The sequence below is a fragment of the Lycium barbarum genome, chromosome 2, assembly GCF_019175385.1.
Source record: "Lycium barbarum isolate Lr01 chromosome 2, ASM1917538v2, whole genome shotgun sequence".
Lineage (NCBI taxonomy): Eukaryota > Viridiplantae > Streptophyta > Magnoliopsida > Solanales > Solanaceae > Lycium > Lycium barbarum.
This window is the reverse complement of record NC_083338.1, coordinates 1,391,494-1,520,835: the sequence shown is the minus strand read 5'-3', so window position 1 is coordinate 1,520,835 and position 129,342 is coordinate 1,391,494. Positions and strand designations below refer to the sequence as shown.

Here is a 129,342-nt window from a genome sequence, read left to right as displayed (position 1 = left end):
TACAATGACGATGACAATGAGTGCAACTTTTCCTGCAATATGATCAGTTGAAAGTAAAAAAAGACCATTTATCAGCAAAATTACTTTTTCAGCAGTGTTATCAAAGCGAAAGCGCAAAAAAGCTCTATGGTCCGTCGGGGCTTTAAATGCAAAGCGCAAATAAAGCGTGGGCCTTAATGAAGAGGGCTCAAATGGAGAAAAAATAAAAGTATGTACATGTAGTTCAAGACTAATAATTATAAGCATGAATAACAAATATATGCAAAGAAATTGACAAAAATTATGATAAAGTGAAGTATCAGTTGTGTAGTGTCCCCTTTCAGGATTACGCTCACTGGCAAGAAAAGATATGCCTTAGAGCTAGAGCCTTGATGACGACATTGAAGCGTCCGTTAAGCGAGGCGAATAGCTTAACATATTTTGCGCCTCGCTTCAGGGCTTCAGTTCGGTTTAAGCTTGCCTTTTGAGAACACTGTTTTTCAGTCCATAAATAACAGGTAAACCTAGACAAAAAAGCGTAAAGATACCTCCTGATGACGAGTCTCCACTGGTAGAAATAGCATTGAGAAACTTTGTATCGGAATACCTCATGAAGCATCCGGTGTACAGCGCTCTACCTTCCGACCAAGGGAAGCATCCCAACATGGAGGCAGATGCATTTTTCAAGCACGCTGCGCAGGAATTCGCGCTCAGCATCCTCCAACAATTAGCAAGAACATAAGCTGTTTCGTTGGAAGGACCGGGCACTGACACTTGAGCACGAGCATAGCCATTATTACTTGGTGCATTTGCAACTGCTTGCTGAAGGGCTCGCCTAGCATTAGAAGTGGCAAAGTTAGCTCATGAAAATATGAACCGCCTAACCTGCCCAAGCTTGGGCTGGTAATTGACCCCCCCATTTATTAGCTCAACCCATCAAAAAATTGGGCTGATATGAAACCCAAATTGACCCACGAGAAATCTTCTCAAAAATATTGCAAAAGATATTTTTTTGTTTGATATGTTATTAAAAAAAAAAAAGTTTTATTAGGGACTAAAAAATATAGAAGAACCAACAAAGAAATTAAAATTTAGCAAGAGTTGGGCTTGGTTGGGTTATGACCCACTTTTTAGCCCAACCAATTTCAAACGCCCATTTTGACCCGTCAAAATTCAGCTCAATTCGCTCATTTGACACCCTTACCTAGCATTCTGTTGGAACAATGAACCCTTTGTCGTCCTGTTTCCGCATACATGCCTGTCTTCCGGACCTAAATACTGTTCATAGAATTTGTAATTTTCTGTTCTCATAAAGCAGCCATCAAGATAAATATGTGTTCCGTTATAAGGGAAGCACTGGGGACCAACAGTACGCGCTTCAGCATAACATAAGACGCAGTCGGTTAACGAAAGGTCACCATAGCATTGGGCAAGTCCATAATCACTATCTGGTCCAGTTCCAGTAACTGGTACTCCATATCCTCTAGTTCTCATTTGTTGGCTTATAGTTTCCATAGTAGCAACAAAATTTGGGACGAAAATCGTCATGTTATGCTCGCGTTGGTTTCCACATATGGTCTGGACTGTCTGGGATCTTGGTTCAGGCAGAGATGTCTCTGGTAGAAGTAGGAACAACACAATAAAGAAGAGACTACAAAAAACTGAAGGGACCGGTATCTCCATTTTGCCAAATGACTGTACAACATAGAAAAGAATGTGAGAGGACTAATTGAAGTACTATTAAAATGATAAAAGTAAGAAAGATTGAATGACTAAAAACTCTGAAAGATTATAATTTGTTCATTGTGAATACAACTCTGCAAATGAATATTAACCTACAAGATGGTGATAATTCATGTAGGAAAAGAGAACAACAAATTTTGGGTGTGAAACTCGCAAAAAAGTGTTGGTTCATGTGTGTTTTTTAAATTAACTCTTTTTAAAAAAAATCATTGATATAGTATTAAATTAATTAATATCTTTTATTAATTTTTAAATATAGACAAGTTTAATATGTTCAGTGGTTGAGCAAACTAACAGTTTTAAATATCTATTATTCAGATCTTAATACTTATAAATATATTCAGATTCAGACGTTTTTATCTATCTTAAAAAAAGGAGACTTAGCCCACTTAATCGAATGGCATAATACTTCAAGACCCCTAAATTTGGCACCATTTATTTGAAGCACGCTCAAATTATTTTTTTATCCTAATTATCTTCCTATAATTGACTATTCGTTAGTATTTACCCCCTAAATGGATACCTATCACCCATCACAACGTCGATGATTTTCTCTTCTGTTCATATACATCTTGCAAAAATTTCAATTAAAAAAAAAAAAGAGAACAAGACGGATAACTAATTAAAAAATGCCGCTAGACACGCCGTCCAGTGGTATAAATTCATCTAAAAGAGGTTGAATAACCTTTCTGCACTAGAACTCAGACATAACTTGAATCTCAGTGAAAAAATGATACGAAAAAAAAAGGAACACTCGCTGAGTTTTGAGTCGCAACCAGAGATCGTCGGGGCAAACTGATGAGCAGCTATTGTCAAAGTTGTAGAAACAAAGTGATGAGACGGAGAGAAATGGGAGAAAATGACGGAATAAATAAGATGATTCAGCTAAATTTAAGTGCGTCAAAATGAATTGAGATAATAGATAGGTAGATCAATAAGACAATAACCTACACAAAAGTTACTTGGGTTGAAAGAGAAATCTTATTCTCCTCTATTAGTTACTGCCCGAACCAAAAATAAAAAGGAGAAGAAAAAGGATCTTCCATTCATTTTAATTAATAACATGATACAATTTGATTCGATCTGAAATTTAAAAAGTAGCATTCTATCATAATATTTTGTGTGACAATAAAACTTTCGAAACTTATGTCTTTAAACATGACATAATATTGGTGTGACTGTAAAAATTTCTTATGTCTTCTTACTAGTAAAAAAGGAGCTCTTCGACCAAGAAGACATTCTGGAGGAATCAAGGCCAACTATTACATAAATAGCCATTTGTCTTATCTAAACGTTCAATATATTAGTATGGATATTTCTCAATTAATTATGTCTCTAACACACCTTTTCACGTGTAAGTAAACGTTTTTCTCACGGTTCAAGCAAAGACAAATCTCTTTTTGTTATGCAGCTTCAACACTTATATCTGCTTTAATACCATATTAAATATGTATATCATTCATTTAAAATTTTAACTTTAAGAAGGTACCACTTTTATTTACACTAGTTTCTGGACACGTGTATTGCACGTGCATTAAACGCGCGTCTCATGTCAATTAATATATACTTTTTATGACGGTATAGGTAATATGAAAATTACAATATAATGAGTAATGATAAATTTGAAGGAAACAATTATAATATCAAAGTGATGAACAATTAACTTATTCGAATGACTTTATCATTGTATATTAAGTGTATAGTAAGTGACTTAGATCTTAAAAATATTAAATTTCGAATCCAGTAACTCAAATGATCAATTAATTCAATGGCATCTCAAACCCATAAATTTGTAGATAATGTAGAAATAACAGGCGAATGATCCACTAGATGGAAGACACTAAGGGGTCGTTTGGTAGAGGTATTAGAGAAAATGATACTGGTACTAGCTTAGGTATTATTTAATCCCTTCTTTGGTAGTGTTTTCAACCTATGTATAACTAATACACGTGTGGTTATACACCCTATTCAGTACTATTCTTATACATAGTAAACCATGGCATTAACAATATCAATACTATTCCTATTTTAATGTACATCCTATTCATTTTATACAACAAACCAAACAGTCGATAAAAAATAATGCTAGCATAACTAGTCTCTTCATTGCTGATGTCAGCATTACTGATACACCCTATTTAGTGCTATTCTTGTACACCCTACCAAACAACCCTAACAGCCAAAAACAAAGAGGGTGAATTGGCCCTTCTTCTTTTAAGTCAACCTTATCATAGGTAATCAATATTTTTGCAGTTAAAGTAAGGTAAGGTCTAGCCTCACTTGCTTGTACGCCTCCTTTTTGATGATTAGTTTCTATTATTATTTAAAAGGCCACTAAACGCTCACACTCTGTCTAGCGGTGTAAATACATAGAAAAATAAGACCAGTGAACTTATCTATCGGTTTTCACGCAATGGAGATGCTTTCTCTCTCTCTCTCTTAGAGTTTTCTTCTCAACAATACTCGCATTGGAGCGCTGACTAATCCAAAATCTTATGAGGGAGTCCCACTTTGACTAAAGAGCTCACTATCAAAAGAGACTTTATTTCTAAGACTTGAACGCGAAATTTTTGGCTAAAGATGAAGGGGTGCATATCACCCATCACAACATCGATGATATACATATCACCGATCACAATGTCGATGATTTTGTCTCATGTTCATATATATATATATATATTTTTTTTATTTTTTTTTTGTTAAATTGTTTTTATTACATAGGGGGTAGGGGAAAGGGAAATGGGGAAGGGGATTACAATGTAGGGATTCGAACCCTCACCAATAAGGTGAAAGTTCAGGTAGCCAACCAACTGTGCTACTAGGTCCCTACGTTCTGTTCATATATTACTTACCAAATTTCAAGTAAAATAAAAAAAAAAGGAGAACAAAATGGATAACTAATTAAGAAAAAAAGTCGCTAGACACACCGTCCAGTGGTATACATTGGTCAAAAAAGTTGGATAACTTTTCTGCGCTGGAACTAACTGGAATCTCAGCAAAAAAAGAATAAGAAAAAAAAGGAACACTCACAAAGTTCGATCCTCTGAACACTGAACGCTCAGAATTCGCCGAATTTTGAGTTGCAACAAGAGATCGTCGGGCCAAACTGATGAGCAGCTGCTGTCAAAGTTGTAGAAACAGAGTGATGAGGCAGAGAAAAATGGGAGAAAATGAAGGAACAAATAAGCTGATTCAGTTAAATTTAATCCCGTCAAAATGAATTGCGATAATAGATAGCTATATCAATAACTCACACAAAAGTAACTTGGGTTGAAATGAGAAATGTTATTCTACTTTATTACTTAATGCCCAAACCAAAAATAAGAAGGAGAAGAAAAAGGATCCTCCATTCATTTTAATTAATAACATGATACAATTTAATTCGACATGAAATTTAAAAATAAGTATTTTATAAATTTGTGATTTTTAAACATGTCATAATATTTCATGTGACAATAAAACTTTTGAAACTTGTGTCTTTGACCATGACATAATATTTGTGTAATTATAAAAATATCTTATGTCTCCTTACTAGTCAAAGAGGAGCTCTTCGACCAAGAAGGCATTCTGGTAGAATTAAGGATGACTATTACATAAATAGCCATTTGTCATAGCTAAACATTCAATATACTAATATTGATATTTTTCAATTAATTATATCTCTAACAGACCTTTTCACGTGTAAGTAAACGTTCTTCTCGTGGTTCCAGCAAAGATAAATCTCTTTTATAATACAGCTTCAACATTAATATTTGCTTTAATACCATATTAAATTGTATAGCATCCATTTAAAATATTAAGTTTAAGAAAGTACCACGTTTATTTACACTAGTTTCTGGTGACGTGTGTTGCACATGCATCGTACATTCGTCCCATTCACTTAATATATATAGTTTTTACGACGGTATAGTTACTATGAAAATTACAATATAATCAGTAATGGTAAATTTGAAGGGAATAGTTATAAAATCAAAGTGATGAACAATTAGCTTATTCGAATGGCTTTATTATTGTATATTAAGTGACTAAGATATTAAAAATATTAAATTTCGAATCCAATAACTCAAATGATCAATTAATTCAATGGTATCTAGAATCCATAAAATTCAAATCTTAAATTTGTCGCCACACAGGTTAGAACTTGATTCTACTTGATATTGTAGAAATAATAGGCGAATGATCCACTAGACGGGAGGCACTATGGGGTCGTTTGGTAGAGATATTAGAGAAAATGATACAAGTATTAGCTTAGGTATTATTTGATCCCTTGAATCTCAGTGAAAAAAGAATAAGAAAAAAAAAACAAAGGCACTCACAAAGTTCGATCCTCTAACCGCTGAGCGCTCAGAATTCACCGAATTTTGAGTCACAATGTGAGATCGTCAGGCAAACTGATGATCAACTGCTGTCAAAGTTGTAGAAACAAAGTGCTGAGGCAGAGAGAAATGGGAGGAAATGAAAGAATAAAAAAGAAGTAAATGCATTTGATGAATGAATGAAACTAAGAGTGATTATATAAATAAGTTTGTAAGAGAGAAGTCAACAAGAGGAAAGAAGATTCAAATTGATTATAGATCTCATCAAAAAACAAAATATCCGGCCTCCAGATTCAAACCAGCGATCTGTGGATTTCGGCACACACTATAGTCCTTCGCTCTACCAACTGAGCTAAGTATTAAATGTTAAGATTTGAATTTTATGAATTCGAGATGCTATTGAATTAATTGACCATTTGAGTTACTCAAATTGAAATTTAATATTTTTAAGATCTAAGTCAAAAATATTGGATTCGGTTGAATCCGTAGTTAATACAATATATTCGCCCCTAGTGAGTTGGTTGAGTTTTAATTTCTACTCTACTCACGACATAAAAAGTACTTACATAAAAAGTTTTAATTCCCTCCTAGTTTCTGGACACGTGCATTGCACGTCTGCTACTTGACAGTACTCGCATTGGAGCTCAGGCTAATCCAAAATCTTACTGGGGAATCCATTTTGACTAAAGAGCTTACTATCAAAAGAGACTTTATTTCTAAGACTCGAACGTGAAATTTCTGGCTAAGGATGAAGGGATACCTATCGCCCATCACAACGTCAATATTTCCTCTCGTGTTTATATATTCTTACAAAAATTTCAAGCAAACTTAAAAAGAAAAAAAAGGAGAACAAATTGGATGACTAATACAAAAGGCAGCTAGACACACCGTATAGTGGTATAAATTCGTCATAAAAAAAGTTGGATAACTGTTTTATGCTAAAACTAAGTCATAATTTGAATCTCAGTGGGAAAAAAAAAGGAACACTCACAAAGTTCGATCCTCTGAGCACCGAGCATTCAAAATTGGCCAAATTTTGAGTCGCAACAAGAGGTTGTCGGGGCAAACTGATCAGCAGCTATCAAAATTGTAGAAACAGAGTGATGAGGCAGAGAGAAATGGGAGAAAATGAAGGAATAAAAAAGAAGTAAATGTTTCTGATGAATGAATAAAACTGGAAATGATAAGAGTGATTATATTAATAAGTTTGTGAGAGAGAAGCCCACAAGAGGGAAAGAAGTGGATTTGTTGGAAAGATTATTTGTGTGAATTTCTTCAAAAGATAGACTTACAAAAACAATAACAGCTACGAAAGACTTTAAACGGACGCGCCTGTTTTAACAGAAACTTGTCAAATAAACGAGTTGGATTAAATTTAAATTGGTTAAAATGATCTGTGTTAATAAATATGCGGATCAATAATCCACCCAAAAGTCACTTGGGTTGGAATGTGAAATTTTATTCTACTTTATTACTTATTGCCCAAAACAACAATAAAAAAGAGAAGAAAAGGGATCCTCCATTCCTTTTAATTAATAAATTGATACAATTTGATGCGAGATGAAATTTAAATTGAGTATTTTTTACATTTGTGATTTTAAACATGTCATAATATCTTGTGTGACAATAAAAATTTTGAAACTCGTGTCTTCCAACATGACATAATATTTGTGTGACTATAAAAATTTATTATGTCTCCTTACTAGTAAAAACGGAGCTCTTCCATTAAAAGAATGCATTCTGGTAGGACTAAGGCCGACTATTACATAAATTTCCGTCCGTATTTTCTAAACGTTCAATATACTAGTATGGATATTTTTTAATTAATTATGTCTCTAACACGCCTTTCACATGTAAGTAAACGCTTTTTTCGCGGTTCAAACAAAGATAAATCTCTTTTTGTAATATAGCCTCAAGATTTATATTTGCTTTAATACCATATTAAATATGTATATCATTCATTTAAAAATTTAACTTAAATAAGGTACCATTTTTATTTACTCTAGTTTCTAGACGTGCATTGCACGTGCATCTCATGTCAATTAATATACTCTAAGGGCTCGTTTGGTATGATGGATAGAGAAAAATAGTCCTGGGATAAAAATTAGTACCGCCTTATCCAACGTTTGGTTGGAAAAAAAACTCGAGATAACTAATCCCGGGATTAGTTATCCCAGGATTAGAGTGTTTTTTTATCCCACCCTGGATAAGTTGTTTCCAACCAAACGAGCCCTAAGAAGTTAGTTCCTATGTTTTCCAGATTACAAAATAATGTTTATCAAGAGATTTATTCGTAATTACCTTTTTTCCCTGCAAAGATGCATTCTATATTTGTATACTTTAACAACCACAAGGAAGCAAGAAACTTCAAATTGATTAGAGAACTTATCAAAAAAAAAAAATCCAACCTCTAGATTCGAACCGGCGACCTAAGGATTTCGGCACAACTACAGTCCTTCGCTCTACCAACTGAGCAAAGTATTAAATGTTAATACTAATAAGTAGAGGTTGAAAACACTACAAAACAAGAGATTTAATAATACCAAAGTTAATACCTCTACCAAACGACCCCTTAATGTCTTTCGTCTAGTGGATCATTTGCCTATTATTCCTACAATATCTACGAGAATCAAGTTTTAAGTTGTGTGGCGACCACTTTAAGATTTGGATTTTATGAATTCGAGATGCTATTGAATTAATTGACCATTTGAGTTACTGGGATCAAAATTTAGTATTTTTAAGATCTAAGTAAAAAACATTCGATTCAGCTGAATACGTAGTTCATACTATATATCCGCCCCTAGTGGGTTGGTTGAGTTTTAATTTCTACCCTGCTCATGACATAAAAAGTATTTACATAAAAAGTTTTAATTCCCTTTTAGTTTTTCGACACATGCATTGCACGTACATTACTTGACAGTACTCGCATTGGAGCGCAGACTAACCCATCATCTTTTGGGGGAGTCCCACTTTGACTAAAGAGCTCACTATCAAAAGAGACTTTATTTCTAAGACTCGAACGCGAAATTTCTGGCTAAGGATGAAGGGATACCTATCACCCATCATAACGTCGATATTTTCTCTTCTGTTTATATACTTCTTATAAAAATTTCAAGCAAACTTTTTTTTTTTAAAAAAAGGAGAATAAATGAATGACTAATAAATAAGGCCGTCTAATGGTATAAATTTGTCTTAAAAAAAGATTGATAACTGTTCTGCGCTGAAACTAAGACATAACTTGTATCTCCGTGAAAAAAGAATAAGAAAAGAAAAGGACCTCTGAGCACCGACCATTCAGAATTAGCTGAATTTTGACTCGTAACGAGAGATCGTCGAGTTATGATCAGCTGCTGTCAAAGTTGTAGAAACAGAGTGATGAGGCAGATAGAAATGGGAGAAAATGAAGGAATAAAAAAGAAGTAAATGTTTTTGATGAATGAATGAAACTGGAAATGATAAGAGTGATTATATTAATAAGTTTTTTAGAGAGATGTCAACAAAAGGAAAGAAGTGGACGAAGGATTTGTTGAAATATTATTTGTGTGATTTTTTTAAAAGATAGGCTTAAAAGACAGTAACAGCGCATGAAAGACATTGAAAGGACACACCTCTTTTAACATAAAATTATCAAATGAACGGGTTGGATTGAATATAAATTGGTTAAAATGAACTGAGTTAATAAATATGCAGATCAATGATCCAACTAAAAATCACTTGAGGGATTTTATTCTACTTTATTGCTTATTGCCCAAACCTATAATAAAAAGGATAAGAAAAAGGATTCTCCATTCATTTTAATCAATAAAAGGATACAATTTGATTCGACATGAAATTTAAAAATGAGAATTTTATAAATTTGTAATATTAAACATGTCATAATACTTTGTGTAACAATAAAACTTCTGAACTTGTGTGTTTAAAAATGACATAATATTTATGTGACTATTAGAATTTCTTATGTTTCCTTACTAGTCAAAAAGGAGCTCTTAGACCAAGAAGGCATTCTGGAAGGAATTAAGGCCAACTATTACATAAACAGCCATCTGTCTTATCTAAACGTTCAATATACTAGCATGGATCTTAACGTTTTTCTCTTGGTTCAAGCAACAAAAATTAAAAAAGCTGCCCGAGCTGAGGATTGAACCCGTGAGCTTCAGAATACAAAGATAACCTTTGACCAGTGCTCCACTCAGCCTATTATGACCATGTGTTCACTTAATTAATATTAGATATATTTTCAGAATTATACACATAATATATCGAGATTAGTCGAGTGACTATGTATTCATGTGACCCAAAATTTACACACAAATTCACCCCTGGGTTCAAGCCCCTAGGGATTTTGGCACACACTATAGTCCCTCGCTCTACCAACTAAGCTAAGTATTAAATGTTAATACTAATAAGTAGAGGTTGAAAACCCTACCAAACAAGAGATTTAATAATACCAAAGTTTTTTTTTTTGGTCAAATGAAAATATTTTATTCAACCAGTAGCAATATTTACAACTAGCTTTGGACTCAGCTATGATTCTCCATACTAACCAATAAGAACAATATCAAACACTCTATAGTGACCAACCTGTTATATGTTCAGGTGTGGTCTTACACTCTTGGAAATCTATTTAATCTATGCAAACAAGGTGCCCATCTAACATGTTTTTGCCCCACAATATGTAGTTGCAGAGCAATATCTCTGATGAGAGACTAGGATGTCTTCTTCTTCTTGTTAAACCTGCGATTGTTTCTCTCCATCCAAACCTGATAAACCGTTGCTGCAAAGAGAAAACCAAGTATAGTATTCCATGGTCTTTTGCTCCTTACCTTCTTTCCCAACCATTCTACTTCACTGTGCCAATGTCCAATGTGTCTGTTCAGTCCCACCCACTGTAAAATAGCTACCCATATATGTTGAGAATATCCACAATCAAAGAATAGGTGTTCATGAGATTCAATCACTGCATTTTCACATAAAACACAGTCTGTTTGCACTTGTATGCCCCATTTGCTCAATCTATCAACTGTTGAGAGTCTTTGGTGCAATGCTAACCATATAATAAATTGGTTCCTAGGTATAGGGCCTTGAACTAGCACCAAGGATTTTCAGTTCACCTTTGGGTACTGAGGAAGCATCATCCCATAAGCAGTTTTAATACTGTACTTCCCCTCATTTATGTGCAATTGTAGTGCAGGTATAACAGAGATTGCACCAGTAGAGAACCATTCTCTAGCAGCAATTATCCTCCTGACTATCCAACTGGATTGTTTTGGAATAACCATGTCCTCTAATCTTCTACCCTTAATGTAGTAACTATGTATCCAAAGAACCCAAAACTTATCTTTCTTCATGGCTACTGCCCAGAGTAACTTATTAATAGCAGCTTTGTTCCAGGTGTAAAAGTCAAGTATGTTTAACCCTCCAGCTGATTTGGGCTTACACAATGTTTCCCAAGAAACTAAAGCTTTCCTGGAGTTTTCTTTAGAACCAGACCATAGATAATTTCTACATATGCTAGTGACCAGTGTATGAACCTTCTTAGGTAGGAGGAACACTTGTGCCCAATATGTTTGCATTTCAAAGAGGACACTCTTTATGAGCTGCAATCTGCCCCCATATGAGAGAAATCTGGATGTCCAACACTTGACTCTAGCAGCAATCTTTTCCACTAATGGCATACATTGACTAATAGTCAACTTTCTAGAAGATAATGGTACACCCAAGTATTTGAAAGGTATCACCCCCACAGTGAAGTGAAACTCAACTATCAAATCAGAAATAAAGTCAGGTGTAACTCCAGCAATATACATGCAACTTTTCTCCGTATTTGCTTTGAGTCCTGAGACCTCTGAAAAATGCTCAAAGCAGTGTAACATTATTTGTATAGAATGTCTATCAGCTCTACAGCATAACAATAAATCATCAGCAAAGCATATATGTATTAGGTCTAGTTTTTCACATCTGGGATGGAAGTTGAAGTCAGGCTGCATCTTCAACCTCTTAAGTGACCTATTCAAGTATTCCATAGCCAAGACAAAAAGGTAAGGGGACATAGGATCCCCTTGCCTCAGCCCCTTCTTGGCTTGGAAACTAGGTGTAAGTCCTCTATTCAGTAGCAGTGAGTAATTGACAGTGCTCACACAACCCATTATCAACTCAACCAACTTATATCGAATCCCAAACTCCAACAAAACCATTTTTAAGAAAGGCCAATCAACAGAATCATATGCTTTTCTGATATCCACCTTAATTATGCACCTAGGAGACACTCCCTTTTTATTATAGCCCTTGGTCAGTTCATGAGCTACAATGACATTATCTAATATATTTCTCCCTTCAATAAATGCAGACTGTGAAGGACCCACAATGAAGTCCACTACTGTCTTTAGCTTGGTAGTTAGAATCTTGGAAATTAATTTGTAGAGTGTGGTGCAACATGCAATTGGCCTAAAATCTTTGACATAGGCAGGGACATTTACCTTAGGCACCAGGGTCACAGTAGTACAGTTCACAGCTTTCAAGAGTTTACCATTATTGAAATATTATAATATTGCAGCAGTAACATCAGTACCTATAGTAGTCCAGTACTCCTTGAAAAATTCTACAGGGAAACCATCACATCCAGGAGCTTTATCATTTGGCAAATCTCTCAAAGCTTGTTTCACATCATCCTCTGTTACCTCCTTAATAAGGTGTTGTTGTTGCAAATTGAGGCATGGTCCATTTCTGGCAATCTCAATGTCAATACAAGGCAAAGTAGTTGCTGCTTCACCCTGCAGTTTCTTGAAAAATGAAAGAAATTCCTGCTGAATGAGGTCGGGATCAGTTAACTTAAGCCCTTGCTTAGTATAGATGCTGGAAATCCTGTTCCTTGCTTGTCTATCCTTCAAATGTGCATGGAAGAACTTTGAGTTTGAGTCACCTACAGTTATCCAAGTGGCTCTTGATTTCTGTCTAAGTACCCCTTCATTAATAGTCTCCCATTTCTCCAGCTGCTGCAACTTAATATTTTCTTCTGCAATCAAGTTTGGATTAAAGAAATCTTCATTCAGATTGTCCTGAACTTGCTTGAGTTCATCCCTAATCTCTGCTATTCTGCCTTCCAGAGATGAGTATTCCTTATTCAGTCCTCTAATCCTCTTCTGTAGGGCAATGAGTTTCTGCCAGACTATATACATGTGATATCCCTCTACCCCTTGCCTCTTGTATTGCTTCTGTAAAAGCATCTTGTTGTAATAGCACTGTAAGGAGTCCAAAAGGTTTTTTCTGTGGTCTGATGTGTTGCTTAGTTGTAAGTAAGATTGGGGAGTGATCTGAACAACCTGGAAGTAGAAATTCAGCCTCAATGTACCCATATGTAGTAAACTAGTCTGCATTTCCCAGTGCCCAGTCTATGTTACTATAAATTCTATCATTTGCTCTTCTCTTATTGCACCAGGAATATTCACACCTTTTGTTATTCAGCATGCCTAACCCCAGATCATCAACATATTGCTGAAAATCCCTCACCTCAACTAGCTGCACAGATCCACCATGTAATCTATCCTCCACATGTAGCATAGTGTTGAAATCTGCCACTATTAACCAAGGTGCATTGACAGATGGTTCGATGGATAGCAATTGGTTCCAAATAGGTTGTCCATCTGCAATGGTGTGTAAGCCATAAATAAATGTTATAAAGCAGGAAAAGCTGGAATTTCTATCATGTATCTGGCAATGAATCATTTGAGATGTAGTCAGCATAGTAGCAACTGTCACTTGTGTAGATCTCCAGCAAACCCATAACCTTCCATTTGGAGCATAGTCATAATTGGTAGAGAATTCCCATCCTCTACCAAAGTGTTGTTGAATTTGTCCTGCTTTTGACCTTTTAACTCTAGTTTCACTTATACCAATAATATCCATTTTATTCTTTAGCAAAAAGGAGTTCATCTCCCTTTGCTTAAAGGGCCTACTCAACCCTCTAATATTCCAAGATGTTATTATCATTTGAGGGGTGGGTTATCAGTAGGAGTAATCCCTTTGATACTCAATTGTGGTGCCCCTATCTGTACTTGATCTGGAGCTTCACTACTAGTAGTATGTGCAATATCCACTCTCTGCTCTTCTTGCACCTCCTTAATTCTAAGAGTATCATTTCCGTTCTTTGAGGCTAGGATGACATATTCTAGGTCACTCAAAGCCTTCATAGTACTTGCTTCAGTTGGTTCAGGAGCCACCCTCTTACCTTTATCCACCATTTCAGATGTTTGCTGCATAGTTTGGTTCTCCTGTGGCTTTGATTTCCACTTCACTTTTTCCTTTTTCTTCCTTCTCTTCTTGTGTTTGGCTGGTTCCTGATAAGTATCGACTTTGTCTTTGCAATCCCCCGTATAATGCCTAAAGCGACAACACTCTAAACAGAATTTGGGCATCCATTCATATTCTACAGCCTGTTCGAACACTTCCCTAGTAGGATTTTTAATGTTCAGGTCTAGTGGAAGTGGTTGGGACACATCTATCTCAATAAGGACTCGAGCATACGAAATCCTATCACTAGGAGCAGTAAGTTTATCAGTACAGACAGGTTTACCCAACAAACTCCCAATTTGACCTATATTTTCTTCAATCCAATATTGCAATGGTAATCCGGGAAATTGCACCCACAGAGGAATTATTCTCATGGATTATTTTTTCACCTCAAAATCAGGAACCCAATCAGTAAGCACCATAGGTCGATTGTGAAATGTATATGGGCCATTTTCTACAATATCAAGTTTATCCTCTGTCGAAGCAAATCGGAATATGAAATAACCGTCATTGTGGAGAAAAACCTTAGGTGTAGCAACAATATTCCAAACCCCATACACAAAGTTAAGCATCTCCTTGAAAGGCGGATTTCCCCCTACAACATAGCCTATCAAAGCACACTCCCACTTGCGGCATTGTTCAACTATTTTGTTAGGGTTTAATTTTGCTACCTTAACCCCATCCTTCAACTCAAGAGAGTAGAAATTGAGTTTCATACCTTGGTGTACAGAGCGATTTCCTTTGACAATATCCGCAATTGTTGGAATCGGAGCAGCCCCACCAGCAGAGTAGGTGAGTTTCCGTGCTGCTGTAGCAATCTCTATTTCGACTTCTGGTGGTTTAGGTGCCGCTGTTGTTGTCTTCGTCGGAGCCTGTAGGATCTCCGGCATATGATCAATACTTGTCTGTTTCGTCACCGTTCGAACACTTCCTCTTTCTGGTAAAAATTGTGACAATTGAACTGGTTAGAGCTTCTGGGGAATGCCATTCTCTGGTGTAATCATGCGTTCATTAGTGGTCTGAGTGGTCGGGGTCTTCTGAGCCAGAGGAGGGGGTTGTTTCTGTCGAGCCATGGTGCAGGCGTACAATAGCAAGCCTTTGCTTATCGTGCCCCTATAGAGCTTTTCGTTAACGCGCGCTCCTCCCTTCGTTCTTCTTATTTTAATACCAAAGTTAAAACCACTAATACCTTCCCTTAGTATCTTTCATCTAGTGGATCATTCACCTATTATTCCTACAATGTCTACGAGAATCAAGTTCTAAGTTGTGTGGCGACAAATTTAAGATTTGAATTTTATGAATTTGAGATGCTATTGAATTAATTGACCATTTGAGTTACAAGAATTGAAATTTCATATTTTTTTAAGATCTGAGTAAAAATATTGGATTATGCTGAATCCGTAGCTAATACTATATATCTGCCCCCTAGTGGGCTGGTTGAGTTTTAATTTCTACTCTCCTCACGACATAAAAAGTATTTACTGTCACACCCCGACTTTACTAGGGTGTGATGGGCACCCGACCCCACATACGGAGCCGAGCGAACCCGCAGACCCTGATTACACACCTAAATTTTTTTGAATTCTGAAAGTCACTTACAAATAAAATTCATATTGTGCTTTCGAAATCTTCTGCTTCCTATTTCCAGAATTTAACAAAATCTGTAATGATACAAAATTTATTATGAGACACACACAATGACATATCGGCTGATGAAGCCACTTACAGACTGACTATCATTACCCACGACGCTGTCTGCAAAGTCTCTAATACTGATCAGACATCACAGCATACATACTCTGATTCGGCAGCACTCCTGGAGGAAATGGAGCCCGCCAATCCACTGGATTATCTTCAGCTAATCTCGTCTATCCACTTGTGGGTACCTGCGCGGCATGAAACGCAGCCCCCGAAGAACAGGGGGTCAGTACGGATATGTACTGAGTATGTAAGGCATGAGTACAGAAAATATAACCGTGACTGAAATAGACAGAACAACGTACAAAAAGCTTATCCAGAAATATCAAACGCTTATCGCTTTTCTTTTCCAGATACGAATCATACTTACTCCTCTCGTATGCCAAACAGATTACAGAACGTACAAATTACTTAAGTGACATCATACAGCAGACGGAATACAGAATATACGGAAGGTCAGAATACTTACTCTCCAACGTAAGTCATATATATCAGAATCTGATATCATAGCACATACGCGGCAGCCCCGGGGACATATACCACACCGGGGCAAGTACCATATCATACAGACGATAACCTCGGGGACAAATAACACGCCGAGGGACGGTCACATCATATCATATACATAGTGGCCTCGGGGACAGATAACACGCCGAGGAACCGGTGAACAATGCCAATGAATGCGCACGATAACATAGGAGCGTGGCTGCCACTCCTGCGTTTGGCGCCACAACACATCTCACTTCCAGAAGTTTTTCTCCGATCTCCGTCACACATCACAACATAACCACGGTACCCGGGGGCGGGCAGATAACACAGCACCCCGAGCCCGGACACATCATACTTCGTAACATAACCTCGGTAACCGGGGACGGACATATAACACGGTACCTCGGAACCGGACCCATCATACTTCGGAATTCATTTATGGAACCCGGCCCTCAACAGAGGACCCGGCGAACCATCCGCACGATACATACCGGCCCGGGACTCGATGAAGGAAATCATAACATATGCACGAGCAGAGTCGTGAGAAACTAAATGCACATAATTCAGACTCAATAGCTTAATCAAACATATTCTCCGAATATCCATAACAGATTACTTATTACCGAATACTTTATGTCAAGTTACCTTTATCAGAATATTTCTATCAAAGTGCTTATATCGCTTTTACTCAATCAGATTACATTTTTTCAGGTTACTGCATCAGATTCCTTATAACCGATTACTTAGGTCTGAATACATATATCAAAGGATTATGACAGAATACTTATCGACATATGAAGGCCCAGAACAAGTCTCGGGTCAATCGGAGTTAGTATACAAAAGTTACGAGCGTTCGAAGTACAAAACGCTCTACAATCATTTCAGAAGCTTTTCTTGGAAAACCAGAGCCGTAATCAGGTTAACTACCTTTTAGACATGATTATGGATCAAACCAAATAGAACCCTTGGAATCATACGTACGTATCAAAGACTGTCAGAGACTCGCTGGAATCATCAAATGTGCCATCAGACTTACAGAATCCTTTTAGAGACATATTCCGTGGAAGTTAGAGACATTAAATCTTCAGAACTCTTTTAGAAACACATTTCTTTATACTTATCTCGTTACTGAATCGTATCATGGGCTCGATCATGTCAGACATACCTATATCAGAAGTGACTCAGAATCGTAGGCAGACTCAAGAACATATTAAACAGAACTTCAGAGGCAAATCCCCTTCGAGTATCATATGGACCAAATCAAATATAACTTTTAGGGTCTTATGTACATACCAAAGTATATTAAAGACTCAGTGGAATAGTTAAACGTACTATCGTTGGAAATCAAGATGTTAATCATACCAATTATCTTTCGAATGCCGTTTAGAACATATCAAATAAAGCTTTGGACATTTACGCATACAGAGCTTTTTAGGGACAAAACTCAGAATTCAAGAGTAGAATTTCCCCGAGGTACATATCGTATCATACCTTATGTAGCTCTAAGACATGCCAAAAGAAAAGAAGGGTAAGCCTTACATACCTGAGTCGCGACCAACTCGTTACACTTGTTCATCCAACTTGTCAATCTACGTCCAAAAGGATTCATCCATTCGTTAGACTCGTTGTCACCTACTTGTCTTAATCTTTCAAACACGTTTACTTATGTTTTGCCGGAATTTCGGCAGCATCTCCCCTGTAAATGTACCAATCCCGAGAATAAGGCTCGGCCCCAAATCAACAACAACCATCCGGGAATTTAACCCGGCCAAACTATCAACAATACCAACAATTATTCTAACAACACTTCAACATTCAATTCTATCCAATTCAATCCAATCCAATTCAATTCAATTCAATTCAATTCATCCCAATTAATGCATACCTCCACCCGAAATCTCACAACACCACCAAAGTCAACAACGCATTATTTCCTTCCAAATTTATCAGTTACATCAACAATCCATACATTGATAAATTTATTCTTACAAGTATAAGAACCACATTAACATCACACTAACTTTTCCAATAATTCACAAACGATTTCCATTTCATTCCAAACCGTCAAATCTTCAATCAACATCATAGAGTTCGCTACAACAACAACTAAAATATCAAATAGAATCAATTCATCATAACTTGCCAAACCACCTTCTCATTCGTCCACCACAACTACAAACATATTTTTATGAATTTTCATCCATTCCTATACATTACAACAATAACCAAGATACTAAATAAAATTAATTCATTCTCCCCTACACAACATCACATACACACGGCCAACTACACAAGCACACGGCCACAACTTCAACATACATGTTTTCATGTTTTTCATTCATTTACACATACTACAACATACACAAATATCCATAACATATAAAAGAGGATGAATTCATACCTTTTTCCTTCAACCCTCCACTTAGCCATGATTTGTAACTTGCAAGAATACATGTTCTTCTTGCCCCAACAATTGCCTCATGTTAAAGAGGACCTTCCAATCACTTGGAAGACCACAAGAAAATATTTTTGGATCAACTTCCATGGCCTCCCCTTTTTTTTTTCCTTGCCATGGCCGAACCTCTCTACTCCTCTCTTCTTCTTTCTTTTGTTTTTCTTGTTCTTTCTTTCTCTTGAATAAAATGATGACTTCTCCCACATATATATGCATATATAATTCTTGCACTCATGTGAGGGGCACATGCCCATTTTCTAAATTTTTCTAGAAATTTCCTTCTTTTTCTTGAATTTTTCTAAAATGGCCAAAGAAGACTAATTGTCTTTCTTATATAAACTTTAGTCCATTTATTTTTATTATTATTTATAATTAACCCCCCTTCTCCATTTTCTAGAGTTTTCTTCTTTTTTTTTTTTGAAAATTAATAAGGATGCCCCTTTTGTCTTCCCATGCAAGCTTTGGCCTTTTCAAGACTTTTCTTGAACTCTTGCAAGATTACTATTTTGCCCCTAGCCTTTTACAATATTACCATGAACTATTTTGTGAATTTTTCCTTTTTGCCCTTAACCTTTCTCAATATTTCCATACTGGTAATGTTCGTAAATAATATTCATAACCACTTGTACATTAAAATAATTTTGGAAGATGGTCATTCCCTTAGCTTTGCCACGACTTCCTTGAAATATCCGAACGTATAAAATACGGGATATAACATTTACATAAAAACTTTTAATTCCCTCGTAGTTTCTGGACACATGCATTGCACGTGCCTTACTTGAGAGTACTCGCATTGGAGCACAACCTAATCCAACATTTTACCAGCAAAGGTGGAGCCTGGATTTGAAGCTTGTGGGTTCGAGGTTCTAATTCTTCAACATTGCTGGTTTCAAATTAATAATTTGGACATATTTGACAAAAAAAATTAATACAAATATATAGTTAGGACCAAAGCTACTGGTTTCGGCCGAACTCACTCCCAAAGGGGTAGCTTCGCCCCTGCTTACCCAGGAAGTCTCACTTTGACTAAAGAGCTCACTATTAGAAGAGACTTTATTCCTAAGACTCGAACGTGAAATTTCTGACTAAGGATGAAGGGATACCTATCACCCATCACCCATCACAACTTCGATATTTTCTCTTCTGTTTATATACTTCTTACAAAAATTTCAAGCAAACTTAAAAAAAAAAAAAAAAGGAGAAAAAATGGATGACTAATAAAAAAGGCTGCTAAACAGGCCGTCTAGTGGTATAAATTCGTCTTAAAAAAAGTTGGATAACTGTTCTGCGCCGAAACTAAGACATAACTTGAATCTCAGTGAAAAAAGAATAAGAAGACAAAAAGGAACACTCACAAAGTTCGATCCTCAGAGCACCGAGTGTTCAGAATTCGCTGAATTTTGAGTCGCAACAAGAGATCGTCAGGGCAAACTGATGATCAGCTGCTGTAAAAGTTGTAGAAACTGAGTGATGAGGCAGAGAGAAATGGGAGATAATTATATTAATAAGTGTTTTGGAGAGAAGTCAACAAGAGGAAAGAAGTGAAGAAGGATTTGTTGAAAGATTTTTTGTGTGAATTTTTTAAAAGATAGGCTTAAAAACATCTATGAAAGACATTGAAAGGGCGCGCCACGGGATGGATTGAATATAAATTGATTAAAATGAACTGAGTTAATAAATATATGCAGATCAATGATCTAAACGTTCAATATACTAGTATGGATATTTTCCAATTAATTATGTCTCTAACACGCCTTTTCATGTGTAAGTAAACGTTTTTCTCGTGGTTCAAGCAAAGATAAATCTCTTTTTGTAATACAACTTCAATACTTATATCTACTTTAATACCATATTAAATATGTATATCATTCATTTAAAATTTTGACTTTAAGAAGGTACCGCTTTTACACTACTTTCTGGACACGTGTGTTACACGCGCATTGCACGTGCGTCTCATGTTAATTAATATATTCTAAGAAGCTAGTTCCTATGTTTACCAAAATATAAAAGGGAAAATTTCAGAAATATAAAATTTGCTCACTTACATTGCAAAGAAAAGCCCAAACTTACATGGCAAAGCTTTAGCCCAAAAACACTTTTATATAGTGTTATACACTTATATATAAAAAGACAGGTATATTTTGTATATAGGTGTATAATGTGTAGGTATATACACTAAACAATATTATTATACATGAAAATAAGCATGTATACACATTTATACACAATTACACAAATATTGTTTAATGTGTAGGTACATACACTAAAAAATATACAACAACAACAACAACAACCCAGTGAAATCCCACATCGTGGGGTCTGGGGAGGGTAGAGTGTACGCAGACCTTACTCCTACCAACGTAGGACGGCTGTTTCCGAAAATACACTAAAAAATATAATTATACAATATTATACACGAAAAAAAGCACTTATACATATTTATACACAATTATACAATATTGTATAAATAGGTATAAACATGGGTGGACTGGTTACATTTTGTATATGGGTGTATAAACATGTATAATAGTGAATAAGAGGTGTGTATACATATATATACGATATTATGCGATTATACACCACTACCCCGGTTTCTCCACCTCCATCAACTTGCCTACCGTCGGCGTGACATGAGATTTCTCACCTGAACTCATCATCAGAGCTCCGCCGCTGCTCCATCTCCGGCCAAACAACCTTGACCAAACCCAACACCACCAATGGTTCTCATTCGCCGTCAATGTCTGTTTGCCAGCGACGTAGTGGTGGTCGGAGGTTGCCTTTGTTCACCGGAGTAGTGAAGAAGACAAAGAGAGGCTTCTAACAATGTCTAGCTACCTGGCAAAATAGATCTAGAGTTTCGGTAGTAGGAGGAGGCGGAGGAGAGAGAGGAGGCAAACTAGATCTAGGGTTTGTCGAGGAGAGAGAGAGAGAGAGAGAGAGAGGAGTGGGTCATTTTTTGTAAGATTTAGAAATATGGGTCAATTTTGATAGCATTGTTACCCCCATTAACATATAGCATAATTATCTCATTATAAAATAATGTTTATCAAGAGACTTATTTGTAATTACCTAATAAATCACTTACATGTGTAAACACCTTTTATAAAGTGAGCTCGTAGAAATTAAAACTCAACCAACCCACTAGGGGCAGATATATAGTATTAACTACAGATTCAGCTGAATCCAATGTTTTTGACTTAGATCTTAAAAATATTAAATTTCGAATCCAATAGCTCAAATGGTAAATTAATTCAGTGGCATCTCGAATTCATAAGATTCAAATCTTAAATTTGTCGCCACATAGCTTAGAACTTGATTCTAGTAGATATTATTGTAGGAATAATAGGCGAATGATCCACTCGATGAAAGACACTAAGGGGTCTTTTGGTATAGGTATCAGAGAAAATGATACTGGTATTAGCTTTGGTATTATTTAATCTCTTGTTTGGTAGTGTTTTCAACCTTTACTTATTAGTTATATGTTTGGTAGTGTTTTCAACCTTTACTTATTAGTTATATAAGCCCTATTCAGTACTATTCTTATACATAGTAAACCATGACACTAACAATACCAGTACTATTCCTATTTTAATATGCCTTATCCTATACCATTCCTATTCTAATACACCACATTCATTTAAGGACAAAGGTGCAAATGTACCCCTCAACTTTGCGATTTAGAGCAGATATACCCCTCGTTAAAAAAGTGATGTATATATACCCCTGCCGTTATAAAACGATGCAAATATACCCGTGCCGTTACAAAATGGTGCAAATATACCCTTTTCGCTGACTGATTTTTTTTTTAAAAAGATCAATTAGGTTATTTTTTAATTAAAAAAATGTCATGTGACTTTAAAAAAAAGTCTACCCATTTTTTTTTTTTTGAGTAGACATACTTTTGTAAAGCCACATAGTAATTTTTTTCCTGATGAGACGGGTTTGATTCATTTTTAAAAAATGGGTAGAATTATTTTTTTTAAGTCATAGAGATATTTTCTTAAACGAACGATACCCGACACACAAGAAAAAAAATTACCATGGCTTTACAAAAATATGTCTACTAAAAAAAAATAGGTAGACTTCTTTTAAAGTTACGTGACATTTTTTTTTAATTAAAAAATAACCTAAATGATTTAAAAAAAAAAACTCCCATTAGCGAAAAGAGTATATTTGCGCCATTTTGTAACGGTAGGAGTATATATACACCACTTTTGTAACGAGGGTATGTCTGCTCTAAATCGCAAAATTGAGGGGTACATTTGCACCTTTGCCCTTCATTTAATGCAACAAACGAGTTAGTCTGATAAAACAATAATGTCAGCATAACTTATCTCATCCCACCATTACTACTCTTATACACTCTCCAAATTAAACAACCCCTAACAACCGAAAAGGAGTGGGTAAATTGGTCCTCTTTCTTTTAAGTCAACCCGATCATAGTTAATCTTTACTTTTGCAGGTTTTATACAAACACTTCAAGACCAGTGAACTTAGCGATCGTTTTTCATACAACGGAGTGGCTCTCTCTCTCTCTCTCTCTCTCTCTCTCTCTCTCTCTATATATATATATATATATATATATATATATATATATATATATATATATACACATAGTTTTCTACTCAGTAGTATTCGCATTGGAGTGGAGATTAATCCAAAATTCTACCGGGGAGTACCACTTTGACTAAAGAGCTCACTATCAAAAGAGACTTTATTTCTAAGACTCGAACGCGATTTCTGACTAAGGATGAAGGAATGCCTATCATCCATCACAACATCGAGAATTTTCTCTTCTGTTATATACTTCTTACAAAAATCTCAAGTAATTAAACTTTCTAAAAAAAAGAAAAAAGAAAGGAGAACACATTGGATAACTAACATAAAAGGCCGCTAGACACGCCATCTAGTGCTATAAATTCCTCGGGATAAAAAAAAAAAAAAAAGGAGAGCAAGAGACTAATCCGGATTCGTGCTGGGAACTCCTATTGAGAATGCAGAGCTCACTATCAAATGGAATTTATTTTCCAAGTGTCCGTTAAGGACAGATAGATACTTACCACCCCATGATTTTCTCTTTTGTTCATATATTCCTCACCAAACTTCCGAGTAGAACTTTTTAAAGAAAAAAGAATTGGATAACTGTTTTGTGCCGAAGCTAAGACATAATTGCATATCAGTGAAAACTGTTGTAAAACCTCATACAATCTACACAAGATCACAAGTGAATCATTTAACAACAACAACAATTGCACGTCTCAGTCCTAAATAAGTTGGGGTCGACATCTAGGAAACATAATCAGAAGGAAAAGAAAAAAAGGAACACTCACAAAGTCCTCTGAGCACTGAGTGCTCTGAATTTGCCGGATTTTGAGTCGCAAAGAGAGATCGGCGCTGCAAAATGATCAGTTGCTGTCAATGTTTTAGAAACAGAGTGATGAGGCTGCAGAGAGAATAGAAAAGAAAATGAAGGAATAAAAAAGAAGTAAAAGATTTGATGAATGAATGAAACTCGAAATGATAAGAGTGAATGTATTAATATGAGTTTGTGAGAGAGAAGTCAACAAGAGGGAATGAAGTCGGTTTGTTGGAAAGATTGTTTGTGTGAATTTTTCAAAAGTTAAAAATACAGTAACAGCAATGAAAGACTTTTAAAAGATAAATCTCTTTTTGTAATACAACTTCAACACTTATATTTGCTTTAATACCATATCATATATGGATATCATTTATTTAAAATTTTAACTTTAAGAAGGTACCACTTTTATTTACATTAGTTTCTGGACACATGCTTTGCATTTGAAGAGGAAAATTACAAACTCAAAGTGAAGAACAATTAGTTTATTCAAATGATTTTATTATTGTATATTTAGAAAGAGAAAAGGGTCAAATTGCCCTGAACTATCGAAAATGGGCCAATTTTACCCCCCGTTTGTAAATGGGGTCATATATACCCCTACCGTTAGTAAATTAGGGCATATATACCCCTAAAAGTTAACGAGGAAAGGACACAAATGGCCACTAGGCCATAAATAATCTCACACACTGGCTCATCTATTCCCAAACCCAAAAATTAGCCCATAAACTATTTCCATCCGCTAGTCAAAATCTGTAGCAAGTCTTTTGTGGCGACTTTGCGACTAAAAGTTGCCACAAAAGATTTAAAAAGCCTCCGGTAAAAGCCCAGACGCTTTAAAAAAAAAAGAGACTTTTTGTGGCGACTAAAGGGATGCTACAGAAAAATCAGGCTTTTTGGCAATTTAAAAAGTCGCCACCAAAGGTTAAACATTCTAAAACACGTATAATATGTGTATATTTAGTAAGAAATATCCCAAAAAACTCTGAGGCAATTTTTGTATATAATATGTATCATTTGTGTATAAAAATATGTATCAGTACCTATCTGTAATGTATAGAAACTACATAAAATATGAATCACTAAGGTATGTATCATTTTTGTATATAATATGTACCATTTGTGTATATAATGTGTATTGTAGAATAGAAAATTGTATCGTTTTTGTATATAATATGTATCATTTTTGTATAGAAAGTGTATATATAATTCCAACATGTGTATATAAATTGTATCAGTCTTGTATAGAAAGTGTATCATACGTATAAAAAATATATCATAGAAACCGTATCATTGTGGTATATAATATGCATCACTATTGTATATGTAAAAAAAAAATATATCATATCATTATTGTATAATGTGTGTATAATAAATGTATAATTATCGTATAATTTATGTATAATAAATGTATGATTAATTCCAGCATATGTATATAAACTGTATCATTCTTGTATATAAAGTGTATAATTAATTCCAGCATATGTATATAAACTGCATCATTCTTGTATATAAATTGTGTAATTAATTCCTGCATATGTAAATAAACAAATTGTATCGTTCTTGTATATAAAGTGTATATATGATTCCAACATATGTATATAAAAATGTATCATTCTCGTATATTTGTTACTAAATATACACATATTATACATATTTTGGGATATTTCTTACTAAATATACACATTATACTCCCTTTGTCCCAAAAAGATTGTCCTCCTTTGCTTTTTAATTTGTCCCAGAAAGATTGTACCCTTTCTATATTTAGAAACAATTTAAATTTATGAGATGATTTACAGCCACACAAATATCTAAGGCTTATTTTGGACCACATATTTCAAAAGTCTTCCTTTATTTCTTAAACATTGTGCCAATCAAAAGAAGACAATCTTTTTGGGATGGAGGGAGTACATGTTTTGGGATATTTAACCTTTAGTGGCGACCTTTTTAATTGCCACTAAAAAGCCTAATTTTAATTGTCACTTAGTCGCCACAAAAGTCTTTTTTTTAAGCGTCTGGGCTATTGGGTCGGCCAGCCTTGACATTATTTTGGGTTGGCCGGCCAATTTTTAGCATTAATTTGGGCCTCCCGGACAGCCTGTGGTATTAAGCCCAAATATTGGTCAAATGTGTGATTAGTTTGGCTGACTGGACACAAAGTATCCTTTTCCCAAAGTTAACAAACCTCCATGTCATTATTTGACCCATTTTAAACTTATTTATGAGGTGACATGGACTGCCACGTTGGAATAAACCCACCCCACCTTTTATAATATCTTATATCTTTTTGTTCATGTTAAAAAACACCTCACTGGTTTTGTCTCTTCCTAAATAATCTCTTTCTTCTGTGACTAAAAATTACAGCCTTACTCTGTTTGAACTCAAATCTCACTAAAAAAACGATGACTATAATCTTCTCACATTTGCACGCTAAAGTTGGCCTGAAATCCCTCAATGAGTATTTCGCTGGCAAAAAATATATTTATGGATAAACAATAAGATTTACATAAACTCTCTTGAAATTTTTATGGAAACTTTTTACTAAAATTTTAGCTTTGATGATGATTATGCAGAGATCAATTAACGAAGGATGATATTAAGGCACATGGAGCAGTTTTTTAATAATCCAATTCGGATCTTTATCCAATGCTTGCTAGTGGTACCAATCTTGTTACGATTTGCAGCCTCATGGATTATAATTTGAACCAACCCACTTATTATATGCCATAGTTGGATGCTAGTCTCCAGCTGCTTTGCTGCTCCAAAATGTGATATTCTCAAATGGATATATGTTTGAATACTAATGAAATAGGTTACAAACAATGTCACCATGGTATGGTGTTCTCCAAAATTGTCGAAATTACTTACTGCAACCGGAACATTTCTTTAAATTATAAAAACCTCTCTCATTTTCTTAAATTCCTTATTCAATCAACTTAAGACACGTAAAATGAAACAAACTGAAATAATAATGTTCTAGTCAACCATTTTGTGAGGGTTAGAATATAATATTTTCAAGGTCTTCCACTTTATGACTTTAGTTAAATATACTCTTTTTGTAAGTATACGATCACAAAATTTAATAGCTTCTCGCACTTTCTTAAATTCCTTATTCAATCAAATTAAGACATATAAAGTGAAACAAATACAATAACGTTCTAGTCAACCATTTTGTGGGGGGGGGGGGGGGGGGGGTTAGAGTATAATATTTTCAAAGTCTTCCACTAAGAACTTTGGATAAATATGCTCTTTTGGTGAGTATACGATCACAAAATTTAAAAGTCACTCTGACTTTCTTAAATTCCTTGTTCAATCAAATTAAGACTCATAAAATGAAACGGAGAAAATAATGTTCAAGTCAATCATTTTGTTGAGGGGGGGGGGAGGGGGGAGGGGCCTAGAGTATAATATTTCAAAGTCTTCCACTTAGAACTTTAGATAAATATGCTCTTTTTTAAATATAAGATCACAAAATTTAAGTCAATTTAAGTCTCTCCCATTTTCTTAAATTCCTGATTCAATCAACTTAAGACGCATAAAATGAAACTGAGAGATTAATATTCAAGTCAACCATTTTGTGGGAGCTAGAATGTAATATTTTCAAAGTCTTCCGCTTTAGGACTTTGGATAAATATGTTCTTTTTTTTTTAAGTATAAGATCACAAAATTTAAAAGCTTCTCCCACTTACTTAAATTCCTTATTCAATCAAATTAAGACACATAAAATGAAACTGAGAGAATACTGTTCAAGTCACCATTTTGTAGGGGCTAGAGTGTAATATTTTCAAAGTCTTCCACTTTAATACGCTCTTTTTTTGAAGTATATCTTACGCTGCTGGTCCAAGGAATTGGATATTTATGTGATGACACAACATGCATGTCGCAGAAAGTCATTTTTGTTCATAATAGAAGTTTCTTTTATCAACTTAATTTACACGTTGCTTCAGTATTCTTAACAAACCAAACTTTCTACGAACAAAAAGATTATATAGTTTGTCATCACGAGGGCAAATCAGACTATCAGAAAAGCTACAGTATATGTTGATCACAGGGGTGTCTATATCTATTAACTGAACAATTAACCTTGAGGATCAACAAGTTAAAGTGAAAATGAATATTATTTAACAATAATTAAGTGTTAAAAAGTGTATATACAAGACATATTTCTTATATTCATTGATTTTGTGTAAACATCTCATGCGGATACTTTTTTTACCACCAAACCAGTGAACTCTACTTCACGACATAGACACAGCCCACACTGAAAATAGGCCAACTGAAGTTTTTTTTTTTTTTTTTTTGGAGGAAATGGTATAGAATAGCCACTTACAATTTGAAACTAAGAAAATAATTTATCAATTTTAATGGAGATTATGTAGAAATATGTTCTCTAAAGTCTATCCGTTTTTGTGTACTTCTATGCGGCAAATTAGAAGAGGAAACGAAGAAATACTAACAAGGTGCCAGCGATGGCAATGATGCTTATATGACTCTCTTGAAATGACCTCGCCAATCCGAAATCAGCAATCTTTGCTCGGAGCCTCGCGTCCAACAGGATATTGCTTGCTTTTATGTTTCTGTGAATTATTCGAGTCTTTGTGTTCTCGTGGAGGTATACCAAACCTTCTGCACTCCGTATAATTATCTCCAATCTTTGCTCCCAGTTTAGAGCTTTACCTTTGACAGGGTCTGTCAAATTTTAAGGTTAGAATCAAGATATGTGACAAAGTCATTGTGCTGGTTAATGGTTATGTGAAAACACATCATTTATAGCTTGTTTTGCGACACTTACAAAAACTACTTATTTTAGAAAGTACCTTTGAAGTAAGCCCGACACTTTGTGCTTGTACTTATCCCCATTAATTGTTTCTATTGTTAATAGAAGGTTGCTAGACCTACTGTCTAGTGGTATAAATTCGCTAAAAAAATTTGTTGTGTTTGAATAATGAATTTGAAAATCACTTTTGCCAATATTGGAGCAACAATTTGTTCTTGGCCAACATGTTTCAAAAGTGCTTCCGGAGAAAAACTACTTTTTCAGCTTTTGCTACTACTCGGAAGCACTTAAATTTTGCCTAAAAGCTTGGCTATACACCTCAACTCTAAAAAATAAGCACCATTAGCTTCCCAGAAGTTTGGCTAAACAGATCATCAGTATAATACAAAGTCAGTTACTTACCGAAAATGAAGCAATCGAGTCTCTGGTTAGGGAGGAACTCATATACAAGAAGGCTATCCGGTCCTGAGCAGTTGCATCCCAATAGTCGTACCAAATTCTTGTGCTTGACTCTACTGATTATGTTAACCTTGTCATGAAAATCTGCAGCTCTGTGTTTGTTATTGGAGAATAGCCTTTTGACACCGATTTCTCTCCCATCTGCCAAAACACCTGGCAACAAATCTTGCCTTAGACTTGGTTTAACGTGAACACTTGTAGTATTGCATTAGTATTATGGACTGTAATCGAATTGAAGTTAAGTTGTTATCTTATTCGAATAGATAAGCAAAGTATAAATACAGTACATCACGGTGCTAACTAAGGAAAGAAATGAAAAGGATTCCTAATCTGTCCTACAAATCCCTAAAAATCTGCTCCTTAACTATGGTTATGTACATTACCAATAATGAGTCTATATAGATTCTGTAATACTCCCCCTCAAGCTGGAGCATATATATTGATCATGCCCAGCTTGTTCCACAGATAATTAACTTGAGTTCCATTCAAAGCCTTTGTGAGCAAATCAGCTAGTTGCTCTCTTATCTTCACGTATCCAGTGGAAATCAAGTTTTCTTGAATCTTCTCACGAATAAAGTGACAATCAATCTTAATATGTTTAATTCTTTCATGATACACCGAAACTGAGGCAATATAAAGAGTAGATTGATTATCACACCAAAGTTTTGCTGGTGTATGATGCTTAAACCCAATTTCAGTTAAGAGATGATGTATCCACATAATCTCACATGAAGATTGTGACATAGCTCTATATTCGGATTCTGCACTGGATCGAGACACTAACACTTTGCTTCTTACTCCTCCATGCTACCAGATTCCCTCCAACAAAGACACAATAGCCTATAGTGGATCTTCTATCAACGTTGGATCCAACATAATCGGCATCTGCGAAACACTCAGTACGGGTATAGTTGTGATTGCTATACAATATGTCAAGTCCAGAAGCTCCTTTCAAGTAATATAGAATCTGTTCCAAAGTTTCCCAATGTTTGACCGTAGGTGCAGACATGAACTGACTAACTACACTTATCGCAAAAGAAATATCTGGACGAGTTGCAGTAAGGTAGTTTAACTTTTCAACCAACCTTCTATATCTCTCCGGATCATAAAAAATATCACCATCATCTTTCATAAGAAGTACACCGGGAACCATAGGAGTACTGCAGGGTTTGGCTGCCAACTTTCCAGTGTCTGCAAGAAGGTCAAGAATATACTTCCTCTAAAATAGAAAAATTCCCTTGTTGCTTCTAGCGACTTCCACTCCTAAGAAGTATTTCAGTTGTACCAAGTCTTTCGTGTTAAATTTAGTATGCAATAAAGACTTGAGAGAAGATATTTGCATGATCACTTCCTGTAATAGCAATATCATCAACGTATGCAACAAGGAGAATAGTTCCAGCCGATGATTGCTTGTAGAAGATTGAATGATCACACTTGCTCTTTTTCAGTCCAAACTCCTGAACTGCCTCACTAAATTTTCCAAACTAAGCCCGGGGGCTCTGATTCAAACCATACAAGGACTTCTTCAAATGACAGACTATCCCATACTCCCATTGAGCAATAAAATCGGGTGGTTGCTTCATGTACACTTCTTCTTGAAGATCACCATGAAGAAACACATTCTTGATATCCAACTGATGTAAAGGCCAAGTCTCAGAAACAACTAGAGAAATGAACAAGCAGATAGAAGTCAGTTTGGCAACCGGAGAGAATGTGTCAGAATAATCCACTCCATAAGTCTGAGCATACCCTTTAGCTACAAGCATGGCTTTAAGTCTTACCACAAAACCATCTGGATTAAATTAAGTTGTGAATTGTAACACCCCGCATCTTGGAACTGAGTTTAAGCTCATATCATTAGAGTTCTAATGGAAACACTGAAGGTTTGAACGTTTTGCGAAAATGGTTGATAGGCCTATTTTGGGCAGCAAAACCTCCTTGATCGGTTTGGAATTTTGGAAAGTACTATCAATGAAGTTGTAGTATGTAGAAATACCTTTCTAACGATATAAGGACCAAGCTAATCAGATATCGGAGCAAGGAGATATGATCGTCTCATGTCCAAGTTTTCAGTTTCAGTTTTCATCATGTTATTCCATGTCCCATGTTGTTTCTTTCGGTTGCTTTACATACCAGTACATTCAATGTGCTGACGTCCCCTTTTATTGCCCGGGGGCCTGCATTTCACAATGCAGGTACTGATATACAGGACGACACATCTACTCAGTAGGACAACATTCGTATCAGCTTATTGGTGAGCCCCATCTCATTCGGGATTTAGTCAACTTTTGTTTTATGATTAATTATGCATCTAAAGGTATGCTGGGGGCCTTGTCCCAGTAAGTATGTTTTCCAGTCAGACTCATGATAGAGGTTTCATAGACTAGACAAGTCAGTTATGTCATGTCAGACATTCGGAGTCATATAGCCATTTTGGCTCATTCATGTTATTTCCGCACTCATGTTTAAACAAGTATTTTTATTAAGTATTATGACTTACTACGTTTTATAAAGGCTCATCATGCATTCACGTTATATTTCTGCTCATGTATGCCTCATGATAGTTCAGCAAGCCATGTGGTTCGCTCGGTCACATGCAGTCAGGCACCGAGTGCCGTGTTACGTCCAGGCCATGGTTCGGGGCGTGACAAAGCTTGATATCAGAGCCTAGGTTCAAGTGTCTTAGGGAGTCTATGAAACCGTGTCCAGTGGGGTCACTTTTATATGTGTGTGCGCGCCACACATATAAACAGTTGACCACCAAGACATTTAGGATTGTCTCATTTCTTTCTACTCTAGATCGTGCCATGAAGCTTAGAGAAATAAGAAACTTCTCTTCCTCTCGAATTACGTACGTTTCGAATGTGCAGGAAATGAACAAAAAATTCAAGGTCCAAGTAAGGACGTTTACCCATAGGGGGTACAATTGTGTAGTACTTACTGGTAACAAATGAGACTTCAAGTGCTATTGAAAGTGGAATACAATGTAAGTTACCCGAGAAGGGGTGTAGTGGAATGAATGGTATGTTGAATGATAATGATGTTCTTGAGAAGGGAGAATGGAATACAATAGGGAGATGATATCAGAGAAATTGGAAAAGGAGCTAAGTCAACAGGAAAAAGGTAAATCATGGAGGATCTCAAGGAAGTGGTGGTAGACAGTTTTCTACCGAAGGTCATCAGGACCCACTCCATCTGCAGTTAAAGATTGAAAAGGAAAATAAACAGGAAAGTGTAACAGGTATAGTTTGAGTTGGACATATGAGGTAAGTTCATCATTTTTATACTGTTGTCGACATTGGGAACCCTGTGTGGCTACGATATGATATGGTATATGTATATATGTTGGCCTTGTGAGGCATTGTTGGTATTTCCTGCGTGCAGGTTTTAGGATAGTAAGAAATACAGAGGAAACTCTGTCAAATTTTTCCTAGAAATAGAAGGAGAATAAGATATAAGTTCGTAATATGTCTGGAAAAGCCATGTCAACAATAATGATAAGATTTGACTAAGTTACGAGTACGGCTAACCTTGAGAAATATGATTTGATTTCCTATTCAGATGAACACCTTGAGTGGGTGACAGTTCAGATACATCCGAATGTGTGTTAGAAACCAAGGGCTTAAGTTAAGTTCAGAGTAGAGTGATTAGTGGAATAAGAAACCAGCTAAGCCGTAAAAGAGCAAACTACAGAAGAATAGCTTTTAAGAGTTGTCAAAAAGGGGTTGTCCTAATATTTACAGTGTGAGCAGAGTTAAGTCGTTAAGATGGAGTATGCCAGTTATGAATACAGTAGCAACCCTTTCATGTAAGTAAATTTAGTTTTTCCCCATGAGAAATTGCTCAGATGTGAGTAAAAAAAAAATCGTCAGTGTTGTAGAGTACAAAGAAATTATAGAAGATAAGGAATGTTAATTGCAATCCCATCAAAAGAGAAGAATTTATAAGTATAAGATGTTAGCCTTGGTCTAAGGGGGAGATGCATAAATCGCTAGTAAGTCCAGCGAGATAATTGAAGACCCGAATGGTTAGTATGAGATATGAAGAACCTCAGTTCAGTTAAGTTGCCATAATGAGATAGTCTCCATAAGGAATATGCCTCATCTTAGAGGAAACCCGAAGTGAGTTCAACTTAATTTGGTTGGTGTGATAATGAGGACTCATATAGCCGGTCCTTAACTTGTTTGGGACTAAGAAGTAGTTGTTATTGTTGCAAAGTCTGATTACTTACCAAATATGAAGCGATCAAGACTCTGGTTAGGGAGGAACTCGTATACAAGAAGGCTTTCTGGTCCTGAGCAGCTGCATCCCAATAACCTTACCAAATTTTTGTGCTCGACGCTACTGATTATGTTAACCTCATTATAAAAATTTGCAGCTCTGTGTTTGTTGTTGAAGAACAGCCTTTTGACAGCAATCTCTCTCCCATCTGCCAAAACACCCTGCAACAAATCGTGCCTCAGACTAGTTTTAAAGAGAACACTTCTAGTATTGCATTAGTATGATGGACAATTAACTACTTCAAAACATATTGATTTGCACTACATTCATCCATTACGCACCTTATAAACCGTGCCAAATCCACCTTACCCGAGCTTGTTGGCCTCTTCAAATGACCCTGTGGCTTTGTCAAGTGTTGAATACTTGAAGTTCAAGCTATTGTCATGAAGGATCTTCACTAAGTTTTTCGCATCATTTGCGCCTGACAAGTTCAAAGTTTCCAGGAAAAGCAGACCATAACACCTCAAGTTAATTCTTGGAAACTATTTCCATTACGGTTGTGTGCAGCTAGAAATTTTTGCTATTTTCTGCTTTTACTGAACCAGTTTTAGCGTAAAGATACAAAATATGTTCATAATCGATATCATAAATGACTTATATAACTAATACTAGCACAGAAGGATTTACCTTTTCTCTTCTTCTGGATTTGCTTGTTTTTCCAAACATAAATACCAATGACAACACCTATTCCCAAAATGAGCATGGAACTTACAATGACGATGACAATGACTGCAACTGTTCCTGCAATATGATCATTCGAAAGTAAAAAAAGACCATTTATCAGCAAAATTACTTTTTCAACAGTGTTATCAAAGCAAAAGCGCAAAAAAACTCTAAGGTCCGTCGGGGCTTTAAGCGCAAAGCGCAAATAAAGCGTGGGCCTTAATGAAGAGGGCTCAAATGGAGAAAAAATAAAAGTATGTACATGTAGTTCAAGACTAATAATTATAAGCATGAATAATAAATATATGGACAAAGCAATTGACAAAAATTTTGATAAGGTGAAGTAGCAATTGTGTAGTGTCCCCTTTCAGGATTACGTTCATTGGCAAGGAAAAATATGCCTTAGAGCTAGAGCCTTGATGACGACACTGAAGCGTCCGTTAAGCGAGGTGGATGGCTTAACATATTTTGCACCTCTCTTCAGGGCTTCTGTGCGCTTTAAGCTTGCCTTTTGACAACACTGTTTTTCAGTCCATAAATAACAGGTAAACCTGGACAAAAAAGCGTAAAGATACCTCCTGATGATAAGCCTCCACCGGTGGAAATAGCATTGAGAAAATTTATATTGGAATACCTCATGAAGCATCCGGTGTAGAGTGCTCTGCCTTCCGACCAAGGCAAGCATCCCAACATGGAGGCAGATGCATTTTGCAAGCACATTGTGCAGGAATTTGTGCTCAGCGTCCTCCAACAATTAGCAAGAACATAAGCTGTCTCGTTGGAAGGACCAGGCACTGACACTTGAGCATGCCCGTAGTCATTATTACTTGGTGCATTTGCAACTGCTTGTTGAATGGCTTGCCTAGCATTAGAAGTAGCAAAATTAGCTCATGAAAATATGAACCACCCAAGTTTGGGCTGGTGATTGACCCGCCCATTTATTAGATCAGTCCATCAAAAAAATGGGCTGATTTGTAACCTAAATTGACCCATGATAAATCTTGTAAAAAATATTTCAAAAGATTTTTTTTTTCGTTTGATATGTTATTAAAAAAAATAGTTTTATTAGAGACTAAAAAATATAAAAAACAAAGAAATAAATTAAAATTTAGCAAGAGTTAGGCTTGGTTGGTTTATGACCCACTTTTTAGCCCAACCCATTTCAATCGCCCATTTATTAACTCAATCCATTTTGGCCTGTCCAAATTCAGCTCAACTGGCTTATTTGACACCCTTACCTAGCATTCTGTTGGAACAATGAACCCTTTGTGGTCCTGTTTCCGCATACACGCCTGTCCTCTGGACCTAAATACTGGTCATAGAACGTGTAATTCTCTACTCGCATAAAACATCCATCAAGATAAATTCGCCCTCCGTTATAAGGGAAGCACAAGGGAAGAGCATTTCGGGCGTTAGCATAACATAATACGCAGTCGGTTAACGAAAGATCACCATAGCATTGGGCAAGTCCATGGTTAGTATCTGGTCCAGTGCCAGTAACTGCTACTCCATATCCTCTAGTTCTCATTTGTTGGCTTATAGTTTCCATAGTAGCAACAAAATTTGGAGCGAAAATCGTTGTGTCATGCTCGCGTTGGTTTCCACATATGATCTGGACCGTCTGGGATCTTGGTTCAGACACTGATGTATCTGGTAGGAACAACACAACGAAGAAGAGACTACAAAAAACTGAAGGGGCTGGTATCTCTATTTTGCCAAATGAACTGTACAACATAGAAAAGAATGTGAGAGGACTAATTGAAGTACTAAAAATGATAAAAGTAAGAAAGATTGAATGACTAAAAACTCTGAAAGATTATAATTATTCATTGTGAATACAACTCTACAAATGAATATTAATCTACAAGATGGTGATAGTTCAGGTAGGAAAAGGGAACAACTGATAGTTGGGTGTAAAACTCGCAAAAAGGTGTTAGCTCAGGTGTGTTTTAACCATTAACTCTTTTTTTATAAAAATTCATCGATATAGTATTAAATTAATTAATATTTTTTTATTAATTTTTAAATATAGACAAGTTTAATATGTTCAGTGGTTGAGCAAACTAACAGTTTTAAATATTTAGTATGCAGATCTTGATATTCATAAATATATTTAGATTCAGACATTTTAATCTAAATTAGAAAAGGGGTCTTAGCCAACTTCATTGAATGTCATAATACTTCAAGACCCCTAAATTTGGCACCATTTATTTGATGTACGACTCAAATTATTTTTTATCCTAATTATGCCACTATAATTGACTATTCCTTAGTATTTACCCCCTAAATGGATACCTATCACCCATCACAACGCCTATGATTTTCTCTTCTGTTCATATACTTCTTACGAAAAAAAAAAAAAGGAGAACAAGACGAATAACTAATTAACAAAAGCCGCTAGACACGCCGCCCGTCAGTGGTATAAATTCGTCTAAATAAAGTTGGATAACTTTTCTACGCTGGAACTAAGACATAACTTGCATCTCAGTGAAAAAATAATTTAGATCACAATTATTAAGTGTTTTATTTTTCTATTATACCACCACTTAATAGTCTGAAAAGATCCGAATGATAAAAAAATTAATCTATAGCAAAGTCTTAATAGCATTAGAATGTAATCCATCCAAGAATTTCTGAAAAAATGACATCTCTCTGCTATTCCATCCACTTTAACCGCCGTTAGACTTGTGATTTTTTACCCTCTCAATATTTTACACTATTTTGTTCTTGGACTTTATTTCTAAAGCTCGAACCTGAGACCTCTTACTAAGGTTGAAGAAGTACTTGCCACTGGCACCCACCATAACCATTGAAATTTTCTCTTTTGTTCATATACTCTTATCAAAATTCCTTCTAAGCTAAAATAGAACAAATAAAAGAAAAAAAAAAAGTGGATAATTGTTCTATGCTGAATCTAAGACATAATTATTGTATCTCAGTGAAAACAGAATAAGAAGTAAGAAGAAAAGAACTCACAAAGTCCGAATTTGCCGGATTTTGAGTCTCAAACTGATAAGCTGTTGTCAAAGTAGTAGAATCAGAGTGATGAGGCCGAGACTAAGTGGAGAAAATGAAGAATAATAAAGAAGGAAATGATGAATGAATCAAACTGGAAATGTTAAGAGTGGCTTTATTAGTGAGTCATTTTGTGAGACAAGTCTTCTATTATTATTATTATTATTATTATTATTATTATTATTATTATTATTATTATTATTATTATTATTATTATTAGTAGTAGTAGTAGTAGTAGTAGTAGTATTCATCCGATGTTCAATATCTGTACGGGGCCACCGAAAGGAAGAATGGCATAATCAATTGCATCTGCAACGGAAACCCAAGTTGGAGCAGAGAATTCCACTCTTTGCTTAGGAGGTTAGAGCCTTGACCGGATCTCTTCCCGGGTAAATGTAACACCTCGTAACTTCGGACGAAAAGTTTGACTCATAAGATGATAATATAATGGAACCAATATGAGGGTTATAGGAAGTGTTTTGAAAACCAATTAAGTCATAAGAAATGTCTTTGAGCAAAGAAAAGTTGGAAGCCACTCTACGGGGCATGTTTGCAAGTGAGTTTATGGAAGGTCTTACTTCCAACGACCATAACCCCTATATTATTTTGGATTTTGGGAACACTTCCTTGATGAAAGTTGTAGCCCCTTGAAATATCTTTCCAACGGTATATTATGGGCCTCAAACGGACATCCGTGCAAAGTGTTATGCCCATTATACGACAGACTGTCCGAGCAGAGAATTTTGACGGACCATTTGACGGTCCGTATAACATTTTGACGGTCCGTAAAACATTTATACGGTCCGTCAAATGGTCACAGAGAATGATATTTTGAGGGTCAGTTTTACGGTTCAATTTTAAGGTCCGTAAAACAATTATACGGTCCGTAAAATTGACTCAAGCCAGCGTAAAATGGTCACAGAAAACCATATTTTGCTGGGCAATTTTACGGTTCAATTATACGGTCCGTAAAACAATTATACGGTCCGTAAAACAATTATACGGTCCGTAAAATTGACTCAGACCACCGTAAAATGAGCACAGAATGTCCAAATCACTGGAATGGTTTTACGGTAAGTTATACGGACCGTAAAACCATTATACGGGACGTAAAAACCACCGTAAAATGAGCACAGAATGTCCAAATCACTGAAATGGTTTTACGGTGAGTTATACGGTCCGTAAAACCATTATACGGAACGTAAAAATGGGCGTAGAATTGCCCGATGGGTCAGATTTTAAGATGTTAATAAGAGACCCAAACCCATTTTTTTTCATTCCCATTTCTCCTACACGACTCAAGGGTTCTCTAGAGCCATCCAAACACTCCATATGCAAGAATCCAAGTGAAACAAAAGATCCACTTCATCAATCCACAAAACTAAGTGTGAGAAACACATCAAATCCATTCAAGTCAAGAAACTCCATAGAAGGTGGAACTAGGGTTTTGTTCAAGTGAAGTATTTCAACTCAAGGCTTATTCCTACAATAACCAAGGTAAGTTTTATGATGTTTCATGATGATTAAAGTGTTGATAAGTTCTTGGGAGAATAGTAAATGGGTTTGATAAAGAGAATTATATGAACTATGCTAGGGTTTTTGGATTGTTGACTTGGGATTGTTGTATTCATATGGGTGATGAAGAATGATGTCAATTACATCTAATTGAGATTGTAGAATCAGCTAGAAGTAATAGAATGGGGATTGGGGGAAGAAAACACCATTAATGAAGGTTGTGGAGCTTCATGCCCACCAAGTGTTTGATAAAATGCTTAGATGAACAAAACATGGATATTGTTGCTAATAGAGAGTCCCTATGACCTGTATTGCTATAGATTAAAGTTGAAGGGATTGAAGGACATTGTGATACACTCAAAAGCAGGAAGTCAAGGTATGTAGAACTTCCATCCACATATGGGAATCTCTACGTTCTTCCCCATGATCTGTTTTCGTAAAATCTATGAAGTTCAAATCCTAGGGCATTAAACCCAACATATTGGTAGCCCGTAATTATGTATGTATGTACATAAATTTTGTATCTATGTTCGTCATTGTATTCCTAATCTTCCATTACGGATATTAGGAATCCTAGCTAAATCCATGAATCATGAATTCTTCCTCATGTGTTCTCATTATGTTTATATGAAACTTTATGATTTCATCCAGCAAGTTACAAGCATGTTTTCAAGACAAGTATATATATATGATTTCGAACTATTGTTATTACTCATGAACCAAAAACATGTTTTGCAAGACTATGACAAGTTATCTTATGAAACTATACAAACAAGTTATGATTCATGAAAACCATGTACAAGCAAGTTATGATTCATGAACACTATGTACAAGCAAGTTATGATTCATGAACACTATGTACAAGCAAGTTATGATTCATGATATACCATGGGCAGAAAGTGCCACTATTTTACATGTTCATGTTTTGGGAGTTGCATTAATTACCGAGGAGGGCTTCAGATAGCCTGAAACTACGTAGCCACCGTAGGATGAGGATCGCTCCTCCCATGTCCCGGACGATCTCTCATAATGACTGGATCCTTTCATATTTTAGCAAATCTCATGTTCCCTGGCAAGGACTGAGTGTCCTGCTGGCGGGACGCAAGCACCAGACCATGGATCGGTTATAAGTTATTGCTCTCCCTACTTATCATGTTTTTACTAATGTTATATATATACATATGTACTCATGCTCATGTTCATGTCCAAGTTTTTCAGTTTCAGCTCTTATCATGTTTTTCCATGTCCCATGTTGTTTCTTTCGGTTGCTTTACATACCAGTACATTCAATGTGCTGACGTCCCATTTTATTGCTCGGGGGCCTGCATTTCACGATGCAGGTACTAATATACAGGACGACACATCTGCTCAGTAGGACAACATTCGTATCAGCTTATTGGTGAGCCCCATCTCATTCGGGGTTTAGTCAACTTTTGTTTTATGATTAATTATGCATCTAAAGGTATGCTGGGGGCCTTGTCCCAGTAAGTATGTTTTTCAGTCAGACTCATGATAGAGGTTTCATAGACTAGACAAGTCAGTTATGTCATGTCAGACATTTGGAGTCGTATAGCCATTTTGGCTCACTCATTCTTAAACAAGTATTTTATTAAGTATTATGACTTACCATGTTTTATAAAGGCTCATTATGCATTCACGTTATATTCCGCATATGTTATGTATCATGATGATTCAGCAAGCCATGTGGTTCGCTCGGTCACATGCAGTCAGGCACCGAGTGCCGTGTTACGTCCAGGCCATGGTTCGGGGCGTGACAAAGCTTGGTATCAGAGCCTAGGTTCAAGGATCTTTAGGGAGTCTATGAAACCGTGTCCAGTGGGGTCTCTTTTATATGTGTGAGGGCCCCACACATATAAACAGTTGACCACCAAGACATTCAGGATTGTCTCATTTCTTTCATATTCTAGATCGTGCAGTTAGAGTAGTATTTTTAGGATGGATTCCTAATTCGTGCATGTACGTGTTTTCAGAAAATGCCTTACAAAAGAACTTACAAGAAGAAAAAGACAGCCACCAGCCAAAGAGCTGCCGCTGGAGTAGCTCACGAAGAGACTGTTCCGACTCAAACAACAGTCCCCACTGCTCCTATGGCTACACCTCCTAACACTTCTGACATGGATATGAGAGGAGCCATCCAGCTGCTTACTCAGATTGTTGCCAACCAGGCGCAGCGACAAGAATCAGCCCCTAGCTTAAGTGCTAGTAGTGGGTCAAATAGTTCAAGAACTCAGGAATTCTTGCGAATGAAACCTCCAACTTTCACAGGGACTAAGGCTGAGGAGGATCCGCAAAATTTTATTGATGGCCTACAGAAAGTGTTTCGTGTTATGCATGTCACTGAGACTGAGGCAGCAGAGTTTGGTGCTTTTCAATTACAGGATGTTGCTCAAATTTGGTATGAGACATGGGAACAATCTCGAGGGGAGGAAGCATCTTCTGCTACTTGGGATGAGTTCGTTGACGCTTTCCTTGGCCATTTCATGCCTATCGAGGTCCGGGAAGCAAAGGCTATGGAATTTGAGAGGTTGAGGCAGGGTAGCTTAACCGTTCAAGAGTACTATCTCAAATTTATTTCGCTGTCCAGATATGCTCCTCATATGGTTCCCGACATGAGGGCAACGGTTAGGAGATTTGTACTGGGGTTGAAACCCGAATTGCATAGAGATGCCAAGACTGCTGCTCAGAATGATAAGATGACTATCTCTAAGATCTTGGCATTTGTGCAAGGTAATGAAGCTGAACTGAAGGAGGAGGAAGCTCTGCAGAAACAAAAGGATAGAGAATTCAACAAGAGGGCTAAATCTTTAAGTAACTTTAGTCAGGGAGGAGGTAGGCGGTTCTTTAAGAACAGGTCAGCAGGACCCGCTCCATCTGCAGCCAGTGCCCCAGTCCCTAATTTCAGAAATGACAAGAAGCAGAACTTTAGACCATCGAGTTCTCATTCTCAGGCTAGTGTGGGTCAGTCAGTCTATACTATTCCAGCTTGTACCAAATGTACCAAGAGACACTTAGGTGAGTGTCGTATCGGTACAAATGTGTGATATGGTTGCGGACAGAAGGGCCACATTCAGAGGAACTGTCCATCAGCCAGACAGGGAACCGGAGGTAATATGACGCAGTCCATAAATTCAGCGGCTCCTCGTCACAATCAGGCCCAGCAGGGGCGTGGAACGGCAAGGTCCGGCAATACAGGCGGAGGTCAGAACCGTTTGTATGCATTGACAGGTCGTCAGGATACAGAGGCTAGAGCAGATGTTGTCACAGGTACCCTCACAGTTTTCACCTTTGAAGTATATGCCCTTATTGATCCAGGATCTACCCTATCTTATGTAACCCCTTTTGTTGCTAAGAAATTTGGTATTGAACCTGAAAAATTGTATGAACCCTTCGAGGTGTCCACCCCAGTTGGGGAGTCAATTATAGCTAGGCGTATTTACAGGGGTTGCCCAGTTTTAGTCTATCACCGCAGAACCATAGCTGATTTAGCGGAATTAGAAATGGTAGACTTCGATGTGATCATGGGTATGGATTGGTTAGCTTCATGTTATGCCATAGTATGTTGTAGAACTAAGGTGGTAAGATTCGAGTTTCCTAATGAGCCAGTCATAGAATGGAAGGGTAATTCAGTAGTACCCAGGGGTAGATTCATTTCTTACCTAAAAGCTAGAAAAATGATTTCCAAAGGCTATATCTACCACCTAGTTCGAGTCAAGGATTCAGATGCTCAGACTCCAACTCTTCAATCTGTACCAGTTGTAAATGAATTTCCAGAGGTCTTTCCCGAAGATCTTCCAGGAGTCCCTCCTGACAGGGAGATTGAGTTTGGAATTGATTTACTTCCCGATACTCAGCCGATATCTATTCCGCCATACAGAATGGCTCCAACAGAGTTAAAAGAGTTAAAAGCCCAGTTGAAGGATCTTCTTGACAAGGGGTTTATTAGGCCCAGTGTTTCTCCTTGGGGCGCGCCAGTCTTATTTGTCCGAAAGAAGGATGGTTCTTTACGCATGTGTATAGACTACCGTCAGCTGAACAAGGTCACCATTAAGAACAGGTACCCTCTTCCTAGAATAGATGACTTATTTGACCAACTGCAGGGCGCCCAATGTTATTCCAAGATTGATCTCAGCACAGGCTATCATTAGTTAAGGGTTAAGGAAGTTGATATTCCGAAGACCGCTTTCAGAACCCGTTATGGCCATTTTGAATTTCTTGTTATGTCATTTGGGTTGACAAATGCGCCAGCTGCTTTCATGGATCTTATGAACAGGGTCTTCAAGCCTTATCTCGATTTATTCGTCATTGTCTTCATTGATGATATTTTGGTGTATTCCCGTAATGAGGCCGATCATGCAGAACACCTCAGAATAGTGTTGCAGACTCTTAAAGATCGCGAGCTTTTTGAAAAATTCTCAAAGTGTGAGTTTTGGCTTAAATCAGTGGCATTCTTAGGCCATGTGATCTCGGGTGAAGGTATTAAAGTTGATTCTCAAAAGATTGACGCCGTAAAGAGTTGGCCCAGACCCACCTCAGTTTTTGATATAAGAAGTTTCTTGGGTCTGGCAGGCTATTATCGACGCTTCGTAGAAGGATTTTCTTCTATCTCTGCTCCGTTGACTAAGTTGACACAGAAGAAAGTTAAGTTCCAATGGTCAGATGCTTGTGAGCGAAGCTTTGAGGAGTTGAAGAAAAGATTGACTTCTGCTCCAGTTTTGACTTTGCCAGAGGGAACTGAAGGGTTCGTGGTTTATTGTGATGCTTCGGGAGTTGGTCTCGGATGTGTCTTAATGCAGCATGGTAAGGTTGTAGCTTATGCATCTCGTCAGCTCAAGGTTCACGAAAAGAATTATCCGACTCATGACTTAGAGTTGGCAGCTGTAATTTTTGCACTTAAGATATGGCGTCATTATTTGTATGGAGTGCATGTTGATATTTTCACAGATCATAAAAGCCTGCAGTATATCTTCAAGCAAAGGGAGCTAAATCTTAGACAGAGGAGATGGCTCGAATTTCTTAAGGATTATAATGTGGATATTCTCTATCATCCGGGGAAAGCGAATGTTGTAGCTGATGCTCTTAGTCGGCATTCCATGGGAAGTTTAGCCCATGTGGACGTGAATAAGAGAGTTATGACAAAGGAAGTTCACCGTTTGGCCAATCTTGGAGTTCGACTTTTGGACTCCAAGGATGGTGGTGTGGTTGTTCAGAATAGTGCTCTTTCCTCTTTAGTCGTTGAAGTCAAGGAGAAACAGTTTAATGATCCCTACTTGTTGCAGCTGAAAGAGGGGATTCACAAGCATAAGACGACGGCTTGTGAACAAGGGGGAGATGATGGTACCTTGAGGTACCAAGGCAGATTATGTGTCCCAGATGTAGATGGACTCAGAGAGCGAATCTTGTCAGAAGCTCACAATTCCAGGTATTCCATTCACCCAGGTTCCACTAAGATGTATCATGATCTCAAGGAGATTTACTGGTGGAATGATATGAAGAAGAATGTGGCAGATTTTGTAGCTAAGTGCCCGAATTGTCAGCAGGTGAAAGCCGAACACCAGAGGCCTGGTGGCTTGGCTCAGAATATTGATATTCCGGTTTGGAAATGGGAAATGATCAATATGGATTTTGTATCAGGTTTACCTCGTTCAGCTAGGAGACATGACTCTATTTGGGTGATCGTTGACTGGCTTACTAAGTCAGCACACTTTTTGCCAGTCAAGACCACATATTCAGCAGAAGATTATGCCAAGTTGTCCGTTAATGAGATTGTCAGATTGCATGGGACACCAGTGTCCATTATTTCAGATCGTGGTGCTCAATTTACAGCAAACTTCTGGAAATCCTTTCAGAAAGGATTGGGTACCAAGGTGAACCTCAGCACAGCTTTTCATCCACAAACAGATGGCCAGGCAGAGCGTACTATTCAGACTCTGGAGGATATGTTGAGAGCATGCGTCTTGGATTTCAAAGGTAATTGGGATGATCACTTGCCTCTCATCGAGTTTTCTTATAATAACAGTTATCATGCTAGTATTGGGATGGCACCATTTGAAGCTCTGTATGGGCGAAGGTGTAGATCACCAATTGGTTGGTTCGAAGTTGGTGAAGCAGGGTTGTTAGGACCAGATTTGGTTTATCAGGCTATGGAGAAAGTCAAGTTAATACAGGAGCGTTTGAAAACGGCCCAGAGTCGCCAGAAGTCTTATACAGATGTGAGACGAAGGGATTTAGAATTTTCAGTTGATGATTGGGTGTTCCTTAAAGTCTCACCCATGAAAGGTGTTATGAGATTTGGCAAGAAAGGGAAGCTTAGTCCCAGATATATTGGACCTTACAGAATTCTACGAAAGGTTGGTCTAGTAGCTTATGAACTTGAGTTGCCACAAGAGTTAGCTGCTGTTCATCCAGTTTTTCATGTATCCATGTTGAAGAAGTGTGTGGGAGACCCTTCGTTGGTTGTTCCTGCTGATGCTATAACAGTTAAGGATGGCCTCACCTATGAGGAGATCCCTGTAGCCATTCTTGATCGTCAAGTTCGCAAGTTGAGAACTAAGGAAGTAGCCTCAGTGAAAGTCCTGTGGAGGAGTCAGAAAGTTGAGGAAGCTACATGGGAAGCCGAGGAGGATATGAAATCCAGGTACCCGCACTTGTTTCAGCCTGCAGAAGAGATTTATGATGAAGCACCAAGATTTTGAGGTATGTAAGCTTTCTTTTCATGCTATTGGTCGTGTGTGGCCAATTTATAATGCTATTGTGATGTAGCCCTGTGAGGCAATGATATTATGGGTTGTTGTGACAGGTTGGTAGTGCCTTATTACAGGGGAAACTCTGGCGAAATTTTGTAGAATCCTGAATGGTTATCATTCGAGGACGAATGATCCCAAGGGGGAGATATTGTAACACCTCGTAACTTCGGACGAAAAGTTTGACTCATAAGATGATAATATAATGGAACCAATATGAGGGTTATAGGAAGTGTTTTGAAAACCAATTAAGTCATAAGAAATGTCTTTGAGCAAAGAAAAGTTGGAAGCCACTCTACGGGGCATGTTTGCAAGTGAGTTTATGGAAGGTCTTACTTCCAACGACCATAACCCCTATATTATTTTGGATTTTGGGAACACTTCCTTGATGAAAGTTGTAGCCCCTTGAAATATCTTTCCAACGGTATATTATGGGCCTCAAACGGACATCCGTGCAAAGCGTTATGCCCATTATACGACAGACTGTCCGAGCAGAGAATTTTGACGGACCATTTGACGGTCCGTATAACATTTTGACGGTCCGTAAAACATTTATACGGTCCGTCAAATGGTCACAGAGAATGATATTTTGAGGGTCAGTTTTACGGTTCAATTTTACGGTCCGTAAAACAATTATACGGTCCGTAAAATTGACTCAAGCCAGCGTAAAATGGTCACAGAAAACCATATTTTGCTGGGCAATTTTACGGTTCAATTATACGGTCCGTAAAACAATTATACGGTCCGTAAAATTGACTCAGACCACCGTAAAATGAGCACAGAATGTCCAAATCACTGGAATGGTTTTACGGTAAGTTATACGGACCGTAAAACCATTATACGGGACGTAAAAACCACCGTAAAATGAGCACAGAATGTCCAAATCACTGAAATGGTTTTACGGTGAGTTATACGGTCCGTAAAACCATTATACGGAACGTAAAAATGGGCGTAGAATTGCCCGATGGGTCAGATTTTAAGATGTTAATAAGAGACCCAAACCCATTTTTTTTCATTCCCATTTCTCCTACACGACTCAAGGGTTCTCTAGAGCCATCCAAACACTCCATATGCAAGAATCCAAGTGAAACAAAAGATCCACTTCATCAATCCACAAAACTAAGTGTGAGAAACACATCAAATCCATTCAAGTCAAGAAACTCCATAGAAGGTGGAACTAGGGTTTTGTTCAAGTGAAGTATTTCAACTCAAGGCTTATTCCTACAATAACCAAGGTAAGTTTTATGATGTTTCATGATGATTAAAGTGTTGATAAGTTCTTGGGAGAATAGTAAATGGGTTTGATAAAGAGAATTATATGAACTATGCTAGGGTTTTTGGATTGTTGACTTGGGATTGTTGTATTCATATGGGTGATGAAGAATGATGTCAATTACATCTAATTGAGATTGTAGAATCAGCTAGAAGTAATAGAATGGGGATTGGGGGAAGAAAACACCATTAATGAAGGTTGTGGAGCTTCATGCCCACCAAGTGTTTGATAAAATGCTTAGATGAACAAAACATGGATATTGTTGCTAATATAGAGTCCCTATGACCTGTATTGCTATAGATTAAAGTTGAAGGGATTGAAGGACATTGTGATACAATCAAAAGCAGGAAGTCAAGGTATGTAGAACTTCCATCCACATGTGGGAATCTCTACGTTCTTCCCCATGATCCGTTTTCGTAAAATCTATGAAGTTCAAATCCTAGGACATTAAACCCAACATATTGGTAGCCCGTAATTATGTATGTATGTACATAAATTTTGTATCTATGTTCGTCATTGTATTCCTAATCTTCCATTACGGATATTAGGAATCCTAGCTAAATCCATGAATCATGAATTCTTCCTCATGTGTTCTCATTATGTTTATATGAAACTTTATGATTTCATCCAGCAAGTTACAAGCATGTTTTCAAGACAAGTATATATATATGATTTCGAACTATTGTTATTACTCATGAACCAAAAACATGTTTTGCAAGACTATGACAAGTTATCTTATGAAACTATACAAACAAGTTATGATTCATGAAAACCATGTACAAGCAAGTTATGATTCATGAACACTATGTACAAGCAAGTTATGATTCATGAACACTATGTACAAGCAAGTTATGATTCATGATATACCATGGGCAGAAAGTGCCACTATTTTACATGTTCATGTTTTGGGAGTTGCATTAATTACCGAGGAGGGCTTCAGATAGCCTGAAACTACGTAGCCACCGTAGGATGAGGATCGGTCCTCCCATGTCCCAGACGATCTCTCATAATGACTGGATCCTTTCATATTTTAGCAAATCTCATGTTCCCTGGCAAGGACTGAGTGTCCTGCTGGCGGGACGCAAGCACCAGACCATGGATCGGTTATAAGTTATTGCTCTCCCTACTTATCATATTTTTACTAATGTTATATATATACATATGTACTCATGCTCATGTTCATGTCCAAGTTTTTCAGTTTCAGCTCTTATCATGTTTTTCCATGTCCCATGTTGTTTCTTTCGGTTGCTTTACATACCAGTACATTCAATGTGCTGACGTCCCATTTTATTGCTCGGGGGCCTGCATTTCACGATGCAGGTACTGATATACAGGACGACACATCTGCTCAGTAGGACAACATTCGTATCAGCTTATTGGTGAGCCCCATCTCATTCGGGGTTTAGTCAACTTTTGTTTTATGATTAATTATGCATCTAAAGGTATGCTGGGGGCCTTGTCCCAGTAAGTATGTTTTTCAGTCAGACTCATGATAGATGTTTCATAGACTAGACAAGTCAGTTATGTCATGTCAGACATTTGGAGTCGTATAGCCATTTTGGCTCACTCATGCTTAAACAAGTATTTTATTAAGTATTATGACTTACCATGTTTTATAAAGGCTCATTATGCATTCACGTTATATTCCGCATATGTTATGTATCATGATGATTCAGCAAGCCATGTGGTTCGCTCGGTCACATGCAGTCAGGCACCGAGTGCCGTGTTACGTCCAGGCCATGGTTCGGGGCGTGACAGTAAACCCACTCAATATCCGAGAGAGGGTAGGCTTTTGGCGGCCGTAGAGACGATAGTGTATGGGTTTGGGGGTTACCGTGCTCTATCTTGAATCGACCATGTTAGAAATCTTAAGGTAGAGTGCTAAAAAGGCACTCATCAGTTTAGCTCGGCCCCTTACCTATTTCACTTTGCCGCCTATGTTGAGAATAAGTCCCGAAAAAGTGGCCCGCCTTTCATCATCTATACCAGCTGCTGGTCAGGGTCATTCTCGCTGGGCGAGCGCATCCAATTCGTCAGTCCTTTCTTATTCTTAAACCACTTCCTGTTCAAAGATAGAGATCATGATTTCTAAATGAGATTGAGTTCCTTTCCTCAACCAATTCGGTTGTGTCAGCCCTGAGATTGGTCTAACTTCGACTAAACCCGACAAAATCGTGTCGGAAAGTTACACATCGGGGTAAAGTGTTCCTTAACAAAGACAACTCTATATCTAACAAGACTCAAAATTAAAAAATTTAGTTTATTAAAAATGGAGGAGTACTTATCACTACACGTACGTATACATCCAACTTTTGAAGAAAGAATTGTGGAGGACTCGTCTATAGTCAAGTTGCAAGAATTGTGGAGGACTCGTCTATAGTCAAGTTGCGTGGGAACTATGGCGCAATATTGACTTAGAATGACACATTGATGACTTAGAAATATCTATTGCTATTTATTTCCATATATGTGAACCTATTTACTCATTAGTTTATACTAAAAAGAATGACTCATTTCTATATTTGAAAATAATTTATCTTTATACATTGATTTATAGCCACACAAAATATTGTGACTCATTTAACACTACAAGTTTAAAAGTCTTTCTATTATTTCTTAAATTTCGTGTCCAGTCAAATAAATTCACATAAATTGAAGTGAGGGAGTATTATGAGAAGCATAATGACCTAAGGTGTGTACATGAATTTCTATTATGGGGTAGAGATCTAAAATTTTACTCCCTCTGTCCCCAGGGGCGGAGCTAGGTTGGGCCGAGGTGTTCACCCGAATCCCCTTCGATGAAAAATCAGAATGTGTAAATAAGGTTAAAATTATTTTTGTGCATATATAATAGATGTTGAACCCCCTTGGCTTCTTCGTATATTTACTTGCTTATATTTTTTAACTCTCTTAGTGAAACTTTTGGCTCCGCCACTCTCCTTTTTAGTCTGTTCCAAAAAGAATGTCACTTTTCTATATTTAATTTATCTATATATAGAAATAATTTAACTTTATGAGATGATCTACAGTCACACAAATAATTAAGGCCTCTTTTGGACCATAAATTTTAAAAGTATTCATTTCTTTCTTAAACTTTATGTCCAGTCAAATGATGCTACATAAATTGGGACGAAGGGAGTAAGACATTACAATGAATACTTTAATAACCTCAGAAAATTGCAAAATCAAAACTAAAAGTTATTCTATTGTTGAGGAACACCACCCAAATTATAACCAGAACACGTATGATCAAGAAATAGTAACAAACGTTGAAAACAAAATTACTGAATAAGGTACCATGCAATTAGTAATGACAAAAAAAAAAAAAAAAAACTTTTAAGGATGAGTGACATCACAATTTTTTTACTATTAAATTTCGTTAATGATTTTATATATAAAGTAAGTACATATATTATTCTAGTTTTAACGTCCATTTTGTTTTCTTTTTTTGTATAGCCTTCATATTATGAATGTTGTAGGGTTATTTGTGAATTTGATTTTATGTCATTTTTTTGCGCGGATTGCCCTTCTTTTGGGGCGGTCTTTAAATTTTGTCCCTCATATTTGTCGTCTTTAAATTTTACCCCTCATATTTGTCGTCTTTAAATTTTGCCCTTCGCTTGAAAAGGTGGGCGAATACCTGAGGTTCTGGGTTCGAACCCCCGCTCAGGCATAAAATAAAAAAATAATTTCGCAAGGCAAAGCTGGGGGTTGTGTATGCCGGATCCGGCATACACTCCTTATGGAAAAACTAAAGTTATGTCGGATCCGGCATAACTAAAAGTCTACCCCATAAGGCAGAACTTTTCCTTAAGACATAGTTTAGTTATGCCTTATGGGGCAGACTTTTAATTAAGGTAGAACCAAAATGTAACACCTCGTAGCTTCGGGTGAAGATTTGACTCACAAGATGATAATATAATGAAACCAATATGAGGATATTATAAAGTAATTTGAAAACAAATTAAGTCATAAGAGTAGTCTTTGGACAAAGCAAAGTCAGAAGCCTTTCTACGGGGGATGTTTTCAAGTGAGTTTGTAGAAGGTCTTACTTCCAGCGACCATAACCCCTTTATTATTTGGGAAAACTTCCTTGATGAAAGTTGTAGCCCTTTGAAATATATTTCCAACGGTATATTATGGGTCTTGAACAGAGCTATGTACAAGAAGTTATGCCTATTTTACCAACACTATTCAGACCTGACACCCGTCGCTTGTGCGGGCGCGTGCGATGGACCCGCGCGGCGGGCCGATCGCACAAAAACCCCATCTCTGACTATCGACCTGCAGGGGGTCACGCGATGCACGTGCGTCGCTGAACCAACGCATAAAAGGTCGGGTTTCGGGTCAAAAGTCGGATTTACGCGTTTTAAGTTATATTTAAGATTTGGGGTTTATTTCCCCAACACCCCATTCACGAAAAATCACCCGAAATTCATAGAGAACAAGTCCCAAACCTCAAGAACCTTCCGAGGTAAGTTTTATCATGATTCTAGGTTAAATTCAAGTCCCTAATCCCTTTCTAACATATACTCTAATAATCTAAGCAAGAAATTATTGTTCCTAATCTAGGGTTATCAAGAAAACCCATCACAAGAATCAAGATTTAGGAAATCTTCTCCAAAATTCAAGTCTTTAATTCAAGATTTTGGAGCAATTAAGGTATGTAGAACTTCCATCTACATGTGGGAATCTCTACGTTCTTCCCCATGCTCTGTTTCTTGGTATCCATGAAGTTCAAAACCTAGGGCATTAAACCCAACATATTGGTAGCCCGTATTTATGTATTTACGTACATAAATTTTATATCTATATTCATTATTGTATTCCTAATCTTCCATTACGATTATTAGGAACCCTAGCTTAATCCATGAATCATGAATTCTTCCTCATGTGTTCTCATTATGTTTATATGAAACTTTATGATTTTATCTAGCAACTTACAAGTATGTTTTCAAGTGAAATATAAGTATATAATTATGAACTAGTGTTATTACTCATGAATCAAGAACATGTTTGCAAGACTATGACAAGTTATCTCATGAAACCATATTACAAGATATTTCATGAAACCATGTTACAAGTTGAAATCATGATTACCAGTTATTTACAAGATATTTCACGAAAATCATGGGCTTCTTAGCTAACTATATCGTGTTCATGGTTTTGGGAATTGCTTAGTTAACCGAGAAGGCTCAGATAGCCTGAAACTACGTTGCCACCATAGGATAAGGGTTGTCAGCAAGGAGGCAACACATTCATTATGCAGTTTGGATCCTTACATGCTTATTATCACTTAAATCTCATATCCCTGGCAAGGTGTGAGTGTTCTCCTAGTAGGACGCAAGTACCAGATCATGTTGTCGGTTATACTATAGCGTTCCCCATGTTACAAGTAGTTTTACATACATGTATTCCCATTGATTTACTGTTTTCAGACTTTACTAACGTTTCATGCTCATGTTCAAGTTGCATTCAGTTTCAGTTCATGTCTTATACCTATGTTGTGCCATATTCTTCATTTCAGCATGTTTTACATACTAGTACTATTCACCATGTACTAACGTCCCTTTTGCTCGGGGCCTGCACTTCACGGTGCAGATATCGGTTTTCAGGAGCATACATCTGCGCAATAGGATCACTTCAGTTATCATCTTATTGGTGAGCCCCACTTCTCTCGGGGTTCAACATGGAGTTTGCATTAGTATTCAGTTTATGGTAGTCCAGGGCCATGTCCTGATAGTTAGTATTCAGACATGTTTTAGAGGTTTCATAGACATATATTAGTTCACAGAGTCAGCTATGCTTTCATGTTTGCAGACTATTATGTTTTCATGATATTTCATGCTATGAGATAATTCCAAGACTTTATCCCACAAATTACTTTTTCATGATTCATTTAAATTGCATCATATAAATTTTATTGTTTTGATGCCCATGTTGACAAGCAAGCCATGAGGTTCGCTCGAACACGTGCAAGCAAGGCCCGAGTGCCGTGTTACGCGCAGGCCATGGTTCGGGGCGTGACACAAAAGTATGCCCATAAGACAGAACTTTTCCTTAAGGCATAGACTTTGCCTTATAAGGAAAACCTTTAGTTATGCCTTAAGGAAAAGTTCCGCCTCATGGGGCATACTTTTAGTTATGTCTTATGGGGCACACTTTTAGTTAAGGCACAACTTAAAGTATGCCCCATAAGGCGGAACATTTCCTTAAGGCATAACTAAAAGTTTGCCTTCAAAAGTGAAAAAAATAAAATATATGCCTCAAGGAAAAGTCTGCCCCCTCCGACAGATTTTTAATTATGCTTAACTAAAAGTCTGCCGGAGGGGCAGATTGAAATTCAAACTCGGCCTTGCGATTCTTTTTAAAATTATTGACTGACCATCAAAAAATCATACATGTACAATGATTTAGCACAAGGTGAGACTTCTATGTAACCAATTTAAGAAAGTGAAATAGTCACCATAACCAGGGGATGATATACTTACATAGCCTACAAGACCCATTGCAACGACTAAGTTTTTGTTCATGAAAAATAATAATCAAGACAAGAAAAATAGCGACATAAAATAATATTTATTTTAAAGATTTGTGCAGGGGTTACGATCTCTATAAAATCTTAAATAAAAAGATGTAATCCTCGGATTCTTCTCCTCACCACCGTCAATCAAGGGCTTTGTTTGAGGTATGGAGACTTGCGGCTCACCACTTGGAGACAACGACTTCTTAGTATGTAGAAGACTTGCGGATCACCCTTGGAGCTGAAGCTTCTTTATGTATTTTTCTTGATACATTTTAGCTTTATAAAAACCTCTATTTATAGTTGTAAGAGAGAACGAGGGTATTTATATGATTGGTTGAACCATGTTATTTGAATATTTGGCGACATTTGATTGGTTCTTCTATTAACTTGGCATGTTGCGTCACTTGCGCACGTGGCACGATTTTATTGGTCTTTGACTTGACTTGGCGCGTCATGTCATTTGACACGTGGCATGGACCTTGAGCTAATGAAGCGGGCTCATGTGCAACAAGATAGACTAGCCCAATTGAGTTGCTCTGTCAATTAAATCCATATATGTTGGACTTAAGAGATGGATCCGATTATATAGCCTATAATATTTGTTTGGACCAATACATCTCGAATTTTGAATATGATCCAAATTAATTTTTGAATTTAAGTCAGACTAAATTTCAGTGCCTACACCTATATTATGTATCAGGTGTCAATTATAGGAACAATATCAACAACTTAAGTTCATATCTGAACAATATCAACAGGCTAATTTCAGATCTGATTTGATCTTATTTTGTAAGAATCTTATTTGATTTTATTGATTGTAATTTGTTAGAATTAGGAATGTATCTCTGTAGTTTAATATCCTTCTCTTGCCTTAACTGTAATATGAGGAAAATGAACTCTAATGTAAGCTCATTAAGGTGATGTGTACAAATCAATCAAACAAGTTTGACCGATTGGAAGTATCCACGTGGTTGTTATTTGTCATTGTTTCTCTTAAGGACCCTCATCAAATTTGCGAGAATTAGTTGTACACGTTAATCCAATAAGTTTGATCAATTGGAAACATCCACGTGGTTGTTATTCGACATTATTTTTCTTTAAGGACCCTAATCAAATTTTCGGGAATTAGGTGATGTGTACACGTCAATCCAACAAGTTTGACCAATTGGAAGCTTTTAGCGTACTTTTTACATGGTTGTTATTTTATAGTACCGTTTACATAGTTTTCAAATATACTAGTCTCTGCGCACATGCGTTGCACGTGTATCCCATATCAATTTTACAACGTGTATCTCATATCAATTTTATATAATATATATATATATATATATATATATATATATATATATATATATATATATATATATATATATAATAGTTAAAACTTTGTGCATATATGTTCTAACTTGTAATTGAAATATAACTAGAAATTAAAATTCCAAAAAGTTAACATATTACATATTCTTAATCCTTTCTATAACCGAAGTCATAAGTCCTGCTGTTTCGCTACTCCATCTTTGTTATAATTTTCAACGACAACATTATCAATTGTGGCAATGAATCCATCATTATTGACTTAATGGGGATACTTTGGGAATTACATGGATATTATTTGATTTTTTTAATATGGGGTCCACTTCTTTTTTTATAGATATTGCTCAATTTTTTTAATATGGGATCCACTTGTTTTTTTTTCGATATATTTGTTTTTAATATGGGGTACAATATATTTTTTTTTTACATGAGTTGGAGGTAGACGACGATACCACCTCCAAACTCATGCTTCTATATAAGTTAAAAATTCTGAGATATTTATCTACTTTATTGAGGGATAAATAATTTTTATGTATGTGGCACTTGACTTTTGTTTAATCAATAGATGACTACACTCGGATATATATAAACAAAATTCAACTAAATAAAGTTTTAGAGCATGAATGAATATGTGTGCAAGGATGCTAGCTTTTTGTATACTATACATTTTTCATAATCCACATAATAATTCTAAATTATTTATGCTACTAAGTTGGAGAAACATATTTTAATAGCTTCACGCGACAATAAGAAAGGCGTGATAGTATCGAATAATTATTTGAATAAATTTTAGTTGACCCGTACTTGTAAAAATAAAATGAGTGACGGCGTCCATTGTTCAGAATTTAATTTGTAACATGCATATCATCTCATTAGTGAGAGAAAATGAAATCATTGTACAACAAAAAATATGAATCCCATATTATTACTTTTCTTTAAAAATTTAAGTCGTCAAACCATACAATTTCCTTTCTTTTCTTATATTAGACTGAATCTAGATATTTAACTGTTGTATTTGCTATTCCGCCATGTCATTTATTTGTTATGTTTACTAAAATATTTATATTTTAAAATAAGATAGAATTTAATTACTTTTTCATTTTTATTCGTACTCTAATAAATCTCAAAGAGATTAGTGTCGTAAAAGAAAAAAATATTAAATGGAGATCAAATAATAAATAAGGCAAATTAGTCAAATTATAATGTTAATTGACGCTCTCTTAAAAAAAACATGCAAAAGACATCACGACAAATAAAATGAGCTAAACTAAGAATATTCACCAAAAAATAAAAAATAGTAGTTCTTCGTTTAAATTGAAGATCAAATTTCTACTTTGTTTCGTTTTAAACATGTAAAATTAATTTAATAATTTGATTTAATTTTATAATTATCCAAATCAAAATTTGATATAAAAATAATAAGTATTATTTAGGTCCAATCTACATACATTAACAATAGAATATTTTACACCTTTAAATTAATCGAATTAAAATTCAAGTTATCAACTAATGCTTAATTATTGCTATTGTTTTGTCTCAAAGAGGGGAAAATAGTTTCCTTTTATAAAGTATTAATAAAATTTTGCAAACTTTGTATTCGTAGCAAACATTAATATAATAATATTTTGGATACGAAGCACAAACTACAGTGTTATATTAATCGTGTTTTGAACTTACAACTTATTAGTAATATAAGTAAAAAGGTTCAAGCGAATTTTTATTTAAAAAGCTGACAAAATAAAGAATAAAATAATTGCAATTTGAGAAATTATGTAACCAATTAACATTAATAAGAACAAATTTTGAAATAAAAGAAAAATATATGGGTCAAAAAATTAATTTGATGTGTAACTATATAACATAAACTTTAGTAGAATTTAAATTAAATTTTAAAGAAAATACATTTATGATGTGAGACTACACGATAATATTTTCACTAAATTGATATAAATTATAAAAGTACTTATTAACATTGTATCATTGTAATTATGAAAGAAGAAGAGAAGCAAATATTGTATCATGCTAACAACTTTTCTGCTATATGGTGAGATAAATTACGCATTTGAATTATGCGCTGAACTTTCTAATTTTTATTTGTGAATGGTAAATAAGAAATTATTGATATTTTGGAGAATAATGTATAATGACTCACGGTTGTTGTATAAAATACAATTGTATCTAAGAAGCAAATATAAATCGAAGCAAACCTAATAAATTTATAACATTAAGCGGTAGTAAAAAGGAGATAAAATGTTAGATTCTTAGTGCTTTACAACTTAAGAAATGAATGTTCTCATAATTAAAAAATAATAAGTTATGTTACTTTATTAAATTATACTACTAAAGTTTTGGCTAGACCCAGTAGAATGTAAAGCTTTCAACGGAACAAAAACTTTAAGATAAAATGAAACCAAATAATTTCCTGTACATAGTTCTTCGAATGGAAATGTTGTCATACTAATATTATGTTTGTCGTTAGCTCGGCCTATTGGGCCCGTGCGAAACACGGGCATCAACATCTAGTACTACCTAGATATGTCAGAATTACTACACTATAGGTAATAAGCAGAAATTGTACTTCTCTCTTAATTAAAGCCAACTAAAAAGAAATAAAACAGAACTTCTCTACAAGAAAGCTAACTGACAATAGAATGAATGAACTTACATTTCTTTGTTGTGTATTAATTATGTGAAAAAGGAATGTTCAACTGGTAATTCTTTCTTTGGACACTGTGTATAAAGTGAAGGACAAAATATTAACAGTTTTTATGAGCAAAACAAAATAAAGCTGAAGACTAACATTAAAATATAAATAAAAAAGATAATATGCCTAACATCAATTTTGATTTCTTTGTTTACTAATCTTAATCTTGGTGATTTTTGAATTGTAAAACTATCTGAAACGTAAGTCAAGCTAACCAATAAACTCAAACTTTTCTGCTATCTAGCATTGCAATGTAAAATCCAGAACTTAAATATTAGATATTACCGGAGCTTACAATTCTAATACGTTAAGAATCAACTGTCTCCTCAAACAACTGCAAACACATGTAAAACAATTAACTGAGCTCAGCTAGGTGAAATAAAGAAATTATTTTGCTAAGTGACAGTAGATATTACCTGAGATGACAAAGAAAGGGCATACACAAATACATGAACTTTGCGACCTCTAGATGGAACTATCCCAAAACCTAACTAAGAGTTATATAAACAGGAGATATAGATAACACAAAAATGCTTAACCAATGGCTAATACATGTGATTAATCAGAAGATGTGAAAAGGCATAGAGACTTCATGATGTAATAATGAATTTTAAAGTCCATTAATTACATTTATTTGATAACGTAAACAAAATTTTAAATTATACTTCCGTTGTTTCATACACATTTTCCTCAAAGAAAGCCAAAGGTCATATTAGAAGATAGAACTATTAGTAAAAGCTAATCATCTCTAGAGGTTTCACGTTTATGGCCATGTGAATGGCTCTTAGAATTCTCTTTATTATGATTTTATGTTTGTTAAGCCCTTTTTTTTTTTTTAATAGAATGTGTTTTTACATTTTTGCACCCAAATGTTCTTGAAATAATGTTTGGTTGAAGGGTAAAGTAGTCATCTAACTTTTGATGGATTTTTTAGTAATTCAACTTTTGGCCTAGAGTCTTTCCACTTTTAGTATGATATGATAATTGCGAAAAATAATAAGTATCCCTGAATTTGTCTTGAATCTCAATTACACACATGTAGTTTGTCTTATTATTTTCTGACTTTTCTAAATGTGAAAATATAGGGTAATAAGACCTTGGGAAAGTAAATGCATGTAACTGGAATTTCAAGATAATTTCTAAATGTGAAAATATAGGGTAATAAGACCTTGGGAAAGTAAATGCATGTAACTGGAATTTCAAGATAATTTCAGGCGACACTAATACATTTTCCCAAAATAATTTGTTGAAATTGTGAATCATCTTATCTAAATGTTTAATATACTCGCTCATTTCACTTTTACTTGTCCACTATGAATTTTATACACTTTTTAAAAAATTATAAATGCAGTACATATTTTACCATGACACCCATATTAATTGATGTATAATTGCATTTGGATTTGGAAAATAATTCGGAATGAATAATTAATGTTAAGGGCAACAGGAAAAATAAATTATTTTTCTCTTGATATGAGAATATGAACAAGTAAAAGTAAAAATCTATTTATGAAATAGTTGACAAGTAAAAGTGAATGGAGAGAATATTTTAGTATGGCTAATTCTTTATTAGTTAAGTCTCTAACACGCCTTTCCACATGTGAGTATGTTTTCCCGTGGTACAAGCATTGATAAATCTCTTTTTGTAATACTCCTTCCGTCCCATGTTGACCACTTTCTCTTTTCACGTCCTTTAAGAAATTATAAATGAAAGTGTATTTTTATTATATTACCCTTATCTCTCTCCAATAATGTGATACTGTTTATTAGACTCACGAGGAAGATGACTGGGAAGGAACATTGCGCCATTGTAGCCCATTAACTAGTGCCATGACTTCTGCCTCATTGTCGAGTCACTAGCGTAGAATTTTAAACTCGTACTCTGTCAAATTTAAATATTATGCATCTTGCTATAAAGATGGTTTGTCTAAGTTACATATATTTTTTTTCAAATTACTATTTGAGAGATCCAATATGAGTTGTTTTGACAATTTATAGGCCAAATAGAAAAATGTGCTTAGTGAAATTATCAATGTACAAAAGTTATTAGGAATCACCAAGTATTTGCACACATCAAAATTTTACCTTTAAATTCTACATAAATCATCACCAAGTGTTAATTTTAACTAGCTTTCTATAATTTCTACTAAGCCTTGGAAACACAATGCGCATTCCAGTGTTTTGATTTCTCATTTGGTCATGCAAAGCAACTAACTGTTCGATCATAAGTTGAACTCAAATGGAATAGTGAGGATTCATCTAGCCGACCTCAACTTATTTGGGACTAAAGCATAGTTGTTGTAACTATTGTTCGATCATGAGTTGAGCTATTTTTTCTACTAGCCTTGGAAAAACTTTGTGTGTTCATCCAAACATCTAGCTAGGAACAAAATTATTAAAGCAACTAACTGCTCGATCACGAATTGAACTTGAATGGAACAATGAGGATTCATCTAGCCAGACCCCAAATTGTTTGGGACTGAGGCATTGTTGTAACTAATAGCTCAATCACCATGAAGTCTACTTCAAGAACACGGGGAGAAATGATGCTTATAATTTTTACATCAGTTTCAGAGCACCGGGCTGGACATCATCATCTGGGATAAAAAGAACTGTGGGATAAGTTGGCAATCGAAGCAGAGTCGCCTTCTTTAAGCGAGTACTTCTCCCAAGGGTCATGAAATTCCATGGTTTTCTCATCCACGAATGGCGGATTAGTAGGAGGAGGCAACTCTTCTTCTTTCTTAACGAACATTTGTAATGCCCTTGACATGGATGGCCTTAGTGTTGGGATCTCTTGAGTGCACAAAAGTCCGACATGTAAAACTCTCGCGACCTCATTTTTCACATTGATTGTGTGGTAGTTATGCAACATGAGATTCGGATCGAACAATTCCTCCACTATCCCGCGTTGAAAGTACTCCCACGCCTGTTAATTTCATCCAATATTAGTTAAGACCAGTGAACAAAAAAGTTTTTTTCAAGATTGAAAATTTTGTTCAAGAAAAAGAGTGATTGATCAGAAATTACAATGGAAACTAAGCTCTTTGTGTATTCGGCATTTTTTCTCCTATTATTTTGCCTTCCGGAAACAATTTCTAGTAGAAGAACTCCAAAGCTGTAAACATCTGCTTTTTCTGTCAATTGGCCATGCGCTAAGTATTCTGGAGCCATATATCCCCTGCATATTAAAAAGGTAAATCATATTAGTCTTCGCATTTTTGTGTACTTTCATGCGACAAATTAGAAAATGAGATGAAGAAATACTAACAATGTGCCAGCAATGGCAGTGCTTATGTGACTCTTGTCTTCTTCGAATGACCTAGCCAACCCAAAATCAGCAATCTTTGCACGGAGCCTTGAGTCCAACATGATATTGCTTGCTTTAATGTCTCTGTGAATTATTCGAGTCTTTGTGTTCTCGTGTAGGTATACCAAACCTTCTGTGGTCCCTATAATTATCTCGAATCTTTTCTCCCAGTTTAGAGCTTTATCTTTGGTAGGATCTGTTAAATTAAAGATTAGAATCAAGACGCGTGACAAAGTCATTTTCGTGTACATGTGAAATCACCATTTAGTTTTAATGCAAGGTCTCTTATTAGTTAGACCTCTCTATAATAATCATCCTCTATAACAACATTTCACGACTTCTCTGTAACAATCATATTCTATAACAACATTTCACTATAACTGTCAAGTTTTCTTTGGAACCAATTTTCATGTTATGTTATATTAAATGTTATCTATAACAACATTTCCCTATAACAACAAAAAAATGTTCAGACAAACGACGCCTTTACGGGGAGGTTTAGCTTTAGCTTATTTTCACTTTTGTTTTTAGTTGATGCGATGATGACACAAGTTCAACTTAAATTGAATAATGAGGATCCATATAGCTGACCCTTAACTGTTTGGGACTGAGGCGTATTTGTTGTTGTTGTTGTTGCCAAGTCTGGTTACTTACCAAATATGAAGCGATCAAGACTCTGGTTAGGGAGGAACTCGTATACAAGAAGACTTTCCGGTCCTGAGCAGCTGCATCCCAATAACCTTAACAAATTTTTGTGCTCAATGCTACTGATTATGTTAACCTCATTATAAAAATCTGCAGCTCTGTGTTTGTTGTTGAAGAACAACCTTTTGACAGCAATCTCTCTCCCATCTGCCAAGACACCCTGTAATAGATCACGCCTCAGACTAGTTTTAACGCGAACACTTCTATTATTGCATTAGTGTGATGGACGATTAATAACTTCCAACATATCAATTTGCACTACATTCAGCCATTATGTACCTTATAAACCACGCCAAATCCACCTTGCCCGAGCTTGTTGGCCTCGTCAAATGACCCTGTGGCTTTGTCAAGTGTCGAATACTTGAAGTTCAAGCTGTTGTCATGAAGGATCTTCACTAATATTTTCGCATCATTTGCGCCAGACAAGTTCAAAGTTTCCAGGAAAAGCAGACCATAACACCTCAAGTTGATTCTTGGTTGTTTTCATTACAGTTGCGTGCAGCTAAAAGAATTTGCTATTTTCTGCTTTTACTGAACCAGTTTTAGCGTAAAGATAAAACATATGTTCATCATCGATATCCTAAATGACTTCTATAACTAATACTAGCACAGAAGGATTTACCTTTTCTCTTCTTCTGGATTTGCTTGTTTTTCCAAACATAAATACCAATGACAACACCTATTCCCAAAATGAGCATGGAACTTACAATGATGATGACAATGACTGCAACTTTTCCTGCAATGTGATCATTCGAAAGTAAAAAAAGACCATTTATCAGCAAAATTACTTTTTCAACAGTGTTATCAAAGCAAAAGCGCAAAAACGCTCTAAGGTCCGTCGGGGCTTTAAGCGCAAAGCGCAAATAAAGCGTGGGCCTTAATGAAGAGGACTCAAATGGAGAAAAAATAAAAGTATGTACATGTAGTTCAAGACTAATAATTATAAGCATGAATAACAAATATATGGACAAAGCAATTGACAAAAGTTATGATAAAGTGAAGTAGCAGTTGTGTAGTGTCCCCTTTCAGGATTACGCTCATTGGCAAGGAAAAATATGCCTTAGAGCTAAAGCCTTGATAACGACACTGAAACGTCTGTTAAGCGAGGCGGATAGCTTAACATATTTTGCACCTCGCTTCAGGGCTTCAGTGCGCTTTAAGCTTGCCTTTTGACAACACTGTTTTTCAGTCCATAAATAACAGGTAAACCTGGACAAAAAAGCGTAAAGATACCTCCTGATGATAAGCCTCCACCGGTGGAAATAGCATTGAGAAAATTTATATTGGAATACCTCATGAAGCATCCGGTGTAGAGTGCTCTGCCTTCCGACCAAGGCAAGCATCCCAACATGGAGGCAGATGCATTTTGCAAGCACATTGTGCAGGAATTTGCACTCAACGTCCTCCAACAATTAGCAAGAACATAAGCTGTCTCGTTGGAAGGACCAGGCACTGACACTTGAGCATGCCCGTAGCCATTATTACTTGGTGCATTTGCAATTGCTTGCTGAACGGCTTGCCTAGCATTAGAAGTAGCAAAATTAGTTCATGAAAATATGAACTGCCCAAGTTTGGGTTGGTGATTGACCCGCCCATTTATTAGATCAGTCCATCAAAAAATTGGGCTGATTTGTAACCTAAATTGACCCATGAGAAATCTTGTCAAAAATATTTCAAAAGATTTTTTTTTCGCTTGATATGTTATTAAAAAAAAAATAGTTTTATTAGAGACTAAAAAATATAAAAGAACAAAGAAAGAAATTAAAATTTAGCAAGAGTTAGGCTTGGTTGGTTTATGACCCACTTCTTAGCCCAACCCATTTCAATCGCCCATTTATTAACTCAATCCATTTTGGCCTGTCCAAATTCAGCTCAACTGGCTCATTTGACACCCTTACCTAGCATTCTGTTGGAACAATGAACCCTTTGTGGTCCTGTTTCCGCATACACGTCTGTCCTCTGGACCTAAATACTGGTCATAGAACGTGTAATTCTCTATTCGCATAAAACATCCATCAAGATAAATTCGCCCTCCGTTATAAGGGAAGCACAAGGGAAGAGCATTTCGGGCGTTAACATAACATAATACGCAGTCGGTTAACGAAATATCACCATAGCATTGGCCAAGTCCATGGTTAGTATCTGGTCCAGTGCCAGTAACTGCTACTCCATATCCTCTTTTTATCATTTGTTGGCTTAAAGTTTCCATAGTAGCAACAAAATTTGGAGGGAAAATCGTTGTGTTATGCTCGCGTTGGTTTCCACATATCATCTGGACTGTCTGGGATCTTGGTTCAGACACTGATGTATCTGGTAGGAACAACACAACGAAGAAGAGACTACAAAAAACTGAAGGGGCTGGTATCTCCATTTTGCCAAATGAACTGTACAACATAGAAAAGAATGTGAGAGGACTAATTGAAGTACTAAAAATGATAAAAGTAAGAAAGATTGAATGACTAAAAACTCTGAAAGATTATAATTATTCATTGTGAATACAACTCTACAAATGAATATTAATCTACTGATAGTTTTGGTATGAAAAGGGAACAACAGATAGTTGGGTGTAAAACTCACAAAAAAGTGTTAGCTCAGGTGTGTTTTTAACCATTAACTCTTTTTTTTATATAAAAATTCATTGATATAGTATTAAATTAATTAATATTTTTTATTAATTTTTAAATATAGACAAGTTTAATATGTTCAGTGGTTGAGCAAACTAACAGTTTTAAATATTTAGTATTCAGATCTTGATACTCATAAATATATTTAGATTCAGACGTTTTAATGTAAATTATAAAAGGGGTCTTAGCCAACTTCATTGAATGTCATAATACTTCAAGACCCCTAAATTTGGCACCATTTATTTGATGTACGACTCAAATTATTTTTTATCCTAATTATGCCACTATAATTGACTATTCCTTAGTATTTACCCCCTAAATGGATACCTATCACCCATCAGAACGTCGATGATTTTCTCTTCTGGTCATATACTTCTTACCCAAAAAAATAAAGGAGAACAAGACGAATAACTAATTAACAAAAGTCGCTAGACACGCCGTCCGTCCAATGGTATAAATTCGTCTAATTAAAGTTGGATAACTTTTCTACGCTGGAACTAAGACATAACTTGAGTCTCAGTGAAAAAATAATTTAGATCACACTTATTAAGTGTTTTATTTTTCTATTATACCACCACTTAATAGTTTGAAAAGATCTGAATGATCAAAAAATTAATCTATAGAAAAGTCTTAATAGCATTAGAATGTTATCCATCCAAGAATTTCTAAAAAAAAATGCATCTCTATACTATTCCATCCACTTTAATCGCTGTTAGACTTGTGATTTTTTACCCTCTCAATATTTTACACTAGTTTGTTTTTGGACTTTATTTCTAAAGCTCGAACCTGAGACCTCTTACTAAGGTTAAAGAACTTGCCACTAGACCTCTTTTGTGTAATCGCTTACTTTCAAAAAGTCTATATGCATACTGAAAATTTTGTAGTTGTAGTTGATTGTTTCCATTTACATTGATATTAATTATATAATTATCAATTATTATTTTTATACGTAATTTTCCTTATCATAATTGGTACTTATTGTATAAAATAAAATTTATATATAAGACAAGTTAAAGAAAGCTAAAATATATATACAAAAAAAAGGGGGAAAAGGAACGACACTGGCGTATTGGCCAAACAATTAATCCCTAAAACCTAAATCTCATTCTTCTTACTCCGTCTCCTTGTACAGCCGCAACAATCCTCCCCACTTTTCCATTCCTTTCTTCAATTATTAATTTTCGAAAAAGAACAAGAAAGACAAAGAAGAGCAAGAGAGAACTATATATATTAACGGTATGTTCATGGTGTTATATTTTAGGGTTTTTAAATCTCCTTACATCTATTCAATTGACTTGGGTTTTTGGTTTTAATATTGCGGATATAGCTATTTCATAGATATTGTGTGTTATTTATTATTTATACGGAGTGGGGATTTAAATATTTTATAGTTTTAACTTTCAAATTTAAGAATAAAGCAACATTAAACAATTGAAATTTTGACATGTATACTTATCATAGCGGATAGCATTTTCGATACCGAGCATATATATAAATGAACTAAAAAATTTATAAGTACAATGGCTTTAATTGTAAGAATCTTAAAGTTAAAACTATCAAATTTAGTTCTTCTATTCACTTCATTGAACTTATGAAACTTTTGATTCTCATGTATGGTTCATTCCTAAAGTTCTTAAATTTTTTGTTTAGATTAAGGTTCTTGCTTCAATTGTAAGCGCTTAACCGTCAAAACCCATACTCTTCTTTTGTGCATTGCATTTTCGATTATGTCATATGTTAGAGTTTACTAAAATAATTATCAAGACATAGTTATTCTCTTCTTGAAATTCTACTAATACTTTTACTAATCAAATTTGCATCTTTGTAGTTAATAGTTAAGAATACATATATATGATCGTTGTTTCTGTTTATAGGTAACTTGTTTTGGAATTAGAGCAAAATGACAAGCTAAAATCAATGTTGACCAAGATAAGGTGCACTTTGAGACCGTGAAAAGAGAGAAAGAAGACTATGACTCTTTGGGTCTAAAAACGAGATGGTGTCATGAAAGAATTGTGTATTGTAAATATTTTGAAATTGAAATATAGAATTGTGTAATTTAAACCTGTATTGGAATATAAATATATATATATATATATATATATATATATATATATATTTGAATTCTTAGCTACGTTATAAAGTTCTTGCTCTTCCATTTGTAACAATAAATTTTTTGACTTCGCAACTAAAGATATAAATAATTGCCACGTACGATAAATTTGTGAGTTCATAATTAAATGTATATATAATATCCACATGAAAATATATTTTTACTTTTCGTAGCAAAAGGAAGAAAAACTTTAACTATAAATCTATGTAAATCGTGGCAAGAGGTATGGATTTTTAGCTATAATATGAAAATATTTGGGGCAAATACTTCAATTCATAGCTATAAATTTTTTTAATTCGTAGCTAAATACAAATGCTATTGCCACAAGATTAAGCTGTCTAAACAGCCACAAAATTTGAGTTAGTGTGGCAAATAAATTAAATCTTTTGCTACAATATTTTGTGGCTACAATATGAAGATAGCTACAATTTTTATCTGTCGTGGAAAAAGCATTGTTTTAAAAGGCAGTGTCAGGACTCGCCCCGGGGCTCGCCTCGGGGCAGGGCAGTGGCAAAACGCCCTCGGGCTAACGTGCGAGGCTTAGTTCCTATGAAGCTTATGCCCTAAGCGCCCAACCGTACGCCCTAAACACGCCTAACGCCCAACGCGTAGGGCTCGCCTAACAGTTTTTACACAAATTATATTTTAAATTCCTTAATTAAAATCATTCGCCCTTATAATTGTTTAACAAAATAATGATACTTAATAGTTTTTCATCTATAGAAATAGAAGATTGGGTGTAACTCATATAACAAGTCGTAGTATTGGATATTTACTATTTGAGAATGTCGTGAGGGTGAATATCACTTAATTTAAAAAAAAAAAAAACACATAGCGGAATTGTACATTTTCACTTGTCATTGGTCATAAGTCCTATGTATCAGAATTATCATATAATTTTATTTTTTGTTCATGAGGAAGTTATGTTTTAATTGTAATATTTATAAATTTTATTGATTATTTGCTTATAGGGAGATAAAATGAATAGTATGATAGTAATAGTGTTTTAACAAACTGTGTTTTTTTCCGTGTTTGAAAGTTAAAATGTTAGAATTGTTTTGCATTTCATAATAGCTTTTATTTCATTGTATTGTTTATACTTGTAAAATTATGTTATATATAATTACAAGTTATAAGCGGTGTATAATGGATTGCTTTGATCATTTTTTTGTGAGGATCAAGCATGCGCGCGCGCTCACACACACACACATATATATATTTCATTTATTTACAGTTTTCTTTTATTTTTTTATGTAATTTTACCTATTTAAAAATGTTTATTGTACTTATATTATTTTAAGAAATACTAAAAATTAAATACCCATGGGGCTTACGCCCCGTGCCTCGAGGCTTACGCCTCGTCGAGGCGTATGTAAAACGCCCCGCCTTACGCCCCCGCCTTTTAAAACACTGGGAAAAAGAATAAAATTATTTGCTATAAGTATATATATCGTGGCAATTTTTTTTTATCATCACAGCTACGACACAAAAACGTTTGTAGCAAAAAGTATCAATCCATAGCCACAGACCATGTAAAGTCCGTAGCTAACCTTTAGTTACGCTACATTTTGCTACGAATGCTAAGGACAAAAAATTTGTGGCTAAAGTATTTAGCCACAAAATTTTTTATGTTTAGCCACATTGTATTTCGTAGCTATATAGGCATAATGTTGTAGTGATATACTCTTATCAAAATTCCTTCTAAGCTAAAATAGAACAAATAAAAGAAAAAAAAAACTGGATAATTGTTCTATGTTGAATCTAAGACATAATTGAGCAAACTAACAGTTTTAAATATTTAGTATTCAGATCTTGATACTCATAAATATATTTAGATTCAGACGTTTTAATGTAAATTAGAAAAGGGGTCTTAACCAACTTCATTGAATGTCATAATACTTCAAGACCCCTAAATTTGGCACCATTTATTTGATGTACGACTCAAATTATTTTTTATCCTAATTATGCCACTATAATTGACTATTCCTTAGTATTTACCCCCTAAATGGATACTTATCACCCATCAGAACGTCGATGATTTTCTCTTCTGTTCATATACTTCTTACCCAAAAATAAAAAGGAGAACAAGTTGAATAACTAATTAACAAAAGCCGCTAGACACGCCGTCCGTCCAGTGGTATAAATTCGTCTAATTAAAGTTGGATAACTTTTCTACGCTGGAACTAAGACATAACATGAGTCCCAGTGAAAAAATAATTTAGATCACAATTATTAAGTGTTTTATTTTTCTATTATACCAGCACTTAATAGTTTGAAAAGATCTGAATGATCAAAAAATTAATCTAGAAAAGTCTTAATAGAATTAGAGTGTTATCCATCCAAGAATTTCTAAAAACAAATGCATCTCTATACTATTCCATCCACTTTAACCGCTGTTAGACTTGTGATTTTTTACCCTCTCAATATTTTACACTAGTTTGTTGTTAGACTTTATTTCTAAAGCTCGAACTTGAGACCTCTTACTAAGGTTGAAAAAGTACTTGCCACTGGCACCTACCATAACCATTGAAATTTTCTCTTTTGTTCATATACTCTTATCAAAATTCCTTCTAAGCTAAAATAGAACAAATAAAAGAAAAAAAAAACTGGATAATTGTTCTATGTTGAATCTAAGACATAATTGAGCAAACTAACAATTTTAAATATTTAGTATTCAGATCTTGATACTAATAAATATATTTAGATCCAGACGTTTTATTGTAAATTATAAAAGGGGTCTTAACCAACTTCATTGAATGTCATAATACTTCAAGACCCCTAAATTTGGCACCATTTATTTGATGTATGACTCAAATTATTTTTTATCCTAGTTATGCCACTATAATTGACTATTCCTAAGTATTTACCCCCTAAATGGTTACCTATCACCCATCAGAACGTCGATGATTTTCTCTTCTAGTCATATACTTCTTACCCAAAAAAAAAATAAAGGAGAACAAGACGAATAACTAATTAACAAAAGCCGCTAGACATGCCGTCCGTCAGTGGTATAAATTCGTCTAAATAAAGTTGGATAACTTTTCTACGCTGGAACTAAGACATAACTTGAATCTCAGTGAAAAAATAATTTAGATCACAATTATTAAGTGTTTTATTTTTCTATTATATCACCACTTAATAGTCTGAAAAGATCCGAATGATAAAAAAATTAATCTATAGCAAAGTCTTAATAGCATTAGAATGTTATCCATCCAAGAATTTCTAAAAACATGCATCTCTATACTATTCCATCCACTTTAACCGCTGTTAGACTTGTGATTTTTTACCCTCTCAATATTTTACACTAGTTTGTTGTTGGACTTTATTTCTAAAGCTCGAACCTGAGACCTCTTACTAAGGTTGAAGAAGTACTTGCCATTGGCACCCACCATAACCATTGAAATTTTCTCTTTTGTTCATATACTCTTATCAAAATTCCTTCTAAGCTAAAATAGAACAAATAAAAGAAAAAAAAAAGTGGATAATTGTTCTATGCTGAATCTAAGACATAATTATTGTATCTCAGTGAAAACAGAATAAGAAGTGAGAAGAAAAGAACTCACAAAGTCCGAATTTGCCGGATTTTGAGTCTCAAACTGATCAACTGTTGTCAAAGTAGTAGAATCAGAGTGACGAGGCAGAGAGTAAGTGGAGAAAATGAAGAAAAATAAAGAAGGAAATGACGAATGAATCAAACTGGAAATGTTAAGAGTGGCTTTATTAGTGAGTCGTTTTGTGAACAAGTCTTTTTTTTTAATTATTATTATTATTATTATTATTATTATTATTATTATTATTATTATTATATTAGTATTCACCCGATGTTCAGTATCTGTACGGGGCCACCGAAAGCAAGAATTGCATAATCAATCGCATCTACAACCGAAACCCAAGTTGGAGCAGAGAATTCCACTCCTCAATTAGGAGGTTAGAGCCTTGACCGGATCTCTTCCCGAGTCAACCCACTCAATATCCGAGAGAGGGTAGGCTTTTGGTGGCCGCAGAGACGGTAGAGTATGGAGTTGGGGGTTACCGTGCTTGTGAGGACCCACACCCCTTGCGATGTGATGACCCTTGGGCCCTTGCGCCCCATGAACATACATGCATACATGACATGACATGACATGACATACTCAGGTATTGTATGGGCAGGTGCCAACAGACAATTCGATATACGCTGCAGCGGCTGGTATCGAACCCGTGACCTCCCCCCTTTTGTTCTCCCAAAGGAGTTGCAGCTCAATTGGTAAGAGGCGCTCCTTCGGGGGACAAAAGAGCCTGAGGTCACGGGTTCGAAGCGCTGCAGCGCGTAGCGAACTGGTGTGATTTCTTGCTCAAACAATAGTGCAGTGTACATGACAAGTCATGGAGGGCAACCCGGCGGCAAGGGGTCGGATCCTCAAACACAAGTCGCCTTTTTTGTGATGACCCGACCCCCTTGGCGAGTCCGCAATCATCTGGGTACGTGGACCACATGAACAGGCTGAACATGACATGACATACTCAGGTATTGTACGTGAGAGGGTGCTTAGCCAGTTCGATATACGCTGCAGCGGTTGGGATCGAACCCGCGACCTTGCAGTCACCTTTACATTCCCCTGAGGGAATCGACTCTTACCAGTTGAGCTGCAGCTCAATTGGTGAGAGTCGTCTCCTTTTGGAGAACAAAAGGGGGGAGGTCACGGGTTCGATACCAGCCGCTGCAGCGTATATCGAATTGTCTGTTGGCACCTGCCCATACAATACCTGAGTATGTCATGTCATGTCATGTATGCATGTATGTTCATGGGGCGCAAGGGCCCAGGGGTCATCACATCGCAAGGGGTGTGGGTCCTCACAGTGCTCTATCTAGAATCGACCATGTTAGAAGTCTTAAGGTAGAGTGCTAAAAAGGCACTCATCAGTTAGCTCGACCCCTTTCCTATTTCGCTTTGCCGCCTATGTTGAGAATAGGTCCCGAAAAAGCGGCCCACATTTCATCATCTATACCAGCTGCTGGTCAGGGCCTTTCTCGCTGGGCGAACGCATCCGATTCGTCAGTCCTTTCTTATTCTTAAACCACTTCCCGTTCAGTTGCTGAAAGATAGAGATCAGGCTTTCTAAATGAGATTGAGTTTCTTTCCTCAAACAATTCGGTTGTGTCAGCCTTGAGATTGGTCTAACTTCGACTAAATCCGACAAACTCGTGTCGGGAAGTTACACATCGGGGTAAAGTGTTCCTTAACAAAGACAACTCTATATCTAACAAGGCTCAAAATTAAAATTTTTAGTTTATTAAAAATGGAGGAGTACTTATCATTACACGTACACGTGTACATTCAACTTTTGTTGTTGTTTTTTTTGTTGGGAGAAGGCAACAAGAAGAAAGAATTGTGGAGGAGGACTCGTCTATAGTCAAGTTGCAAGAATTGTGGAGGAGGACTCGTCTATAGTCAAGTTGCAAGAATTGTGGAGGAGGACTCGTCTATAGTCAAGTTGCGTGGGAACTATGGCGCATTGATGACTTAGAATGACACATTGATGACTTAGAAATATCTATTGTTATTTATTTCAATTTATGTGAACCTATTTACTTATTAGTTTATGCTAAAAGAATGACTCATTTCTATATTTGAAAATAATTTATCTTTATACATTGATTTATAGCCACACAAAATATTGTGACTCGTTTAACACTTCAAGTTTAAAAGTCTTTCTATTCTTTCTTAAATTTCGTGTTCAGTCAAATAAATTCACATAAATTGAAATGATGGAGTATTATGAGAAGCATAATGACCCAAGGTGTGTACAGGAATTTCTATTATGGGGTAGAGATCTAAAATTTTACTCCCTCTGTCCCCAGGGGCGGAGCTAGGTTGGGCCGAGGTGTTCACCTGAATCCCCTTCGATGAAAAATCACACTGTGTAGATAAGGTTAAAATTATTTTTGTGTATAATAGATATTGAACCCCCTTGGCTTCTTCGTATGTTTACTTGCTTATATTTTTTAACTTTCTTAGTGAAAATCCTGGCTCCGCCACTCTCCTTTTTAGTCTGTTCCAAAAAGAATGTCACCTTTCTATATTTAGTTTATCTATATATAGAAATAATTTAACTTTATGAGATGATCTACAGTCACACAAATAATTAAGGCCTCTTTTGGACCATAAATTTTAAAAGTATTCATTTCTTTCTTAAACTTTATGCTTAGTCAAATGATGCTACATAAACTGGGATGAAGTGAATAAGACATTACAATGAATACTTTAATAACCTTAGAAAATTGCAAATATCAAAACTAAAAGTTATTCTATTGTTGAGGAACACCACCCAAATTATAAACAATAGAGTACCTGAAACAGTCATTGAATGGAGTATAACCAGAACACATATGATCAAGAAATAGTAACAAACGTTGAAAACAAAATTACTGATTAAGGTACCATGCAATTAGTAATGACACAAAAAAAACAATTAAGGATGAGCGACATCACAATTTTTTTACTATTAAATTTCGTTAATGATTTTATAAATAAAGTAAGTACATATATTATTCTAGTTTTAACGTCAATTTTTTTTTTTTTTTTTTTTTTTTTTTTTTGTATAGCCTTCATATTATGAATGTTGTAGGGTTATTTGTAAATTTGATTTTATGTCATTTTTTTGCGCGGATTGCCCTTCTTTTGGGGTGGTCTTTAAATTTGTCCCTCATATTTGTCGTCTTTAAATTTTACCCCTCATATTTGTGGTCTTTAAATTTTGCCCTTCGCTTGAAAAGGTGGACGAATACCTGAGGTTTTGGGTTCGAACTCCCGCTCAGGCATAAAATAAAAAAATAATTTCGCAAGGCAAACCTGGGAGTTGTGTATGCCGGATCCGGCATACACTCCTTAAGGAAAAATTAATGTTATGCCGGATCCGGCATAACTAAAAGTCTACCCCATAAGGCAGAACTTTTCCTTAAGACAGTTTAGTTATGCCTTATGGGGCAAACTTTTAATTAAGACAAAACCAAAATGTAACACCTCGTAGCTTCGGGCGAAGATTTGACTCATAAGATGATAATATAATGAAACCAATATGAGGATTTTATAAAGTAATTTGAAAACAAATTAAGTTATAAGAGTAGTCTTTGGACAAAGCAAAGTTAGAAGCCTTTCTACAGGCGATGTTTTCAAGTGAGTTTGTAGAAGGTCTTACTTCCTGCGACCATAACCCCTTTATTATTTGGTCTTACTTCCTGCGACCATAACCCCTTTATTATTTGGGAATTTGGGAAAACTCCCTTGATAAAAGTTGTATCCCTTTGAAATATATTTCCAACGGTATATTATGGGTCTTGAACAGAGCTATGTACAAGAAGTTATGCCTATTTTATCGAACACTATTCAGAACCGACACCCGTCGCTTGTGAGGGCGCGTGCGATGGTCCCGCGCCACGGGCCGATCGCACAAAAACCGTCTCTCTGACTATCGACATGAAGAGGGTCGAGCGATGCATGTGAGTCACTGAACCAACGCATAAAAGGTCGGGTTTCGGGTTAAAAGTCGGATTTATGTGTTTTAAGTTATATTTGAAATCATGATTACAAGTTATTTACAAGTTATTTCACGAAAATCATGGGTTTCTTAGCCAACTATATCATGTTCATGTTTTTAGGAATTGCTTAGTTAATCGAAAAGGCTCAGATAGCTTGAAACTACGTTTCCACTGTAGGATAAGGGTTGTCAACAAGGAGGCAACACCTTCATTATGTAGTTTGGATCCTTACATGCTTATTATCACTTAAATCTCATATCCCTGGCAAGGTGTGAGTGTTCTCCTGGTAGGACGCAAGTACCAGATTATGTTGTCGGTTATATTATAGCGTTCCCCGCGTTACAAGTAGTTTTGCATACATGTATTCCCATTGATTTACTGTTTTCAGACTTTACTCACGTTTCATGCTCATGTTCAAGTTGCATTCAGTTTCAGTTCATGTCTTATACCTATGTTGTGTCATGTTTTTCATTTCAGCAGGTTTTACATACTAGTACTATTCACTATGTACTAACGTCCCTTTTGCCCGGGGCCAGCACTTCACGGTGCAGATACCGGTTTTCAGGAGCATACATCTGCGCAGTAGGATCACTTCAGTTATCAGCTTATTGGTGAGCCCCACTTTTCTCGGGGTTCAACATGGAGTTTGCATTAGTATTCAGTTTATGGTAGTCCAGGGCCATGTCCTTGTAACACCCCGTACCTTTAACTTAAACTTTGATCATGATCCTAGACTTAGAAAAGCAGATAAAGAATGTGAGAGTTAGAATTTCCCTATTCAGTTGTAAGATGGTGGTTTACGCCCATGAACAGTGATCGTATTTCAGTTTACGCCGATGAACAGCGATTGTAAACTGAAACCAAGAATTTCTGAACATTCTGGAATTTGACATTTTGATGTCACATAGTTAAATACGGACCGTATTTCGATTTACGGCCCGTATTTAAAAATGTATTTGGAAATGAAAGTTGTAGATCTTTGAAATACCTTTCCAACGGTATATTATGGGGGTCAAACAGACATCTGTGCAAAGAGTTATGGCCATTTTACTGAAGAGATGCAATGTAGTCCGTATTTCAAAATACGACCCATATTTTAGTTTACGGCCCGTATTTAAAAATACGGCCAGCACTATTCAGGACATAAATTGCAATTTCAGAAGACAATATATATTAGTCCATATCAGTTCAACTCATTATTTTTCATTCCTTCAAACCCTAGAACGACCTCCTACTCTCCTCCATCATCAAGAACACCAAGGTAAGTCCACTCTAATTATTCCAACTGAATTCTAATACATATCCTTGTAATCTAAATAAGAAATCATACTTCCTAATCTAGGTTTTTCAAGAAAACCCATGTCAAGGTTCAAGAATCAAGATTTAGGAAATCTTCTCTAAAAAATTCAAGTTTTTGAGCAATTAAGGTATGTAGAACTTCCATCTACATGTGAGAATCTCTATGTTCTTCCCCATGCTCCGTTTCTTGATATCCATGAAGTTCAAATCCTAGGGCATTAAACCCAACATATTGGTAGCCCGTAATTATGTATTTATGTACATGAAATTTTGTATCTATACTCGTTATTGTACTCCTAATCTTCCATTACGGTTATTAGGAATCCTATCTTAATCCATGATTCATGAATTCTTCCTCATGTGTTCTCATTATGTTTATATGAAACTTTATGATTTCATCCAGTAAGTTACAAACATGTTTTCAAGTCAAGTATATATATATATATATATATATATATATATATATATATATATATATATATATATGATTACAAACTATATTTACAAGTTATGATTTATGAAAACCATGTACAAGAAAGTTATGATTCATGAACGCTATGTACAAGCAAGTTCTGATTCATGATATATCATGGGCAGCAAGTGCCACTATTTCACATGTTCATGTTTTTGGGAGTTGCATTAATTACCGAGGAGGGCTTCAGATAGCCTGAAACTACGTAGCCACCGTAGGGTGAGGATAGTTCCACCCATGTTCCGGACGATCTCTCATAATGACTGGATCCTTTCATATTTTACTAAATCTCATGTTCCCTGGCAAGGACTGAGTGTTCTGCCGGCGGGACGCAAGCACCAGACCATGGATCGGTTATAAGTTATTGCTCTCCCTATTTATGATATTTTAACCATGTTTTATATACATATGTATGTATTCATGTTCATGACCAGGTTTCAGTTCTTATCATGTTATTCCATGTCCCATGTTATTTCTTTCAGTTGATTTACATACCAGTACATTCAATGTGCTGACGTCCCCTTTTATTGCCCGGGGGCCTGCATTTCACGATGCAGGTACTAATATACAGGACGACACATTTGTTCAGTAGGACAACATTCGTATCAGCTTATTGGTGAGCCCCATCTCATTCGGGGTTTAGTTAACTTTTGGTTTATGATTAGTTATGCATCTAAGGTATGATGGGGGCCTTGTCCCAGTAAGTATGTTTTCCAGTCAGACTCATGATAGAGGTTTCATAGACTAGACAAGTCAGTTATATCATGCCAGACTTTTGGAGTCGTATAGCCTTTTTGGCTCATTCATGTTATTTCCGCACTCATGTTTAAACAAGTATTTTATTAAGTTTTATGATTTACTACATTATATAAAGGTTCATCATGCATTCATATTATATTCCTCTTATGTCATGTATCATGATGATTCAGCAAGCCATGTGGTTCGCTCGGTCACATGTAGTCAGGCATCGAGTGTCGTGTTACGTCCAGGCCATGGTTCTGGGCATGACAAAACTTGGTATCAGAGCCTAGGTTCAAGGATCTTTAGGGAGTCTATGAAACCGTGTCCAGTGGGGTCACTTTTATATGTGTGAGGGCCCCATACATATAAACAGTTGACCACCAAGACATCCAGGATTGTCTCACTTCTTTCATACTTTAAATCGTGCAGTTAGAGCATTACTCTTAGGATTTCTTTCTAATTCGTGCGAGTACTAGTTTCAGAAAATGCCTTACAAGAGAAAGTACAAGAAGAGGAACACATCCACCAGCCAAAGAGATACCGCTGAAGAAGCTCACGGAGAGACTGTTCCGACTCAAACAGCAGTCCCCACTACTCCTACAGCTACACATCCTAACACTTTGGACATGGATATGAGAGGATCCATCCAACTGCTTACTCATATCGTTGCCAACCAGGTGCGGCGACAAGAATCATCCCCTAGCTTAGGTGCTAGTGGTGGGTCAAATAGTTCAAGAACTCAGGAATTCTTGCGGATCAAACCTCCAACTTTCACAGCAGGGACCAAGGCTAAGGAGGATCCGCAGAACTATATTGATGGCCTACAGAAAGTGTTTCGTATTATGCATGTCACTGAGACTGAGAAAGTAGAGTTTGGTGCTTTTCAGCTGCAGGATGTTGCTCATATTTGGTATGAGACATGGAAACAATCTCGAGGGGAGGATGCATCTTCTGCTACTTGGGATGAGTTCGTTGACGCTTTCCTTGGCCATTTCATGCCTATCGAGGTCCGGGAAGCAAAGGCTATGGAATATGAGAGGTTGAGGTAGGGTAGCTTGACCGTTCAATAGTACTATCTCAAATTTATTTCATTATCCAGATATGCTACTCACATGGTTCCCGACATGAGGGCAACGGTTAGAAGATTTGTACTGGGGTTGAAACCCGAATTGTATAGAGATGCCAAGACTGCTGCTCAGAATGATAAGATGACTATCTCTAAGATCTTGGCATTTATGCAAGGTAATGAAGTTGAACTGAAGGAAGAGGAAGCTCTACAGAAACAAAAGGATAAAGAATTCAACAAGAGGGATAAATCTACAGCTAGTGCCCCAGTCCCTAATTTCAAAAATGACAAGAAGCAGAACTTTAGACCATCGAATTCTTATTCTCAGGCTAGTGTGGGTCAGTCAGCCTTTACCATTCCAACTTGTAGCAAGTGTAGCAAGAGATACTTAGGTGAGTGTCATATAGGTACAAATGCGTACTATGGTTGCAGCCAGAAGGGCCACATTCAGAAGGACTGTCCATCAGCCAGACAGGGTATCGGAGGTAATGTGACACAGTCCATAAATTTAGCAGCTCCTCGTTACAATCAGGCCCAGCAGAGGCGTGACACGACAAGGTTCGGTAATACAGGCGGTGGTCAAAACCGTTTGTATGCATTGACAGGTCATCAGGATACAAAGGCTAGAACAGATGTTGCCACAGGTACACTCATAGTTTTCACTGTTGAATTATATGCCCTTATTGACCCAGGATCCACCTTATCTTATGTAACCCCTTTTGTTGCTAAGAAATTTGGTATTGAACCTGAAAATCTAAAAGAACCTTTTAAAGTGTCAACTCCAGTTGGTGAGTCAGTCATAGCCCGACATGTCTATAAGGGTTGTCCAGTCAGATTCTATCATCATGTTGTTCCAGCTCACCTATGTGAGTTAGAAATGGTAGATTTTGATGTAATCATGGGCATGGACTGGTTATATTCATGCTATGCGTCAGTTGACTGTAGAACCAAAACTGTAAATTTCAAGTTTCCTAATGAGTCAGTCTTAGAGTGGAAGGGTAATTCAGTGAGTCTTAAGGGTGGGTTTATTTCTTACCTCAAGGCAAGAAAAATGGTGTCTAAGGGCTATATCTATCATCTCGTTCGAATTAGGGATTCAGTTTCCCAAACCCCAACTCTTCAGACAGTCTCTGTTGTTAATGAGTTTCCAGAAGTCTTTCCCGAAGATCTCCCAGGAGTCCCTCCTAACAGGGAGATTGAATTTGGAATTGATCTATTTCCCGATACTCAGCCAATATCTATTCCGCCATACAGAATGGCTCCAGCTGAGTTAAAAGAGTTAAAAGCCTAGTTGAAAGATCTTCTTGATAAAGGGTTTATTAGGCCCAGTGTTTCTCCTTAGGGTGCGCCAGTCTTATTTGTCCGAAAGAAGGATGGTTCCTCACGTATGTGTATAGACTACCGTCAGCTGAACAAGGTCACCATTAAGAACAGGTACCCTCTTCCTAGAATAGATGATTTATTTGACCAACTACAGGGTGCCCAATGTTATTCCAAGATTGACCTCAGATCAGGCTATCATCAGTTGAAGGTTAAGGAAGTTGATATTCCGAAGACAACTTTCAGAACCCGTTATGGCCATTTTGAATTTCTTGTTATGTCATTTGGGTTGACAAATGCGCCAACTGCTTTCATGGATCTTATGAACAGGGTCTTCAAGCCTTATCTCGACTTATTCGTCATTGTCTTCATTGATGATATTTTGGTGTATTCCCGTAATGAGGCCGATCATGCAGAACATCTCAGAATAGTGTTGCAGACTCTTAAAGATTGCGAGCTTTTTGCAAAATTCTCAAAGTGTGAGTTTTGGCTTAAATCAGTGGCATTCTTAGGTCATGGTTCGGGGCGTGATAGGGGGAAGGGATAAAAAATGTCCCTCTACTTTGGGAAAAGGGCTAAAAATATCCTGGTTCAAAGGTACCCCTCTCGTCATTAAAATTTTCAAATATACCCATCTTAATGGAAATCCCCCACCATAACCCAATTTTATTATTAAACCTGTTCCATTTAAACCTAACACAACTAAGTTACCCGCTCATGTGCCTAGTGGCTCCAAATGTAGGACTCAAGAACAAGTTGGTCGCATATGAGTTTTTTATGTAGTTGGCTCGGGTTTAAAAATGAAATCGGCTTATTTTGGGGGATTGGGGATTTCCGTTAAGATAGGGATATATTTGAAAACTTTAAGACAAAAGGAGTGTTTTTTACCCTAATTTTTAACGGAGGATATTTTTAGCACTTTTCCCAAAATATAGGGCTATTTTTGACCCTTTTCCTAGCTCCAGTTCCCACATTGACCAGGTTCAAGCATGATTTATTTAATATTCCAGCTGTAAAAATACGAGGTTTTTTTTTTCTGTTCACTTAATATTACCTGGATACAAATTAATTCCATGAGACGTGGGAACACAAGGCAAAGGATAAATTGTCTTTTTGCGTGTGTGTAATAGAAAGGGAAAGTTCTGGGGTGGGGGTGTGGTTATTAAGAGAGCCAAAACAAAAACCTTTTTATGACATTTTTGTCCAATAAGGTATCAAACGAAATGCATGTGTTACTGCAATTGATAGGATTTTATGTTGTACCTTTCATTTGAATCTTAATTTCCATGCATTTACTTAAGAATGTGAACTTTTAATATTTTCCAGCTTTCATTTAAATTTAGCGCAATAACTTGAGAGATAAGATTAAATAGTCTTCGCATATTGTGTGACAAATTGTATGTGATATGTAATTTACAACAATATATTTGACTGAAAATGACTAGTCACCTTCTTGGAATTGTTTACTTCAAAGCAACAATAGTAAATTTTTCTTTGCTTAATTTTGTGCTATATATATCTCATCAAAATAGTTTCATAGAGGAGCACAACAAAAAATTCTTGATTTCTTGTCTACCCACTTAATTTTGATCTTTTTTAGTATAGAAATGGGTTTTCAAAAACTTGCATATATTGTTTCTGCTATGTATGGCCTTTGGTTTCTGCTATCAAAGATTAGTACATTGACTTGTGAACAACATAAAACTTTTAATTTCTATTCACTATTTTAGACTAACTACTACAAAAGCAATGACTGAGCGTTAAGGAAAGGCGGTAAAAAAGGATTTTCCATTTAACAAAAACTTGCATAAAGCCTTAACTAAGATAGACAAAACACACAAGTGAGTGATAGAATTGCTAGTGATCGAAGTCCATGTGGATTTGATACTTCATTTAGGAAGAAATGAACCGCTTTCCTTTTAAGTGATGTTTATCGTGATCAACTATCGTTCAGATTATTTAATTAGCACACCACTAGGTAACTTCAAAATTTTGGGGCAAAGAAAAAGATCCAAAAAAATGAAAGTAGAAAACCAAAAAGAAATAGCTCGCCAAACATACTTGGGAATCAGGTTTGCCTTGCATTTTCACAAAAATATATCGTCTCCTTGACCTGTCAAGCTATGTTAGCTCAAGCTTAGAGAAAAAAAAGTGAAGAACTTTTATCTGCTTAGAGCCCGTTTGGATTGGCTTATAAGTTGCTTATAAGCTGTTTTTAGCTTTTTTGAGTGTTTGGCTGGCCAGCTTAAAATCATTTTGTGCTTAAAATAAGCTCAAAAAAATAATTGGGCTCATTTGACTTAGCTTATCTAAAACAGCTTATAAGCTGAAAACAACTTATAAGCCAAAAAAAAAAAGTTAGACTACCCCAACTTATTTTTTTTAGCTTATAAGCTGCAAACAGCTTATAGGCATAAGCCCATCCAAACAGGCTCTTAGACTGCAACTTTCTTTAAGCAACTTTTAAATCTCTGTGCAAAACCTATGCAGTATCCTTTTTTAGCTTATTTTGATGAGTCGAGATTTCATCACCAAGCAGGCTCATTGACAATTTTGCAAATAAAAGTTGCTGCATTTATCAGCTCTACTAAATAAAACTGTGGGTTGGAACCTTGTGTATTCCAGCATCTAAGATAGCTTTTCTCAAGGCAGCAGCATGGTCCCACCTCTCTACCCCAGCATATATGCTTGAGAGTTGCACATATCGCTGAATGATTAGGTTGCGGCTGAAGCAATAGTTGTGCTACTTAATTTCCCAACTAAATAGCTCCATGAAGTCTACAAGCACCCATCAGAGCACCCAACACAGTGGCATCAGCTTCGAAAGGCATCTTCTTTATAAGGTCGTACGCTTCCTATAGTAGCCCAGCTCAACCTAAGAGATCAACCACACAACCATAACGTTCCATTTTATGTACAAGTCCAAATTCATGTGAACATTGTTTCAAAGAATTTAAAACCCGATTTCGACAATCTTGACACGTGCACAAGCTGATAGAGCTTCCCCGAAAGTAATCTCATTTGGTTGCACACCCTTTGCTCTCATCTTCCCATACATCATTAATGCCTCTTCTCTTTACCATTCAAAGTTAGGGAAGTAATCATAACTCCAAGCTCAAACTTCCTTGCTAACCATTGCATCAAATACCTTCGAAGCATATAACAAACAACCCATCTTCCCCTAAAACGCGATCAATGTGGTCATCATGAATACACTCAAGTACTCCTCATTCTTTACCATGTAAGCATGTACTTGCCTCCCTAGATATAACGCCACACCAACATCCATAAACGTGCAAAAAGAAAGAACACTAACAAAAGTATCCTTGTTCGGCTTCACTAAACCACACTTCACATTCTCGTTTACCATTATTTTCTTGAAAAACTTATCAGCAACCTCGGAGCAACCATTCTTCATGTATCCATGAATAAACATCACTGACAAATTCGAGAAAACATCAAGAACCCCATCTTCCCCTAAAACGCGATCAATGTGGTCATCATGAATACACTCAAGTACTCCTCATTCTTTACCATGTAAGCATGTACTTGCCTCCCTAGATATAACGCCACACCAACATCCATAAACGTGCAAAAAGAAAGAACACTAACAAAAGTATCCTTGTTCGGCTTCACTAAACCACACTTCACATTCTCGTTTACCATTATTTTCTTGAAAAACTTATCAGCAACCTCGGAGCAACCATTCTTCATGTATCCATGAATAAACATCACTGACAAATTCGAGAAAACATCAAGAACCCCAAACCCATATCCCTGTCTTTCTCACAAGGATCAAGCATTGCGTTATACGAGACAACACACGGTTCAGGAATTTCTTCGAAGACCTTGCGTGCACTCTCGAGTTTACCCCCATGCAAGTACAATCCAATAAAAGACGTACAGACATACGGGTCGCTCAAGATTTGACAATGAAGCTTCAAATGGTCCCTTATGTTTGAGGTAGCTTCAAATTAGTGTGCACTTAACAGTTTTGGTGGTTTAAGTTTGCTAAAAGTTAACACTTTTAGTCTCCGATAAATATTTACCAAATTTTGTCTGTTAGATGGAACTATGAAAATAGGAAGCAAAAACTCAAATTTAAAGGTATAATTTTTGTAATTTCTACTATTTTTAATTTATTTTTATAGTTTTTTACAACTTTTCGAGGTGTAATTTTATATATATATATATATATATCTTTTTAGTGTAGTTTATTGTGTTACATATTTTAGAATTTTATGGGGACTATCTTGGTGTTTATAGTTATTTTTTTTCATTTTCCGTTAAATCTAAGCAGAGTTCCGTAAATATTTTACAGAAACTAAAAGTGTTAAATTTGGGCAAATTTAAAGGATCAAAATTGTTAAGTTCATATTTCAAGGACTATTTTAAACCTACCGTTAAACATAAGGGACCTCTTCTCAAGACTTGAGAATGAAGGTTCTTGCCTATATATGAAGCCAAAAGGAAAAGTATGGCTATTGCGAGCTTGATGAAAGAGTATATGGGTGCAAAGGTTAAGAGTTGTTTGTGGCTGAGATATGTTGAGGTAATGTCACGACCCAATTCGCGAGTCGTGGTGGCACGTACACTATCCTTTTGAGTAGGCGAATCACATTACTAATAACAAGTTAAATAAGCATAAAATTAAACAAGAACAAGATATCAAGTCTTAAATACTTATCATAATTAGAAATGTCACGACAATCCCAAAAATTTGGTCAAAGGGTACAAGAGCGCTAACATAGTACGGAATAGAAGTCTGAAAATACTTGAAAGCTACATATTATCTGTCGAATACAAAAATAGAAATAAATAGAGGAGGTCCTTGAGGGACCACGGATGACCAAATAGCTCACCCTGAATGATTAAAAGATGTCACCCTCGCGTGTCAATCACGAGGTGTAGAACTGAAACATGAATCGTACTCTCCACTCAACAAAAATGTATAAGTATCATAGACCGACAATAATTAGATAACCTATTGGATGTTTCATTTCCAAATCTTTCGAGTTGGGAAAAATTAAAGACACACATATGTTACACAGTATTAAATTATTAATGGTAAGTAGTCCTGTCAACCGGTTCCAACCGGAACCGGACCGGTAACCGGTTAGGAAACCGGCCGGTTCCGGTTCCAAAACCGGAACCGCCTAACCGGTTCCGGTTTAACCGGTTCCGGTTAACCAGTTTGAAGGTCCAAACCGGAACCGGTCCGGTTTGGACTCGTTAAATTTTTTTTTTTTTTTTTTTTGTATTATATATATATATTATAGTATTTATTTGTATATTGTAGGTATATTTACATATGTTATACAATTTTATAATTAAAGTTTAAATATTTACTGACTAACAGCCTAACAGCAAGTCAGCAATACAGAATAATGCTTTTCATACACATATATATGTATAACTTACATATACTTATATATATGTACTATATACTTATATATATGTATAACTTAATATATATATATATATATATATATATATATACTATATGTACTTATATATATGTACTATATACTCTATATACTTATATATATGTATAACTTAATATATATACTATATATACTTATATATATGTATAACTTAATATATATACTAAATATATGTATAACTTAATATATATACTATATATATGTACTATATACTATATATAGGATAGCTTAATAGATATATAGGTATAACTTAATATATATACTATATATACATATCTACTATATATACAATATATACTATATATATTTATATAATATATATACTTATATACTATATATACTTATATATGTGTATAACTTAATATATATACTATATATACTTATATATATGTATAACTTAATATATATACTATATATATGTACTATATACTATATATAGGATAGCTTAATAGATATATAGGTATAACTTAATATATATACTATATATACATATCTACTATATATACAATATATACTATATATATTTATATAATATATATACTTATATACTATATATACTTATATATGTGTATAACTTAATATATATACTATATATACTTACTATATATACTTACTTATTATATATACTATATATACTTACTTATATACTATATATACTATATATACTTACTTATATACTATATATACTTACTTATATACTATATATGTACTATATACTATATATAAGTAAGTATATATAGTAAGTATATATAGTATACTTACTTACTTATATATGTGTATAACTTAATATATATAGTATATATACTTGTATATATGTACTATATACTATATATACTTACTTATATACTATATACTATATATACTTACTTATATACTATATATACTATTTTTTCTATATATACTTAAAATATACTAAGAATATACTATATATACTATATATACTATTTTTTCTATATATACTTATATACTATATATACTATTTTTTCTATATATACTATATATACTTATATATGTTTAAGTATACTATATAACTTAAGTATATTCTTAGTATATTTTAGGTATATTCCTAACTTAATAAAAGTAAAAATATAAACACAAATAAATAGAAGAAAGCTCAATGAGCCATATATTTTATTCATTCTTGGATAACATTTATTTGCAAGTTGTATTTTTTTTAACTTGCAAATAATACATGAGTTATACAAAAATAGTAGAATAATAAAATCACCAATTTTGAACCATTTCGTTAATTTCCCCCACATCATATTCGGTCATGGAAATATCTTCAAAGTCTTCCATTTGGTCCGGTCCACTAGCTATCAAATCTTCAATTTCTTCGTCTTCGCCTTGCTCCGCTTCTGAGTTTTGGTTGCGTCGCTCCGATCTAATCCAATCTCGAATGCACACTAGTACTTGCAAGCTAAAGCCGGATAATGAATGTCTATGGTCTCCAATTTGCTGTCTTCCTTGGCTAAATGCGCTCTCCGAAGCCACGGTTGATACTTGAACCGTAAGGATATCTCGAGCCATTCTTGAAAGTATCGGATAGCTTGCCTTGTACTTCTTCCACCATGCTAAGACGTCCACCTCATCCAGTTGGCTGATATCCACATTTGGCTGCATCAAATAAAAGTTAAATTCATCAAAGTTTGCAGTAGAAGAAGATATAGGCTGTGAATGTAAAACTTTTAAACCCGACAAGCCCTTTTTGCTACTATGAGAAGTAGTAGGGCGTGGAGCAACTGGTGTAGCACGTTCTTCCAAACTAGAATAATGAGTAAAAACTCTTCTAAACTCATCATCAATAGCGAGATCGGCTTCAGCTAAAGATGGTTGAACTCCCTCTTCAATTTCTAAAAATGTATAAATTTGACTAACCAAATTTTTAGTATAAGACACTTTTAAACAAGGATTTAAAAGAGAACCCAATATAAATAAAGTTGGGATGGGAAAAAAATACTTCTTAAATTTGATTATCATTTCAAAAATAGCCACTTGATAATTGGGATAGAATTGTCTAGAAAAAGCAAGAGTTGCATTATAAAAATTTTCTAAGAGTTCAATACATTCTTTAACATCTTCCCAATGCCTATAAGTTAACCAATCCTCACTATCAATATTATATTTGTTGTGAACTTGTTGTATGGGAATCCTATACTCATATGCTTGTTGTAGCATAATGTAAGTGTAGTTCCACCTAGTCTCAATTTCTACTTGAATTTTCCTAGGTCTAAGGTTATTTTCCACACAAGCATTCTTAAAATCTCTAATTCTTCCCCTATTAGCATTACAAAAAAGAAACGCAACAACATTTCTAACTTTTTGAACAGAATCATCAAAATGCATAAGACCATCTTTAACAATTAAATTTAAAATGTGACAACTACATCTTACATGAAAAATATTTCTTAGAGGAGGGTTTATTTCTCTTTTTAAAAGACCAATTGCCTTTGTATTATTAGAAGCATTATCTAAAGCAATACAAAGTGTTTTTCTATAAATGTTAAAAAATCTCATTATAGTAGACATTGAATCGGCTAAAAATTTTCCATCGTGACGACCTTTTCCTTCGTCGTATAAAAAAGCTATAATTCTTTTTTGCATAACCCAGTTGTCATCAACCCAATGACATGTAATAGCAAAGAAATCTAAATGGTTAATACTAAGACCCAAATCAGCGGTAAGACAAACATTACAATTTAAAGAATTAAATACATGACGCAAATAAAATCTATATTTTTTAAACAAATCTATAACATCGGCTCTACAAGTACTTCTAGGAATACCCTCAAATAACGGGTTATAACAACGTTGAATGTAAGTAACAAACCCTAAACCCGAGGGAAAGGAAAATGGTAAACAATCATAAGCTACCATTTTAGCTACTTCTACGCGTTCTTTTTTCTTGTCATACTTAAAATTTCTACCAGTTCGTGGGTCTATCGTCATTTGAATCCCCCCCACATTTGAACCCGTTTGCTCTCCCCAAACATCCATATGTTTGGTTCTCATATGAGCATTTAGTGTACCCGTTCCACCATCCTTACCAGTTCCTTGCTTAAAACTAAATACTTGTCCACATAGGGTACATGTAACTGATTGATTTTCCCTATCCTTAGTCATAAATTTCCAAACTTTAGCTGTTGGCCTACGAGTTCTAGGCGGTTTGTCTTGTGTATGTGATTGTGCAGGACCTGTATCTCCTATAGGATTTTCGGGGGGTTGTGTTTCATCATCATCATCATCATCATCTAAGTCTTCATTAAAAGTGTCGGTAAAATGTTGTTGCATTGCCTCATGACCTAAAAGTGGATTATTTCCACCAACATCAATACCTAAATTAGGTGTTTCTTCCACAAATGTTTCCTCATTAAGCGCACCCCTAACAGTACGACTACTACTACCGGCACCACGTCTTAATCTCTTTGACATTATTAAATAGAAATAATTTAAATCACAATAAAATAAATTACAACAAATTAAATTGCTAGAATTAAATTGCGTAAATTAAATTTCAAAAAATAAATTGCTAGAATTAAATTGCGTAAATTAAATTTCGAAAAATAAATTGCTAGAATTAAATTGCAAAAATTAAAGATAGAGTTGGAACGAAGGTACCAAATTGCCGGAATAATTTCCAACAAAGCGAAGGCGGCTAGAATTGCAAATCCACCAAAGCTACTTCGGATTGTTGCAAAATCACCAACTCCACCAACAATATTATAATTGCAAAATTAATAATTGAAAGTTCAAACTATAATAAGACTTTGTGGCTAATTATTGCAAAGTAACTATAATTGAGAGATTGAGATTTGAGAGAAAGATGAAGAAGAGTGAATTGAAATGAAAATGAAGAAGGGTTTATATAGGGGTGGGGGAGGGGTTAAAGTGTTAAAAAAAAAAAATTGGGGGCCAAAAATTAAGAAAATGACCGTTTGGCAACGGCCATTTTTGCAAATGGACCGTTGCCAACGGTCCATTACCGAGGCCCAAGTCCAACGGCTCTTTTCTTTTTTTTTTTTTTTTTTTTTTTTTTAACCGGTTTAACCGGTTTAACCGGTCCGGTTCCGGTTAAACCGGTTTAACCGGTTCCGGTTAAGAAAAATTTGGAACCGGACCGGTTAACTAATATTCGGTTAACCGGAACCGGTTAACCGGTTATACCGGTTCCGGTTCCGGTTCCGGTTTAACCGGTCCGGTTACCGGTTAAAACCGGTTACACGGAACCGGTTGACAGGACCATTCGTTTCCTTCAGGGTGGTATTAATTAATCTACTATTATAATTAAAGTCAGACATTATTATGAATTTATAATGTTAGCACTAACACTTTCTCGTTACTTTATAATGATGTCCACCATGCATGTGCCCTTTCCTCTCTCCTACCTCTTCTTGGGACACCCAAAATGATCCTTTTTATAAAACTAATTAAAGAAAGAATGGAAGGTACAATTATTTTTCTTTATTATCGTGACAACTTATTTAATGGTAATGGTGCCATTAATATTTTATGCTATCAAAATCTGTCACAAGATTCAATAAATTGCATTACTTTTAAATTGTTTACTTGCTATGCATACATGTTTTAATGCTCTTATTAATACATTTGGTACAAATATATATATATATATATATATATATATATATATATATATAATAGTCAATTATAACACACATATGTACCTAATGTCTTAGTTACAACACTGTTAATATAGAAGACTATGCTAGGTAAGTTTGCGACTATTTGGTGTTTGATATATTAAAATCATGTCAATAAATATTATATAATCTCATATCCTTTTCGTAGTTTTAAAGTGTTAAACGACCAAACGGGTCGTTACATTAGATACCAATCAAACAATCGCTCGTTCTCAAGTGACTAGGGTAAAGGTGGAGAAAAGGAGGTACCTGAACTGTCGAACAACTGAGGATATCTACTCCGCATATCTGCCTCGGTCTCCCAAGTAGCCTCCTCAATTGGACGGTTCTTCCACTGAACCTTGATCGAAGCAATATCCTTGGACCTTAACTTTCTCACTTACCTTTCTAGGATTGCTACCAGCTCTTCCTCGAAGGATAGATTTTAATCTAATAGTACCGAATCCCACTGAATGATATAAGACCCGTCTGAATGGTACTTCTTCGGCATGGAAACAGGGAATACTGGATGAACACCTGCCAAACCTGGTGGCAAAGCCAACTCATAAGCCACTTCACCAACACGACGAATAATCTCAAAAGGGCTAATAAACCGCGGGCTCAACTTGCCTTTCTTCCCAAATCGCATCACACCCTTCATGGGTGAAACCTTCAATAGGACCTGCTCACCAGCCATGAACTCCATATCGCGAACCTTCTGGTCAGCATACTCTTTCTACCTACTCTGAGCTGCCAGAATCTTTTCCTGAATAAGCTTGACCTTGTCCAAAGACTCCCTCAGCAAATCTGTACCCCAAGGTCGAACCTCAAAAGCATCAAACCACCCAATAGGAGAAAAACACCTCCTACCATATAAAGCCTCGAATGGCGCCATATCAATACTGGAATGGTAGCTATTATTGTACGCGAACTCTGCCAAGGGTAAGAATTTGTCCCAATGACCACCAAAATCAATAACACACACCCTCAACATATCCTCAAGCACCTGAATAGTCCTCTCGGACTGACCATTTGTCTGCGGGTGGAACGCGGTGCTAAGATCTAACTGAGTTCCCAATTCCTTCTGCAAAGTCCTCCAGAAATGGGAAGTAAACTGAGTGCCTCTGTCAGAAATAATGGAAATAGGAACCCCGTGCAATCGCACTATCTCCCGGATGTAGATCCTGGCCAACTTCTCCACGTTATAAGTAGTCTAAATCGAAATGAAGTGCGCGGACTTAGTCAACCTATCCACGATAACCCAAATCGAATAAAACTTACCCAGAGTCTTCGGAAGACCAACCACGAAATCAGTAGCGATCCTTTCCCATTTCCACTCGGGAATGGGCATCCTCTGAAGCACACCACCTGGTCTCTGGTGCTCATATTTAACCTGTTGACAATTCGAACAGTGAGCAACAAACTTCACAATGTCTCTCTTCATTCTACCCCACCAATAGTGTTGCCTCAAGTCATGATACATCTTTGTTGCTCCTGGATGAATGGAGTATTTGGAACTATTAGCCTCTTTCAAGATCAACGGAATCAAATCACCAACTCTAGGAACGCAAATGTGCCTCTTAATCCTCAAAACACCCTCATCATCAAGAATAGCCTCTTTGGTTTCTCCACTTAGCACTTTATCCCGTATCTTGCACAATTTCACATCCTTAAACTGTTGGGCCCTAATCTGCTCTAAAAGTGACGACCTCGCCTCCACACAAGCTAGAACCTTACCAGGTTCTGAAATATCGAGCCTCACCATACTATTAGCCAAACACTGAACCTCCATAGCTAACAGACGCTCTCCCACAATCAGATGCGCCAAGATACCCATACTCACTGCCTTTCGGCTCAACGCATCAGCTACTACATTAGCTTTTCCCGGATGATAAAGGATAGTAATATCATAATCCTTGAGCAACTCCATCCATCTACGCTGCCTCGAGTTCAAATCTCTCTGACTAAACATATGCTGAAGGCTACGATGATCTGTGAAAACCTCACAATGAACTCCATACAAGTAATGCCTCCAAATCTTCAAAGCGAAGACTACTGTAGCCAACTCCAAGTCATGAGTGGGGTAGTTCTTCTCGTGAACCTTCAACTGTCTCGAAGCATACGCAATCACCTTACCCTCTTGCATCAACACACATCCCAAGCCAATGTGTGAAGCATTACAATAAACAGTAAAGTCCTTTCCCTCTACTGGTAAAACCAAAATCGGGGCTGAAGTCAATAAAGCCTTAAGCTTTTGAAAGCTCTCCTCACACTCATCGGACCAATGGAAAGGCACATTCTTTTGAGTCAACCTAGTCAAATGGGAAGCAATAGATGAAAATCCCTTCACAAATCGGCAATAATAACTCGCAAGGCCTACGAAGCTTTAAATCTCAGTCACCGAAGTAGGCCTGGGCCAATCTCTAACCACCTCGATCTTTTTGGGATCAACCATAATCCCATCTTTGGACACCACATGTCCCAAAAATGCTACGGAACTGAGCCAAAACTCACACTTTGAAAACTTGGCATACAATTTTTTCTCCTTCAACAAGCCAAGCACGATCCTCAGATGCTTCTTATGAAATTCCTTACTCCAAGAGTACACCAAGATATCATCAATAAACACGATCACGAACGAATCCAAGTAAGGCTTGAAGATCCCATTCATCAAATCCATGATCGCTGCGGGGGCATTAGTAAGCCCGAAAGACATCACCAAGAACTCATAATGACCATAACGGGTCCTGAAAGTGGTCTTCGGAATATCCTCCGCTCGAATCTTCAATTGATGATAGCCTGACCTCAAATCAATCTTAGAAAATATCGATGCACCCTGAAGCTGGTCAAATAAGTCATCAATGCAGGGCGGGGTATTGGATACTTATTTCTTATTGTAACCTTGTTTAATTGCCGATAATCGATACACATCCGCATGGTACCATCTTTCTTCTTCACGAACAGAACGGGAGCACCCCAAGGAGAAATACTGGGTCTAATAAATCCTTTGCTCAACAAGTCTTGCAACTTCTCCTTCAAGTCTCTCAACTCTGCCGGAGCCATCTGATAGGGTGGAATAGAAATAGGTCGGGTTCCTGGCTCCAAGTCAATGCAAAAGTCAATATCTCGATCAGGCGGCATACCAGGAAAATCTGTAGGGAAAACCTCTGAGAACTCACAAACAACTGGCACTGACTCTACGGAAGGAGCATCCACAATAGTATCCCGAATATGAGCCAAATATGCTAAACATCCCTTATCCACTAACTTCTTCGCCCGAAGAAATGATATGATCTTCTTAGGTGCTGGACTAGGAGTACCCTTCCACTCTAACCGTGGAATACCTGGCATAGCCAACGTGACTGTCTTGGCATGACAGTCTAAAATAACATGATAAGGAGATGACCAGTCCATGCCCAAAATAATATCAAAGTCCACCATATCTAAAATAACCAAGACTACCCAAGTATCATACCCTATAAACGTGACTACACAAGACCTATAGACCCAATCTACTATCACAGAATCTCCGACATGAGTAGAGACACGAATAGGTACATCAAGCTTATCACAAAACATATCCAGACCCATAGAGAAATAGGTGGACACATAAGAGAAATTAGAACCCAGATCAAATAAGACAGTAGTTGATTTGTGACAAACCGAAATAATACCTGTGATAACAGCATTAGAGGCCTCGGCCTCTAGTTTACCCGGAAAAGCATAGAAATGGGAACGTCCACCTTCAGATTGTGTGCCTCCACGACTACCAAGGACTGCCTGAGATCCTCCTCTCACTGACTGAGCGCTCCCCCTACCAGACTGACGACCACCTCTGTTAGGATGATGGTCACCTCTGCTCAACTGCGAACCCCCTTTACTAGAATATGCTCCTCCTCTACTTTTCGCATGAACCTCACATACGAGTCCGAGGGACTCGTTTTTCTTCCGCATTTGATGTTGGGCCAAAGCCCAACGAAATCCTCTCGAGTCATTATTATTGGGCCTAAGCCCACACAGCAGTAGCAACAGTCCACAACATGATGTAAAAGAGATTGTTAGGCCAAAGCCCAATGGCAACAACAACAGCAGTCCTTAAAGAGGCTGAGCCCATTCATCTTATTGACTCTTCTATTTTATTTTTGTGCATTTAATTTGTATGGCATGATTAACTCTTTATTTCATTTTTGTTTTCCTTAACTTAGATGAATTCTAGTAAATTTAGTGGGGTTTAATCTTAGTTATGAGTAGTTAATTTAAGAGAAACTAACAATTAACTTCATAAATTATTCTCTTCTTTTCATGCTTTTATTTTATTTGAGATAATTGATTTGTAAAATGACATGACTATATATTTTAAGTAAAGGGAATCACATTTTTATCATAAACGTTTCAAAACCTCACTAATATGCAATTATAAGTATAATTTATAGATAATCCTTCAAGTTTGAATCAATCATGCATATTTTAGCTAAGCATAATTAATAAGAAATGACTCCCTTCCTTTTGAATCCTATTTACAAGCCTAGATTTCCTACACTACTATATTGATATAATATCATTTTATTCCAAGCTAAATTGGCTAGGTTTTCTCTTTAAAGTTTCTACTTATATACAAATCATTATATTTTGCAAGTCTCATTTTACAATAAAATTATTAGTTTAAACTCAACAACATTTATGAATTTTATTTTAAGTGGACTACCATGCATTTCTTCAAGTCAGTTTAAATAGCGTCATTATGTTTCCTTTTAAAACCTCAATAACATTTACAACCTATTTTTTTTCTTAAGAGTTAAGCATTATATTTAATCTAATTAATTAACCTAAGTTTGGTCGGATAACTGTAGTTAACGGATTCTAAAGGATGCTTAACCCCTTCCCTTTAAGATAATATAGAACCCTTACCTAGAATCACATTGGTTAAGTAGACTATTAATTGAGGTTTAGTTTTAACTTTGCCTTAGTTAACCTTTAGGTGTCCTAATTCACCGTTAAATTAATTAGGTGACGACTCCTTAAAACGAAATAAATAGGAATCACCAATATGTCATACCTCAATTATGACTATATTTTGGTTTTTTAATTATATTTTGATTAATATGTTCAATATTACTTATTCTGGTTTCTGTTGACTATATTTCAGATATATTTTTCAAATATTTTTCAAAATTTCAGAAAAAAAAAGTTGCAATGAAAATGTTGTTACCTCAATTATGAATTCAACTTGAATTCGATATTTCAATAGATGAATTCAAATATATATTCGTCGTTTAAAACATAAAAATAACATAGAATCTTACATATTTTAGGAAATATAGTTGAATTTTGGAGGTAAAAGGTTGAAATTAATGAGCAGTTAATACATAGTAAAAAAAAGGAAGTGAAAGAAATCAGAAACTGATTTGAAAAGCACGAAATTAGGGAGATGGGGAGTTAAAAACGTGTATATTTAGTAAAAAGGGGGAGAGAGAAAGTGTGCAGCTAAAAAATAGGGGTGTAGAGAGTGGTAAGTTAATTGATAGAAAAGTGGGTAGCTATAAGTTGCAAAAATATAATATTATAGCTACTGAACTTAATTATTAAAAAGTATAGTTATGTTCCATAAATATGTAACATAGTAAGCTATGCCAAGTAAAAATTACATAAAAGAACCAATTTTTTTATAATGACTAAATCATGGCCACTTTTCAAAGTTTGTAGAAAGATGAAAATTGCTGCGGTGTATTCAAGAAAAGCAAGAAAATGTGAGTCATAGATTGCCTTTAAAATAGAGGTAGAACGACGGAAGTGGGCTGTCATTATTTCCCACCTGCTTGTCCTTTCCACTGCCGCCACTGTTGTTAACAGTGTACTGCGACACGTGATTTACTTCTCCATAGACCAATTTCTTAGTACAAAAATTATCATAACTACCATACTAAACTAAACTTCGTGCAACATATTCTCTTGTAGGAGTGTATAAAAACTAATTGTACCATACCTGATTGCCTTTGTATTTGGTGGAAAATAAAATAAAGCTTCACTGCTCCTTCAATATTAACTGACAAAGCCCCTTCTGTTCGTCCTTTTTCTTCCCTCTAGGTTAGAAATAAGTGAATGATTTTTCCTTCTACTTTTTCCTTTTTTTTTTTGGGAGTATAACATGCACAACACAAGATTATGAGACTAAATGCACAAAACAAGAAATACACAAAACAAGAAATAATGGACTTGTTATTATATAATATCATGCTATGCAATGTATTACACCCATCATACCTTTGTCTAAAATTTTAATTAAAATAGTACTGCCATAGTTATTTTAGGAATCCTAATCACAAAGTATTGGTATTGCTTCCTATTGGATGTTTCATTTCCAAATCTTTCCAGTTGGGAAAGATTAAAGACACACATATGTTATACAGTATTAAATTATTAATGGTAAGGTTTGAAGGGAGCCACGACAACCACAATTAACTAGGACCATTCGTTTCCTTCTGGGTGGTATTAATTAATTTACTATTATAATTAAGGTCAGACATTATTATGAATTTATAATGTTAGCACTAACACTTTCTCGTTACTTTATAATGATGTCCACCATGCCTGTCTCTTTTCCCCTCTCCTAACTCTTCTTGGGACCCAAAATGATCCTTCTTTACGAAACTAATTAAAAAAAAATAGAAAAGGGTTAAAATTACTCCTTACTTTTAAAAAATAGTTTATTCATATTCTTTGTTATATTTTAGGGCCAATTATATCCTTACCGTTATACTATAATGCCAATTATACCTTTATGGCTAACTGCTGCCACGTGGCATCATCCCAACCCTTCAAAATTATTTTACCCTCAAATAATTTTTTACCCACTAAAATAACTCAACAATTTTTTTTCCAGCAAAAATAATACGAAATTATTTTTATTTTTTTTCCTGGAAAAAGTATCCGTATTATTTTTGCTGGAAAAACAAATCGGATCAGGTTGAGTTATTTTAGTGGATAAAAAATTATTTGAGGGTAAAATAATTTTGAAGGGTTGGGATGATGCCACGTGGCAGCAGTTAGTCATAAGGGTATAATTGACCTCATAGTATAACTGTAAGGGTATAATTGACCCTAAAGTATAACGAAAGGTATAGATGAACTATTTTTCAAAGTTCAGAGGTAATTTTGACCCTTTTCTGAAAAAAGAATGCAAGGTACAATTATTTTCCTTTATTTTCGTGCCCACTTATTTAATGATGTTGGTGCCATTAATTTCGTATGCTACCAAAATTAGCCACAAGATTCAATAAATTGCATTGCTTTTGAATTGTTTACTTGCTATGCATACACGTGGAAAGTTAGGCATGCACTTGTCCTTTCATGATGAGTTTTTACAATGCAAATATAATAAATCATTTTTCTGTATTATATTGCTTTGCACCACCATATTTTAATGTTTTTATTAATACATTTGGTACAAATAAAAACATATATATGTAATAGTCAGTTATAACACACATATGTATCTAATGTCTTAATTACAACACTGTTAAAATAGAAGACTATGCTAGATAAGTTTGCGAATATTTGGTGTTTCATATATTAAAATCATGTCAATAAATATTATATAATCCCATACAATTTTTGTAATTTTAAAATATTAAACGACCAAACGGGTCCATTGAGTGTCGTAAAAAAGGGTGTTGATCCATTGAGAGGTAAAGAGGAGGGGGCCACTGGTTATGAGAAGGGAATGTATTTGTTTGATTTGGTTTGACTGTTTGATGAAATGTCGTAAAATTTGAAGCATATGTTCAGGTTTTTCGGCTTTGGCACTCCAACAGATTAAACATTGTCAGCACCTAAGATCATCGAGAAATAATTAATAAGCAATCAAAGATACTGTTCATTGTCCCATGAAACAAAAGAAAACTTAGTACCCGATGTTTAGACCAAGATAATAAATGTATAAAATGTGTCTGTATTTAGCACTTAATCAAATAGAAAATGTTCAAATATAAATATTGATGTCATTTAATTTATAATAATGGGATGCTATATATTCAACCGAGCAAGAAATATGTGAAGCTAACTAAGATAATATAACTCCTAATGGTATGAATAGGTCAATGAATTCGTACTATAAATTTAGTAAATGCATGTATATGCCTAACGAAATTATTAAATTAGAGACATGAAGAGTGTGTTTGTGTGTGTATAGACAGAGTGCATGTTGCTCCAAACGCACACGTAAGTATACGCGCTCCAGATATCGTATTCAGATGGACTTATGATTAAGTATTTATTAAATTAAACTAAATCTAATTATCTAAACAAGAAATAAAATCCAAAGTTATGTTTATAAACTAACTAAACATAAAAGAAGGATCATAATCTTTCTAAATAAAATTCAAATTGGAGCTAGTTTTGAGTACTAAGATTCGCCCTTTTCACTTTCCAAATTCAATAATTCAAGAAACATCTCATTATACTATCAATGAAAGATATACAGTTAACTCATTTATAAGTAGAGAATGAACCAAGAAATAAAAGTTACCTTTAAGCTGCAATCTTGAATTTTAATCGCGATACCGGTAATCTATTTATGACCGTTATTTGAATGTTGTATTGGTCCCTTATCTTTTCTTTACGTGAAGCTTGTCCTTAATATATCTAACAATTGTAAAGGAGTAAATTTCAAGTATTTTACTTAATTTCTTTTGTAAATTTTAGTTCAACAAGAGCAAAATGGTTGATATGTGAATTTACTGCGAAAATTTTAAAAACCATCACTCTTCGAGCTATTAATTTTACTATTTTAATATCATACTACTGTTACTATTTTAATAAACATTTAAATTGAGCTTGATTTTGTTTTTCTGAACAAACTCATATTGTTAAAAGTTGCTTATTTTTATGATTTGCATTTGCCGAGTCAAACTTATAATATTTGAATTTTTGACTTAGAAATATCTTTGTCATGGTCATTACAATTAATATTCTTATAGACTTTTCTTTCTCCCTAAGAGAATTGATTAAATAATTATTTCTTACTTGGCTACGTTAATTGAATTTTTGACTTTGTTAGAGATATTGGCGTCATGATCCCTACACCAATTAATATTCTTATAGATTTTTCTTTTCCCCTCTAAGAGAATTGATCAAATAATTATTTTATTACTTGACAACATTAATTGAATTTTTGACTTAGAAATGTCTGTCATGATTTTACACCAATTAATATTCTTGTACTTTTATTTTTCCCATAATTAATAATTTTGAATTGATTAAATAATTATTTCTTACTTGATTGCTCTTAAATTAAATTTAATATTATCCACGTTGAATTACATGTATGGTAGGGGATCGGAGTCACCACACCCTGTAAACCTTGAAAAAAATCTCTCTCTCTGTATATATAAATATCTTGAAGAACGAACATATATTTAATTAGGCACGCTGATAAACAAATGCTAGTTGAGGCATTGCTTGAAGCAATTGCTTCCCTTTGTTGTGCTTGGGTTTAAATCCTACATGTCACATTCCTTAGTTATTTATATATATATATATATATATATTTAAACGGCTTCACTACGACTATGATTTCATTCCTGCATTTTACTTTAGTTCCACATCTTCCCCCCTCCCACCCAGCGCCACCCATTAGCCATTACTGGAAGTTTCAACGACATGGGGTGAGACTAAATAATTAGTGGTGCCCCTGACGTCTTCAAATTTTATGTCCGCCTGTACTTCGTCTGATAAGGTATCAAAAAAAAAAAAAATGTATTACAATTGATGTGTTTTTTCTGTTGTAGCTTTCGTTTGAACCTTTCTATGCAATGACTCGTGCTTTGACTTGAAAATTTGGAACTTTATATATTGGTCGGCATTCAATTGAATTCATGTGCATTGACTTGTGCATATACTTGACATCTTTTTCGATTAGTTTAATTTCAATAAATTGAAAATGTGGAAAAAGCATGAAGGTTCCTGCTGTCCTCCTCAAGGCATTACATTGGTAACGCTCTTTAAATATGCATTATCAGAGATAATATCTCAAATGGTCATTCAACTAAAGGTATTTCTCTCCTAAAATCACTCAACTTTGTTTTATAACTAAAAAGCACTCAACTATTAATATTTTACCCAGAAAGTCACTCAACTTTTGGGCTATAAAGCAAAATTGGATTTTCTTGACTTGAAATGTTTTTGTCTAGGTTTATACACCAAGTAACACTCTTATCCTAATCAATCAAAACTTTTATGAGTCTTTACCTTGAAATCAAGGTTTATACACCAATCAATACTCTTATCCTAACCAATCAATCTTTATTATCAAGGTTTATACACCAACCAATACTCTTATCTTAACTAATCAAACACTTTTTTGAAATTTTAACTTGAAATGTTTCGCCTAGGTCTCTACACCAATTCACACTCTTGTAGACTTTTCTTTCCCCTCTAAGAATTTGAATTTGATTAAATAACGATTTTCTACTGTTAAAGTTAACATTCTCAAGGTGCATTGTTCTACGTTATGCAGGACTGTATTATAGTTAAATTTTAATATTCTCAAGGTGCATTGTTCTACGTTATGCAGGACTGTATTATAGTTAAATTTGTACTATTTGATAAATAAGATTAAAGATGCGCAATAATTGAGTCAGGACTACTTGCAGGGACTTGAAATTGTGAAGTCTTCTTTTGATAAGGTATCAAACAAAATTGCATTATTACAAGTGATAGGAATTTTCTGTTGTAGCTTTCATTGAATTTTTCTTTGCCATACTTTTGCATCGATTTGAGAATGAAATTTGAGATTTTTTCCATCATTCATTTGGATTCTGGTGCAATGACTTGTGTATTTACTTGAGAATGTAAATTTAAGATTATTTCTGTTAGCTTAATTTCTATACATCCACAGTGTCAAGGAATTGTTACTGTCAAATCTTTATACTCAATTTGTCGGAAACTTTATTTTGCAAGCATGAATGATATGTATAATATTAATAAGTAACCTGTTATAGGAAGTAAAGCAACATGATAGCGCAAAAATCTTTTATAATGTCAATACATATAATTTGAAGTCCATTGAAATAATTGAAGAAACATTATAACACTCTGTACCTTGGAAACATTCTAAATAATATCCAGCTTTTGCTATTAACTTCTTTATCTAATCGTCAAAATTGCAAGAAAAATGTGTAAAAAGAAGCCAAGTTATTGGAATATAATATTTTCATTGTATAAATAATTTCTTTAACTATGAATGATCGTATATCATGCCTTGATTCACTACATATTAACCACAGTTACTGAAAAATAAAATGTAATTCTATACATTTACAAAAACAAACACTCTTTCAATCTCAACCTAGTTTGGGTCAGTTGTATGAATCCTTACTATCCATTTGACTCAAATACAATGTCATTACATTTCAATATTAATTATATAAATTTAGGGGGAAATGTCTTGCAGTTAATTGGCCGAACATTAATTATGAAAGATTAAATAGTAGTCTTTTTTTTGTTATAAAATAATAGTCGTCATCATATCAAAATATGTACACTACCACTAAATAAGTCTAAATTTGACTGAAAATGACTAGGTGACCATCCTAGAATTGAGTACTCCGTCTGTTATATTTGACATAAATTGTGGAAAAAAAGGAAATTAGCAAGTAACTCACATTTAGAAGTATAATATTTGTAGTTTTTGCTATTTTTAATTTATAGTCTAGAGTCTGATGCATATTTTAGGATTTGATGGGACTTTTTTTGGTGTTTATGGTTAATTTTTTTCACCTTTGTTTCCATCAAATCTTACGGACAGAGTTCAGTAAATATTTTACGAATCGGACCCGTTTAGCTGTGAGAATTTTTCACTTTATTTGAAAATCAGCATTTGGCCATGAGAATTCCAAATGCTACATTGGAAAACACTTAAAACCTTATTTTCACTTTTTTCACTTTTAGTACCTTCAAACAACCAGACACATCTCCATCTTCAACTCCAACAAAATTTCAAATAAAGCGAAAAATATTTGGTTTTCATGGCCATTCGGCTACGATAACTAAAAATGTTAATTTTTGATAAACTTAAAAGACCCAAACAGTTAAGTGCATACATAAAGAACTATTTTAAACTTACCCTCCAACTCAAGCGACCAATTTTGTCATATTCTTGTATATTTTTGATCAATTCTTATCTTTTTTTCAAGTATGGTTCAATTGATGAGAAATCTAAAAATATGTTGTTGCAATTGCAGAAAGGGAAACGACGCCGTTTTTGATGAAACAAAAGAGGGCCCACTTAACTCAAACAAAGTATGTTCTACCTTCTCTTTATTCTCTCTATTTATTTTATTTATTTTTCTATGCCCCTTTGCTTGTTTCATGTACCCACAAATTTTGTGGTTGTGCTTTGCTTGTTTCAATTCTCCACAGAATTTGTGGTTGTGCTTTGCTTGATGCTTTTGTTTCATATGAAATTTATAGTTGACCCGATTCTCTTTGTATCTGGTCAGCGTTAAAACAGTGTTTTGCGGAGATGGAGTTAGGATTTTGAGTTTATGAGTTCTGGTTATGAATTAAATTATTTTGACATATTACAGTTAATGTTCAAAAACACATCTAAACTATCACTTTTTCTCGAGTTTCGCACCCCAACTAATTGTTGTTCCCTTTTCCTACTTGCTCTATTATTTTGATATATTATTTCGATATTTTCTTTAACTACGAATGATCGTCTATCATGCCTTGATACATCACATATTAACAAGGTTAGTGATTTTACTACACAATTTCACTAACTTGATATATTAATACATCATAATTTATCATATGCACGAGCTTGCGTTGGACTGTATTTGAATCGCAGACAGTTCTAGTTTGATTTGGTGTAAGCTGTTGTGCAACAATATCAAGTTAAATTGGAACCTTGCAATGTTAATATGTGCTGATGGAAAATAGATTGAGACTTGGCTTACACCTAATCGTAGCCATATTAGGAGCAACTGCAGAATTAGGCTCCTTCTCCAAATTTGATTGTGATTCTTTATTGTATAGAGAAAGCAGAATAAAGGAGAAGTATTTACTTTTTCCTTGTTTGACTTGTAAGTCAAGCTCTTTACACCAAATAAAACTCCATCCTAACCAATCAAAATTTTAAACAATTTTCAATTTGACATGTTGTTGTCAAGGTCTACACCAACCAGTACTCTTATCCAAACTAATCGATTAACACTCTTATAGATTTTTCTCTTTTCCATGTTACCAGTTAAAAAAAAGACTTTTCAATTTCCAATAATAATTTAATTTGATTAAATAATTTTTTCCTATTGTTAAAGTTAATATTCTCATGGTGCCAGAAAGTGATTTCTTCGATAAGGTATAAGTTGAGTGATTTTATTAGTACAAAAACAAGGTTAGGGATCTTACTATGAAATTTTACTAAGTTGATATAAAAATACATCATAATTAATCATCTGCATGAGCTTGCATTGGACTGTGTTTAAATTGTAGACATTTCAACTTTGATTTGCTTTAAGCAGTTTTTGCTACAATATCAAGTAAAATTGGAACCTTGAAATACTGTGTGCTCTTGGAAATTAAATGAAGACTTGGCTTACACCTAGTGGTAGAGCAACTGCAGAATTTGGCTCCTTTTCTGAACTTGATTGTCATTCTTGTTTGGGTAGAGAAAGTAAACTAAAGGAGATATTGTTTTCTTTAAGATAAGGATCTTTTATTCTTCTTCTTGACTTGTAAGTCAAGGTCTATATCAATCAAAATTTTAAAGGATTTTCAACTCGAAATGTTGTTGTCAATGCATATATAACAATCAATACTCTTATCCTAACTAATCAAACTCTTGTGAAATGTTTTTGTCAAGGTCTATACACAATTATCACTCTTAACTTTTCTTTCTCCTCTAAAATTTAAATTGATGAAATAATTATGTCCTACTATTTATGTTAATATTCTCAAGTTGCGTTATTTTGCATTATGTCTTGTACAGTTTGATAAATAATATTAATAATGTGTAATTATTGGGCCAGGACTATTTGCAGAGAGTTGAAATGTTGACGTCTTCATCCGCTAATGTATCAAACAAAATTGTATTATTAAAGGTGATAAATTTTTTGTGTTATAGATGTCATTTGAATATTTCAACGAAACGACTTTTGCATTGACTTGAGAATATAAGTTTGAGGGTATTTTCTAGAATTCATTTGAATTCACCAAAGAATGTGCATAGCTAATTGACCACTCTAAATTTGACTAAAAATGACTAGGTGAGCTTCCTGGAATTTACTACTCCAAAGCAATAGTTGTAAATTTTCTTTGCTTTCTTGATAACTCAATATTATTTAATACAGGAACATAGCAAAAAATTCTTGATATCTTTTTCTACTAAGTACACTGATTTGATCATTTTAGGATTTTCAACTTGAAATGTTGTTGTTTAGGTCTATACATCAAGCGCTACTCTTATCCTAACTAATTGAGCTCTTCTTGATTTTTTGACGTGAAATGTTTTCATACATGTTGTAGACTTTTGTAGACTTTTCTTGTACATGTTCTGAATAATATTCGGCTTTTACTATTTCCAAAATCAACTTTTTTTCTTCTTCTTGAAATTGTAAAATTGAAAGAGACATCAAATTGTTGGAATATAATATTTTCATTGTATAAATATTTTTTTTCCTTTTTGTACTAACTAATCAAAACTGCTATGAATTTTTGTCTTGTAAGTCAAGGTCTATACACCAAGTAATAATCAAGATTTTAATGGAATTTTTACTTGTAATATTCTAGTCAAGATACACCAATCAATACTTTTTTTTTTTAATTTTTGAATTCAAATGTTTTACTCAAGGTCATTAAGCCAATTAATACTTTTATAGACCTTTTAAAAAATTTGACTTGAAATGTAACTAGTGCCCGTGAACTTTGTGAACTAACACCAAAGAATGCAATAAAAAATTACTTCCTTATTGATCATGCCTGCAAATGTGCACATCAAACTTTGAACCTTTAAAGCAAAGTATTTCACTTCAAAAACTCACCCTCGTTCTTTGGGGAACGGAAGATTAAGGTAAATCCTGGATTTTTCGTCACAAGCAAAGAAATTCATTAGTACTTTTAAGTATATATGATAATTTAAGTTCTTCATAATTTTACGTATTTTCAGAAAATGCCTTACAAGAGAAAGTACAAGAAGAGGAACACAGACACCAGCCAAAGAGCTACCGCTAAAGCAGCTCACGAAGAGACTGTTCCGACTCAAACAACAGTCCCCCCTACTCCTACCGCTACACCTCCTAACACTTCGGACATGGATATGAGAGGAGCCATCCAACTGCTTACTTAGATCGTTGCCAACCAGGCGCAGCGACAAGAATCATCCCCTAGCTTAGGTGCTAGTGGTGGGTCAAATAGTTCAAGAACTCAGGAATTCTTGCGGATCAAACCTCCAATTTTCACAGGGACCAAGGCTGAAGAGGGTTCGCGGAACTATATTGATGGCCTACAGAAAGTGTTTCGTATTATGCATGTAACTGAGACTAAGGCAGCAGAGTTTGGTGCTTTTCAGCTGCAAAATGTTGCCACAGGTACACTCATAGTTTTCACTGTTGAATTATATGCCCTTATTGAACCAGGATCCACCTTATCTTATGTGACCCCTTTTGTTGCTAAGAAATTTGATATTGAACCTGAAAAGCTAAAAGAACCTTTTGAAGTGTCAACTCCAGTTGGTGAGTCAGTCATAGCCCGACATGTCTATAAGGGTTGTCCAGTCAGAGTCTATCATCATGTTGTTCCAGCTCACCTATGTGAGTTAGAAATGGTATATTTTGATGTAATCAAGGGCATGGACTAGTTATATTCATGCTATGCGTCAGTTGACTGTAGAACCAAAACTATAAATTTCAAGTTTCCTAATGAGCCAGTCTTAGAGTGGAAGGGTAATTCAGTGAGTCCTAAGGGTAGGTTTATTTCTTACCCCAAGGCAAGAAAAATGGTGTCTAAGGGCTATATCTATCATCTCGTTCGGGTTAGGGATTCAGCTTCCCAGACCCCAACTCTTCAGACAGTCTCTGTTGTTAATGAATTTCCAGAAGTCCTTCCCGAAGATCTCCCAGGAGTCCCTCCTGACAGGGATATTGAATTTGGAATTGATCTACTTCCCGATACTTAGCCAATATCTATTCCGCCATACAGAATGGCTCCAGCTGAGTTAAAAGAGTTAAAATCCTAGTTGAAAAATCTTCTTGATAAGGGGTTTATTAGGCCCAGTGTTTCGCCTTAGGGTGCGCCAGTCTTATTTGTCCGAAAGAAGTATGGTTCCTTACGTATGTGTATAGACTACCGTTGATGAGCCGTGAAATTACGGGATATTCGATGCTAATTCCTTAAGCTTTTGTGACTCATTAATCACTTTGTTGTTACTTTTTGTGTTTTTTTGTTGTTTTGTAGGAAAAGATGCCCAGAGAGCATAATGGAGCAAAACGGACCAAAATAGAGCAAAAATAGAACAAATCAACGTTTATGGCACCACATGATAATAACATGTAGTGCAGCATGTTGAACATGCTAGCATCATGTGGTGCAACATCTACTGTCAATGAAAATGGCACCATATGCGAGTAGCATATGGTGCAGCATGTGTAACATGCGAGCAGCATGTGGTGACAGAGAAATTGTCACCACATGCTACGGTTTTGGCACAACATGCGATTAGCATGTTGAACATGCGAATAGCATGTTGTGCAAGAGGGTATTTTGGTCCAGATTTTGTTCCCGTTTTTTGGAATGATATAAATACTCTTTTAGGGTTTGTAATATTTATCTTTGGCAGTTTTTCATCAAGTTTGGAGACTAGTTTTTACACCACACTTTGGGGTTGAAGATTTGAAGAGTTGATTGAGTATTTCTTAAACCTTTAATTCATTTCTTCAATTCCTTGCTTTGTATTGTATATCTAAGTGTGTAGCTTTCTATTCCATAACTTGAATCTCGTTTATGAAAGTATTCTTAATTAAAGTTTGGTTTGAAACTCTTGTTATGCTTATGTATTGAATGATCTTTATTGCTATTGAAGTGGGTCTTTGTTAATTTAATTAATCTCGTTCTTGAATGTTTCCGAAGGGATTAGCTAACCCTAGTATTCACCCATTTACTTAGATTGAGCCCGGAAGAGGAAATCTAGGTTGGGAAAGATTAATTAACAAGAATTTGGGTCATAAACTCATCTAATAACTTGAGCTCGGAAGAGGATAGTTACTTGAGGTTAAATTGATTGTTCCTAATATCACACTCTAAGGCTTGGAAAAGCTTAGAGTAAAATTCATTGATTTGGTTGGAAGACTTTCAATGAGATTTTAGAAATCATTATCTATTAACATAACCTCGTTCTTAGTTTTAATATCATAAAATACATTGGATCGTTACTTGAGTGTAATCTCCTATTATCCATGCTTGTGGCCATTGATCATTTTACTCTCTTTCTAGGTTAGTTTACATTTCAGCATTAGTCATAATTTTCTCAAAAACCCAAAATATTATCCATCGTTTGGCTTTAGCGTAGTTGGTAAAAGTTCCTTACTTTCTTAATCGCCTAGCATATTATTCCCTGTGGGATCGACCCCGACTCATAGTTGGGTAAATATATTGCATACGATCGTGTACACTTTCTCTTTGAGGAGTGTATTTGGACGTTATCAAAAAATGGCGCCGTTGCCGGGGAACAATTTGGCGTATTTGAGTTAGTTTGGGATTTAAGCTAACTTGCTTTGGTTCAAACTTTCATTGCTTTATTTTATCTTAAAAAAATGGCATGTTGGAATGAAAATGGGTTTGATGGTTTCCATATTTTGATGACCCATGTCCATATTGTGAAGGACCCCACTTTTGGCAAGATTGTGAATATGCTCCCGGGAGAGAGATGTGTGCACCGTCTCAATCCTATGATGAGAGTATTTGTAATATATGTGGTGGTCAATGTGGACATTGGGGTGATTGTACCAATTATTTCGCTTCCCCTCCCCCAAGTTGTTCTAATGAAAATGCTAGTTGTGCTTTTGAGCTTGACAGGGACAATGACATGGAAAATGAAGAACAAAGTGCCGGATATGAAGGCATCATGGCAATGCTCCAAACATACTTAGATCGAGAAGCTAAAATGGAGGAAGAGCGAATGCTCCTCCAACAATCCATTTTAGAAAATGGAGAAGCTATGACAAGAATGAATGATTCATTTGAGGATGCCAATTCCTCAATTGTCATGGAAGTGTCTACTCCTCAAAATGAATTGGTTGAAGAAGAGATTTTAATTTTTCAAGATGAGCCCGAAAGTTCTTGTGACCACAACGAAAGTTGTGAAACTGAAGAAATGGTTCAACTTGAAGAAGAAGAAGAAGAAGAGCAAAATCTTTAAGAAGAAATCTCCAATTCTCGAAAAGAAGAAGTTGAGGAAATCTTGAAAAGCATAATGGGGAGGATTGAAAAATATGGGCAAGTCTTGACCAAATTGTGGGAAGAAGTTCAACATGGAGATGATGAAACTTTCCAAAAGGTGTATCTCACCATGGATGGATTTTTACAAGAGTTGGACGACTCTCACAATGAAGAGAATCTTGACAAAATGGAAATTTTGAGCCAAGATTGGCTAATGAATCAAGCTCAACAACTTGAAGCCTATGGAAATCACCGTGAAGGCATTTCATGGATGATGGAAGAATTTCTAAAAATACATGTTGAGTAAAGTCAAGAAGTGGAGCTACTTGAAATTACTATCCAAAAATTGGAGGCCGAATTGAATGCAAAGATTGAGGAATGTGATGCTCAATATCAAAGGGCCATGGATTGTAGTTTTGAGTTAGTTTCCAATGAAGAAGAGGTCAAGATTGATTTTGATGAGCTAATGGTGAATTGCCAACCGACCAATCCAAAAATAATGCAAGATGCCAAGATTGAAGAAATGATACTAGAGTTACATAAAAAAGTTCATACAATAATTTTTGAAGACTCTAGTTCATTCTTGGGTGAGGATGTCAAAAATGAAGCGAATTTGAAATTGAAGCGCATTGGACCACATTCCAACCATTTTTCAACATTATGCTTGGTTGATGATATGGAAGTTGAACTAATCGAGCCTATCGAGAATTGTGAAAATGAAGAAGAAAGCGTTTTCATTTTGAAGTTTGCTATTCCAAGAAGATAAAATGGCATGCTTCACTTACGGGCCAAGAAGTGCAAAATGCGACACCCGAGAGTTGGCCTCTTTCCTTTTCTACCACTGCCTCACGAGCATCACCGGAATCTTGATTCAAAGTTGGGGCGCAAATTCATATCTTCCAAATGGAAGGAAAAGTGGTAAAGGTAACCGTCGTGCCGCGACGTTAAATCAAGCGCTTGGTGGGAGGTAACCCATCATTTTAAAAAAATTTAAATCGTTTTTGAAATTTTATTTGTTAGAATAGTTTAGTTTATGGTTTGTGACTAATCTGCAAAGTTTCAGAATTTTGGAGTTGTTTTGAGCATATCGGATATCCGGACAACCCCCAAAACCAGTAAAAGCTGCGAAAAAATGTTTTCTGGTGTCATAACATGCGATTCGCATTTCATACATGTGAATCGCATTCGCTTCGCATGTGGTGATAGTGAGTAAAAAAAAAGGTGACATCACATGCGACTGGCATGTCATACATGTGAATCGCATGTAACGTCGCATATGGTGACAACCAGTAAAAAAAAACTTTCTATGTTTATGCTTTGTTTTGATTATGTGCAGCGAGGACACTGCAATGTTTATAGTTGGGGTGACACGTGGTAGCGCATTATATTTTGAAACTTGCTCAAAATTTTTGAAAATTTTGTTCTTTTGACATGTTGTGGATTAGTCACTCTTATTATTTTATTTTCTTTGAGGACAAATGTGAAAACTCTTGGCTTGTTTGGTCACTACTAAAAAAACAGCGTTTAGTGACGGACGTATTCCGTCGCTAATAAGCATATATCTGTTGCTAAACATGTGTTGCGACGGATTAGCGACGGAATGTCGTCTGTTACAATTTTGCGCGTTGATAACCTATTAGCGACGGAAAATTGAAATCCGTAGCAAACTTAGCGACAGAGTAGCGACGTATGAGATCCGTTCCACATTATAGCAACAGATTATTTTTGTTGCTATTGTTATGAATTCCGTGACTAATTTCATATTTCATTTCGTCGTTTTAGTAAATTAGCGATAAAAACCATTGTCGCTAATCCGTCGCAAAATATTGAATTATTTGTGCCTGCATTTAGCGACAATACAATATTTGTCCCTCTAGCAATGACCAAAATCCGACGCAAATCTGTCACAAATATTTTTCTTTTGTTATTTTTAAATATACCTGTTGATAAGTTGGTATTTTACCAACTTATCTCTTCTTTAATCTTATATTTTTGCTATATTTACTTGAGAAAATAGTGTATTTAATATCATTTACATCTATTTTACAGGTCTTATGTGATTTAGAAGTGATCAGAAGAAACCAAGTGAAAATTTAGTCAAAAAGAGGCCAAATGGGACAGTTTTGCAAAACTGTCCAAACTGGACAGTTTTGCAAAAACGGGACAGAACTGCAAAAAACGGGCAGAACTGCAAAAACTGAAAGTTGGGGCATATTTTGTCATTGTTTTGACTTGGAAAAATCTGGGCATAAAGAGAGGCTTAGGGCAACAAAACAGGATCATCTTTGGCACAACACAAGTCCTTGGAGGCTAGGGTTTCATCACCAACACCTTGGAGGAGAAGATTGGAGGCACTTTAATGAGATATTTCTTAATCCTTTCTTCAATTCCTTGTTTTGTATTGAATATTTAGGTGTGTGGTATTTCATTTCAATACTTGAACCTTGTTTATGGAAGTATAGATTGTTTATGTTTGGATTGAATCTCTTGTTTTGCTTATGTGTTGAATGATTTTATTCTTAATGAAGTGGGTTATTGTTGTTTTAATTAATCTCACTTGAATGATTCTTAAGGGAGTAGCTAACCCTAAGACTTGTCCATTTATTTCGGTTTAAACTTGGAAGAGGCAAACTCGAGATTGGGAAAGATTAATTAACAAGAATTTGGGGCGTTAACCCTCATCTAATGGAATTCGACCTAGGAATAGGCGAAACCATTTGTAGCCATATTCGGGTGTTCTTAATGCTCCTAATTGCTTTAGGGATATTCAATTAGGTAGTCTAGTTAGTCTTCGGAAGAAGCTAATTTAGAGTCATTATCCGAGGCTAAGTAATATAAACTCACCATTATTTGTAAATCATGACATACATTGGATCGTTACTTGAGCGTAGTTTCCCTTGTATCCATGCTTGTGGCCATTGATCATTTTACTTGCTTTCTAGGTTAGTTTACATTTTTGCATTAGTTATAATTCTCTCAAACAAAACCAAAACATTATCCATCGTTTGGCTTTAGCGTAGTTGGTGAAAATTCCTACTTTTCCTAATCGCCTACATATTGTTCTCTGTGGGATTCGACCCCGACTCATAGTTGGGTAAATTATATTTGCATACGACCGTGCCCATTCTAATTAATAGGGTGGATTTGGACGTTATCAAAAATGGCGCCGTTGCCGGGGATCGAACCCGGGTCACCCGCGTGACAGGCGGGAATACTTACCACTATACCTGTTGAAACATACTAAATACAAATTAATAAATACCCTTAAAAATAACTGACATTCACATAAAATAATATTTATAAAAAAAGTTCAAAATAGATAGCGAAATCCCAATCGTTAAGTCCAAACACCGACAACACCAAGCTATCAACTACCAAAAGAACCCACACATCCATCAAGTATTATTAGTGCATAAGTTTGTTCTTTCCAACAAAAAGCAGATAACATAAAAAACTAATGCATGGGTGAAGGACTACGATCATCATCAGAAACTAAAGGATCAACATCGTCAACGTTAGCAGTAGGAGGAGGAGGCACTATGGGTGTCACAATTGATGGTTTGTCGACGGGAGTATTTGGATGATGTGATGGTGAAGAAATCACTCCGCGTGCCTTCTCAATAAATAAAGGAAGCAAGCGATCAGTCAGTGTAGGAATCAATCGCATCACTAACTCCTCCATATTTTCTGTAGGTGCTGATTGAGAAGTTGAAGGTGCTGCTGATGCTGAAGCATTAAAGGCAAAATTGACGCAAAGATTCGGCCCATAATAACTTTGTGCTTGAGATCCAAGACCATATATTCTTCTCTTCCTTGTCCCCCCAGCAACTTCGTAATATGCTTCACATTGATCAATATCAGACTGAGACTGTGATTTTTCCCGTAATATTTCTTGATATCTTTCCTGTAATAATTAGTGAAATTAAAACATCAAGAATTCTAACCATTCAATTTTACCAAATAAAAAGAGAAATGAATTCCAAAGATAAGAGAGCAGATATTTATCCATTTTTCGTTGGTGTACAAGTTATACAGACTAACAGGCACAAGGTTGCATAAATGCAGCACTTGTTGTTGTTGTGAGTCAGCAGGGGAACACAAGGATTAAAAAAAAAAACTATGTAGACATAAGGATTGCTGCAAAATTGGAGTCAAGAGTGCCAAATGTGGAAAATATATTGTTTCTGCTATGTGACTATGTCCTGATAGTATGATACTACATATTTTCCTAGCGGATTGAAGATGTCTGATTTGTTCAACCAGTATTCTATAGCTAAACCTGCTATTGTATGATTTTTAATGGGCGGTATTAGCTATGCTCATTCCTATTGAAAACTTGCAATATTTGGCTAAGTTTGACACATATAGTAATACAAAACTACATAGCATTACAACTACTGAGAGGAACAAGAAGCACTTACATATTGAGCTGGTTTGATGACACTAGTTTGTGGTTAACAGCAAACAAATGCATGGAAGCAAACCAAGTTCATATAGTGATAGGTGCTGGGCAATGATTCATAGCATAGAATTTGTTTATTGTTTGTTGACACCCAATTTTGTCTCCCCTCTCCTCCAAAATACCTATTTACGCTTCTAATATTTTTGAAAAATTAAAAAATATATATTGTATTTTACTATAATTATTAGCCTCTTATCAATACTGGCATTTCATTATTCTATTACAGTTACCAGCTATCCTCATTGTCATTTATCAATTATTATTATTATTATTATTATTATTATTATTATTATTATTATTATTATTATTATTATTATAATTCACAATTTTTTATCATTTCAGCATTTTTTACCAGCTTACGCACACGCATCGCATTTATCTTTGCATAATTAGATAATAATGTTTATTTACTGTGGATTTTTGAAATATTATTGCACGACTATTACAACGCCATTTTTTATCTGAGCACTAATAATTGCATATTTTATATTAAGTAATACTTTAACACAAGTTATTTAAATAGGTCTTTTATTTAAATGTAGTAGCCCAATCAAATCATATTGTTTTCGGACCAATTCACAAAACCGGTCCACATTTTAATTTACTAGTCCATTTTAATTCAGCCCAACCCATTTTAATGCCCAATCTACATTCAAATACCAGCCCATATATTTTCAGCCAACCCAGTCCATTAAATAATTCCCCAACCCAGAGGCCCATACCCGTTTTATTCACCCGACCCGACCCGGCCAATCCATTTATTTTTTTGACCTAATCTTCTTTTCCTTTCATTTTTCTTCACCGCCGCCTTCACCCCTCTCTCTTTTCCTCTCTTCTCCTTCAATCCCTTTTCTTCCCTCTTCTCCGCTTCCCCCCACTCGTTCCTGTTCCCCACCACCGCCGCCTACACCCGCTCCCACTTCTCTCTGTTCCCCACTTCCCCTGTCCCCACGCTCCTCTCTCTCTTCCTTTCGAACGAAAACCTAGCTCAAACCCAAAATTGACATTATAAATAATGTTTTTCCAAGTCGGTTTAAGAAAGATTTTTTGGATTGATGAAAACCCCCAAAGAATCTGGAGGATTTTTCGATTCATGAAATTCCCCAAGAACAAGTTGTATTAATCGCAGAAACCCCCCTAAGAATCTTAGCTGCTTCGAATCTCTGAAAAAGGAGTTATTTTAGTCCCTTTGAATACTCGAAAATACAAAGATCTTTAACCATTTCAAATTCCCTCCTAAATATTAGTTTCAGTTTTCTTGATATCATCTAAAAAAATACTAAATCCATTTTTTTTTGCTCGTTCGAATCTGAGTGCCGAGAGCTCGAAGTTTGTGTAGTTCGAGGTAGTTCGAAGACTCGAAGCCTCACTTCGCTGCACCCGAAGAAGGTCAGTCAACACCCCTTTTTATTTATTTATCCATGAATTGAGCATTTTCTGCTTTGTGTTATGTGTTTTTATACGCTTTACATGTTTGTTAGTTAGGCAGTGTGATAATGCTGATAGATGCAATTCCCGTTCTGCTTAGATTAATTTGGTTTAGTTCTTGTTTAACTTAAGGTTAGTATGTTTTACTCTTTAGTGGATAATTTGGTCCTCGTTATGTCGTTGAATAATACTAGCATGTGATTAGCATTTTTAATGTGTTGGTAGGTATTTACACGTGTATAATGTTCTCTATTAATTGTCGTGCGCATTTGAAAGCATGTCTAGCAAGGTCAAGTATCAGTTTGGTCTGATGAAGTTTAGAGGTTGATGTTTATTACGGTTTAATGTGTTCTTAATCCAAATTGTCCTTTATATTTCGAATGAGCCTATTGTCATCCAAATATGTATTCGCATACATATCAGTCCTTTGTTTACTTTGGTTTTGGTTCCTATGCATTCATGAGTAGCTCGATATGTGTCTGTTTTGCTTAATGTTGCAGTTGGTGAGAAAACTATGTTCAATTATTTAGTTTGTTTCGCTTAGTATGACAGTTGATAAGGACCTGTATTTAGCCTCTAGCTGTTTGCTTAATATTGTAGTTGGTATGATGCTATGTTTAGTCATTAAGTCTATTCTGCTTAGTGTTGTAATCAGTATAAAATTACACTCAAAGTGGCCTAGTTTGTTTGCTCAAATTGAAATTGTAATTATAGTTGAAGGAGAAGGACCTTTCTGTTTTAGTATTTGAATTACCTGGCTTGCCTAAGTTAGCTTAATCCATTTGAAGCCTTATACGATAAGTCATTCTATAATTGAACATGATTGTATGTTTGCCCAGTTTAGACCTCCTTTAACTGCATGTTTTAGCTTAAGCCTATATGAACAAATTCATTATTTATAAAGGGTCTCGTCCTCCCACTGTTTCTTCATCCGAGATGGGTAAAAGTATGATTTATGAGAGTGAAAACTAAGTCTGTATACTTAAAGGGAATCAGATTGCCATAAGTTGTTCTGTGCTGTCTCTTAATGTCTTGCTTGTCCATTACTTGGCCTGTATCTTTGGTTTATTGATTATGTGGTCTGTCACAAGGAGGATGCCACTTGATCAGATTACTATTTAGGTGATTATTGGTATGCCTTAGTTCTCAGTATTTGATTGAGCTTAAGCCAATAGTTTTGAAAGGGTAAATGATAGATTAATGATGATATGAGCATGAATATAGTTTGCCAAGTGTTTGTTGGTTTTATCCCTCTTTGCATTGTGTACAGTTTGGATTGGTTTTACTGTGGAATTGAAACAAAACTCCAGATCTGTCCTTGTTTGAACCTCAGGAATGGTTAACAAAATATATGACTTTCGAATATGGTTTATGTACCATCTGTTGGTGCCTCTTCGCGTTGTTTGTATTCTTTGAAATCATAATCAACTAATATAAATTGGCCAGGATAAACCTTCTTGTAGGATAAGATTTTTCCCAGTTCGTATGCCTTCTATGTTTGTTTCTTTGCTCTAAATAAGATTGAACAACAGCTTAGATCCAGCTTCAGTATCTTTAAGTATATGTTAGTGCTCTGTTAAATTTTTTTAAAAAAATATATTGGAGTTTCTCTATTGATGAAACACGCTAACTGTATGCTGTACTATCATTCCATACTGAGTTGAATCTGTTTAAGCTTATTGGCGACCATTGTATGAATCATATGAGTATATCTTCAAGGTATATTCGAATAAGGGGTGAAGCTGCTGCATTTGATTAAATTTATGTTGAAATGTCAAACATGCATGTTTATTTGACTATCTATTTGAACCATATTAAGATATCTGGGCAATCCTTTCTGGCTATACATATAACTGTGCTTTGTGCTTTGCTTTGGGATGTTTGTTTGGTTTATATGAAGTACTCGCGAATTTCCTTCCCTCTTTCTGCATTGTTTATGCTCGTATGGGTTTGTTCCCTCCCTACCTGATTTTCCTGTAGTATGGTATACTTCAAAGTATACATGGTATATAAACCTTAATGTATATCCGTGTATACAAGGGCCGTATATTAGTATATACCTTTCAGGTATACCAGGTATACTCCGAATATTTTGTGCTATTGCATTTGTCTACGCAATTTATACATGACCTACCGAATTGTTTTGAATTTGTACATGTTTAACCTTATTCGTCGATTAGATACTAATTCTTTTCTTTTCATTTTTTGCATGGCCATCGCATATGAGTCCGAGGGACTTGTCTCCCTTTGCATTCGGTGTTGGGCTAAAAGCCCAACGAAATCTCCCTCGCATCAGCTCTGTCCGTGGCAAATAAAATGTTGGGCCAAAGGAAAACAAAAAATATTTGGGCTTTGGCCCATATAATAGCAGCAACCCACATCAATGCAATGAAGTTTCTGGGCTGGAGCCCAACAGCAATCTGATCATAGTAGCCTTGAAATGGGCTGAGCCCATTTAATTTATTCATTCCTCTATTTTATTATTTTGTGTATTTAATTTGTATTGCATGACTAACATTTGATGATTTAGATCTAAACCTTAGTGAAATTAGTAGGTTTAGTCTTAATGGTGGGTAGTTAGTTTAAGGAAGACTAACCATCAACTCCATAAATCTTATTATCTTCTTTTTACATTAAAACTATTTATAACGTTTAATATTTATATTTTATTCGGAATGATTGATTCGCAAAAATGGCACGACTATATATTTTTTATCGTATCAAGACGTCATTAATATGTCACTACAAACTCAAATATATTTTATAGGAAACTTATTCAAGTTGAAACGTACATGCATATTTTTAAGCATAATTAATATAATATATTTTGAATTCTATTTATAAGTCTAGATTTTTCTATATTGCTACATTCCTATAATATAATTTATTCAAAGTTTAAAATTGCTAAATCCTTTTCCCAAAAGCTATTATTTATAGGCAAAATATCCTAATTTCATATAAGTCTTATCTTGAATAGCATTTATTATATTTTCATATAAAGTCTTAGTAACATTTAAGTTTTATTTTAAATAGCATTTAAAATCCTCTTTTATGCAAGCTATTATACTTTTACAAGTATTATTTTAAATAGCATTATTTATTGCTTTCATTTAAAATCTAAGCAATATTTATAAGTCTTATTTTAAGTAGCATTTAAAGTCCTCTTTTGTGCAAATTATCTTATTTTTCATAAATCTTAACTAACATTACTTTCCTTTAAGACCTAAGCAATACCTGTAAGTCATTTTAAAATTTGAACATTGTATCTCGTCTTAATTAATTAACCTAAGTTTAGTCGGATAACCGTAAGTTAACGGATTCTAAAGGATGCCTAACCCCTTCCCTTTAGGATAATATAGAGCCCTTACCTGGAATCACACTGGTTAAGCAGACTATTAATTGAGGTTTAGTTTTAACTTTGCCTTAGTTAACCACTAGGTGTCCTAATTCACCGTTAAATTAATTAGGTGGCGACTCCTTAAAACAAAATAAACAGGACATCAATACGTCATACTCCTAAATCAACCCGGTTAAAACGGGGTGTAACAGCTTGGCGACTCCGCTGGGGAATTTAGGCTCTAACCATAACAACTTAGGTTAACAAATAATTTGTGGGATATTTTGTTTGTTTTGTTTTATTTTGCCTATATTGTTGCTTTATATGCTTTTAAGTGTTTGTATTTTATTCCTTATGTAAATTTTTTCTATGTAATATGTATGTTATTGCCTTCCTTAAATTGACATTCCGCTCATATTTCTTCCACTCCTGGAAAATTCACACAAATTCACACACTTAAAGCGGTTTCGCGGTTCGCGGCCGTGCACTACTAAATTACACCTTTAGTGGATTGGTCTTGTGGATTTAGTCGATCGGCGGTGCAGTCGACGGCCACGGACTTTCCACTCCCAAGTTGTCCGCTTGGGGGAGCCTTGTGTCATAAGAAAACCACTCTTAGTCTACCTAGGTAGAGCGAAAACCAAAACCTTGTAAGAACATGCATCATTTTAAACCTAGGAGGCTTAATACCCTTGGTGTATTGAGTTCATTAGTCAACCTTACCAAATGTCCAAATGAGTCTATGACTCTAAGTGACACTATTCACTATTTATGTGCATTATTTGAAGGACAAAATGTGGAATATGTGGACCTAGTGCTCTATAGATAAATATTTCAAGGAAACTGACACTTTGTCGCAGGTTGCGTGGAGCATTCAATTAATGCCGGAGGTTGAAGACAACCAAAAGAAATTAGTGGAGTTGAAGTATTAGATATCTTAGATTAACTTTGAGATGTATTATCAATTGGCATATAATAATTTTTATTATTCTTGTAAATTACTTTTAGGAGGAGTTGGGGAATGATACATAAAAGACATGTTTGTCCTTCAAATATTCGTTAGGCCTACCTCTGGCATAAAGAGGTCCCTTGCATTATAAAACGCGATGTATTATGTGCACTAAATGTGTTTATATGCAATAATATGTCCTTACCGTATACTGACTCATTTTCTTTTTTCTTTTTTCTTGTTTTATGTTTTTTCTTTTTAAAACTTGTTTTCAAAATAAAAGGTTGACTTGTGCTAAAGGGGAACTGGCGGAGCATTCATATTTCACATGGTCTAGAGCCACGAAATCAGATTCCAACCCATCACTAATCACCTGGTTAACCAAAAGGACTCGTTCTAAAATGGAGCAAAGTTTGATCAATGCAACCACTTCATCTGAGCCATCTCTTAATTTACCAATCACGAGTGATCCCACATCCTCTAAAGAATCAGAAACACATTTGGAGATCATTGCTCGTCTAGAGCGACGAGTTGCTGAATTAAGTCACATGGTACTTCACAACCGGTCATTTTCTCAAACGCCGCCACATATGACTACATCTCATGGGGTTCGTCAGACTTTGCCTATGCCACCTCCATTCCCAAATTTGGACGAATATAACCAAGAAAATTATTTTACCACTTCCCAGCCGGTTCGCTCCGAACCCTTCACTCAAAATGCTTCCTTTTTATTTACAGTCACCTCTTCAAAAGCTCAATTCATACCGACGGCACATGATGTTACCAATACACATCAAGTTCCGCCAGTGTATACTTATACCACAGCTCCACCCATGACGCAAATACAAGGACAATGTCGCACAGATGTTGATCATTATGTCGAAGTCGAGAATAAGGCACGGTCAGTTAACGACGAAATGATAAACAGAAAGCTCAAAAGTTTGGAAGATGCCATGAGAAGTTTGCGTGGACTTGGTAGTAATCAAAGCGTGAGATATGAGGAGTTATGTGCATTTCCTGAGGTAGAATTGCCACCAGGCTATAAGATTCCAAAATTTGAAAAATTTGATGGGTCGGGATACCCTTTCTTCCATTTGAAGGTCTATTGTGAAAAGTTGATTGGTGTGGGGAAGAACGAAGGGATAAGAGTCAAGCTATTCAATCAAAGTTTGAGTGGAAAGGCCTTGGAGTGGTATTCTAAGCAAGATACAACCAAATGGCGTACTTGGGATGACTTGGCAAATGATTTTGTGGATCATTACAAGTTTCATGTCGAGATCGCTCCTGACAGAATATCGATTACAAAATTAAAGAAGAAGTCGATCGAATCATTCCGAGAATATGCTATACGGTGGAGAGAAGAAGCATCTAGAGTACACCCACCCATGGAGGAGACAAAAATGGTTACTTTCTTCATTCAAGCACTAGAACCGGAATACTATGAACGTTTGGTAACAATGGGCGGAAAAACTTTTGTAGAGGTGATCAAAGAAGGGGACATGATCGAAGATGACATTAAGACAGGGAGAATAACAAGTCTAGCAGCTTTACAGTCTACTAGTAGGGCTATACAAACTGGTGCTCTCGGAAATGGAAAGAAAAAAGAAAAAGAAGCGGCATCGGTAATGGCTTTGGGAAACACATCATACCACCATCAACAAACCCCGCGATATCAGTCTAACGCTCACCACTCACAATATTTCCAATACCCTCCACATCCATACAACCAAACTTTGTCATCTTACCAACCTCAATCACCACAAATATCCTACCCCGTTTACAACACACAACCAGCATATCGAGCTTCACGACCACCAACATACCCAGCTCCACCATCACAAATCTCATCATCCAAACAATGCATCTGCACCTCGCCCAAATAAATCGTTTCGCAATTTTACACCATTGGGAGAGCCACTGAGCGTTGTTTTTGAAAGACTGCAAGCTTCAGGCTTAGTATATCCTGTGGAAGGTAGAATTCCGGATCCACTACCTAGAAGCTTTGATCCCACTAAAACATGTGCATATCATTCGGGGGGTAAAAGGCCATTCCACTGATCGTTGTTACGCATTGAAGCATAAGGTTGAAGAGCTTATTGAAGCAAAACAGATCACGGTCAAACAACCGGCACCAAATGTGGTTAACAATCCACTCCCGACCCATGATGGGGCCACGATAAATATGATTGGAATAGATGAAAATGATGACGATCCAGCTGAATTCATAGTGCCTGGGGATAGCGTGGAAGATCATGGTCTTGTAGCCGTTGCTTCTCCGGCTGTAGTGATAAGTGGTTGTGTACCTGTCGAGATATTATGAGCTTCGTCGACGCCTGTGGAAGTAGTTCAAGCACCAAATCAGTTACCAGTGCTCGATACCAAAGCCGTACCGTGGAATTATCAACAAGCTGTGATGGAGTGTCGAGGAAAGGAAACTATTACTGACAAGATTAAGACATCAGGAATGACAAGGTCTGGAAGATGATATTCTCCAGAAGATCTAGCTAGATTGGGGCAAGCTAAGGAAACCAATGTGCCTCCCAAAAGGGTCGTGACAGAAGCCGAAGCAGAAGAATTTTTTAGGAAGATTAAGGCCAGTGAGTACTCTGTTGTGGATCAGTTGAAAAAGACCAATGCCCAAATTCCTATTCTCTCTTTGCTTTTGAGTTCGGATATGCACAGAAATGCACTTTTGAAGATTTTGAATGAAGCATATGTTCCAAGCGGAACAACTAGTGAGACGTTAGTTGGGATGATTGAGCGCGTAATTGACAGCCATCGAATCAGCTTCGATAAGAACTGCCGCCAGAAGGATGCATGCATAACAAAGCGCTCTATATAACTGTCAAGTGTCGTAACATGTTTGTGGCTAAAGTGTTGATTGATGGGGGTTCTGGACTCAACATCTCTCCCTTAACAAGTCTGAAGAAGATCGGATATAATGTCAGTGAGCTCAAGACAAGTACCATCTTTCTTCTTCACGAACAGAACGGGAGCACCCCAAGGAGAAATACTGGGTCTAATAAATCCTTTGCTCAACAAGTCTTGCAACTTCTCCTTCAAGTCTCTCAACTCTGCCGGAGCCATCTGATAGGGTGGAATAGAAATAAGACGGGATCCTCACTCCAAGTCAATGCAAAAGTCAATATCTCGATCAGGCGGCATACCAGGAAAATCTGTAGGGAAAACCTCTGAGAACTCACAAACAACTGGCACTGACTCTACAGAAGGAGCATCCACACTAGTATCCCGAATATGAGCCAAATATGCTAAACATCCCTTATCCACTAACTTTTTCGCCCGAAGAGATGATATGATCTTCTTAGGTGCTGGACTAGGAGTACCCTTCCACTCTAACCGTGGAATACCTGGCATAGCCAACGTGACTGTCTTGGCATGACAATCTAAAATAACATGATAAGGAGATAACCAGTCCATGCCCAAAATAATATCAAATTCCACCATATCTAAAATAACCAAGTCTACCCAAGTATCATACCCTATAAACGTGACTACACAAGACCTATAGACCCAATCTACTATTACAGAATCTCCGACATGAGTAGAGACACGAATAGGTACATCAAGCCTATCACAAAGCATATCCAGACCCATAGAGAAATAGGTGGACACATAAGAGAAATTAGAACCCGGATCAAATAAGACAGTAGTTGATTTGTGACAAACTAAAATAATACCTGTGATAACCGCATTAGAGGCCTCAGCCTCTAGTTTACCCGGAAAAGCATAGAAATGGGAACGTCCACCTTCAGACTGTGTGCCTCCACGACTACCACCGACTGCCTGAGATCCTCCTCTCACTGACTGAGCGCTTCCCCTACCAGACTGACAACCACCTCTGCTAGGATGATGGTCACCTCTGCTCAACTGCGAACCCCCTTTACTAGAATATGCTCCTCCTCTAGCTGGCAGTTCTTGCGGCCTAGATATTTGAACCTTAGAACCCTGCCTGGATCTAGGACACTCTTTCGCGTAATGCCCTGTCTCACCACACTCAAAACATGCTCCTCTGGCCATAGGCTGCTTAACTGTCATAGAAGAACCAGAATACCCACCGCGGTCTAAGGGTTGAGAGTAAGATCCTCGGGAAGTCTGCTTAGAACTGTGCCTACTATAATCTAAAGAACCACTTGCTAAAGCCTGTAGTGACGACTGGATGAGGCGGCTGTAGGGATGATGACGAACCCTGTCATGGTGTCCCCCACCTCTAACAGGACCTCTGAAACTGTCAAATCTACAAGCTTTTTTGTCGCCACCCCCACTATGTGGCCGACCCATCTCTGACTCGACCCTCCTGAAATGCTCTACAACTGACTAAAATAAGGCCCCAAAAGCTTCCAACTGTAACTGTAAGGTGGCCATTCGAAGCGGGAGGTCCACACCCTTCACAAATCTCCTTACTCTCTCAGTCTCTGTGGGAAGTAATGCCGTCGTATAACGGGACAAAGCGAGAAATATGGTCTCATACTCCGCGACCATCCTAACTTGCTGCTCTAATGTCAAAAACTCATCCTTCCTGTTGTCTCTAAGAGTACGAGGAACATACTTCTCCAGGAGCACCTGGTAGAACTAGGTCCAGGTCAAAAGTGGCGATCCAACTGGTCGACACTCCATGTATGATCTCCACCACTGCTTGGCCTCCCCAACTAACTGGAAAGAAGCATAATCCACCCCATGAGACTCCACTACACCCAACTTATGAAGCATCTCATGGAAGCTAACAATAAACTCATACGCATCCTCCGTGGGAGTACCATAAAACCAAGAAGGAGACATTTTGGTAAATCCCTCAAACAATTTTCGCTCCTCACTGGTCAACACTGGCCCATCCATAGGCCTTAGAGAAAAAACAGGCGCTGGAGTAGCATCAATACGGGGAGCCACTGTTGCTGCCGGCAATACCCTCGATGTTCGAAATCCTGGAGCAACTGTAGCCTCAGGAGTATGACCTGCCACTCTAGTATGCGAGCCGTCTTGAGAAACTGGAATCATGCCCGCCTGAGCCAAACTGTCAAACTACCCCAACACTCGAAACACAGCCTCCTGAAAATCAGGAATAGCAGCGACCCCAGGTTGTGTCTCAGCAGCCCTAATCTCCTCCTCCGAAATGTCGTCAAGCTCCGGAGTCGACTCTCTGTCAGGGTCCTGAGCAAGTGCTGGTGCTTGGTTCCTATTTGGATTAGCCACACGACCTCTACCCCTGCCACGTCCCATGTATCGCCTACGGACAGCTGCTCGGGCAACGAGTATGGTTGCGGATGCAGGTGCAGGTTCCTGGCCTCCAGTAGTGGTCGATCGCGTCCTCACCATCTGTGAGCGAACATAGAAATGAGGTTAAGATACCAATCTGAACAATATCGCACGAAAAGAATGAACCAGATACCAATCGGATTGAACTAGCACGAAACGAAAAAAAGAAGTGGAGTGTTTCCTAAATGTCCTATAGCCTCTCGAGGATAGGTACGGACGTCTACGTACCAATTCGCAAGAATCTACTAGACATTGTTCTTGTACTTATTAGACCAATTAACCTAGAAGCTTTGATACCAACTTGTCACGACCCAATTCGCGATTCGCGGTGGCACCTTCACTATCCCTCCGAGTAGGCGAACCACATTACTAATAACAAGTTAAATAAGCGTAAAATTAAACAAGAATAAGATATCAAGTGTTAACTACTTATCATAACTAGAAATGTCACGACAACCCCAAAAATCTGGTCAAAGGGTACAAGAGTGGTAACATAGTACGGAATAGAAATCTGAAAAATACCCAAAGGCTACATATTATCTGTCGAATATAAAAACAGAAATAAATAGAGGAGGTCCTTCAGGGGCCACGGATGACCAAATAGCTCACCCTGAATGATTGAAAGATGTCACCCTCGCGTATCAGCCACGGGGTGTAGAACTGGAACCTGGATCGTACTCTGCACTCAACAAAAGTGCAGCAAGAGTAGTATCAGTACAACACTTGTACCGGTAAGCATCATAGGCCGACAATGATTAGATAACGCATGAAGAAGTTGAAACCAACGAGTAACATATAGAGCAAATAGGTATGGTCACGCATCATATACAGGTAAAGTATAAAGGAATCTTGAAATCAACCAAGACAGATATAATTCACCAAATGATAATCAAATATATGAGCGGATGAATGCAATGCAATGAAATTCAATAGTCACCTCTCTCACTCCACTCTCGTACACACATGCTAAGGGATATGCCTCAAAGCCATGACCCATGGGGGACCCGCGAAGTCCATGTACCACTCGTACTCTCCGGCAGAAACCTCGGAGGCTATTAATCACTCTCAATCTCCGAAAATGACCTCCGAGTCTCATTGTCACTCTCCATCTCTGGAACAACCTCGGAGTCTCTCAATCACTTACCTCACCATCATCACAAGAATAATATGGAAAGTATGTCATGCATGATATCAGTCTCAATAATATCACCAATATACAATCAACGAGTACAAGTCATATTACTGTCCACTGTGCAGTTATCAATATTACAATTCCTTTCCACGTGATGAGTGAGCTAGTATGTGACAGAGATACAAACAGGTGATAATCACAAAAAATAACACATATGACGACAAGCCCACATAACAGCTGACAAAGCCAACCTAATTGGAATCCACCTCCACTTTATGCCCGAAGGCTTATATGCTATCCCCGTCACTTTCTACAACTACATACGATTCTCTAATCAGAGTCTAACTAAAGTAGACCGTAACCTACCTCAATGCCGAATGGGTGCCACGAACAATCACACTAATTTCTTCCCTTTGCGTGGAGCCTCTGAACGATTAAAATCTATAAAATATGTGATCTACTTTAGAATACGAATCTAAGAATACCCATATTGCTATATTTATATTCAACCCCCAAAAATGCACCCCAAAAAGTGGCCTTGGGCCACAAGGGCAAGATTGGAAATTTATTCGAAAAATAATTTCATCCATTATCTAAGGATCATATATTATTAAAATTGGTCAATTTCATCCATAAATATACTATTCAATCATTAATTCTCCTTTCTTAGGACTAGGACTCGAAACCTTTAATTACTCCAATATCTTTAACTTCGAACAAAAATCTAACTTTTCACAATTCAAATACCATGATTCTGAAGGTATTCATATTATTCACTACCAAAATATTCAATTAAATTTACCTTATGTATTAAAATTAAAGTGCAATCATGATAATATGAGGAAAGGAAATTCCTATAACTGTAGCCTAAGTTACAAAATTGAGACTTCAATTCCTGTGCAAATTTTCACACCTTTCTGCCAACTAGTGGTCTAAGTAATTATTACTTCATTTTCATATAATCCTAACAACTACCTTAATTATTAATTCATTAAATCCTTATCAATTCTTAGTGCACAAACATTTCTAAACAAACCACTAAAGCATTTAATGGCTGGGAAGGAAACGTGACCATCATTACAGATGTGATGATTTTTTCTAAGTTCACGTATGCTCCACTTGGGCTCTATAATAAATATTGTCTTCTACCATATCCTTAGCAAGCTAAATAAAAGAACCAATTTTTTTATAATGACCAAATCATGGGCCACTTTTCAAAGTTTGTAGAAAGCTGAAAATTGCTACGGTGTATTCAAGAAAAGGAAGAAAATGTGAGTCATAGATTGCCTTTAAAATAGAGGAAGAACGACGGAAGTGGGCTGCCATTATTTCCCACATGCTTTTCCTTTCCATTGCCGCCACTGTTGTTAGCAGTGTACTGCGGCACGTGATTTACTTCTCCATAGACCAATTTCTTAGTACAAAAATTGCCATAACTACCATACTAAACTAAACTTCCTGCAACATATTCTCTTGTAGGAGTGTATAAAAACTAATTGTACCATACCTGATTGCCTTTGTATTTGGTGGAAAATAAAATAAAGCTTCACTGCTTCTTCAATATTAACTGACAAAGCCCCTTATGTTCGTCCTTTTTCTCCCCTCTAGGTTAGAAATAAGTGAATGATTTTTCCTTCTACTTTTCCTCTTTCTTTTGTAATATAATGTGCACAACACAAGATTATGATGACTAAATGCACAAAACAAGGGATGCACAAAACAAGGAATAGTGGGCTTGTTATTATATAATATCATGTTGTGCAATGTATTACACCCATCATACCTTTGTTTAAGATTTTAATTAAAATAGTACTGCCATAGTTATTTTGGGAATCCTAATCACAAAGTATTGGCATTGCTTCCTATTGGATGTTTCATTTCCAAATCTTTCCAGTTGGGAAAGATTAAATACACACATATGTTACAACAACAACAACAACAACAACAACAACAACCCAGTGAAATCCCACATCGTAGGGTCTGGGGAGGGTAGAGTGTACGCAGACCTGACTCCTACCAAGGTAGGACGGCTGTTGCCGAAAGACCCCCGGCTCAATAAAAGCATAAAAAGAAGTCAGATACGGTTAGATAAGGTTAAGAGATTCGGATAAGAGATTTAAAGCGATATGGAAATGAAATAATGCAAGCGACACAGATAATACAGGATAATCAGAGCACAGAAAATAACCGATAATAGCAGAAATCAGAGCAGATGACACAGGATAACCAAAGCACAGGAAATAACACATAATAACAGATAATAGCAGAAATCGGAGCACAAGAAATTATATTGCAATAATGCGACTACTAATAAGAACGGATAACGAGACTATCTACTAGCCTTCTACCCTAATTTGGGTCCTCCAAACTCTCCTATCTAAGGTCATGTCCTCGGTAAGCTGTAATTGCGCCATGTCGTGTCTAATTACCTCTCCCCAATACTTCTTCGGCCTACCCCTACCTCGTCTGAAACCATCCATGGCCAACCTCTCACACCTCCGCACTGGGGCATCTGTATCTCTCCTCTTCACATGCCCAAACCATCTCAATCTCGCTTTTCGCATCTTGTCTTCCACCGAGGCCACCCCCACCTTATCCCGAATATCCTCATTCCTAATCCTGTCACTCCTGGTGTGGCCACACATCCATCTCAACATTCTCATCTCGACAACTTTCATCTTTTGAACGTGAGATGGTAAGGTTTGAAGGGGGCCACGACAGCCACAATTAACTAGGACCATTCATTTCCTTGTGGGTGGTATTAATTAATTTACTATTATAATTAGGCAGAATAGCTTGGGACTCTCTGAACTTGTCGATTTTTATTTAGTGTACATCTAAATTATGTGTTGACTTAATTACCCCTGAACTTGGTAATATGATAGTCTCGACCCCCCTAGATGCTGATGTAGCAAAGAGCGTGAACACTCTCTCTTTTAGGAGCGTGGAAGGGTCAAAAATCGAAAAATCTGCTTCCAAGTGGAGTATTTTTCAACTATTAATCGCCATGTAATCAATATAATGATTTATTTTTTCCAATTGTGTTTCTTTTTGTTTTTTCTTAATATTCATTGCATATTTTATCCCAATTGTATTTTTTTTTCTTTTTAGATATAATGATTATTTTTTTTTCCTTTTTTTTTTGGATCCAAATCTAAATAACTTAGTTGAAACTCTATTTATTTTAGCCAAATAAAAAGAAGGTTTAGCAAAAGTAATGAAGTTTAGACGGTGTATTTTCTACAAAAAAGAATTGTGTATTTTTCTTTTCATGCAATTACTATTTATTTCAACTCTACATTATTTTTTTCGGGTCAAATTCTTAAAATATTTGGTTGATATTTTATTTATTTCTTTTTAGATACAATGATTATTTGCTTTAACTGTGTATTTCTTCTTTTTCTAGCCAAATATATAAAAATAACTTGATTAGAATATCATTATCTTTAGCCAAATAAAAAAAATATGGTCAAAATATTGTTGTTTCAAGTTCTTTTTTTAGCTGTGAGAATTTTTTACTTTATTTGAAAATCATCATTTGGCCCTGAGAATTCCAAATGCTACATTGGAAAACACTTAAAATCTTATTTTCACTTTTTTCACTTTTAGTACCTTCAAACAACCAAACACATCTCCATCTTCAACTCCAACAAAATTTCAAATAAAGCGAAAAATATTTGGTTTTCATGGCCATTTGGCTACGATAACTAAAAATGTTAATTTTTGATGAACTTAAAAGACCCAAACTGTTAAGTGCATACATAAAGAACTATTTTAAACTTACCCTCCAACTCAAGGGACCAATATTGTCATATTCTTGTATATTTTTGATCAATTCTTATCTTTTTTTCAAGTATGGTTCAATTGATGAGAAATCTAAAAGTATGTTGTTGCAATTGCAGAAAGGGAAACGGTGCCGTTTTTGATGAAACACAAGAGGGCCCACTTAACTCAAACAAAGTACGTTCTACCTTCTCTTTATTCTCTCTATTTATTTTATTTATTTTTCTATGCCCCTTCGCTTGTTTCATTTACCCACATATTTTGTGGTTGTGCTTTGCTTGTTTCAATTCTCCACATAATTTGTTGTTGTGCTTTGCTTGTTTCAATTCTCCACAGAATTTGTTGTTGTGCTTTGCTTGATGCTTTTGTTTCATATGAAATTTATAGTTGACCCGATTCTCTTTGTATCTGGTCAGCGTTAAAACATTGTTTTGCGGAGTTGGAGTTAGGAATTTGAGTTTATGAGTTCTGGTTATAAATTAAATTATTTTGACATATTACAGTTAATGTTCAAAAACACATCTAAACTATCACTTTTTCTCGAGTTTCACACCCCAACCAATAGTTGTTCCCTTTTCCTACCTGCTCTATTATTTTGATATATTATTTCGATATTTTCTTTAACTACGAATGATCGTCTATCATGCCTTGATACATCACATATTAACAAGGTTAGTGATTTTACTACACGATTTCACTAACTTGATATATTAATACATCATAATTTATCGTATGCACGAGCTTGCGTTGGACTGTATTTGAATCGCAGACAGTTCTAGTTTGATTTGATGTAAGCTGTTGTGCAACAATATCAAGTTAAATTGGAACCTTGCAATGTTAGTATGTGCTGATGGAAAATAGATTGAGACTTGGCTTACACCTAATCGTAGCCATATTAGGAGCAACTGCAGAATTAGGCTCCTTCTCCAAATTTGATTGTGATTCTTGATGTATAGAGAAAGCAGAATAAAGGATAAGTATTTACTTTTTCCTTGTTTGACTTGTAAGTCAAGCTCTTTACACCAAATAAAACTCCATCCTAACCAATCATAATTTTAAACAATTTTTAATTTGACGTGTTGTTGTCAAGGTCTACACCAACCAGTACTCTTATCCAAGCTAATCGAACTCTTCTTGTTTTTTTTTGACGCAAAATGATTTCGTTAAGGTATAAACATCAATTAACACTCTTATAGATTTTTCTCTTTTCCATGTTACCAGTTAAAAAAAAAGACTTTTCAATTTCCAATAATAATTTAATTTGATTAAATAATTTTTTCCTATTGTTAAAGTTAATATTCTCATGGTGCCAGAAAGTGATTTCTTCGATAATGAATAAGTTGAGTATTTTATTAGTATAAAAACAAGGTTAGTGATCTTACTACGAAATTTTACTAAATTGATAAAAAAAAATACATCATAATTAATCATCTGCATGAGCTTGCATTGGACTGTGTTTAAATTGTAGACAGTTCAACTTTGATTTGCTTTAAGCAGTTTTTGCTACAATATCAAGTAAAATTGGAACCTTGAAATACTGTGTGCTCTTGGAAACTAAATGAAGACCTGGCTTACACCTAGTGGTAGAGCAACTGCACAATTTGGCTCCTTTTCTGAACTTAATTGTCATTCTTGTTTGCATAGAGAAAGTAAACTAAAGGAGATATTTTTTTCTTTAAGATGATGTT

General features: G+C 35.7%; 4 protein-coding genes, 1 long non-coding RNA gene and 2 pseudogenes across 5 annotated transcripts in view; all 7 read right to left on the bottom strand.

Moving 5' to 3' along the window:
• Positions 1-4,918, bottom strand: part of LOC132629203 (cysteine-rich receptor-like protein kinase 2) — a 6,596-nt gene extending 1,678 nt beyond the window's left edge. The window contains exons 1-4 of the mRNA XM_060344919.1: positions 4,753-4,918; positions 1,184-1,674; positions 528-814; positions 1-32 (exon numbers count right to left, since the gene is read on the bottom strand). The exon at positions 1-32 is cut by the window's left edge and continues 82 nt beyond it. Of these exons, the coding sequence (XP_060200902.1) occupies positions 1-32; positions 528-814; positions 1,184-1,662 (798 nt within the window). The 5' untranslated portion in view covers positions 1,663-1,674; positions 4,753-4,918. The remainder of the gene's footprint in view (positions 33-527; positions 815-1,183; positions 1,675-4,752) is intronic.
• A 9,102-nt stretch (positions 4,919-14,020) lies between these two features.
• Positions 14,021-14,698, bottom strand: LOC132624308 (uncharacterized). The gene has a single exon (XM_060339108.1). The coding sequence runs from the start codon at positions 14,696-14,698 to the stop codon at positions 14,021-14,023; it is 678 nt and encodes a 225-aa protein (XP_060195091.1).
• A 1,024-nt stretch (positions 14,699-15,722) lies between these two features.
• On the bottom strand, positions 15,723-24,543 carry LOC132625685 (uncharacterized). Its single transcript, XR_009576966.1, has 3 exons — positions 24,297-24,543; positions 18,055-20,411; positions 15,723-16,210 (listed from the first exon to the last, which is right to left on the bottom strand). It is a non-coding gene; the product is annotated as an uncharacterized LOC132625685 (long non-coding RNA).
• Positions 24,544-28,346: 3,803 nt separating this feature from the next.
• LOC132629202 (cysteine-rich receptor-like protein kinase 2) lies at positions 28,347-36,066 on the bottom strand (annotated as a pseudogene).
• Positions 36,067-59,832: 23,766 nt separating this feature from the next.
• Positions 59,833-70,038, bottom strand: LOC132629201 (cysteine-rich receptor-like protein kinase 2). The gene is made up of 9 exons (XM_060344917.1): positions 69,926-70,038; positions 63,524-64,009; positions 62,859-63,145; positions 62,249-62,361; positions 61,905-62,045; positions 61,575-61,785; positions 60,882-61,116; positions 60,641-60,791; positions 59,833-60,539 (listed from the first exon to the last, which is right to left on the bottom strand). The coding sequence occupies exons 2-9, from the start codon at positions 63,994-63,996 to the stop codon at positions 60,204-60,206; spliced, it is 1,947 nt and encodes a 648-aa protein (XP_060200900.1). The 5' UTR covers positions 63,997-64,009; positions 69,926-70,038; the 3' UTR covers positions 59,833-60,203.
• An 11,181-nt stretch (positions 70,039-81,219) lies between these two features.
• LOC132624304 (putative pentatricopeptide repeat-containing protein At1g10330) lies at positions 81,220-82,493 on the bottom strand (annotated as a pseudogene).
• Positions 82,494-110,746: 28,253 nt separating this feature from the next.
• LOC132624299 (uncharacterized) lies at positions 110,747-120,555 on the bottom strand. The gene is made up of 2 exons (XM_060339101.1): positions 120,483-120,555; positions 110,747-111,132 (listed from the first exon to the last, which is right to left on the bottom strand). The coding sequence occupies exons 1-2, from the start codon at positions 120,553-120,555 to the stop codon at positions 110,747-110,749; spliced, it is 459 nt and encodes a 152-aa protein (XP_060195084.1).
• Positions 120,556-129,342: the final 8,787 nt, after the last annotated feature.

Coding starts and splice junctions, on each gene's coding strand:
- LOC132624308 (XM_060339108.1), bottom strand. CDS start 14,698: ATGAGAATAATTCCTCTGTGGGTGCAATTTCCCGGATTACCATTGCAA.
- LOC132629201 (XM_060344917.1), bottom strand. CDS start 63,996: ATGGAGATACCAGCCCCTTCAGTTTTTTGTAGTCTCTTCTTCGTTGTG. Junction 62,046..62,248: donor AAATCCAGAAGAAGAGAAAA/GGTAAATCCTTC, acceptor TTGAACTTGTCT/GGCGCAAATGATGCGAAAAT. Junction 61,117..61,574: donor TCTTGATCGCTTCATATTTG/GTAAGTAACCAG, acceptor TTAATTTAACAG/ATCCTACCAAAGATAAAGCT.
- LOC132624299 (XM_060339101.1), bottom strand. CDS start 120,555: ATGGCTCCGGCAGAGTTGAGAGACTTGAAGGAGAAGTTGCAAGACTTG. Junction 111,133..120,482: donor CAAAGGATTTATTAGACCCA/GTATTTCTCCTT, acceptor ATCAATGTGAAG/CATATTACGAAGTTGCTGGG.